The 121,605-nt window shown below is 42.5% G+C and overlaps 1 protein-coding gene across 6 annotated transcripts; it reads left to right on the top strand.

The window, feature by feature from the left end:
- Window positions 1-19,066: 19,066 nt before the first annotated feature.
- TNC (tenascin C) lies at window positions 19,067-80,996 on the top strand. Of its 6 annotated transcripts, XM_040963113.1 has the most exons (27): window positions 19,069-19,649; window positions 21,625-23,034; window positions 24,288-24,551; window positions 25,424-25,539; window positions 26,303-26,459; window positions 29,741-30,010; window positions 31,740-31,925; window positions 32,211-32,300; window positions 34,695-34,958; window positions 40,393-40,665; window positions 41,189-41,461; window positions 42,105-42,377; window positions 44,515-44,787; window positions 47,039-47,311; window positions 56,048-56,320; window positions 57,997-58,269; window positions 62,188-62,310; window positions 63,639-63,782; window positions 65,830-65,949; window positions 68,215-68,358; window positions 69,039-69,169; window positions 72,293-72,425; window positions 74,062-74,213; window positions 74,963-75,059; window positions 76,221-76,382; window positions 78,641-78,804; window positions 80,285-80,996. In XM_040963113.1, the coding sequence occupies exons 1-27, from the start codon at window positions 19,193-19,195 to the stop codon at window positions 80,393-80,395; spliced, it is 6,606 nt and encodes a 2,201-aa protein (XP_040819047.1). In that variant the 5' UTR covers window positions 19,069-19,192; the 3' UTR covers window positions 80,396-80,996. The 6 variants fall into 6 exon arrangements, with proteins under 6 accessions (XP_040819051.1, XP_040819047.1, XP_040819049.1 ...); XM_040963115.1 differs by lacking the exon at window positions 42,105-42,377 and having other exon boundaries at window positions 19,193-19,649; XM_040963116.1 differs by lacking the exons at window positions 42,105-42,377; window positions 56,048-56,320 and having other exon boundaries at window positions 19,193-19,649.
- The last annotated feature ends 40,609 nt before the right edge of the window (window positions 80,997-121,605 follow it).

Consider the following 121,605-nt stretch of genomic DNA (forward strand, 5'->3'; position numbering starts at 1 on the left):
TGCCTCTGTTTCATGTTTTCCTAAGCCCACTTTCCCTTTTCGTACGGTACTTTCCCATATGTGCTTTAGAAACAAAAACTCTACCCACCACAGCCAGTTTTCCTTCTTGTCCCGGGATGTGTATGACAAGCCCCATTTAGGACTAGGGGAAGGTTTACCCAATCCTCAATCAGTGGGGAGTTTGCTGGCATCCCAAGCATCTGAGCTGTCTGCAGAAGATGTGAGGCAGGATACTGACTGTGTACTTCAGCACAGGACCTGAGGTGTCTGGGGGAAGAAATGGGGTCCACAGTGAGGAATACGTTCTGCTTCGTTCAAACTGTGTGAGTTCAACAAGGACTGGAAAGGAGACTGTCAGGCTCTGTGCTCATTAAATGTATTCCTCTTTGGCTTTGGTTTTAGAAACCCAGTTTCCCTCACTCATCCACCACTAATTCCCCACCCCTGCCCAAGTAAAGGACTAGTTCCGTAGTCCTTGACTCTATAGCCCATGCAAAGAGGATGGTTTTTTGTGGTGTTTAAATAAGATACTACTTTTTGACACCACACATGGCAAGTCATAAGAGTTCAATAAATGAAGCCTTTTCTTGGTTTTTCTGCTTATGAATTTACAAGGATCTGCTCAAGATTAATGTTCTAAAATAACAATTTTCAAGCTTAATTTTAAAAATGGAAATATTCCTTCAATAAATATAGTGCAAACCCCCTCCCCCAGTCTATGACACGTAGATATGGGCTACTTTCATTAGAATGGAATCATAGATTCCAAAACTCATTGCATTGTGCTCAACCCCCACGATGACACAACACAGTTGCAAACTCTGAAGCCATGTGATGCGCTTCAGCAGAGCTTCCCTTTGTTAACATCTGTAAGGGCAGTGAGATCCATTTCCCAAATTGTACAACAGATAGCAATGAGAGTAACAAATTTAAAAGGGCTTAACAAAGCTTGATTATTTTAATAAACTGTAAAAGTAACCACAGCCAAAATGAACTCTGAGCCTAGGCTCGAATGAGTAGGTCCCCCATGGGCACCCTCTCACTAAACGTCCTTAGCCTATGTCTGTGCCCGTTGGAAAAGCAGAAGGCTTGGAGAGCAGAGATGCTGCAGGTGTTCTCAAGCCCCCAAGCCCACAGTGATGGAGCCGGCTTGCAAACCCAGGTTCCCAGGTGACAAACTCAGACGCATTCTACTGTGTTCCTTTTGAATGCTTCTGTCTCTTGCACTGCCTTTGAAAGGAAAATGCTTCCCTTCTGACTAACTATGACCCTCCAGGCAGACTGTGGCCACCCATAAATACAGCACTAGCCTGATCAAATAACCAGAATGGAATTTGGAAAGAGAATTCAAGCTGACAGAATGAAAAACATATCCCCTGCCTTTATCCTGCTCTTTCTAATGGTTACAATTGACTGCACACACCTTTTTTCCTTCTCCCCTTGGATTTCTTTAGACACAGAGCCATACTTTCTTACGAAACAAACAAACAACAACAAAAAAAAAAACACCCAAAAGGTTAAAACACAAGCCCCACAAGACTGAAGCCACTTCAATTTGAAAAGAAGAAAGTAGGTTACAAATATTTGATTATTGTGAAATCCACAAACATTTTGTGATGAAAACACAGACACACACAGAGTTACATAAAATAGTGAAAATTACAGGCTATGTATAACACATAGGATAGAATGATTTATCTATGCTTTCTCATCCAACTCTCTCTAAACCTGGAAGTGATGAATTACTGGCTTTATCTCATGGATGGAGAAGTTGAGATTGAAGGAAGTTAAGTGACTCATTGAGGTCTTTCCATATGTAGGGAAGCATTGGCTTTGAACCCAAGCTTTCTAACTGTGGCTCTTTCGCCTCTGTTGGGTTGCCTCTTCAAGCTAGGCTGGCCTGGCTGAGTGTAGAGCCTCAAATGATGTTTTCCACTGGATGGCCAGCACAGAAGAGCCGCCCCAACTGGCGCTGATGTCCACTGGCTTCACAGAACAGTCCTGCATATATCATTTTTCAGAAAAGGTCAGCCCATGATGGTGTAGCTCTCTGCCTGGAAACTGAAAAAGTTCAAATTTCAGCCCCGGGAGAGAGAAGAATGAAACCCGAGGTAGCACTTAGGTCATTACTGCTGATTTTCAATCCAGAAAATGAGGCATACACTCTGTGTGCTCTATGGGGGTGGGGAAGATTGAATCCAGAATGCCAGATCTGCTTGAATCCTTTCTGAGAACCAGGTGAGCCAAACATCTGATTTTAAAATGGTTGAATGAGAGATAAAGTGAAATTTGCATGCCCCAACCCTGGAATGGAACATCCCAGGACAACTGAGAAAAAGGCTTTGAATTCAGACAGTTTCAGAAAGAAAGATTACAATCCATGTGCCTCTCACTCCTGGAAGATCGCAAGGAATCTCCTTAAATATACAAATTCTGAACCCATTGAACACCTGCAACAGGTGGGAAACATTTGATGAAGGGTCCTTTCCAAGACGGAAAACCCCTTCAAGGTGTGATGAAGCATAACCTCGTGCAAATTCCAGGTAACACTTCCGTCCAACACAGATGACAAGCAGTGGCCAGACCTACCAGAAGGGACCATGCACACTCTAGGACTTCTGCAAAGGAGGAAAGTCTGCATACTCGTCTGTTTAACCCTGGGGACCATGCTGTTTGCAGCTGTGTCCTTAAATCTAGAAATCCTTTTATGTTTCTTTCCCCTTCGTCTCATCTTTCAGTGAAGCCTGAATGTGTGTAGACTCACCTGCACAGTTAACACCACAGTGAGAATAAAAACCCAGAACTCCACTGTTCGTTAGAGCAGACCTCCACTGTACTCTTAGCGACATGACATCCATTATAGGAACCAAGACACAAAATAATAATTTTTTTTGAAAAAAAAGAATGCGTCCAGATAAGGAAGCTATAGCCATCAATCTAGGAAGTAAGGCAGTTTGGCAGTGCCGAACACCTGCTGCACATTACTATTAAGAGATAGTCTATCTACTGGGAAACTTAGGAAGGCAAAACTAGGCCAACAATGGCAGATGCACTGCCAACACAGTCCCCAAAGGGAGCGGGCTGATACCCGAGATGCCCTGGGTCATGTGACTGTCACACAGCGGTCCGTGCAGAGGTATTACAGAAAAGGGCTCCAACTTCTAAAAACGTTACTCAACAACATAAAATGAAGCTCACTGGATGCTATAGACAGTTGAAACAACACATCTCTCATTTGTGAGCTGACATCCTGGTTTTGAAAAGGCCCCTGGGAAGTAAATTGAGAGCTGCCATGAAGAGCGTGGGAGGCCAAACAGGGGGCTTCAGTCAAGCTGATTTCAACAAAAGCCACTTTATTTCTATCTGTTTTGTCCACTGAGCATCCTCATGAAATTTCATTAGATGAAAGTTCTGTGGCAAAAAAAAAAATGTTTTTCTAAATTTTTGGTCTATTTTATCATCCCTCATTTTTAAAGATGGTGAAACTGAGACATGGAAAATGGAAAGGTCTTCCTAAGATCTCACGCCAGTTGGCAACAGAGCCAAGACCAAATCCCAGGTCTTCCAGCTCTTGTTCTTAGAAACTAGAGACAACATAAAAAGTGGCAGACTTAGCACATTTTGGAAAAAGAAAACGAACATTCATAATTTCTGAGTTCCCAGAGACAAGGCTAACTAATTCTGAGGTTATTAGTTATAGTTGTATATTCAATTACCATCAAAGAGTAATGGTTTATAAATAAAACATTGATTGATTCATTCCTTCTGTGATTCAAGGATAATTCAACTGGATTTTCTGATTCATTGGGCCTAAAAAGGCTACCAGCTCAGTGTTGGCCTGGGTTGGAATTTCATCAGCAGTTTCAACTGGAGAAAGATTATCTTGCAAGATCACTAATGGGGTTATTGGTTGGATTCAGTTCTCAAAGGCTATTGAGTGTGTCAGAAGTGGCCCTCTGGATAGAAGCAGACAATGCTTGAGATATGGAGAAACTAGTACCAAGGACAGAGGAGGCCTGTCAAGGGCTGTGAGATTAAGTCACAAGAGCTAGCTGAAAATCCGGGAGCTGTTTAACAAAGATAATCCAAGAATCAGTGGGAGAACTAAATGGGTTAAAGGACAGAATGGAGTTCTGTATCTCAGAAAACAAGGAAATGCATCTTAGGTGTAGGAATGAATAATGGTTACATGGATTTGTGTTAGAAAACTCTGCATGTAAGAAATATTTGCTGGCCAGCTGATCTTGCTTTAATTAGTTACCTTTCTCTAAGTTTGGTTTTCCTCGTCCATACTATAGGCGAAGTGTTAGCACCTTTGTTAGGAGATAACTGAACACACACTGCTTAGCACAGAAACTTGCACTCCACGTAAGTGTCTTATTGCCACTATTCTCACTGTTGTTTTCTCCAACTGAAACGGTGCCTGGTGATAAGACCCTGCAAGACAAACAGCGGCCAAAAGTGTGTTCTGTTGGGAAGAATTATCAGGAAGTGTGTCCAAAATAATCCTATGGTCAAATGAGTTTGAGGAACATTTGAAACTGTGTCCCATTCTTGGAAATGCAGTTTGTATGTCCATTTGACACCTAAGCATAAAACCTGGTGATACAACAGGCAATATAGGCCAAGTACTTTTTAGGGACTTCACAGCAGAGTGAAGTCCTTTAGTTTATGTAAGCTACTTTAACAAAATATCAAATATAAAGTGCCTTCTAAACAACAGAATTTTATTTCTTCTGGGTTGAGTTGCTAAGATGTGTAACATCAAGAGAGTAGCAGATTTGTTGTCAGAGAACAATAAAGCCCTTTTCCTGATTATAGATTCCTTCTTCCAGCTGTATCTTTCCAGGGTCTCCTTCTTACAGAAACTTACTCCATTCATAAGAGCTCTGTTCTCTTGGCTAGATGATTTCCTCCAAAGCCTCCCCAGTCAATGTTACCACAGCAGTGATTAATTTTCAACACACAAATCTGGAGGGGTTATAAGCATTCACACTGTGGCATGTGGGAAGCTAAACAATAAAACAGAATCAAATAAACATATCACTAAGTTTCACATGGTGTATTTACAGAGAAGAAATATTAAAGCAGGTAAAGAAATAAGCAATGCCTAACGATTCAAGGTCAATAAAACGTCTCAATGAACTAGGGGTCAAGTGAAGCACTCAGCAGCTAGGAGTTTTGTGTTTTACGTTGAAGGATATCAGAAGCCAATGGAAGATTTGGGGAAGTTGAGTGTGTGATCTGAGAAATCCCACAGCAATTAATCTGTTCAACTTTGGTGTTCTCAAAATCATTTGACCATAAATACCCTTTTCTACAGCATAGTTGCATAAAAACATTTTGGAAAATAATCTGAGATATTTTGTACTGGAGTAAAAGGTTTTGAGGGTCTTAAAGGGATTGTAAATTTGCTCTCACTCTTCCCAATGTGTAGTAAAATGCCAAGGAAACCACTTGAGCCAAAGCAGGCATGCCCAGGGCAAGAAATCTGTCTCTGGAGGTAGAGGCATGCAGGTTACCACTCTAATTAGCAAGAGTTTTTGGCTCAGCTAATCAATGAACCCAGCCAGATCTCAGCAGACACTGGAACCATATCTCCGGCCAAAGAAAATTTGCCAACATCTACCCACAGGCTAATAAGCATTTGCAAACAGCACACCTTGCCTTAAGTGTTCTCCAAAGAGGAAGTGTATACGAATTGGGCTCCAGCCAGAGGTTTTTGCGAGAGACATAGGTTACATATTTCACTGCTGACATGTGGCCATCCACCAGTAGTGCTGGACAGCCAGGAAACAGAAGGTGAAGATACAGGATGGATTCTCTTAAGGAAGCAGGGTGAATTTAAGTTTCTACCTGATGTGAACTGAAGCAAGTTGCTTAAGGAATCAGCCCAGTGTACCTCAGTGTAGTTGAATGTGAACTTACAAGAGGAAGGATCCAGGGCTGGCTCTGTCTCTGAATCTAATTGTTGCATTTCCTTGAGCATTTCCAAACCAGCATGATAACACCTCTCTCCTGGCAAACAAGAAGCTAAATAACAACATGTGTAAGAAGCAGTTAACTTAGTTTTGGTTCAAAGCAAGTGCATAGGGGGCACTAAATGAAATATTGATTTTCCTCCTATGCAGTTTAATGTGCATTTAGTTTTATAACAGAAACTGCCATTTATGGAGTAACTACTACTGAGATTTAAAAAAACTATTTGTAAATAGAATTTTATGGCAGCAAAGCAATGTTTATGTATTCTCTAGAACTGTATTTTCTGCAATAGTAAAACTAAGTATTTGTGACAGACGTTCTTGTCATTTAAGAAAGTGTTAACTGGTAATGTTGGGATCAGTGTTTAAGACACCCACGTGCATCCCACAGCAGAGTTCCTGGCTTTCAGACACTTCTGTACTTCCAATCTGGCTCTCTGTTGATGTACATTCTGAGAAAGGTGATGACTCAACTATCTGGGTCCCTGCCACCCACTGAGAGATCCAGAAGGCGTTCTGAGCTCCTAGCCTGGTCTAGTCCCAGGTATTCAAGTAGTAAACCACCAGATGGCCATTTTCTTTCCCTCTTTTCCTCTTTCTTCCTCTCTCCTTTTAAAAGAAAATATGTGAATTTAAGAATAAAAGTAATGGCATGACTGACACCTGCACATTGGCATATTAAATGTTTATGCATGATTTCTAGTCACCTTAACTTGAAGAGAGATTATTTTACTTATATTTGGGTAAGTATACATTTGCATAAGTATATACATATATCAGTAAAAGACTTTAGGGAAGATGAAATTAAGCTTCATTTAGTAACTTCCCCTCTAGGAACACAATGCCAAATTCTTCTGAAGGAAGCTTAGAAGAACGATGAAAAGGTTACTCCTTTGTATGATTCATCTTACGTTTCTTGACTGTCTTGCCATTACTGAATTAAATGATCCTGTCTAGAAGGCATGTTTCCCTTTTCCTGATTTGTTGCTTGCTTGCTCATACATGCTCACAGTTTCAGAAACAAAAGTTGTATTTTCCAGAGCTAGATGTTACTAAACTGTTCTCATGCCTTGACTGATTTCTTGGAAGCCATACTTTTTTCTTCAGAGTACAGAATGTAAGGCCAAAGTTTCCAGAACCAAAAGACTTTAAATCGCCCCTGTCTGCTACTTCTCACTTTATCTTCCTCTCACTTACTACCCTTCTCCCCGGGGCAGTTGAAGGAGAGCAGACTGTTTACTGAGGACTTTACAGGTTTGCCTAACACAAAAAGACAAAGAAGGCCTGCTCTCAGTCAAATGTGGAATCTACAAAGTTTATCACAGAGAAGTTGAGAGTAGAATAGTGATGACTGGAGGTTGAGGAGGAGAAAAAGCAAAATGGATTGGGGAAAAGCTGGCCAAGGGATGTTAAGTTAAAGTTCTGCTCTGCTATTGCACAGCAGGCTGACTATAGATAATGATAACACGTAGAATGTTTATTTAATAAGAACTAGATGAAAGGATATTGAATGTTTTAACTACAAAGAAATAATAAATATTTAAGAAAACGAATATACTGATCTTGATTTGAATATTGCACAGTACATATACATACAAAAGTTACATGATATCCCAAATATATTTCAAAAAAAATCATAACAAAATACTTGCCTGAGACCTGGGTGTGACAGAGCAGATGGTCTTGCACCTTCCTCTCAAGTTCAAAACTAAGTAATCACATGCACACCAGTTCTCCAACAGCACACTCACACACCCCATTTCAGGAACGTAGCCATTCGATTTCCATTGATGATGATGGGTTTCCCTCTCACTTTGTTACATAAATATTAATCCCTTAGATTGAAAAATGAACCTTGCTACAAAAGACAATTCAGAGTGGCAAAAAGGGAACTCCTGTAGTTGAGAATTACAAGACAGGGTTTTTTATTCTGATTCAAATACTTACGGACAGGATACCTTGCATCTTACAGACTCTTGTGTCCTTGCCAGTTAAAGACAAACGGTGTCCTTCATTCTATGGCATCGGGAGTAAATGGCATTTAGAAGGTACCAAGCACAGGATATGTGTGACTTCATTTGCCTCTCTCACACCAGAGCCTCCATCCCAGGGCTTCACATGCAATCACAGCCCAGTTACAGGGGGATGGGGCATGACTTCCACCTCCCACGAGAAAATGAGAGTAGCAGAGGAATAGGATTTCCTCTGCCCCAGCATTTTCCCCATGTTGTGCCATCAAATCTACTCCAGGGACACGCTTCAAACACCAAACAATCAAGCAAGTTTGGGGAACACTCTGTAAACAGTCGGGTTCCTAGAGCTTTCCATTAAACACGAACACATAACAGACCCTGGAAAACCTTGAGGTAAAGAAAGCTGTGCAATTTGTTTGATTTAAAAGTAACATTTGGTTTAAAATAGCATTTTTCAAACGTGTACATAGGAAATATTTTTGCTGCATCAAGAACTATCAGCATATTGTAGATTATACTTCAGAAACTTTTGCTTAAAGTTACACAGTCAAATTCAACCCGAGTCAGACTGAGAGACATTTCCATCTTGCGTGCTCTTCTGTGACCCCTTTCTCTAACTGTAAATCATAGACTTTTCATCACCAAAAGTTATTCTGGATGCTGACCGCTGAATCCTTTTGAAGTCAATTCTTTTAACTTAGTCATGTAAACCAGCATTAGACATCATTAAACCACAGCAGCAAAGGAGTCTCTGACCCATGAGTCAGGCCAGCTATATTAAACCACTGCTCCCCTCTTTCGGGTGAGTGAGCTTAAATGCTGTGAGCCTCCCCTTCCTTATCTGTAAACCAAAGAAAACAAATAGAATGACCTCAGAGGTCTTAGAGTACTCAATGAGAAAATGCACATCAAATACACAGAGAAATATCTGCCACATGGTGTTCAATCAACATTAGGTATTATCTAAATGGCCGCATGATCAGAAAGGCGATATAGATGAAGCATGTTTCCCTTGCTGGCTCTAACACAAATTAATTACTGGCATATTTCCAGTTTTGTCCAGCAGTTCAGTCTTATTCTTCTAATCTTCTAACAAAACGTATCAAACCGTATTGAACTTGGTTCATAAAGATTGTTTCAATTGTCATTGGCTCCACTTGGCCCCCTCTGACGCAAATCCCAGTCAAGTCAAGCAGAATTCTATGACTTTGAATATCAGCATATTGGACTGAAAAAGACTTGAGAACCTGTGTGGTTCTCTGAATCCATCAAAACACCTTTTCCCTTGAGTCTGAGCAGGGCCACAGAATACTCCTCTAAAGTTCCACAAAGTTATATCAACAAACAGAAATTGACACATAATCATCATTCCAAAGCAATTCAAACTCTTAACAAGTACTCAAACTACCTCTACAATATGGTTCTTTATGGTTCTTTCATTTTTTTTATTGAGAGACAGAGTAAAAAGTAGAGAAGGAGGGAGGAAAGGAGGGAACAAAAAAAATTTTTTTTTTAAAAAAAGAGGTTGGAGAGAGAGAGAGGAAATAATGTCGCCAATAACTTATTCAGCACTCCCAAATATCTGCTATGGTTAGAGCTGGACCAGGTTCCAAACTGGGACTGGGCCCGGGACTCAGTCCAGGTCTCCATTGTGGGTGGCAGGAGCTTGAGCTGGTATCACTGCTTCAGAGAGACTGCGTCAGCAGGAAGGTAGAGTTTAAGCTGCAGTCAAGAATTGAACCGAGGTGTGCCAGTGGTGGAATATGAGCATCTTTAATAGGTGTTTTTGTCACTAGAGTAAACATTTGCCCATGCTGTCTTTTTTAAAATATGTTGACTCCATTTTGTTTACTAATAAGGGTAGAAAAGAAGGAAAAAGGAAAAAATATACTAACATCTGGGTCATGTGTATTATTAATATGTCCAGCATTTCTAGACCCATGCCTCCATTGCCTCTGTCCAAAAACCTTGAAAAGCTTCCCATGAGTCACAGTTGAGATAATTACAAGATTTTTAGCCGTGATTCCCTCGTAGGTAAGTTATATCTTATGTCTTCTCTGTAAACATTACATTCTTTTTCTCTGATAGCACTGACTTCTTATCAATTTTCAAAGCGCTATGAGACTTAATCTGTGAAATTGCATGACTGTTAGTAGTTTCATAAAGGGTGCTAGGCCACAGAGTTCTTTTCAGAAATTCTCCTATTTGCGGCTCAGGTGTGAGTCAGCCTGCAATCTTTCCCTTGTTGACAAATCTAACTTCTTACCCTTAACTCAAGGATTCAAAATCTCTCCCCAATATGCATGAAAGAGCCAACTGTATTTCTCAAAATTCTGGATGAAGGCGGAAACACAAGAGGTCATTGTCCTATTTGGAAATGAATTGAAATCTATGTTTAAATTATTTTCCAGAATTTTATAGGAATCTATATTATTGCTACCTGGTCAGGCCCACTTTTTATTTTATTTTCTGTCTAGGCTAGAAATAGAAAAGAAAAAGCAAGTATTCTGCAGAAATTTTATTTCAAAAATTAAAACCAGACCTTACTAGGTCAGTTTGTGGTCTGAATGTATCAATGCATCCAGTCATAATTCGTCGAAACTTCTCTTAGGTATACTCAACCACAAATATGAATCTCATTATTGTGTCTAGTCGGAAATACTTTATGGATTTGATATTTGTGGATTTGATTTGGCTGGTAGTGAAGCGTCTCTTCAAGGGGTGGCAGAAAGGAGGCAGCTATGGAGCACCATCACGACTTTAAGCCAAATTACTGAGAAAAGCAGCAGCATTTAGGAGCTTTGTTTGATACTGACCATTTGACTTTAATCTAACGTGGAATCAAAATTAAGCCCAACAGAAAAGTTGCCAAATTAGCCATGAACCAGAGGTTACTAGAACCAAAGAATTCCTGGAGTTGGAGTCTACACACAATTGTTTATTTTACAGGGAAAACTCATATCTAAAAAGTGAATGTGACTCGCCCAAGGTCACAGGGAGCAATTGGCCTTAATTTCTCTTGCAACTGCTCTATCTCTTGTCCTTTGTATTAGAGAGCCTCATGTCTCCAGGAGCATAAAGTTCGTAATGAAAAGTTAAAATTTCAGAAGGAGGGAGGTGATCTGATCTTAACAGTTAATCCCAGGATACAGAGTTCCCCACTCAAAAACACGGAGGCTTCCTTCACATTCAAACCCGGGTTTCACAGCAGCCCTGCTCAAGCCAACCTCTTGCTAGTACAGATGATCTTACTCGTATAGAAAGTTTGTCTCAGAGCAGATAGCGCTGGGATCGCTGATAATCTCATGGAAAGGAGGGAGGACTGTCTGGGTTACTTCTGTAACCCCTACGCTTAGCATAATGTGTGCTACATAATCAGCAATCACTTCATAACTGAGTGAAAGATAATAAACTCAGTAGAATTATGCTTCAACGCTATGGATTGCTAAATAATAAAATGAGGATGAACACGAGACAGCTGAATAGTACCCTATAACCATTTTAAGGTGTATAGTAGCTGGTTGTATAAACGCTAAAATCAAAATGTCAATGAAGTAGCCACAGGATATGGTTAAAACCTTGCATCTTGTAACATATTAGTTACTCAATACCATGACAATTAATTCCATAATGTTGTAAATTGTCGCTGATGTCAAGTTGGGGCTTTTAATTAATCAGGATGATGTTCTGCCAGCTCCAGCTTCAGACCAGAGATGATCTCCCCAAGAAACCGTTGAATGTATCTGGACAATTAGATGTTGGACTCTTTGCTTGCAATGAAAGAATCTCAACTGAATTTGATCTGTAATATTGCAACAGGGTGGAGGAATCCACCAAGGGGGGAGGTATGGAGAAGGGTTGGGGGAATCCCAGAGCCTATGAAACTGTGTCACAGAGTGCAATGTAATTAATTAAAAAAAGATAATAAAATAACTATAGACTTCAGAATGTGATGAATTCCTTGATACATTTTGCCCTAGAAGAGATCACAGGAGAACTGGTAGTATTAGAGCCACCAGGAAGATAAAACCATTTTATTCCTGCACTGATTCCACAAATGTGAGAGTTTTAGATGTAAGTTCAATCAGAAAATGTATTTAGCTTTATTGTATTCATTTTTGGCAACCATAGTGTGCATTTGCTATGTTTTATACACACAGTGTTTTGTGTTCTGGATTCAGGAAGCAATGTCTCAGATGTATGAGAGGACTCCAAAAATTTCAGGAAATTATTTCATTTTCCTTTCATTGCATTTTAGTGAAGCTTTTGAAACCCCCTCAAGTTCCCTGCACACCTGGATCTTATAGAATGCATACAACTTAATTGCATGCATACTAATTGCTTATAGTATGGCATAAATACACAGCAACTTGGGTAATTCCTGAAAGAGTTAAGGATACATAAGCAATTCAACCCCAAATCTTCCTTTCTAATAATATATAATGGGAATAATATCAGATCACTTACTCAGTTCAGAAGAGAGAGTGTTGAAGTCATCCGACAAAGTTTTTCAGTGTTTTTTTTTTTTTGTGGATGTGTCTTGAATGACAGATTTGCTCTTTCAAGGCTGTCTAGAAGCTTCCACTGCATGTTGTTATGTCATCTCTGCAACAGTATCGTGTCTGGTACCCTATGGGTCTAATTCTAAGAGACTGGTAGTCTTCCCCCTTTGAGTTAGGTGTTTGGAAAATATATAGACAAAGCTTGGATATGAATTTGAAACACAACACCTTTCCCTGACTTTTCAGAGCAAAAGTCTGTGTAAGGTGGTTCAGAACTCTTTTTCTATTCAGAAATGCTTGAAGTAAAATCCACACCCCACAACACAGTAAGTATCTTATTTGATTGCACCTCATATAATTTTTAAGAAACCCAAACTATAGATTTAAAAAAATAATTATCCTTGGCTTTGGAAGAACATTAACTGGTAGTTAATAATATGTTTATTGTTTTGATTTTGCTATTATTAGTAACCTATTTCTGATTTTCCAAGACCTGTTTATCCAGTATTTGGATATCCCACATTTTTATTTCTTTAAGGATGCCCACCACAAACCTCCTAGGTAATCATATGGGGCGTCAGAAATGTGTGGTTATTGAGTAGCAGCGCCTACCACATGCCAACAGAATGTGTGTGAGTGCTAGATGTCCTTTACTCAATGTCCTTCCACAGTTGCCTCTAAGCTCTGCTCAAGCACAATGTTAACTCTACAATCTGGTATCTGTTTGTGTCAATGGAAAGTGCTGAGAAGGTGGGCCAAATGTTTCCCATTATGAGCACAGCCTTGAAAGACTAAACCACAGGCAATGTGTTCTGGAGAAATCCCTGGCTCAAGAGTACAGACAACCATTCCAGTAGCAGCACTGTGTCTGAGAAACCTTGGCCAGGCTACTGACCTCCCAGAAAAAAGCTGCACCCTGGCTCATTCACTTGCTTTTCCTGCTATTGAGTCTAAGTAGATAAGCTAGGGGAGAGACCAGAGCTATGGATACAGCTTGTCTATTCCCTGAAGGATTGCAGGATATTCCTGTTGCTTGGCAAACTGGAGCCCCAGGAATTATACATTTCCATGGAAAAAAGCATCAGTGAACGTGAGGGGATTTCCCAGAATTCTTTTATGAATTTCTCTTCCTTCCAACATGAGCCTTCAGCTGTCTTTCCACTGAAACGTTACAAGTAATCATACATACCAGTTTCAAATGGCTCCCTCCCCTCAAGTACTAGCTCCTGAGTGTCTTACATGTATTATCTATTTTAAACAGGTTTTTTTTTAGTTTAAAAAAAACTGTGTTTTGCAGTTCATACTAGTGTTACAACTTTACGTATGAGAAAATTGAGTCCCACAGGGATGATGTTATACATGCAAGGTCACAGCTGCTTGAAACCATATGGAGTTACCACTACGCAACCATTTTTTTTTTCCTTTAAAAAACGGAGATACCATATGGTTTAAATTAATACCAAGTGGCATAGCCAGGATCTTACAGTGTTTGACTGAGTCTGGAGTATAGAGTCTCAAACACTTCATGTACTCTTCTGGGGTATTCGTTAATGTTATCACTTGTCATTCTTCCCAACAAGAATATTTATTTGTCTGCTTCCCTTACTGGATTGAAGATTCATTGAGGACAAGACCTATCCATCCGGGCTCTCTGAAACATCCCCCACCACCCCTGGGTTATCTTTTAGGCAGTTCTAACATTTATTCAGCACATCTCCATTTAGTGTAAGAATAAATCATCTTCAAATGAATTAATTAATCCCCAAGCCTCTGAGATGATTGTTAGCCCCACTAGCATCCTAACTGGGAAATGAATCAACCATTGTATCACCCAAATGTACAACTGCTACACATTGCTAGAATTTGAACAGCTAAGGTTTGGAGTAAGTCTTTTGTTTGGTGGTTAGGGTTTTCTCAGTTCTTTTCCGACACAGGTTGTGCTGGATCACTCATCAGATATCCGCGGAAAAAAACCCACACTGAAGGCTGTTTCCTGGCTCCTCTTTCTTCCTGACACATTCCAAGAAGCGATTTATGGGTGTTGGGAAGGACAAGGGGTGAGGAATTTCTAGAACATCTGAGAATGCCCATGTAAGCAGCTCCATGGTTGACTAACTATGCACAATAAAATTCTCTTCCCTGTAAGTGAGAAGAAGAATTTGGTGTAAGCTGCCTCATGTGTTTCCAACACAGTGTGGTAACAAATTCATCTGGATTTCTAAATGGTAGGAATCCTCTTTGTCCTCCTAAACAAAGATACTTCTCATCCTACCCAAGTCAACAAGATTAAAACATTCCATGAGATGCTAAAAATGAAGTCATGAGTAACTAATTCGGAAAGATGACTCTAGCCAGTTGGATAATTTTATTTATCTAGAAACAAAATTATTTTCTCTCCAGCTGTGACCAGGGCAAAATTCAAGGAGTGTGGATTCCTTCATGTAGCTATCATCTTTGTCCTGTAGCCATGTGCCTAAAAATAGCTGATAATTTATTCCATGCTGTTTTCCAAGGGCTACCTACCAAACAGCTCTCCTGGGGGAAGACTTGAAAGATTTGACAATTAGCCAAAGAACTCCAATTGGCGTGCAGGTGTCTTAACCAGCATCATAAACAATAAGCTAAGTTCCTGTCCCAATTGAATTAGAGTTTTAATAACCATGTATAGCTAGTACTTACAAAATGAACTCAAATTTGCTAACCTTTTCTCAATCCGATCTCATAGAAAGATGTTTATGGTGATACTTTAGTCAGGTTTGCATCAGAATCTGAGGCAGCCAACTTATTAAAGAGAAGCAATTGATTTGGCTGACAGTTTTGGAAATTCAGGTCTGATGTGGGACAGCCCAGTACTTTTGTCGTCTGGTAAAGGCAGAGGATGAGAGCAGTATGTCCAGGCAAGCAGTTCGATCTCAAGCAAAGAGAAAGAAAGCAAAGTTCCCTTCAATGACCTGAAGACTTCTCACCAGACCATATCCCCTAAAGGTTACACTCCAGTACTGGGACCCCAAACATTTAAAACACTTTGTGCCACATTTAACATCCAAACCATAGAATGCAGATTTTGTCCTCCATGAGACATAAACAGGGATAAAGACACATAGAAATCTCACTAAAAAGAATGTTACAATTCATGGTTATTCATTTGGCTTTAAAAGTTGATCCACACATGGATGATTCTGCATTAGGCATCTTTTCTGAGGCGGGCAGTAGAGCTTAGATATAATCCTTTGCCTGAGATATGAGACCAACATCTGTGTAAAGGCTATGCCTCTTCATGACACCCTTTGTCACATTCTCTCTCTCTCTCTCTCTCTCTCTCTCTCTCTCTTTCTCTCTCTCTCTCTCTCTCACACACACACACACACACACACACACACACACATACACACACAACTGCTGCTTAGTCTGTGATCTGGGGCCACAAAAAGTAGAATCAGCTTGCCCAGCATTTTTGCCTCGTAACGTTTCCTCAACCTTATTTATTCTCAACTACAGGAAGAGCATGCACAGATTCATCTGTATCCCTTCCTCCGACAATGTATTTTCCAGACCTTTCATTCCTGAACACATCCTGTAAACACAATAACCTGCCTGAACTATTTTAAGAGTCTTAGTGGAATAAATTACTTACCCTGAAATTCTAAACGCCATATTATCAGAACTTGATTCCTTATGTCTAACCTGATATCTCAAACTACAAATTCAACTAATATTCCTTAGCTCTATACTCATAGGAGACAAACCTACAAGTTGTCTGCTTGATAACACTTTATATTCTTAAAAATCATTACTCCACCTAGATCTTGTCCCTCTTTGGTGGAAATATTTACAGTTACAGCACATTCATCTTCATATAGCTTACCTACTCAGCCCTCAGTGATTCTGCACCTCTTTGATCTGGAACCAAGTTGTTGCCAAATTTAACATGGCATTCAAGAAGAAGGCCATGCTCAGGTGTCAGTATGCTATCTCACTAGGTTTTGTTCCTGAGGACACAACAAAATAGAAGCTACTATTTAATGAGTACTTACTGGAGCCTGACGCCACGGCCTGGGCTTTCTGTGCAAATCTGTATTCCTTAATTCTCTCTGAAATAAATTTTATTCCTAGTTTATAAATGAGATCATGGCCTAGAGAAGATAAGCACCTTGCCAAAGCTACAGGGCTAATGAACGGCATTCGAATCCAGGTGTGTCTAATTCCAAAGTCTAAGCACTTCCCACAATTCTGATGATACTATGGGTTTTCCCAAAATACGAAAGTACTCATTGACCTTCAGACCACTGTGAGTCAATGAAAATACACAACATCCAAGAATAATATATCCCCCAAAAACAGTGCAACATTGGCTGTATCAGTACCCATCTCTTAAATACACAGTGGAAATTCCTCAGCCCACCCCACATTCAGGTCATTATGCTCTAAACTCATTGCCTTGAAGCCTCAATCAACAGCTCAAATACCTTTTTAGATGGTAATTTTAGCCATTTAATAGCTCACAAAAATGTGTTGGGTTGCAGTCCAAAATCATTTCATGGAGTTTGGCCCATAGCCCTTCCTCAAAAAAGAAAAAAAGTAAATACATTAAAGCTCAGAACCAGTGAGAAGAAAAACTCTGTGAAGGCAAAGGGTGTTAAAGCAGTTATCCCAAAAGAGTATGCTTTCAATAAGTATTTGCCCAAGGAAACAGATGGGTCAAATTGATTCTAGAGAATGGTACATCTCAAGCTTTTCTCTTCATACTAATCTTCATTCTGTGGCTTTACCTACATTACAGACCCACAAACTCTTATTTAGAACACTAATTTGAATAAGAATAAGTGCTGAGAAAAGAACATTTCACTCTCCTAAACAAAGACAAAATGCCCTAAGTAGACACTACATGGAGAGCTGGTCAAATGCCAGTATGTAAACAACTGGAATGTGTAAACAATTGGGATGTGGGAAGGACATTCTTGATCAAATGTACAGTTGTTGTCTTCATCTGCAGACCCCTGCTCAGTTTGTGCAGACAAAGTGCTCAGTGCAACTTTCCCTGCCACTCTCCCTGTTCTGCCAAGCCTTTCTATCATTTTGAGCAACATGTAGATGTATTCCATCCCTGGGATATGATCTTGCTGGGGAAAAATGTTAGAAATCTTCTTGTAGGAGAAAAGATCTGAACACCGCAGCTAATAAGCATTAACACAGGTAACAAACAGAATATATGATAGAATAACAAAGGTATAGGGAAATGTTCCCTGCAGAAATGATGACTAAAGACCAAGTAATTTCTCAGTTACTTTAAAAATGATATTAAATTCTATTTCCTAACTAAAGAGGAGCACAAGTGACTTCACAAACATTGGGACTGTTCTCACATCAATCTATCTTTACTCAATAATTCATACCAATCACCTTCAACACCCTTGATTCTTCTGCTACCTGCCTGCACCCACAATTGACTAACCAAGAGACAGCTGAGTAAGATGGCTTTAGCAGAATGAGAAGTGCTTCACAGTATTATGCTCCACCACATACTCTGTGTCCATCTGAACTTTCTTGTCATCTAAGGCCCAACTTAAATTCCACCCTTTTGGATAAGCCAAGACCTATCACTTTTTTTGACAATGAATTTCTTTCTCACATTTTATTCTGTACCACAGCATTCATCACTTATACTCGTCCTTGTCTTATTCTCTAAGCATGGAATCAATGAGCTCATATTCTTTTATTGTTATGTTCTCTGAGAGCAGACATTTGGACTTTATTTCTGCTACCCACAGAGCTTTGGTGACTGCTGTGGTCATCACAACACACAATCTGGCAGATCTTGTTGGTTGGAGAAAACTTGGGAGGCTCAAATAGAGCTTTTCTAAGTTATCTCTTGCCACAGATTTCACTGTGGACAACTCTTCCAGGAACACTCTTTAGCTCTTCTGAAAACTGGACTTTTGAAGCTTTGGGAACTAAATCAAAGAAGGGTTCTAGGGTGGAGAAAGATAGACTATTATGCTGACAGCCACATAACTAGTAAGAGTTCAGTTCAGTTTGGCTTCTGGAGTCCTTCATTTTAACCTCTGCCTCCTATGACAGAAGAGAATTGGCAGATGGTGTTAAAATCACTTTGAAGGATCAATGAGGGGCTGGAGTTATTATAGCCTTCATGTCATCTGAATGACTCATTCAGGAGCCTTATCTAGTAAATATTGATGAAATCAATGACCGCAAGAATGATTTGTTCTCACTTTCTCACTAATGTCACTCTGTAGCTCTGCCACTAGTTATTAGGATTTTCACCACATAGAAAAAGAAGTACTGCAAACTTGCCCAAGGGCCTAAGGTTAGAGCCAAGACACATTCCTAATTCTGTCCTGTGTCAGCGCCGAACCATTTCCTCCATATCTGCCATCTCTTTGGCTTTCCAGAAGTTTAATAGCGGTCAAAATCGCTTCTTTAAGAATGCAGGTTGTTTTGAGCCCATTTTATATTAGCACTAAGGTATATAAAGAATTAATATCAGGCAAACTTCAAGCACAGGAGATATAAAAGCAATATTCACTGTAATTGTGTTGATTCCAACAGTGACAGGTACTAATAAGTTTGTTCTTTCTTTTCATTTACTTTCAGAAGATAAATTTTTGAAAGATCAAGGACGACTGATTTGGATTCTGTCCTGTGCTTCAGATTCTAGAATTCTACTCAAGTGAGACGCCCTAAAAATCTTAAAACTCTAGCAACCCCCACCTCTGCCATGGGGGCCGTGACTTGGCTGCTTCCAGGCATTTTCCTGGCTTTGTTTGTCCTATCTACTGAAGGTGGTGTGCTCAAAAGAATCATCCGGCACAAACGACAGAGCGGAGTGAATGTTACCCTGCCAGAAGAGAATCAGCCAGTGGTGTTTAACCATGTCTACAATATCAAGCTGCCCGTGGGCTCCCAATGTTCAGTGGATCTAGAATCACCCAGTGGTGAGAAAGACCTCTCTCCACCACCTGAGCCCAGTGAAAGCTTCCAGGAACATACAGTAAATGGGGAAAACCAAATTGTCTTCACACATCGTATCAACATCCCCCGCAGGGCCTGTGGCTGTGCGGCTGCTCCTGATGTCAAGGAGCTCCTCAACAGGCTGGAGGAACTGGAAAGCCTGGTGTCGTCCCTGCGAGAGCAGTGCACCATGGGAGCCAGCTGCTGTCCCCAGGCTGCTGAAGGTACAAGCTGGTGGTTAATCTGATCTGTCACTGTGTGATGGGGAGACATGATGAGCATGGCCGGATACACCAGTTGCTTCCAAATCGTGTTTCCTGGGAAATTAACCTTATCAGGCGTTCATTACAAAGAGGTTTTATGATTAAATAAGTATGAATGATAGAATCACCTCTCTCCTGTTCAGGTAGAAGTTATGGTAGAAAATGTTTCTCGGGGGATGCTTAGGTCTTTGAAAACTACTGCCTTCAAAAAAACTTGTTTTATTCTAACTCTCAGAAATTTATTTAACCATGAATTCTAACCCAATGTCTACCCCAAACCCTACAAATGTACAATGAAACTCATGTCCTAAATGGCATTCTTGAAAAGCTACTGTTAAAATCTCATTATCATTTCATTGTACAAATAGGAAAGCTGACAAGGGGTCCCTCAAAGGTCCTGCAGTGCATAGCTGGACTTAAGTCACAATATTCCACATCTCAGCATTCTTCCAAATGTTCAGCATTATATGAGATGATACAGACTGTGTGGGCATTAAAAAAAACCTGTCCCAGTTTAATGGCTTGATGCTTATGATGATAATAGTGAATTAAGCATCATACACTGCAATTTTTATCTCATTTACTCTTCCCAGCAACCATTTGAAGAAGACTGAACAACCCTTTCTGTAGATCTAACAATTGAGACCCAAAGAAACTGAATTATGCCACAAGAAGGTACAGCACATAGTAAGGGATAGAGGCTTTGACTGTGTCCCTATGTTTTCAGAGTCTACACTATGCCACTAGTACTTTAAGTACTACTTTAATAAGAACTTTCTCTGCTTTCCAGTTGCATCTTTAAATCCATTCCATAAGGTTAATAGAACTACAGGCATTTTGACAGCTTTAAATCACAGATAAAAAAATCTCTATTTTGCTACTCAAAAAAGTTTATCAGGAGACACTTTGATAATTATTTCAATAACCAACTTAATCACTAAACATGGAATATGCATGATAGGACAACTTGCAGGTTTCTAAGAATTACGTGTGGCCAGCAGCCACCATAGTAGACCTGGATTCTAACTACCCACGTCTGTCATAATGCAGATAAATGTATTAACACGAGTGTATCCAGGTGCCGAGAATGTGGAAGCGAGCTGTATTTCATCTCTGTGGCCTCCCTGAAGATTATGCCACTTATTCTTACAAGTTGGGCCAAGACACTGCTTAGTCAGATCAGCTCTGACTCTGAATTCTTCAGATCAGCCCAGCATGTCTGCCTTCAAGAAACTTACAGGAAAACACTGAGGCACATGAGCGTTCTGCAGAAAAACAAAAAAAAAAAAGCTGAAACATGTCCTGAGCAAGTTAGAAAGTTTTAGTCATTAACTCACACTTGAGTCAACCTACCAAAAAAAAAAAAAACAAAAGATTTGGAAAAGGAAACAGAAAATTCCAAGGAATAAACGAGTTAGTTCTTAATGTCTTTATTTGTAAATCCCAGAGAACTTGACTCTTGATCCCCTTGACCAACAAGGAAACTGAGCTCCAAAGAGATTAGATAGTGTTATAAGCCATTGAGTCAGAGTAAGCATAAGTCAGTTCCACAGTTATTGCATGAGCATCTCTTAAATGCCCGTCCTTGACAGGATACCAGAGGAGCAGAAACCTAGCTGATCACTTTGCATGCCATAACACAGGGACTCGTAGTCCTTTGGGTCATGGGACTCCTTGAAGATGCAATTCATACTATGCAGCCTCTGCTCATGGCCACACACACACACGCATACCTTTGCACTCAAGCATACGATTTCAGAAAATACAGGTTAAGAACTCCTACCTGTTGTTGGACGTGAATCCATCAGATTACATACACTAAGGTGTTGATTTTCAATACAGGATGTGCCTCAATTTGGGTCTGAGTTTTGTGAATAGACACCAAAACAATTTGCCACTTGAATTTGGCTAAGAGCCTTTATTCTCTTCATTGCAGGCCGCCTGGACACCAGGCCCTTCTGCAGTGGCCGGGGCAACTTCAGCACTGAAGGATGTGGTTGTATTTGTGAACCTGGCTGGAAAGGACCCAATTGCTCTGAGCCTGAATGCCCAAACAACTGTCATCTTCAAGGCCAATGCCTCGACGGACAATGTGTCTGTGATGAGGGCTTCACTGGCGAGGACTGCAGTCAGCTGGCTTGTCCCAGTGACTGCAATGACCAAGGTCGGTGTGTGAACGGGGTCTGCATCTGCTTTGAAGGCTACACTGGCACTGACTGCAGCCAGGAGATCTGCCCAGTGCCCTGCAGCAAGGAGCACGGCACATGCGTGGATGGCCGGTGTGTATGCCAGGATGGCTTTGCTGGTGAAGACTGCAATGAGCCCCTGTGCCTCAACAACTGCTACAACCGAGGGCGGTGTGTGGAGAATGAGTGCGTGTGTGATGAGGGCTTTACAGGTGAAGACTGTAGTGAGCTCATCTGCCCCAATGACTGCTTTGACCGGGGCCGCTGTGTCAACGGCACCTGCTACTGTGAAGAAGGCTTCACTGGCGAAGACTGTGGCAAACTCACCTGTCCAAATGACTGCCATAACCAGGGCCGCTGTGAGGAAGGGCAGTGTGTATGCGATGATGGTTTTGCAGGTGCAGACTGCAGTGAGAAGAGATGCCCTGCTGATTGTCACAACCATGGCCGCTGCCTCAATGGGCGATGTGAGTGTGATGATGGGTTCACAGGTGCAGACTGTGGTGAACTCAAATGTCCTAATGGCTGCAGTGGCCGTGGCCGCTGCGTCAACGGGCAGTGTGTGTGTGATGAAGGCTACACCGGGGAGGACTGCAGCCAGCAACGGTGCCCCAGTGATTGTCACAACCGGGGCCGCTGTGTGCAAGGCAAATGCATATGTGAGCTGGGCTTCAGAGGCTATGATTGCAGTGACATGAGCTGCCCCAATGACTGTCACCAGCATGGGCGCTGTGTAAATGGCATGTGCGTCTGTGACGATGACTACACTGGAGAAGACTGCCGTGATCGCCGCTGCCCCAGGGACTGCAGCCACCGAGGTCGCTGTGTGGAGGGGCAGTGTGTGTGTGAAGATGGCTTCACTGGCCCCGACTGTGCAGAACTCTCCTGCCTGAATGACTGCCATGGCCAGGGACGCTGTGTGAATGGGCAATGCGTGTGCTACGAAGGTTTCATGGGCAAAGACTGCAAGGAACGAAGGTGTCCCAATGACTGTCATGGTCAGGGCCAATGTGAGGATGGCCAGTGCATCTGCCATGAGGGCTTCACAGGTGTGGATTGTGGGCAGCGTTCCTGCCCCAGTGACTGCAGCAACTTGGGCCAGTGTGTCTCTGGCAGGTGCATCTGCAATGAGGGCTACACCGGAGAAGATTGCTCGGAGGGTGAGTTTCCCTGTGCAAATTAGCATGATGATTGCTGCAGTGACGTATCTACATGGTGTGAGCTGGAGAGCTCTCTTTATCTATAATACAGCCTCTTTCAATATCTTAATATATTAGGGTAAATACACAAATATTAACTCTTGGAGGGAGAACTATTAATTCACTTGTGACAGAGTTTCCTGGTGAAGAGGCTCAGAAGGGTTGTGTCTTTGTCTCAGTGACACATAACTAATGCATCATAGAGCTGGTGTTTGTACATGCCTACATCTTCTACCTTGAAGTTAACATCAAAGTGCCCCGAAGTAGTAGATGAAGTAAAATTTTGTTTTTGCCCAACACTCACCTCCTTTCCTATTTGTTACTGACACTGAATTAATAGCAAATGAAATTCTTCTGTTGGGATGGAAGCAAACACTCAACTACATTGAATCAACAGTGACATTTCATAAAGTAAACTGATTTAAACGTGCACTCAGCTAAAGACTAAATTGTGATCACCTACAGGGTAAACCTGGCTCTAAAACTGTCTTCACATTACCATCTTAGTTCAAGCAATGAGAGCAGTATACCACGGGGCATGGTACAGAATAAGTGTTCAAGAATCATTACTTGAAAGGAAAGCACAACACAGAACAGTGACAGATGGATTTGCTGAGTGCCACCTTCTTTCTTCATGCTATTTGACACTATCTGAAGAATGTCTAACATTGACAGGCAGGAATAAAAAGATGCCTCTGTGTTGAAGATGGCACAGGAAAAAACAAACATGAGGCTGGCAGGGAGGAGCAGCAAGCTCCCAGACTTGATGAGGCATGCAAACTTGGGCAAGTACCTTTGCTTTTCTTGTATCCAGAAAACAAATGTTAAACCAGATGAACCTAAAATGCCCTGCCCGGACTACTGATGTATTACTCACAGTCCAGTGTGGGGAGCCAGGCCCTGACAGCACTTCACACATCAGTACAAAGTGAGACCTAACAAGAGGATAAGCTAGAGGAGCCACGGCAAAGATCACTGGGATCACTCCCTTGAACTGGAATTTCAGCATGAAGGTCATGAACAAATGGATGACCAACAGAGTAGCTAGATATGGGTCACAGAGTGCATCCTAGGGGGTTTCTGTAATTTGGAGATAATGAAAATTGTGAGCCCAAGGGGGGAACTTCAGATTTCTGTTGCTGACAGTAGAAAAGATACATCGAGAGGGGAAAAGATATGTTATTGACCCCAGTGCTCTTTCTTATTCTTGCCAGTATCCCCTCCTAAAGACCTGATCGTCACAGAAGTGACGGAAGAAACTGTCAACCTGGCCTGGGACAATGAGATGCGAGTCACAGAGTACCTCATCATGTACACACCCACACAAGCAGATGGCTTGGAAATGCAGTTCCGTGTGCCCGGGGACCAGACGTCCACCACCATCCAGGAGTTGGAGCCCGGGGTGGAGTACTTCATCCGCGTCTTTGCCATTCTGGAGAACAAGAGGAGCGTTCCCGTCAGTGCCAGGGTGGCCACCTGTGAGTCAGTGGTTCTCCTTGGAGACGCTTCACCTGTCCCACTGCGTTACCGTCCCTTTAAGTCACCACTTCACCTTCACCCCACAGTTCTCTAATTGTCCTGGGAGGATTGTGTCTGTTCAGATGCTTCTTGTAGAAATGCCTCATTCCCACCAGTTCTTTCCTTGCTTCCCTTTTATCCTTCCTATACTACAGGTAACACTTAATTATAAGTTTTTCTTCAACCCATTTTATTGATGAGGAAGATGAGATTTTGAATAGATAAGTGCCTCAACCCAATTCATAAAGTTCATACGTATAAAGATAAGATTTGGATCTTGGCAGTCCTGGCTGAGGCATGCTGTTTCTTTCTATGGAACTTGTACTAATTTTTTAAAGTAGAAATGTTAAGTTTCAAGTTGTTCTCTTAAAGAATAATGTAATCTTAATTATCTACAGATTTGAAAAGTAAGCTTTGGCTAGACACTGGCTCTGTCGTTGATTGAATGTATGTTGTGTATCAGGGACAGGGCTCTGCAGCCTACGTGCAGTGTGTCACTCAGAATTCAAGGCATTCCCAGAGGACAGGAAAATTTACCTCTTCCAAGGAGAAGAAACCAAGACTGAGGTCATTCTATGCAACTTTCCCAAGAGCACAATGCTTTCCATCATGTAACTCAGATTCCAGCCTGTCAAAGACTGTGTTTTAATCAGGCTTATTCCTAATGGTAGTTTTACTGCCTCACAGTAGAAAAAAAAATCCATAAGATGTTTTAAAACAGATTCCAGCCCTAGGCTTCAGCACCCGACTGACATCCAATCTGGCATCAGGGCTGTGTGGCCCCCACCAGGCATCCATCCCATCCTTATATTGTTTGTCCTGTCCCTTATAGACTTGCCTGCTCCTGAAGGCCTAAGATTCAAGTCTGTCAAGGAAACATCTGTGGAAGTGGAATGGGACCCTCTAGACATTGCTTTTGAAACATGGGAAATTATCTTCCGGAACATGGTAAGTAACACTAGGAAGTTAGTATAGCTAACTTCTGGAAAATAATACAGAATGCTGTAGACTTGGATACTTGATTTTCTTTACATCTTGTTTGCATCTATATTTTGAATCGTGTTGATTTTTCCTTAACTTCATGTCAGTAAGTGCAGTGATAAACATAACTAGGGTTCAATTACTCCTTCTAGCCTTGCAAATCTACTGAGAGGCAAAGAAGGGAAGAAATGGTACTTCTCTTGCCCAAAATGTCTCCAGGCATATCTTGCCCCACATCATATAATAAATGAAGAAGGGATTTGAACCCTGAGATTTTGGCAGAATTCTGCTCTTAAAGCCTGCACTGTGAGTAGAATTTGAGCACCCCTTCTCTGCAGGTGTAGAAGCACAAGTGAGACATAGAAAATAGTTTCTGAATTTAAGCCTGGGCTCTGTTACTAACACTCCACATGACCGTGAAACAATCTCAATCTCCCTGCTCTTCGGTTATTACCAAAAGAGGGCTGACCTGGGCTTTGGAATTCCTTGGACTCTCAAATTCTGTTGCTTGATTTGCACTTCAAAAAGAGGTTTATGAGAAGCAAAGCAAACTTGAGGAGCATCCTTACTAGGTCTGTATCCTCGGCAACTGACATTTTGATCTGCATATTATGTGCTTAATGAAAAACAAAATGAAAGAGTCAGAGAGGAACAGATAAGTGTAGACTGTCATGTGAGCGAAGGGGCTGGCACCTCCTCTAAGTCTTACTATCATGCCTGTATCTTGCAGAATAAAGAAGATGAGGAAGAAATCACCAAAAGCCTTAGGAGACCAGAGACCTCTTACCGGCAAACAGGTTTAGCTCCTGGGCAAGACTACGAGATTTCTCTGCACATCGTGAAAAACAATACCCGGGGCCCTGGCCTGAAGAGGGTAACCACCACCCGTGAGTATCAACATAAAGTCTCCACACTCCACAGCACCCTTGGTTGACAAAGTGTTCTGTGGCATATCATCTGTATCAATTAGCTTTAGTTGATTCTGAAGTTTGGGATGTGGAGCTGGGCTCCATGCAGCAATGTGTCTGTTCTTGACTGTGTTAACTCCTGAATCTGAGTGGGACTGGGGCCAGTTGGCTTAGTATAGCACAGGCTAGATTGGTTCTTCCTGTTTTACATGGTCAACCGTTCCCCAGGATGCTAGCCTGGGCCTGTTAGCAAGGCTACCAAGCAGGATGAAAACTGGCACTCCATCACTTCCATCAAAGCACGTCCCAAAGCCTTCACAGACATGAGGAGTGGGGAAACAGCCATCTTTTGATGAGAGGAGTTTCAAAATCACAAGGGACACGAAGACAAATAATTGAGGTCACTGCCAACTATCTCACATCATCTAATTTAATCCTCGATTAGAGCCATGCCAGATACAGGACAAAAAATGATGCTATTATATTTTGAGAGTAGAAACTAAGATTTAGAGAAGTTAAATCACCTTAACATCATTTAACTAATACTTTCAGAGCCACAAGTTTAAGCCAGGATTGGTTTATAACTGTTACCCCCTTATCACTAGCATTTAGTCTCTGGTTTACACAGAATATTGATTCCATATCTTCAACAAAACCTAAATAAAAATTCATAAAAGGGGCAAGATATGGGTAAAGATGTGGCTTATGATGCCCTACATCTCATATTTGAATTCCTGGTTCTGCTGATCCCAGAATCCTACTAATGCCCCCTGGGAGGCATCAGGCTGTTATTTAAGTAGCTGAGTCCATGCCATCTATGCAGGAGACCTGGGTTGCATTCCAGGTCCCCAGCTTTGGCCCGCTCCAGACCTGGCTATCGTGAGCATTTGAGAATTGAGCCAGCAAATGAGAAGGTCTCGATCTTTGTTTTAGTCTCTGTCTCTCTTTCCTTTTTCTTTACCTTCCTCCTATTACTCATTCCATCACTCCCTTTTACCTGCCTCCATCCTCCCATTACATATACATTGAATATGTTTACAATTGTATTCAGTACTAATCATATCAAATATTCTTGGAGCAGGATTCAGCATTATTAAGACCATTTGGTGGACAAAAATTCTGAATTTGGAACTCTTCTACCAGAAAGCAAACTTAAAAAAAATAAAAAACCTTTTGCATTAACATTCAGGAAAACTTCTGTTTATTTCAAGGTAGCATATGGGATAACTCTTTAAGAAATTAATTCTTCTTGGCAGGGCACTGTCGGAAAAGTTAAATCTGTTGACTCATGACACCAAAAAAAAAAAAAAAGCTTTAGATTTAAACATTTGCACACTTTGTCTAACTCAGAGCCAATTCATAGAGTCATCTCCTTCATAAGCAAGTGTTTTCCACCATCCTGACAACATCTCTCTGTGGTAGGTAACGGACAGGTAGCAACAGGAAAAATCATTAGATCACCAATAAGGCACAGGAATGATCAAGCCCATTGAAGTCAGCACAATGAAAATACAAAGGATGTTTCTTTCATCCCCCGTTTCTTTCTAATCTAAATTTAAGGATTGGCTGTTTTCTTTTCTTCTTATTGCAGGACAAACACCCCAACATTTGAAGTCTTATTATAAATACCAACAAGAGAGGGCAGATATTTACCTTTCCCTTGTGCTGGCATACCTGAGCTTTTTCCAGGTTTAGAGGGCCACAGGCTTCTGGTGCCAAGCATATGTGACCCTCCCTCTCTCTGATATCTGCGTCAAGGCTGAGCTATAACTATGATTGACACATGGATTCTTTTTTTAGATAAACTGACATATGAGGGCGAAAGTGTGATAAGTTTGGATTCAAGGAGTCCTGAATTGGAGTCCCATCCTCACCGCTTACTGTCACCTTGGAAAAGTCTGTTTCTTTATGTTTCAGGTCTAACATCTGAAAGATAGGCTTACAGCTTTACCTTTTTAAAGCTGTCTCAAGAATTAAGACATAAATAACCAAACAGGATATAAGTACAGGACTATGTTAGTCTTCATTACTGAGGAGCTCAAAATTGGCGTCTTTGATTGAATCTTCTTAATGAAAGGGGGACTAAGGAAGGGAGTAGGAATACTTTGGGTGCCTCCTGACAGCTGTAAAGGATGGGCATGTTCATTGTCAACTTGAAGCAGCATTATCACTGTGCATTGTGAGTTTATTATCATTGATGTACTAACACATAGATTTCAAAAATAAACTCTGTAGCTGCCTCATAGTCAACAATGAATTATTTCTCATTCTCTACATAAAACCAAATGTCTTTCATGTGATATTGTCTATTCAAAGAATGGCAGAAACATGAACTTAAGTATTTTTAGATGTAGAAGAAAGAAGGGAGTGTTTATACTTAGAATTAGTGCTTGGTATGTATACATAGTATGTTCCTGCTTTGACACTGTAGATTAAACAAGTTCCAAGATCCACTGTTGGAATGAATGAATCACGCCATCTAAACTGATTCACACTGTATATAGATCCATCAGAGAGCAAGGAGAAAAGAAAGACAATGAGATGTTCTTTAAGGATTGACTATTGCAGCCATAGGAAGCCAGTGTGTGCTTGCCTATTACTGAAGGCTAAAAAAGGTGGTCGGGAGGTGACATGCATGAGGGATTTTGAAGGGTGCATGCAGGATTTTAAGTGGGAGAAGGGTTGGGGTCAGGGAGAAGAAACAAAAGAGCTTGTACAAAAACCAGGAGGTGACACACCTACAGGGTATTCCCAGGCTCTGAGGAGCAGGCTGTCAGGGAAGGAAGGAGGTAGCTAGAGGATGGCAAGAGAAGCATATAAGGATAGGCAAGGCTTGGGGTGGCGACGAATTCTCATCAACAGTAGCCTGCCATGCACTATCCAGGCAATCTATTGCCTCGCATATGTGCTCCACGCTTCTGATAGAAAATTCATCCATCAAGCCAGTTGTTGATCAAGTAAGAAGCCCTCTGTGTCCCCACCATGTGAGAACAGAAACAAGAATAACATTCACAAGGGAAGGATGTCCCAGGCTCTGTGCTAGCTACAGCACAAGCCTTGTCTGCACTAGTATTTGAAACAAGGTAGAAATCGTAAAGGCAGCCGTCATTGTCACCACGTATAACGTCTCAAAGAAGAAACTGGGATTCAGAAAGGTCAAATGAGGTCAAGCTGTCAGCATCTTATCTACCTAAAGCAAGGTCCCTCCTCTGCACAGTTCTTGACATTGCCCCTGTCTCTATGTCTTCTGCCCGACACAGGCTTGGATGCACCCAGTCAGATTGAGGTGAAAGATGTCACAGACACCACAGCTCTGGTTACATGGTTCAAGCCTCTGGCTGAGATCGACAACATTGAACTCTCCTATGGCGTCAAAGACGTGCCAGGCGACCAGACCGTTATCGAGCTCACACACGATGAGAACCAGTACTCCATCGGGAATCTGAAGCCTGACACCGAATACGAAGTGTCTCTCATCTCTCGCAGGGGCGACATGTCTAGCAACCCGGCCAAAGAGACCTTCACAACAGGTAGCAGACTTTCCCCTGCTAACAGGTGCAGAAAACAAAGGATTGCAACCTTTCCATTTCCCTCCATGCGGGGTGTCACCCAGGCTCAGTTGACAAAGAAAAGTGGAGGGAAGAATTTCCACTCTTTAAATTTCAATTTGAAATACTGTAACAATCATTTACTTTTCAAAGAAACATAAATGTCCCCAAATAATATTTCAAAGTACTTTTTTTTTTTACATACACATGCAATGAGAGTCCCTCAGAAGGCTCATGGAAAAAAAAACTTAAAGATTTGGCCTAGCATTCAAGAGAACCCACGTCTTATATACAGGTGTCTGGGTTCAATTCCCAGCTGCACTGCCAATTTTAGCTTCCTTCAGGCATACCATAGGAGGCAGCAGGTGGTGGCTCAAATAGTTGGACTCTTTCTACAGCTATGGGAGGTTTGCATTGGGTTCCTGGCTCCTGATCAGTCTTTGCAGGGATCTGTGGAGCTCTCCCTGTCCGCCTTTTTCTCTCTCCTTCTTTCTATATTTTCCCCTCTCTTCCTTAAAATAAACCAAGTACACAAATAATATTTAAGATTGATTTATTTTTAAAAAGTGACAGATGGAGAGACATAAAGAGATCTCCTGTTCATTGGTTTGGATCCTGCACTCTCAAATGGCCAAAATGGCCAGGGTTGTGTGAGGCTGAAGCCAGGATCCAGGAACACCATTTGGGTTTTCCACATGGGTGGCAGGGACCCAAGTATGTAGACCCTCCTCTGCTGCTTTGCTAGGTGCTTCGGCAGGGACTGGGATCTGAAACAGAGTAATCAGTGCTCCAACATCGGATGTAGGTGTCACTAGAAGTGACCTAACTCACTAAGTCACAATGTCAGTCCCAAAATAAAGCATTGTATTTGGTACAAAAAATTTTGGGAAATATATAAATAGTCTTTCTGATAATATGCATTTTTGTGAACTTTCTGAATACCTTCATAGATATTAGTCTGATGTTATCAAACAAAAATTCTGATTAAAATAAATTTCAGAGAAACAAAATAAAATGTTAAATATATAAAAATGAATATTAAAGCAATTCTCTCAGCTCTTAGCTCCTGGTATTGTTTCAAAAGTATCAAGGTATTAATCCTTTATTGAACAAATAATTTTTTAAGTGCTCAGGAAGCATTGTGTGAGTTATTAGAAGCTGAAGCAAGGAGGCACAAAAAGACCAATTCTCACATTAGGAGCTTATTTTTAAATTTGATGTTGCTCTTCAAGCACAAAGACTGAGAAAACTACAAATGACTCAAGAATCTCCCAACTAATGAGAATTTTAAAAAAATCTGTGCAATCAGGGGTCAGCATTGTGCTGCAGGGTATTTAGCAATCACATCCCAACAGCAGTGTTGGCTTGCGTTTCAGCTGTTCTGCTTCGCATTCACTTCTTACTAACGTGCCTGTGAATGGAGTGGATGACGGTCCAAATGCTTGACCCCTGCTACCTCTGTTGGAGACCTAGATGAAATTCGCAGCTCCTGGCTTCAGCCCACCATCACTCAGGCCATTGCAGCCATTTGGAGAGTCCATATGTGAAGGACCTCTACCTCTCTAACCCTCTGCCTTTTGTGCATTGGCTATGGAGACTGAAAAAGTAGGAGCAGGAGTGATTTTGTCATTTCTGTCCAGTGGCAGGCTCCTTTCATAGCTTCCTCCTCTCCAGGTTTTCAGTGAAAAATATTGTTTCTTCTCTCCAACAGGCCTGGATGCTCCCAGGAATCTCCGACGTGTCTCCCAGACTGACAACAGTATCACCCTGGAATGGAGGAATGTCAAGGCAGCCATCGACAGCTACAGAATTAAGTATGCACCCATCTCGGGAGGTGACCATGCTGAGGCTGATGTCTCAAAGAGTCAAGGAGCCACAACCAAAACCACCCTCACAGGTGAGCTCCATTTTCTCCATGCAGCCAGCCCACGGGGCCTCAAAGGATGAACCTCTGCTCTCACATGCCCCTGTTTGGGACATGGTTGGTTCCCCCAACCATTTGGAGGGAGAAATGTCTTTCCATAGCATTTCCTCCTTAATCTGCAGCAAGTTCGCTTATAAAACACTCCAGACACTGAGAAGTTATAGCCTCCAGGGACAAGTTCGTTCAAGGCAGATTTTATGAGCCTCTTCAAGCTTTTTCAGCTTCAGGCTGCATCTCAACATGTACATTCTCTCTTAGGTCTGAGGCCAGGCACAGAATATGGGATTGGAGTCTCAGCCGTGAAGGAAGACAAGGAGAGCGATCCAGCGACCATCAATGCAGCCACAGGTAAGGCACATCTTGGATTTCCACATCATGGGGCTGTTGTTTGGCAGACCAACAGGGCTGATGAGGCAGACAATGAGCTAGAAGGAAAAGGCTGAAGCTCCAGGAAGAAAAGGACCTATAAATCTATCCCAGGTGTTTAAATTCAAAAGTCACATCAGCTCAGCCTTTCTACTGCTCTGTAACCAAAACACATCAGGCTTAGGGGGATTCTCTTTGAAAACACTGAGCTTGCATCAAGTAGCTTTAATGGAGCAGAAGCACAGCTCAATCTTGGCTTTTATCCATAGCATCCTGAAACTGCTGCCTCTGGATGGGGACAGAGAAGTACTACATAACTTGAAGCCATTGATTATTTGTTCAAGTATTATTTCTTTTGTGGAACATTGGTACTGAAAACAAAACAAAACTCCTTCCATCAGCCTCCACCTGAGCTCTCCAGGTCTCTATGAGCAAGGGAGGTTGATGTGCGAAAGAGGACACGGGTGCTGGTGCGTCAAGGTTCCACATTACACAGGCCTGTTGCTGGGACTCCCTCGCCTGTGATTGGCTTTATTCAGCTTTGGATTCTAAATTAGATTCGAAATTCCCTTGCAGCTATGACACATCATGCACATTCCTATGCCCTTTTCTGAGTTTTTCCCAAGGGATAGCATCTTTCATAAATGTGTAACAGTATCTCAGCTGGGAAGTACACTTTGTTCAGATTTTACCAATGCTACTTGCACCAATTAGTGTATGTGTGTGTGTGTGTGTGTGTGTGTGTGTGTGTGTGTGTAGTTCCATGCAATTTTATCAAACAATTAGCCGTGTGAATTCACTGCTATAGTTAAGATGCAGAATGTTCTGCCCCTGGCAGAAAAATCCCCTGCGCTACCCTTCAAAGCTACAGTTGCCTCGTTTCTCCTCTGCCTGGCATTCGCTAATCTGTTCATCTCTGTAACTTTGCCATTTCAAGAATGCTACACTGATGAAATCCTACGTGGAGTTGCCCATTCTGGCTACCATAACAAAAACACTCCAGACTTGCAGCTTTCCAACAGAAAAAATCAATTTTTCACAGTTCTAAAAACTGTAAAGCACAAGTCAAGACTCCAGCAAATGTTGTGCCTCGTCAGGGCTCCTTCCTGGTTCACAGGCAGCTGTGACTGCCCTAAGCCCTCCCTGGAAACTCTTCTTGGGGCACCAATCCCATTTGTGGGGTCTTCTAAGATCTGCACAACCAAATACCATCACATTGGGATTAGGTTACAGCACATACATTTTGGGATAAAAAAAAAAATACCCAGGCTATGACAACACAATGTGTGAACTGTTAAAATTGGCTTTTGTTTTCCTTCAATATAATTCTATTGACAACTCCAAGCTGTTTTTTGTGTCAATAATATATTTACATGAAATGCACTTAGCTAAGTAGTATTTTGTAATATAGATATAATTTCATTATTTTAATCTTCCAAAAGTCAGTAAGTTATAGTCATACATCACCTAAAGACAGAGATTTGTTCTAAGAAATGTATGGTGGGGTGATTTCACTATTATGGGACTATTATAGAATATCCTTAAAACAGTCCCTCAATATGGCCTCCCGGGGCAAGGCTTATATGTGTAAGGCTGCTGCCAACACAGCATAGCACAGTATTCGGTAAGTAGAGTACCCTCTACAATAATGATTAAAAGCATGAGATAGCAAACACTTAAGTAGCTTGGTAGCTTATGACCAATGACAAGAATTGTACCTTGAACATAATGCTATGTGCTGTGCCTTCCTGCACCTGGCAGTATGGTTTGTTTACAGCAAGGTCATTACCACAGACACAGGAAAAGTGTGCTATTCTCTGATCTGTCGACAGCTACAGGGTCACTGATCAATAACAATAATTCAGTTCCATTACATTCTTATGGGTGCACCATCCTATATGAATTCCATCGTTGATCAAATGTCATTACCCTATGCAAGACTGGAATGAACTATAAACAGATCATTTTTAAAAGGTGGAGACTGGGCCTGGCACGGTGGCCTAGTGGCTAGAGTCCTTGCCTTGCACATACCGGGATCCCACATGGGCAACCATTCATGTCCCTGTGGCCCTGCTTCCCATCCAGCTGCCTGCTTGTGGCCTGGGAAAGCTGTCAAGAACTGCCCAAACCCTTGGGAAAATATACTTGTGTGGGAGGCCTGAAAGAATCTCCATTCTCCTGGCTTTGGATCGGCTCAGCTCTGGCCATTGTGGCCACTGGTGTAAATCAGCAGATGGAAGATCTTCCTCACTGTATTGCCCTGCAGCCATACAGTCCCTATGGAGCAGACGTAGGAGCCTAGCCAGATGAGCTGTCAGTCCCAGAGGCAGCCCTGCCTTGTAGCCTAATGAATGTTCATTTCTGTTTTATTCAAAGACTTGGATGCCCCTAAGGATCTTCGCGTTACTGATACCGCAGACAACAGCCTGACCCTGTTCTGGAGGACACCAATGGCCAAGTTCGACCGTTATCGCCTCAACTACAGCTCCCCTACAGGTCAATCAGCAGAAGTGCAGCTCCCAAGGGACACCACTTCCTACCCCTTGACAGGGCTGCAACCAGGACAGGAATACACCATCCTCCTGACAGCTGAAAAAGGCAGACACAGGAGCAAGCCTGCACGGGTGAAGGCATCTACCGGTGAGTGAGTGCACCTGCGTCCCCTCCAAAGCCCCTGGGGTCCCCAAGTTTTGTGGCTCCTGTCAGCCATGTTATCCAAAAGGAAAACTGTGCTACCTCCTTCACCCACAAAGCCTTTAAATGCTACTTGGAAAGAGTTGGTTGTCTTCCATGAACATTAATTTTCCTCTTGCCAACTAATTCAGCAAATTTCCCCTTCTGGCAAATAATGATCTTCTTCCTAGGACAATTTGAGCACCAAGGTTTGTGTTTTCTGTTTTAACGTTTTTGTGTTTCTTAGAAAGTTCTAAATAGTTATTTCTCTTCATATTCAGTCTAACAATTTGGTTTACTTTTCATCTGGTTTCTTTTAGAGATGACAAGGAAATTGGTAACAATTCTCTCTTTTTTAAAAAAAGAATTTGCTTGTTTTCCATGAAATATGTCCATTCCAGTCCTATTGCTTTCCTCTAGGTTGTCTCTGAAAACTTCCATATGATCTTTGAGCCTCTGTGGTGCCCTTCTCATGTTTTTTCTTTTCTCTTAGTCCTTAAAAGGTTAACCCATTTGTTTTTCATGGTGACAGCTCAATCCTGACCTACAGTAACCCTTCCAGTTCATTTGTTCTGCTCACTGAACTTGCCATCATGTCTCCTCAGTTGTACATGGACAAGGCAAAGGGAAAAATAATGTCTCTCCTAAAAGGATAAAAATGCATTTAATACTTGTCACCAAATATTCAAGATATGTGTTGGAAAGGTTGACTATTCTGGGTTTGGCAAGTAATACTATTTTCTTTCACTAGAAAATATGTCTTAAAAACCTGTATACACTGAGCAGCAAGGACACGTGAGCAGTAATGGGTCCCCCAGACAGCACTGTCATTTTGTCTCCTGGACACCTGCCCATCGTCCTAGGGGAAGAGTAGATGTTAAGACTAGATCAGGCAGAACTCAACTGAGCAAAAGGAATGATTGGAGGCAGTAATGAGCAAGAAATAAAGGTATCACAGCGGAAATGTTGGCCCAGCTAAACTTAGTAAGCAGAAACATGTTGAAACAGTGGGCCTATTTGGAAATTCCCTAAAACAGTTGATGTCTGCAAACACCTTCACTTACACTGAACAGCACTCTCAAGTTAGTCAGTAAGCATGACAGAAGCTGGCTTCCTCTTTCACAAAGGAGATATAGAGCTGCTGGTTCAGGGATGGCACACCCGGTGATCAAAGACCCAGGCTCCTTTGCCTTTTCTGCTTCCATCTCAAAATCCTCTCAATGTCACAATATGGTTGCTGTAATACCGTCATGTTCCCAGCAACATGAGAGAGAAAGAAACAAAGGAAAAGGACTTGGAAGGATAAGTGCATCTCCCAGAGGAAACTTTCTAGAAACTTCGCCAATGGCCTCTCATATTTTACTGTTTGTTCTTAGCTGAAAGGAGGCTGGGAGTGACAGTGGTCTAGCTGAATGTGTTGCTGTCCATATAAAAGCATGAATGTCTATTAGCAAGAGAGAAATCTGACAAAGAGAAGCCTGCCAAGAGAACCTCAAGTCCAAACAGGTGGTCAGTTCTTGACTGCTTCCCACTCAGCTGTAAGATGATGCTTAAGGATACTCTGAAGGGGTAGTTTAACCTATTGTGGAGGGAACGGGGCAAAATAGAACCAATCTACAATAGAGATTTGACAGTCCCACCTTTATAAACATGAGCTTGTTATATGGTGCCGGGGAAAAACAAATGATTCAACAATACAAGAACAAGTCCTCCTCCCCTCCTTACCGCACCCACCCCCCCGCCCCAAACAAAGACAAAGTCCTGTTTTCAATCACCTTACTTTCTAGTTAGAGTCAAATTAGGACCTTTCTCCAGGAGGGAAGCCCCAGATTTCAGCAGCTGAAGGAAAGGAGCTCTTCCCAGCATACCACAGGCTACAATCCCTTTGCTTCAGACTGAAAACATAGTACTGACATCCCCAAACATAGTCATTTCATTACCCTGCCCCATATCTCCTTAATGCTGCTTCAAAGAAATCGTTTTCTATATTAAATGGCTTCCTTTATTACCAAATGCACCAAATCCTTTTATGGGCTAATCTGCTCATCACCTATAGAGTAGTTACCCCTGAGGTTTTATCTGCCAAAAATATATATATATATATATATATATATATATGTGAGAAAAAGTGAGGAAGACATTTCTTTACCTCTCTTGAGTTCTTTATCTCAAGGTTTTCCATATTCACTAAGTAAATACAGCGCTGTAACCATGCTGTAAGCTAACTTCTGGATTTAGTAGAGAAATGAAGACAGATCTGCGCTTTCAAGAAGTTCTTGTCTGGTTCACACAGAGACACATCAGTATGGCACTCCACTTGCTACGCATAAGTGACCACTGGGTGAAACCAGAGCGTGGGAGATGCTGGATCTGACTCCGGAGCATCAGAAAAGACTTCAAATTGGAAGAGGCTATTAGATAGGGAGGCAAGTAGGACTGTGTTGTAAATATGTAAAGTAGAAGCCCAGACACAGCAGCCATTTGGCTAAATGTCCTGAAATGCCGGTAGCAGATTGAACCCTGAGAAGAATGGAACTCTGAGCATTTTATCATCAGCATCTTAATAGCAGAGCCTACAAGGCTCCAGCCATCCTTTGTATATTTAATGAAAAAGATGTGGCATTTTGGGACCTATCTTTTATTTTTTCCCTTAAGAGTTTCCAGTATATAGCCATGGTATCAGATCAGCATGACAACTGTTTCCTTGCTGCAGCATTAGATTAATAGTATGCATGACCTGGCCACCACCACTCAATCACCATTGGACTCAGGCTCAAAGATTACGGAGTGGTGGGTGGGCTACACAGTGTAGGGGAAAAATAAGTACCCACCTCTCTAACTACTCTTGGCTTTTCTCTTTCCTCTCTTTCTCCCTCCCTCTGCCCAGTATTTGTATTCTGATTCATCCAATGAAACACTGCTTAAAGTAAAAGTAGTGAATGTCCTGTGACCAACAGGGTTTATAAAGCACGGGAGACAGGAGAAACACAAGCACAGCAGAGCATCTTTCATAGTAACACCCACACAGTTGACATGAATTTTGGAAGTGGAAAGGTAAACTTTGGCTTGTAGCTAGAGGTAATAGAGAATGTTCACCATCTTGATATTCTCATGGAGTAATCAGAAATTTCCTCTAGTACTTATCCACCCAACAAATATTTATTTTGTATCTACCATGGGTCAGGCAATGATGCCACATAGAACAGATACAATCTTTCCTGTCAAGAAATGATGTGAGATGTGAAAGGAAAGGATGTGAAACAAAGCCAATGTTATAAAAGCATTACTTGTCTTCTAAAGAGGCTGAAGTGGGTTCCAGGAGCATGGAGGAAAAAGAGTTCCAGGAGCAGGGTACAGGAGATTTTAGGAACATGGAGGCAGAGGTTCTGAGGACACAGAGGCAGGTCTCCAGCCCATGCCTGAACCAAAGGGATGAAGAGGAACCGAGAGGATGTTTTAGAAGAGGGAATACTTGCCTGAGTTCTGGAAAGGAAAAACGTTGCGCAAATAGAGGAAAAACATTTTCAGCAAGACAACCAATATCTGAAAACCTCAAAGGCATAAGGTAGTTTGTATTGGTATATTGAACCTGTACAGACCTGCCATCAGATAAAGCTAGTCTTGATCGGGGACAGCCTTGAACGACTATGAGCCATGCTAAAGAGCTTGGGTGTCATACTTGACATGAAGAGCCACTGCAGTGTTTTAAGATCAAGATGATTCGGCCCTGTTCTCTTATGTCTGTAAGATGAGATGGAAGTTGTTTTACTTACTCTTTGGCATCTCTTTGGCTATGCCTGCCCCCTGCCCCCTGTTGCTGTGGCAGAGTCTCTATTTCCCCCTTAAGTGAACAAGAATCTCGTCAGCACATCTACAGGATGATGAGAGTCTGAAGCTGTGAAGTTGATACTGCCAGAAATTCCACCAGGCCAGCTGCTCAACCCACCATGAGGACAGAAATGGGGTTTCAAACTTCTGATTTCCCAGGCTTGCTGACATTTTTCAGAGGGTAGATTCCTGTGCACAGCTGTAAGAAGGAGACAACAGCCTTTTCATAAAGAAATGCCAAGAAATTCAGTGTGGAGCTATACAATGGAAATACTTGGTTTCCAGGGACTGAGCCCACAGCTGTCATTTGCTATGGAAATGTACAGTCAGCATCTTAACTATTGTCTAGCATATTTCTACTCATAGTATTCCCCCTCCTTTTATAATTCATAACACTTCCCCTTCCACTTATCTTTTTTTTTTCATAAATAGTATACGTTTTACTTACTTCTTGGCATTTAAAGTACCCACTACAGAAAGGCTGCAGTGTTGTCTCCCTGCATAACACGTTAAAATCAAGTTACCTATGTTCTAATGAAACTTTGTTTATAACACCAAAATTGAAACTTCATATGATCTTTATGCGTCGTGAAATAACATTCTTCTTTGAATTATTTTATCTATCATTTACTGATGTAAAACTGTTGTTACATTGGTGACTACCAGATTGGGAGGTAGGCCAGATACGGACCTGCAATTGCTGCTTATGAACTTTTGTTCTAAATCAAACAGAGAGTGAAAGAATGTGGGCTTTTTCAGTGTGAAATAGCCAGGAAAATGTTTTTCAGAATTTGGAAAATTTTGAATTAGAAAGACTTCACAAGAGAATTGCTTCTTCCTCTGAAAAACAAAAATCCTCAAATGACAAACTAAAAATTTTAAGTTAGAAGCCAGTGTTACTGGACACAAAGGGCTCATTTGAAGTTAGCAGCAGTCGGAGGCATAAATAGGAAAACGATTAGCTCTTTCAAATGTGCTAGAGGAAGATGCTACGCTTGTTTACAGCATTCATTTCCAGAACAATACTTATTTTTAACTAGGTCATGCAAAGTCCACTTAAGCTCCACCCTAGGAAAATATCACCCATAGGCAAATTTCAACAAGTGAATTTTTACTTTATTGAATGTTGTATGTCCAGAATGTGAAAGACGATGGTGCATTCAGTTTTCGTTGATCTATCTTTGTTTCTCCCAGGGCCTTAGATGCTCTTTGTGTCCAACAAGGATTGGGTTTTCAGACTCATTGCCTCCCTCAGTTTTGTCTTACCAACACTGCAATTCTTACTGGAATGAATGTAAAGAGTTTTCTAAATTACAGGATACTTGTCAATAGGTAAATATAGTTTCCAAAAGACAAGGCCAAGCAGGCATGAAAACAAAGGAAGTATTGTTGCTTTGTCGGTGTTGTGATTGGGAGCAGCGCCGGCAGGAGATGCAGTGGGGGCAGTACAACACTGGTGGCTGGCTGATGGCCTTTCCGCATTGACCATGGTTGTCCATTTTGGGGTTCTCAGAAGAAAATAAAATGCATTTTGAAGAGTAGTGTCATTGATCCCATCTCTATCCCTATTCAGAACAAGCCCCTGAACTGGAAAGTCTCACCGTGACCGAGGTTGGCTGGGACGGCCTCTCACTCAACTGGACCACAGCTGATCAGGCCTATCAGCACTTTGTCATTCAGGTGCAGGAGGCCAACAAGGTGGAGGCAACCCAGAACCTCACCGTGCCGGGCAGCCTCCGGGCTGTGAACATCCCGGGCCTCAAGGCTGCCACCCCTTACAGAGTGTCCATCTATGGGGTGATCCAGGGCTATAGAACACCCGTGCTTTCGGCTGAGGCCTCCACAGGTACCACTTAACTTTTTTACCTCTAGCTTTTGCTTCTCCCCACAGGAAACAGCTCAAGGGTAATCAGAGTTAACTTACTGTGTTTCACATTTCAGAGTGATAGGTTCTGATAATGGCCAGCCAGGCCGCCAGATGACACAACTCCAGTGTGGATGGTACCTTTGTACATTAACCAGAGTCCAACTTGGACACATAGCTTCCACAAGGCCTTTGTAGTGGAGACACTGAACTCTAAAAACAGCCTGCCTACCATTAAGGGACACAAAGGCACTATGTTTAAAAAGAAAATAAAGCCTCAAAATTAGTCCTTTTCTCTATTGAAAGTTAGGATAATTCTTTAACAAGAAAGCTTGTATTTACCCTCATTCTCCCTCAATTTCTAAAATTTAGAAAGCTGCATGATGCATGCTTACCTAAAAAGAGTTGCATTTCTAAGTGCTCTAAATCTTATTGTTGTATTTGAAGATGTCTACAAACTTGGTGTGTGATTTGATCATTAAACTAGTTCTTTATCCTTCCCCAGGAGAAACTCCCGACTTGGGAGATGTCACGGTGGCCGAGGTGGGCTGGGATGCCCTCAAACTCAATTGGACCGCTCCAGAAGGAGCCTATGAGCAATTTTTCATTCAGGTGCATCAGGTTGGCACAATAGAGGCAGTCCAGAACTTCACGGTGCCAGGAGGATTGAGGTCCATGGCCCTGCCAGGGCTCACAGCAGCCACTCTTTATAAGATCACTATTCGTGGGGTCACTCAGGACTTCAGCACCACCCCTCTCTCTATTGAAGTCTTGACAGGTATTCCAGCTCAATCTGCAGTTTGCTTCAACCCTGATACCTCTTTGCTCAGGAGAAATCAAAGAATTTGCCTGCTCTAAATTGGGTTCAGCCCCTACCGTGTCAGGGAAATCCTGGTGAATCATCACTGTGTCTTCCCAAATGGCATATCCCTTATTTGGCCACATCCCAGTCCCGGCCCAGTAACCAGTTGCATGGAAAATTCCACCCTCCTCTTCATTTGCAAAAGTGAGAATTGAACTTTTCTTGCACAGCAAGATTCGGTCATAATATTTTCTTAGATCTTCTTCTTCATAATGACTTCTTAGAAGAAGTTGGAAAGTACAACTTATAAATTAAAAAAAAAGATCTGAGCTAATTTTAAGAACACCCAAGGACTCCACAGGGCAGTGCTTGCATGTAAAGTATGTATGTGAAGAAGTTATGAGCAATTCCTAAACCACCTTTGGTTCTCAAAGGCTGAGTAGAAAGCATCTGGCTTTAGTGCCAACAAAGAAAGTGCGTCAATGTGATTATAAATCATGTGTCTGTAATCGACACTTACCAGACAACTCATCCCAATTTTAGCCAAAATGCCATCTCACCTGAACCCACTGTGCAATTGCCTTTTTTAGTAACTCAGTAACTCTGTGTCCTTACACAGAACAGAGTCCAGAGCTGGGAAATCTCACAGTGACCGAGGTTAGCTGGAATGCTCTCAGATTGGACTGGACCACACCAGATGGGACCTATGACCAGTTTGTCATTCAGGTCCAGGAGGTTGACCAGGTGGAGGAGGCTCGCAATCTCACAGTTCCTGGCAGCCTGTACTTTGTGGAAATCCCAGGCCTGAGAGCCAGCACGCCTTACAAAATCACCCTGTATGGAGAGGTCAGAGGTCGCAGCACTCGACCCCTCGCTGTGGAGGTCATCACAGGTACCTGCCCCTCTTTCCAGACCAGAGACGTGAGTGAGTTGTAATAGAGCAAATTTCCCAAGATCAGGGCCCTCTCTCTCTGCAGTTGACAGCCAGCAGGAATGTTTACCTGAAGAAGGTCTGTGGCTAGAATTCCACTTCACTGATTGAACATTCTAGAATACCCCACTATCCATCTTGAAACTTACTTTTGTCACACTCAGATCACAGATAACATCTCTACTTCAGTACACCTTAATGAACACAGTACTCATCACGTAGTATCGAACATTAAGAGCTAACTATAACAACAGAAGCATATTAAAAAAACAAAACAAAAACAGTAAAGCTGTGGCACAAGAACAGGCTCAGAACTTTCTAGAGAACTATTGCTATCACCACCCTAAATCACTATTATTCAACTCTTAGATCTCTTCAGAATAACCTTTGGAAATAATCTATTCATCTTCTGCAGAAACTATCCAAGCCTCTTTCCTATACAGATACTCAAGGCAAGGACATTTCCAAGTTCAGCCCATCCTAGTTCAATGATTTTCATTCAACTTGAAGAAAAAACACGATAGAAAACAAATCCCTGTGCATGAAGTTTCTAAAAAAGCTTCAAATGGAGCCATGAGCAAGGGGCCCATATTTTCAGTAGTGGAATTTTTACGGTGGATCCTAAGGTTGTTATACCTATATTCTGATAATGGTCATCTAACTCACCTAATTCAAATAGGTTGTTCTTCTTGCTTACATTTACCAAATAAATACATTTGTTACTAGAAATGACATACACTTTCAAAAAAAAATTATGAAAAGGGATGGTGTGCTAACGGCAAGGTGGCCAAGCTGCCATCACCCTCAGTTTCCTGGAATGGCTTCAAACGAGAAGAGGGCAAAAAGGGCCTTATGAGACATGCAATCCAGGTGTAGAATATCGGCCATCTATAGCTACAGTCTGCAGAAGCTTATTCTTAGAAAAAAACCTCTTTTTTTGCAAAGTGAGTCTTTTAAGGAACTCTGCAACACCTGAGGACAAACAGCTAACACCCAGCTTTTGTTTTTTTTTTTTTTTTTGCTTGTTTGTTTGGTTGGTTGGTTGGTTTTTTTTTTTTTTAATGGAATAGATCTTACATATATTTAACTCTTTAACTTCTAATCCATGGCCATTACAGCCTTATAAAGAAAGGCTGAAAGATCGCAGTTGGCCTCAGGAGTATCCCACAAAGCACAGAGTCTTCCATGTCCTGAATCTAAATTCGTACTAATTATTACAGTCAGTTTCCTTCCTGGAATTAGGCCCGTCCCTGCTTTATGAACTGAACAAATGTAGTAACTCTTAAAAGTAGGCACACTCTGCACACACACAGCCTTGCTCTCCGAGGAAGCCATTCTTCTTGACTCAGAAACCAAGTACTTGCAGAAGGCTGGAGATGAATAACCAAGCGAAGAACATATAACCCTTCCAATCCCTGATAGCTGAGAAAAGTCCAGAGCAAAAGCATCACACTTTTTCCAGCCATAAGACAGTCTATACTTTATGAATACAGACAGATGGCACATAGATGTTCTCATTCATTTCAAGTAATGAAATGAAGCATGTTATTATCTCCCCCAAGACTGAGTAGTTCCAAGGACAAATATCTAGACCAAATGTTGCTATTATTTAAGCTTCCACTTATTAGATGTGCACTCCATATCAAGCATTCAGGGGTTGATGAATGCTGTCATTTCAACATCATACAATCCTCCACCTACAGGTGAAGAGGATGAGAAAAGAATGCTGGAGTTCCAGCCAAGGTCCATCTGCCGCCATGTGTGCACATTCAAGCTTATCCCCACCTCTTACACCCTGACCCAATGCCCACCTTTTCCCTGTGTCCCTGTGTCCTGTATTGTCCAGACAAGCTCTGAATGCTCAGGGTCATGTGTTGGTGCCAACATCTTTGTCATATCCAGGATGAACAATGGACACATGTTTAACTTCAGAAAAATATCTGTGGCCACAGTATCACATTCAAATTGCAAATATCAGGAGTTCAGGGATAACCAAAATTCTGTGTCCCATTTTCTTTCCTAAAGCTAGGCTGTGGGACATTCGGTTTCTTCATTTGGGCATTATAGAACTAATACTTCCCTCTCTGTCCTTCTTCAGAGGAGCTCCCCAAGCTGGGAGACTTAACCTTGACTGAGAATGGCTGGGACGGCCTCTCACTCAACTGGACCACAGCTGATCAGGCCTATCAGCACTTTGTCATTCAGGTGCAGGAGGCCAACAAGGTGGAGGCAACCCAGAACCTCACCGTGCCGGGCAGCCTCCGGGCTGTGAACATCCCGGGCCTCAAGGCTGCCACCCCTTACAGAGTGTCCATCTATGGGGTGATCCAGGGCTATAGAACACCCGTGCTTTCGGCTGAGGCCTCCACAGGTACCTCCTCCATCAATGCTTTCTTTCCTTAGGCTCCCTGCTTTTTTCCCATTAGATCGTGCAAGAAGTCAGCTCCTCTCCATACCAAGTCCCTTCTGTGTGCCCCTCAGCCGCTGCCCTTGCATGCTCAGAGACCGCCTGTGCTGTGGGTTGTGCCTTTGCCGAGACAGCCTGGCCGTCTCAATGATGAATGATGCAGATACTGCCTCCCCTGACCCTCTGCCCCATAGCTTCTCTCTCCCACACTTCATCTGGCCAATCCTCACAATGATGAATGATGGCTTTTTGTTTTAGGAATCAGCCTGATGGTTTTAATTCACTTCTCTAGTGTTGGGACACAAACAGAAGCCTCCCTTTCCCATGTGTGCCCTGGAACACAGATTATTTACTTTCTGGGGTCTTTTGCTAGTTGAAAATGGTGTTTTAGCATCTTCAAATCCCTCAAGGCTATGGGCACACTGAAGAAATATTTCACAAAAATGGACTGGGTATAATAAGAGAACTGAATTACCCTCCTCCAGGCAATTCCCTCAGATACTGAGTCATTGTTAGAACATCAAATTAGCAAATAGCTAGACCAAAAAGAAAAAAAAAAAAAAAGCCATGCTATTATGACTGGAGACTGTACCAAACAGAAATCTAGTAGTTCATAGAACTACACACAGCAGCATTTGGAACAGGGAATGTCTTGGGCTATGAATGTCAAGGCCTGATAGTGGTTTTGTTCTTTTCATCAAGAGCTGTCCCCTGGAGTATTGGCCTTTGGATGGCAGACTCCCAACCCCCGTTCCAGAAGGGTGTGTCACGGTTAACTCATCACTTTATAGTCCAGTTCCAGTGTGGTCAGTGCTTCCTCCTGGAGCCAATTAAAGTAAGACATTTTTCCTAGCATTGTTTTCTACTCCTCATCTTCAGGATGAGCCTCAGCTGGTCTGCAGCTCAATTTCAGAAGCTGTGCTATTTCATTTCTTATAGTACTGTCTTTTATGTAATTACTGCAACCAAACTTCCATGGTAAATCTGCACCTGCCAATTGATTCTAGCAAAAGCATGGCTCTGTGTGTTCTAGCCTGAATCATCTCACAGAGTTTCACATAAAATGTTACCAACCCCTTCCTAGATGGCAACCATGAAATGCCTAGGAATTCCAGATGAGGCTTCTCTAAATGTTCCCAGGAATCATCTGACATCCGCAAACCACCCCATTCCAGACGGCAGGGAAATCACCTACCACTTCTGATCTTTTTTTCAGATCTTGTGGTTTAGATGCCATTAGTATTTGTGCAAGTGTGCGTGTGTGGATAAGTATATTTCTTTTGGTTGCCTCTGACAAGTTGTCCTGTGAGGATGAGTTTTTTCTGAATAAACCAATTAGGATGGTCTCAGAGATCAGGAGACTTCTTCCTTGCTAAAGTGACAAAGTGTTCCTGCCTGCCCTCTGCTGTCATTCCTGTTTGAGAAAGCACTGGCAGGGCCATCACAAAGAGAAAAAGTTACATCTTGGCTGAAAAAGGGCCTCCCTAAACAGGCATGTGTTGGCTTAGCCCTCTTTGTGGGCAGTATAACCTCAGCCTTCTTGGCCTACGTAGAAGGCGTAAAGTGGGCACATCTATTTTAATAGAAAATGAGAAAAAGCTGACTAGCCCTTGTCTAAAGTATGCAAACATAAAAAAATTACACTGAGAAATGCACAATTCCTTTTAAATCACAAAATTAGAAGCCTCTAGCTTTTGCTTCGGTAGGCTATAATTGTTAGAATGATTCAAGCTCTCTATCTGAACAGAGGGGAGAACTCACATGCCAAAGGTTTCTGCAGGAGCAATGCAAACAGCCCTTGTCCCTTGCATGTAGTTCAAGAGACTGGATGCTGCCAGGGTTCACACCTGCTCACCCATGACCAGCAGCTCTGAAGTGATGGGCCCAGAGACAAGTGCAGCAAGGGCACAGAAGTTTCTAGTGAGATCATATACCAGGTCTTCATCAGGGGATCATGGCCAGAATGTATTCATGTGTGGTAATTGTAGAGTAGTAAAATCTAATTGTCATGCCTTCCTTTTCAAAATATTATTCTTTTAACAAACTCCCTCTTCTCTCACACTGGCATTGGTTGATAACCTTGCTTTATTTATACCATCACCCCAAACTATCAGACCTTTCTCCCTGGCAATGGCTCTATTAACAACCTGAATCTGGAAATACAACCAAATAATGACTCAAGTTTGTTTCTTTTCTCTTACCCCTCCTTTTTCAGCCGAAGAACCTGAAATTAGAAACTTAACTGTTTCTGACATAACTCCTGAGAGCTTCAATCTCTCCTGGACAGCCACTGATGGAATCTTCGAGATCTTTACTATTGAAATTATTAATTCCAATAGGTTGCTGGAGACGATGGAATACAATATTTCTGGTGCTGAGCGAACTGCCCACATCTCAGGGCTAACCCCTAGTTCTGATTTTATTATCTACCTCTCTGGACTTGCTCCCAGCATCCGAACCAAAACCATCAGTGCCACAGCCACCACAGGTACATGTGCATTGTGTCATTGCCAAGAGCCTCTCTCCACAGTCTTCTTTGCAGGGTGAAGCAACTCCTCCCCTTCCAGGGAAGTGCAAGCCACAGGACATCAAATCTTTTAGAATCTGGGCTGCAGCCATATTTAACGTGACTCTCTTTCGACAGTAACCACAGTGGTGGATTTCCATAAAGTTGTGAGCTGATTCATCACTGGCAAGGACATGTGTATCCTAAAATGTAGTTTGGTTCTGATTGCATTTCAGAATTTGAAGAAAAGAATGCTCACCTGCAATAACTTGAAGGCCATGAGAGTGGCCCTGGTCTTCAAAAGATGCCTAGAGGAAGTCTCCAAAGTCACATTTGTGTTACCCTCGTGTCTCTGTCTTCCTAGTGCTTCGATTTTATTTTTACAAGACATCTCAATGGCTTAATGAGATTATGTTGATTTTTTTTTCCAAGTGGGGAATTGAAAAGAAAGAAAAGATTACTCACTCAATGAATAGAACAGGTACCCGTGTGGATTCTAACACCATCTCCAGGAGAAAATATTAGACCACATAGCTTACACCTAGAACAATGGATGAAACACAGCAAAGTAAAGTTAGAATGGTCAAGTTCAAACAAGGTTTTTAAAAGAGTGAAATGCTCGCACTTTGAATCTCTGGAATCTTTGGTATTTATCCCAAGCCAGAAGCTCTAGATCATGTAGCACAAAAGAACCTAATGTGAATTTATAAAGAAGAGTTTTGTCCAACCAAAATAGCATTCTTAGCACATTTCAGATAATGCCTTCTCTTGACAGGTAAGCTAAGACATCACAAAGAGGGTAGAGAGAGGATTTTGTGGAGCAAACAGAGTTCACCAAAAGGATGTCCCTGTACTCTGGAGAACGCAGGACAGAGGTGGACATTGTGACGTCAAAATGATCTCTCATTTAGGTCACCCATTGTTGAGAAACTGTCCTCAAACTAAATGAGATAACAATTGCTATTTCAGTGACCCAAGCGAAAGGCAGAGCCAGCGTGAAGTAATCCCTGTCTCAAACACATTGAAGTGGGAGAAAACCTAGAGCGAGAATTAGCCAACCATATATATGTGGCTTTCATTGGTTTTCAACAAAGAACAAGTCATTTTCCCAGATGTAAAGTCTAAAGCCTTTTGGATTTAGTCTTTTGTGTTTTGCTTTTGAACCTACACTGATTTAAATTGACATGATTTCCTATTGTTTCTTCCTGCTCTAGTAGCTGAATCTCTCATCAGCCACCTCACTGTCTCAAATGTGACCTGGGGCAGTATGTTCATCTCATGGAAAGCGCAGGAGCCTGTTTTTGATAGTTTCCTCATACAAGTTAGGAATTCTGACAACCCCCAGGAGACGGTGGAGTACTCCGTGCCTGGGGCATCTCGCAATTCTGTCATCACCAACCTCAAAGCTTCTTCTAATTACACTGCCTACCTTCATGGGCTGATTGGCGGGCAACGTGCTCATACTCTGATGGTCCAAACAACCACAGGTATTTCCCATTACGGGTTCATTGCTCTCTCCTGAACTTTGGCAGAGTACCATTCCAAAAATCACCTACCAAGCACTCTTCATCTTCCTCAAGTTTGACAGAGCCAGCCAAATCAAAGCTTGAAAGCTCTTAGATAGCTCTCACCCCAAATTAAAGGCCTTTAGTGTCAATCTCTTTTTCCTAAATATCTACTCACATCTGGAGTTGCTCTGTTTATTTGTGTAAAGTGACTTGCTTCGGTTGAATTTCTAAACCATCCTTTCATCTGATCTTGAATAATCTTTTCCATTACCACTCATTATCATCAGCCTGTGGTCTTTCTAATCAAAGTTGCCTGCATCATGTTCCAAGAGGTGTGTGCATGCCATTTTGATTCAGCCAGTCTTTCTCCCTACCAGGATTTTAAATAATGATGCACCTAGCAGGTGATGAAGGAATTTGAATCACTCCCCCGCCCCCCAAGAAGTGCATGCGAAATTTGATGGTGTCATCTTCATGAGACTTTCTTTTGTCTAGACTTCTTATGAAACTGCTCTGTGTTGACACTGAGTCTGTCAAGCATGGTTTCTCACCCACTGATACCCGCCATCAAGCATCTAAACCCCTTTTCCATTCATCATATTGTCCAAATCTTGGTGCATGGGGTGGGCAACCAGATTTAGTTTTAGAAAATCTCTACATTCCTAGAAGCAGACAGCATGTCAAGGAATTATCTGAACTTGTTATAAGTAGTGGGAGAAGAATGTTGCTTCTTTGCATGGAATATTGTCCACATTTTAACTACCATTCTCTTTCTCAGTGTTTTCTTGCATCTTACTTCCCGGCTTGATTACACCCCCTGAGAGGCAGCTGGAGGTCAAGTTGACCTCAAGAACTTAACCCTTACTCTGCATGATGAATTGCCAACCTTTGGTACCAACCTGCATCCTTAACTGGAGATAAGCAACAAAATATAGGGGAAGCACAGAGTTCCATTTGGAGGATTTTATCTTTTTGTGTGGTTGATGAAATTTGCCAATACTGTAGCTGAAAACAATAGTGTCATTGGCTTCTCAAACCAATTGATGAGTAGGAAATCCCATGTCATTGCCTGTGACCTCATTCTGCTTCTGAAGCAGATTCTTTTTGTCCTTGAAGACTGTGTTGCATTGAATCATGCTGTGAAGTTGTACAGTTAAAGTTTATCCGTATGAACTTCTTGTTCCTTCAAATTCAGAAGCCAAAAGAAAACAAGAGCCTAGTCTTTGGAAGAAATACTCTGTCTCCTCCCAACGCCCAATCCTGATCTGGTGATCCACCAGGAAACTTGCCTGTCTCTAAGTCAAAGTCCACAGTGGATCCATTTTAACATTAATATTACTTGATAAAATGAACATTTGTGGGCCAGTCCCAAATACACACACACGATTTCAAGCTAGCCATATAAGGGCTTAGCATTAAATAAGTTGATTTCATCATCAATGATTTAGACTTAAGGCGCAATAAAGAATTTAACCTCAATTTAACCAACTTATCCAATAAGTTTCTTAATCAGAAAATGCAATGCTTAACTTTAAAGTTTTCCTTGAATGTTTGAATCTGCCATTTGGTCTTTAAATGCTTCACAGAATTTCTCTTATATGGATATTAATCTTTAACTTGCACAATCAATAAACACCAAAGGAAGACTAAGTAAGAAAAGCTAGAAAAGTAGCCAGCACTAAAGCATGATTGGGGGAGCACAAACTCTTAGAGATGTCTGAGGGTTATTCCTCAAAGAACATATCTATTGATGGATAAGTTTGTGAAGCAGCTAAAAAAGATATAAAGACATTTATAGAATATGTCGGTCAGATTCTTTGAACAGCTAATACACTTTGTGATATGATGAGATATAATTTTCAGTGTTTACCATGCACTTTACACTGTGAAGTTGTTTTTTCTTTTTTTTAAAAGATTTATTTATTTTTATTTGGAAAGTCAGATACACAGAGAGGAGGAGAGACAGAGAGAAAGATCTTCCATTCAATGGTTCACTCCCCTAGCAGTCTCAATGGCTGCTGCTCAGCCAATCCGAAGCCAGGAGCCAGGAACTTCTTCCGGGTCTCCCACGCAGGTGCAGGGTCCCAAAGCTTTGGGCTGTCCTCGATTGCTTTCCCGGGCCACAAGCAGGGAGCTGGATGGGAAGCAGGGCTGCCGGGATTCGAACCTGCAGCCATATGGGATCCTGGCACCTTCAAGACAAGGACTTTAACCGCTACGCTATTGTGCCAGGCCCAAAGTTGTTTTTTCTTTAGAAGTTTTACAGAGGTAGTGCTCCAATGAAAAGTTTGAGAAACAAAGATTAATATCAATTACATTAACTCTGTCTTCTACCCAATGACTTGCTTACTTTTCTTCATACACAATCAGCAAATACTTGTGTTTATATATATCAAAAGGATACTCACAAGCAAATACATACATGCCTATATGTACACACACACACATACACACTGATGAGTAAATGTATGTATGTATATATGTATCATATATATATATATATATCATAATTAGTGCAAGGATAGACACAAATTCTATTTCTGCAAATATTTGGAGATATTGATGCTTCAAATTCTGTTGCTACATTCTGGATAAATCCACTGCTTTCTCTAATAATGTCTCTCTTTTTCTCTCTGCCCATGTTCCTTCCCTTCAGAACCAGAACCACAGTTGGGCACGCTAATCTTTAGCAATATTACTCCTGACAGCTTCAACGTTTCGTGGACCACTCAAGCTGGGCTTTTTGCAAAGATTGTTGTCAATGTGAGCGATGTTCACTTGCTGCATGAGGCCCAGCATGTCACAGTCTCAGGAGATGCACAGCAAGCTCACATCACGGGCTTAGTGGAAAACACTGCCTATCACGTTAGTGTGGCAGGGACCAGCTGGGCTGGCGACTCCACCAGACCCCTCACTGCCTTGGTCACTACAGGTACTCCATCAGAGGTTCTCATAGATCTGTTTAGAATTCTGACACAGGGAGAAAAAGAGGAGACAGCCACTTTAAGGGAAGATTCAACTCAAAGTGTAGCTTTCACTCCAAATGTACTGTTTTTAATATTGTTAAGTAGCAAATAACAATTGCATATATTGATGGAATAGAGTAGGCTGCTTTGAAATCTGTATATATTCTGGGATGGCTGGCTCAAGCCAATTAACTTCCAACCCCTCACTTTCATTCTTTTTGTATCATAAGAGTATTTAAATTTTTCTCTTTCATATTTTGCAATATATATTATTGTAATCTTTGAACATCTTATTGTACAAAAGATCACTAAAACTTATTCCTCCTGTCTAACTGAAGTTTATAACCTTTGGCCAACTTTTCCCTTTCCCTATCCCCTAAGCTCTGCCCTAGTAGCCATCATTCTACTCTACTTCTGTGAGTTCAAAATCTTTCAATTCTACACAGAAGTGAGATCAGCCATTCCCTGTGCCTGTGTCTGGCTTTTTTCACTCTACAAAGCATCCTCCAGGGGCATCTATGTTGGCACTAACATAATTCCCTTCTTTCATAAAGTTGATAGCGTTTCTTTTTGTGAATGTGCCATATTGCCTTTATCCACTCATCCACCGATGGCACTCAGGTTGCAATGCAGCCTTGTTCAGAACTGCCAAGATATTGAATGTAAACTCGTAGGTAAACAGGACAGATGTCATAGCAAATCAGAGGTCATTTATAGCAACTTGTAGAAAATAGAGGGCGTGTTCTCAACAGCTGTATAAAGTTTTTGGGGATTTTTGTGCCTAATGTTTTAGGTTCTCTTCAACAGACTTTGGAGATTCTGACTAAAAAATGAATTCTTAGTAAAGACCTAAGACAGGAATTTTGTCCAAAATTCATGCTGGGTAAAGCAGTAAACAAACTATCTATTCCAGAATTGTAATAATCCTTTCCTGGGTATTTGGCCTAGTGGCAGATGTGACACCTACATCACACTTTGGAGTGTCTGGGTTCAGTATCCAGCTCCAGCTCCTGACTCCAGCTTCCTGCTAATGCAAACTTAGAAGGTAACAAGTTGGCTCTCTTGTCATCGCATGGAAGAACTGGATTGGATTGGATTCCCAGCTTCCAGCTTTGGCCCAGCCCAATTCAGTCCCACTCTGCAGGCATTTGTATAATGAACTAGCAGATGGAAGTCCATGGGCGCTCACTCTCTCTCTCTCTCTCTCTCCTCCCTCTCTCTAAAGCACTTCCTTTAAAAAAGTATTCTTAAAACTAACAACAACAGACAGAAGCGCCAAATTAGTAATCTGATGGATAAATTCTTAGCTTAATGCAATCTCATCCATTCATTGACCTTGGCCTTTAATTTTCTTTGGATTCTATAAACAGTGGTTATCTTTTTCTTTCCTGATATTATCCTAAATCAATAACAAATGGTGTCGATTTGCCTAATCTATAGCATGAAAACCTCAGAAAATATTTGCAAATCTCTTGCCTTTCACTAATTTTTAAAAGACTTTGCCATTTGACTTTCACTTTGAACCAAGTCTCCCCCAAAGTTTAAATTGCTATTAATATGTTAATTTGGTTAATTGGATATTTAATTGGAGGCACTATAGTATACAGAAAGAATGAGTATCTTTAAATTAAGCCTACCTGGTTTCTAAATTTCTCCCACATCTTTCTAGTTACATAACCTTAACAAGTACTTAACCTAGTTCCTTGTGTATTGAAAAAAAGATGTCCGCCAGCACCTCCAGCAACCCTCTCTGGAACATGCAGGTGTGGATAAGTGACATCCAGTATAAATTATCTTACAGATTCTGGATCCTTTCTATTGCCCCTCAACAGTACGAGCAAAACAATATTCTTAAAAATACCCCAAAAGCCTAAGTGCTTGTAGAAATAAAATCATGCAGTCACAACTTCCTTACGAATTTATTGATGAGCTCCTCATTATGTTTTAATATGAGAGAGTATGAAGGAGGCAGAGAAAGAGACTGCTCCCAGACAACTGTTTCACTCCTCAAATGCTTCCAACAGTCAGAACTGCACTAGGTTGAAGCCCTGGACTTGGAATTCAATCCAGGTCTCTCCCGTGAATGACAGGAATCCAACTACTTGGAGCATCACTGATATTTCTCAAGATCTGCATTAGCTAAAGTCAGGCATCAGAGTCAGGAGTCACGCTCAAGCACCAAGGGGCACATGTGTGTCCTAAGCAGTATCTTAACTGTCAGATGGAACACCCACATCCAGATGTTTTAATGTTAGGTTGAAAAGCAATTAATTTGGTTCTGCCTAGTTCTGATGTGAATTAAATGATTCACGGTCATCTTCAAAGGCAGAATCTGTGATTCCTTAACAAGAAAGAGAGGAATAGGTTATGGGATGTGATCCACACTGCCCAGGAGGGAAGGAATGGCCACAGAGCCCATCAGGCCCTTACTTGTAGTAGCCTCTTGCAGGACCTCCCACAGATCAGAGGGAAGGAAGGAAGGCTGCTTGAACTGGGCTTGGGCATCTATGCTGTCTTTACAGCTTTGTCTCAGTTAATCGTGCTGTGAAACGATTCTGCATTTTAAAAGAGGCATATAAAAAGAAAGTCTAAATAAGAAAGGTCTCTAAGAAAAGAGTCCTTGTGGACTAATTAGCCTAAATACCCTCATTTTCCTTGGAAGCCATGGCAGCTTTGGTGGCAGGGAGGTGGCTAAAGAAGGCAGCCATCAAAGAGAGGTTCACTTAGCTGAACAAAACCCTGTAATGCAATTTGAAGCCCTTGTCTGTCCACCCAAGGAAGACTGTTTACCCTGTATATGTGATTTCATGTTTGCCTTTGATAGAGTTTAAAGTATCTTTACAAGGAAAAAATAAATAAATAAACACCAAGTGCTTGAAAACAAGAGCAGGAAGTCTCATACCACAGCAAAATTAAGTCCCTGCTAAGTAGATGAGGGCATTCGATCTGCCATTCTCTCACCAAACCCTTCTTTCTTAAGCATTCTTTTTTTTTTTAATATCCTATAAAATGAGAACCTGGGCATTAGTTAAGATAATTTATCTTTTTTGAAAATTTTCATTCACTTACAGTGGAAAAGAATGTCCCCATCTCCATCAGATTTGGCCATGGAATTCCCATCCCTAGCCCTCTGTGATTTAAGAAAAAAAAAAAAGAAATACATTTACCATTATCATGTGCCGTTTTACTGTAGAGAAGGTACTTTGCCTTTTCCACTAATCCTGTTTATGACTCAGGGCTTAAGAGCACTGATGGGCTTCACTAATTAGATGTTGGCTTAGGATGTGAAAGCAACATGGGACTTGGAGACAGGAGATCCGGCTCTATCCCAGCTTAGCTGCTAGTGGGTGTGTGACCATGGCTAAGTCATGATCTCTATTTCCTTAGCCATCACTGTAAGGATTAAAGAGGATAATGGATGTGAAGCCCTATCACCTAAGTCATTATTAACAAGAACTTGGCGATACAAGCTCCCTGTATATTGGAAATTGCAACATACAAAATAATCCTTTGGCAGGTGAGAAAAAAAGAGTGCCTAGGATACAGATGTTTGGTGAATGAATGAGCAAATAGTGATGGCAGACCTTACTGAAGATGCAGACATATCCTTGTTTTCCAATTTTATCCAGGAAAACAGACAAGTAAAGAATTAGCAACTCTTAACATCCTTTCGTGGGACATAATCATGGAACATTCATTTCAACCTATAAAATGATTTACCTTCATGTCAACTTGTGAGGATATTTCACTAATTGGCCTAACCAACCTGATCCAAAATGTAAATTAGAAGTAGGATAGAAGTGTACCAGCAAGCATAAAAGAAAGCTGCCTTATGTCATGATTCAATCCAGTAGGAAATAGAGAAAGAGGTCTTAATCCAACCTTAGATATCCTATTTGTATCAAACCACTGCCTTCAGATTCAGATGCAGTTAAGAACTGTGCTCTGTTTCACAATAGTTTGACTTTAGCCAATTTATTCTACCTACTTGGAAATCAGTGTTTTTGTCTGCAAGATTGGACAAGTCCCTAGTAGATAGGCATTTTTACAAAAAATTTAAATATATACATATATATACATGTTAATGCTATCTTGGCACCAAGTTCTTACTAAATACTCACTTTTTAAGCATATAATACACCGAATGAATGATTAGATATCTATTTGCATTCTTGGAAATGGGTATTATCTTGGCAAAGTCAGTGCTGCTAACCTACATTATTTTTACCCTTCCCTTCTTTCAGAGGCCTTGCCCCTTCTGGAAAACCTAACCATTTCCGACATTAACCCCTACGGGTTCACAGTTTCCTGGATGGCATCGGAGAATGCCTTTGACAGCTTTCTAGTTACCGTGGTGGATTCTGGGAAGCTGCTGGACCCCCAGGAATTCACCCTTTCAGGAACCCAGAGGAAGCTGGAGCTCAGAGGCCTCATAACTGGCATCGGCTATGAGGTTGTGCTCTCTGGCTTTACTCAAGGGCATCAAACCAGGCCCTTGTTGGCTGAGGTGGTCACAGGTATTTCAATTCAAGTCAGCCATTCTCTCCTCTTCCCAGTCCCCCTTCCATGTAATCTGTCTATAGATCATCACGATTTTAACATCTTCGTCAGTGTTCCCTACTTAATCCATAGATATGACCTGTTTTTTTTCGCATCATCTCCATATTCCCCAGTCTTATGTCTCCGTTGAGTAATCCCTACTGCCACCCTAGCAATGAAAAGGTTGAAATGTTTCCGCTTGGTGTCTTAAATCCTGTAGACCCTGTCTTGTCCATAGCTCTTGTGTAGTTACTCTGTGTCTCTTTCCCTTGTGTTCATCCTGGCTGGTTTCCATCAACATTTCAGCCTTCTCAGAGAAAATGTACTGATGAGTATATTTTGAAAATGTATGTGATACCTTTGCTGTCTAAAGAAGCCTGAACAGTGATCTTTACAAGTTTACCCAGAGGAGTCATCACTGTAAAACCATGTGTAAGCTTATATTGGCTAATTCTAACGTCAGAGAGAATCAACACAGACTAAATCCATGATTTTCACAAGACTAATGAGAATTCTTAGAGAAACATGGCATTAACAACTTTAATAGGAATCTGTGTTTCCCAAAGTCTCTCCAGAAATGAAAAGTCCTACTTGATAAAAATTCCAAGTCCATATTTCTAGCATCCTGTTTGGGAACATGGAGATAAACAGAATCTTTGACCATAAAGCTATGCAGAATATCTTAATATGCATTGTGTTGTCTCTAGGAGGGACTTTTCCAGGCAATATTTCTCAAGCTTATTTGATAATGGTTGACTTTTAAAGAAAAAGACCAAGTAAGAATAGTTTTCTTTGATCACACTTTGGGAAACTCAGTTCTGAATTTACCATGAAATAGAGTTTTGTCTAGTTCAGGCAATCCAAGATGAAACCTCAGGGCCAAAGGTCAAGGCGTCTTCAGGAAGTTTATGAAAAATATGTGCTATGGCAACAGTGCATGGATCTCTGTTTTTGCACCACAACACGCTTATCTTTAATTCTACTTTCACACAGACTTTATGAAGTACACTCACATGTGTCACACAAGGCTTAAAGCCTCCATTCTACCATTGAACATACATGTAATGAGTAAAATGACAAGGAAAGAAAGTCGATGAAGAAAGAATGGCAGGAATTAAGAGCTTTCTTTTTGTCTATCAGCTCCAAGAACAAAGAGAAAAGACTGTAGCTTTTTAAAAGCAATTTTGGTCAAGTTCAAGGGAATTATAATCAGAAGTGTCATCATGGGCAACTCCACAGATCATTAATGCTGCTTTATTTGTCTTTTTAAAAAGGTCTCACAGAGAATGGGCACTCAGCCATTGGAAGACAGAGAGCAAATATAAACAAGTTACTGCCTTTGAACTTCTTTAATAATGCAAGGAAGGGCCTAACGCTGAGTCCAAATGTGGATTTATAGAATTGCTTTTAGACAAAACTCACGTATGCAAACACACGTGCAGCCAGTATTGGCTGTATTAACCCTATCTCCCCATCTCCTAGACCTACTAGGCTTGTTCGTGTTGCGTGACTTTGTTTTTGGTATCTCAGGACACTTCTGTCTCTGAAAGCTGGGGCATCACTGCATTCTGATACCCCACTGGAAAGAGCATTGCACGGGCTGCTAAATGTTGTTCTTCCTTCCTCCCTTCCCCACTATTTTCTTTCTCTCTAGAAGCCGAACCGGAAGTGGATAACCTTCTGGTTTCCGATGCCACTCCAGATGGTTTCCGTCTGTCCTGGACAGCTGATGAAGGGATGTTTGACAGTTTTGTTCTCAAAATCAGAGACACCAAAAAGCAGTCTGAGCCATTGGAAATAATCTTGCCTGCCCTAGAACGTACCAGGGACATTACTGGTCTCAGAGAGGCCACTGAATACGAAATCGAACTCTATGGAATAAGCAATGGAAGGCGATCCCAACCAGTCAGTGCCATAGCAACAACAGGTACCGTAAAAATTCAGGACAAAACCAAGAATCGAGGGTTTTCTTCCCAGAGGGGTCAGTAATCATATGGGCATTGGACACAGCCAAGTTTGCCCTCAGACTCCAGCTTGTTCAGTTATTGATAGGGTTGCTTTGGGAAATTTGACAGTCTTTATGGAAGAATATGATACATATTACCTAATACAATTGTATGAATGAGATAAAATAATTAACATAGCTGGGAAGTGACAGCTATTCACATTATTACCAATATACCATCATTATTATGATCATTACATTTTTTTAGATTCCAAAGACTTGTTTTCTATCTAGGGAGTAGTTAATGAAAAATGGATCTTGAATATTTTTGGTGTAAAATTTTTTTAATCTATATATACCAGGGGTCTTCAAAACATTTATTAAAAATGTGCATTATTAAAACCTATGCATAGATTTTCAATCTGTTTTGTACACCAAAATGTATCTTTTTTTTTAATTTTCCATCAACCTATTCCTTCATATTTAATCCAGAAATTTTTTTACTATGCTTTGTCCAAAAAATGAAGCTTCACCAAGTGGAGTTAATGGAGAAATATTATTGTACCTGAGGAGATTAAATTACCTGAGATGTCATGCTAATACCATGACATGGGAGAAGCAGGGAGCTAGCTCATTGACACTACCCATATTCATAACAATTTTAAAAGGCACTGAGAGGAGAAAATGAAAAACCTTTTTCCCAAGGAGACTAAAGTGATGAATAACATGGCGGTTTTCTAACAGTAACAGTAAAACTGGCATGCCTTCCTAGAGAGAAGGAGAAAGGTAGCAATTGGGATGAGTTCCTTCTGGACATGGCTTCTTCAATGAGGAATCAGAAGAAATGATCACAAGGACACAAGGAGAGACCGAAGAACCTGAGAAATGATGGGACTTAACATCTTGTTTGTGCATGAAAAATGCAGTGCCCAGAAAGGTTCAGTGATTGGCCTAAAGCCACATAGCAAAGCATCCCATTTTAATACTATTTTATGCAAGGTAGACTGGATGAAAGGTAACCAGTGACATACATACTTGCCACCTTTGACAGGCAGAATGGGACAGTGGCCCTAACCTCCTCCTCTTCATACAATGATAGATATTTGACTATGATAAATTCCAATCTATTAATTCTCCCTGACAGACATCATCATTAGGATTTGCGGAAGGAGAGAAAATGCTGAGAACCAGGCAGTAACTCAGTGAGAAGAAAACTTCCCTTTCCTGTTGTCAGGGACAGATGATCCGAGAACAGGTCTGAGGCGCCCCCTTCCTTTGGCTGCCCATCAAAAGCCTCGAGATCAGAGACTCAGCCAGATTTTGACCTGGTTTTATAAATACCACTCTCCAAAGTTTACATCTGATCATTGGTTTTGTTTTGCTGAATTTTTTTTTCTACAAGTCCTGTAGTTCTAAAGCAGAATGAATAATCATGAGTTACCATTTTTTTCTTTAAGAACAAAAGAAAAGAAAACACAGACTCTGCTCTTTGGCCCTCTCTTTGATCTCCACATAGATTATAGCCAAAGGAAGAGACAGAGAAACATTCACGTGTGTTTACATACTTTTGCTCCAGGACTGGGAGAGGGGATTTGGCACAGCAGATTTCTAATTCCTATATTCACCTTGTCAGCTCTGTAAAGCTTCCATTTTTCAATCCTTTCTCCTCCCCTCTCCTCTCCTGTATACTGTCTATTTCTTCAAACCCATCTCCATGCTGTCCTGTCCCACTTCCTTCTGATGAGAAACTGCTGTGGCTCCTCCACGAGCTCACAATCTCCTCTCACCCTGTCTTGGAGCAGGAGCCCAAGCTGCCCACTCTTGAGTACCTGGGGCAGCAGGTGGGAGGCAGTGCAGCCTGATGGCTAAGCCACTGTGCTCTGGACAGACTCCTGGCAGTCTTATCATGGCCTTAGCTGTAACCATCTGTGTGACCTTGGGCACATCTCTATTCCTCTGAGTCTCAATTACCTCATCTGAAAAAAAAAAAATGGCTTTTAGCTCCAAGATATGCCTTCTATGAGGTTTAAATAAAATTATGAATGTCGAGTGTTTAGTAGAATTTTCCTTGGGAAGATATTGTAGCACCTGAATAAGGCAGTGTTGTCCTCTTCTGGGCGCTCCTATAGCCTGTGTCCTGTGTGCACTCAGGAATACAGAGTGAACACTCAGAAATGTATCTTAAACCTGTATAAACTCCTGGATGTTCCATTCTCCCAGGTTTTGCGTAGCTGTCTTCCCAGTCACTTTTACCAGTCACTTCCCTCAGGAGTATAATAGATGAGGTCATAGACTCCCATCATGTATAAGATGGGGGCAGAAAGTATTGCCATTTTGAGAAAACTGGATCTAAGGGCAAAACCTTTAGCTATTAGCTGTGACAGGGTCTAGAGCCAAGACATTTTCAGTCAAAGCAAAACCCAGAGTGAGCCAAGTTGGCATAGGGAAACCTTCAGGCTGGAGTTGATAAACCTCAATAAGGTTTGTTCCTCACCTGGACTCATCTATATGTTTTCTTTGGATATAGAAACAAGGGTAACCCATGGAGGAAAGCAAATAGAAGGTAATCATCTTTATGGAATTTTCCCAGTGAGCCAGATGCCATGCCAGGGGGGTTATATTCGTTATGCCTGCTAATCCCCAAAACATTCCTGTGGATGGGTTCCACTTTCCCCTCTGGACAGAAGGAGCAACTAGAGCTCGCAGAAATGAAGGGATGTGCCCCAGGTCACCCAACCTCTCAGTGGTATTTGGACAATCAGGATCATGCAGGCTCCAGAGATCCTGTGGTTTCCAAAACTTTCCATGGAGAGGGCAAAAACCCAGGCAGCCATAGAGTCTGGGGTGGTACCCAGGTCACAGAGGAACGCTGCAGAGGGAGCTGTGTTAGAAAATAAGACATGGGGGTGAGACTAAAGCTCTCTAAATATCTGTGGGTTTCAAAGCTTAATGAGCAGCGTGGGTTAGAGAGAGGAAAATATGAGGAAGGAGATCCCTTGAGCCTGAAAATTGTTTCCTGAATTCTCTGGTTAAGCTTGGTCAACTGAACTAAGCCAAAAAACACAGCAGATGAGCCAATAAAACTGGCTTTGGCGGAAGGTATTTGGAGAGCTGAAACTTCCTTCCCTTGGGCATGGCTTTCCCAACAGGTAGCCCCAGTATCTGTTGATGTCGGCTTTGGGGAGGATCTGAGGCTGCTCTTCTGGGTTGCCTCCCCTGCCCCTAGTCCTAAGAACAAGTATGCCAAGGTCATTTTCCACATGAACATTAGTTTCAGGATTCTGGGCTGTGTTTGAATCTATTGACCAGACCTGGAACCTAGAAAGGCCACTTTCTCTCTCTCTCTCTCTCTCTCTCTCTCTCTCTCTCTCTCTCTCTCTCTCTCTCTCTCTCTCACACACACACACACACACACACACACACACACAATGTGGCTCTCTGGAAAATGGCTACATCTACACCTTCGTCTCAGGGATCTCTGTGAGGATTAAATCTTACAACTTCTAAAAAGCTGGTAGGTTTGTAAGTCTTGATACTGTTTGAAAAGACTCAAATGCAAAAAAAAAAAAATTCTTTTTTGAAAAAGTGCTAAAACCAAACTAAAAGACAAGGCAGCATATTCCAATCTGGAAAGCCACTATTCCTCAGTTGCTTGGAAGTTGCTGATAGTGTTTATAATCTTCCTGAACAGATGAATCATTGCTCTGCAGCTCTGGGCCCTGCACCTGGAATGAAGGAAGAGCTGCTTCTATCAAGTGTCACCTTGAACAGATCGCCACTTCTTCATCCCATAGGCTTGACTCAAACATGAAGTTGTCCTGCACAAAGAATCTAGGGGAGAAAACATTGAGAATGGTAGCTAATTGCTTCTTCGTTTCTCTTGTGTTCTCTCCTTGGCAGCCATGGGCTCTCCAAAAGAAATCATTTTTTCAGACATCACTGAAAATGCAGCCACTGTCAGCTGGCTGCCACCCACTGCCCAGGTAGAGAGCTTCCGGATCACCTACGTCCCCATTACAGGAGGTAAGTGTCTCAGGGGTTGGGGTGGGAGTGGAGGAGGAGCATGGAAGGTTCATGTTGAGTAGTGACAGGGACCCAGGTAATCTCCACTTAACATCATTGCCAAAGAAAACCATATCCTTGTTTTTGAGACCATTTAGAAAGATCCCATTTATAAATATCCTTGGAACAATCTACCTAACTGCCTTGTGAAATGTCGTCTTGGAAGACCATTCAAGGCCTTGAAATCCTAAATTCCTTGAGAAATAAGGTTTAGTGAAAAAATGAGCAATAATGTTTTCACGCAATGACAAAAGGTTAACTACACACGTGTTCCCCCTTTTGAAAATACTCACCTGAAAACCTAGTTTTTCATGTCAAAATCCATTTCAGCATAGGATACAGACTTATGCCTCAACAGAACCACAGGTTCTAGCTTGGAGTGTGGGCTGTAAATATGAGATGGCTTCCAAACGTTCATGAAAAGGCAATTAAAAGAGAAGCTTAATTGAATGCCCAAAATATGAAAATCCATGTAGATAATGAATCTTCTCAAAGTTCATTGAAAATGTGTGTTATGTAAAAACTAGCCTGAAGTTCAATTTTTTTGCCCCAAAGAAGTTTAGTTTCACTTGCCATGGTTTTTAAAAAATGTTCTGACAGAGACAGCAGCACAGTCAAATTTACCTGAATGCACTCTGACAGGTAATGAGTTCCCTGTTCCCATAGATGTGTAAAGAGAAGATGCTTGATAGTCTCTTGGGTGGAGTGCTGTAGCTTTCCTTTGAGGAATCTGACCAGCTCATATCCAAGTTCTACATTAATGTTGCAACTCTTTTAAAAGAGAAATCGTTCACTTGTTAATACACAGAAGAGTACAAACTTGGTTATGATCATCTTTCCCTCTCAACCAAAATGTTTGCTAGTAACAGAGACTGCATACTCTTAAACCAAAACAGTGGGTCAGATAGATCAGTTATGAATCACACAGGAAGCATTCCATATGTTTTGTGGTTAACAGACCAAAAAAAAAAAAAAGAAAGGAATTAAAACTTGCACAACATGCCTACTCTCTGCCGAATGGAAATTTGCCATTTTTAGTATGTTGTGACTTCATGTATTTTCCTCTACTAGGCTTTGTTTTTGGCTTCCTCACCAATGGAAAAGCCATTATACAAAAAGTAAAACCGCTTTCTTTATGCCTGAGGGTAGGACTAATGAAAAGAAGTTTTTAAAAAAAGACAGGATTGGATAAATATGCTTTTTCATTTCCAAATCAGATACACCCAGCCTTGGGTAACACACACTTCAGTAAAGTTCGCCACTCACTATCTGTTTGTACTATGTTTCAGGTCCACCGTCCACAGTAACTGTGGATGGAAGCAAGACTCAGGCCAGGCTGCAGAAACTCATCCCTGGCATGGAATACATTGTCAACATCATTGCCACCAAGGGCTTTGAGGAAAGTGAGCCTCTCTCAGGGTCACTCATCACAGGTGTGTTGAGTTTTGCATTTTGCCTTTCAGAGCTCATGTTCACATACGGTATTGTTTCTTACCTTAAGACACATGGCTTGTGTCCTGGAAGATAAAGGGGGCTTTTCTTTATGAAACCTTAGTGGGAAGTGAATTGGATTTAGAGAGCCAAAGCCTCCTTTCTCTGGCCCATCCCCAGCCTCTGGGGAGCAGGGAACCTTACATGATCTTCATCCTTGCTGGACCTCTGTTTCCTGAATGATTGCGGAAGAAAGAACTCGAGTTTGGCGGTCAGATTGAATTGCCTTTAAATCTTACAGCTGCCAGTTATTTTCTCTGGGGTCCACTTTCCTTCGCCCTGAGTTGGAACCACTCCAGCGTTATACTCAGGGCCCTGGAGGCTCTGTAAATGTCACCGGCAGTACACTTTCGTCCACCATCTCTTTCCTTTCTTTACCCGAAGCCTGGAATCATGAGAATCCATTAAAACATGTGCTTCACACAGTTAGGTAATAGTGACAAGTATAAAGCATCCCTATTTGGCATCTATTCCATTTAACACACTGTTTGTGAACCCTTCACATTCAGTCCCCACTACTATCTTCATCACCATTTTACAGAAGACACAACTGAGACCTGGAGAAATGAAATACCTTAACTAAGGCCACACAAGTAGTGAATACTGGAACCAAATTTGAGCATTAAGGGTTATTTTTCCACTATAACCTGATTTGTCACTAAAGAATGGGATCTAATGAACAACACTGAGGGAGAATGAAGTGGACCATTTCTCTTCAAGCAGCCATGTCTCCAGACAATTTACCCTTTGAAACATGAACAATACCCAGTATGATGCTTTAAGGGATCCAAATAATAGTTCTTACAGGAAATGATTTAAACATCCTAGTGACCTAAAATGATTGATAAAGTGCAATTTAAATGTCCCAGCTGAATCCAGAGTCCTGTATACCCTTCTGACATGGGCTCTCATGTATCCAAAGAAATCTCTCACTTACTGATTCTCCTTGGCAAGAGATCAGAAAATCGGGGAGCACTTCCCCTCAAGGCCTCACTGTCATCACCAGTGAAAAGAGATCCTTTACATGCATGGGATGAAACTGGAAGCAACTCAAGAGTAGATGTAGTGGGCCTTCCAAATTATTCCACCATATCCTGACTCTCAGGCTAGTTATTTCATCTTGACACTCGAATACCTGCTCCTTGAAATGAACTGATGGGAGCTGAACTCCATCCTCCTCCTGCTGCCATGGGAGTAATTATGTCTTCAATACAAAAGCAAGGAGGAAATAGTTATATCCAGATTGCCTCCCAAGAGAGGGCTGTTGGAGAGTGGAAGTGGACAGTTCAAAGAGGCCAAGGGGAAATAGACCTAAAATGCCCATGCTTTCTCAGGACAAGCCATTTGGAAATCACAAGCAAGACTACAGATAATTTTAATAACAATTACAATCACTGAGAATTTCCTTGAGCACATTGCACACACATTATGATCTTCACAGCTGCCACCCTTTGACAACTGAAGATGGCGATTTCGGTAGAAGGGAAATGAATTTCCCAAGACACTAGGCAGAGGAGCCACAAAAGAACCCAGTCTGCAGAACATGGCTTTACAATATCTGTGCATCACTGAACCAGAGATGCTGCCCAAGGCCAATGCCCCCAAAAGCCTTGAGCTCTTTTAATTCTGTCAGGTCTCCTCTGTTTTTATAAAGTCTTCCCCTGGGGAAAGGTGCCATGAACTGTAATGATAATCCTTGTCTCGGGATCAACCCTTTTCAATTTATGCAGAATTTCCATGCAAAATATCCTGTGAAAATCAAACAACAGCAAAAGGGGAAATGGAGCAGAATTAATATTCCCACTTTATAGGTGAGACTGTGGACACCCAAGTTAACAGCCAGCAAGGGAAAAAACCAGATTCCTGGCTTACGACTCCAAACCATCTCAGTAGATACTATGTCCTAATTAAGAAGTATAGACAACAGAGCAGCTATGGTCCAATGCCCTACCCTCTGACTACACCCTCTGCCACCATTTTTCTTTGCAGCTCTAGATGGTCCATCTGGCCTGGTGACAGCCAACGTCACTGATTCGGAAGCCTTGGCCATATGGCAGCCAGCCATTGCCACTGTAGACAGTTACGTCATCTCCTACAGGGGAGAGAGAGGTAAGGTCGTACCCAAGACTCCACCCAGAGATTCTTGTTGCAAACTTCCTCCATTCCATGTCGTGTTTTGTACAGAACTAACAAGGGGCCTGGTTAGGGTGGAAAGGCCGATCATGTCCTTGGGACCTTCAACTGCAACCTCAAAGGAGACCAGTGGCCCACTGAACAACAGCAATAAGAAAACATTGTCTATCTGCAGCCTAAATGTGTTTTCCTAGCCCGATCTTCTTCCTCGCTAGTCGCTTTGCCTAGCAAAGGGTGTGAGACAATTTCTCTGGCAAGCAGCTCTCATCCTTTACAAAGAATAAGCATAGCGTTTCAAAGCTCAGACTACTTCAGACACCATTGGCATGCCTGTGTTAGTGGCCCCTGGAAGGGACCTGTTGTAGCAAAGCTGATTGAAAAATCCGAAATTCTCTTTCTTTGCTTTTGCAATGAACTGTGCCAATTCACCCAGTTGGCAAATTAAACAATTGGTTAGACAACCAGTAGAACATGACTATCGCAGAATAAAAGTCAAATAAAAATGAGAGGAGACGAGAGTCCTGTACAATGAATCCATCCATAATTTTATAATGAGCTATTCTAGAAAGTACTCCGTGCTTTCAATTTCCTAGTGTTCATCGGTTTTATGGCTCAATAATGTTGTATTTGCAGTGAAAATCAGAAGGCACCATAACCTGTGCCTGGGTCCTCTGTGCGCTTTCCCTCAGCCTGGTGAGTGTTCTCTATGAAGTCAGAGCAAAGGCGGGCACCTTTGAGTTATTTGTTTACTCTAACTTATTTCTCTGAGCGATTTTTCAGATGTCAAGTGTTTTAGGTAGGTCTCATCTAAAATAAGTTGATGGGAATCATGGAAATGGTGTGTTTAGGACTCGAGGGGCTCACAGAGGACATGTTTGCTTGGAATTTTCCTGGTATTCACACTAAAAGTTCTCCCAGGAAACCCATCAGGGCCTGATACGCCAGGTGATTGATGACCTATGATTAGCAAATAACAGACACACCTGGGAACTGTGGTTTCATTTCTACCACCAGACATGATCCAGTGAGCTGGACTGTGGTCCCTTGATTTAGCCACATTTGGTGAATTGTGAAAGGATGCGTGAAAGCTTCAGAAGAGATGGGAGTGCTAACACATGATTTGATCATTTGTCATGTACATGTAATGCATTATCACCCTGTGCACCATAAATGTGTACAATTAAAACCATTTTTAAAGGTTTGTTTATCTTACTTCAAAGAGGTAATAGAAAACCAGAGAGACAGAGATGGAGAATCTTCCATCCACTGATTCAAACCCCAAATGGCCCCAAGGGTCAAAACTGGACCAGCTGGACCCGGCACGATAGTGTAGTAGCGAAGGTCCTTGCCTTGAATGCACTGGGATCCCATATGGTTGCAGGTTCTAATCCCAGCAGCCCTGCTTCCCATCCAGCTCCCTGCCTGTGGCCTGGGAAAGCAGTCAAGGATGGCCCAAAGCACCCAAGTGGGAGACCTGAAGAAGCTCCTGGCTACTGGCTCCTGGCTTCAGATTGGCTCAGCAGCAGCCGTTGAGGCCGCTAGGGGAGTGAACCATCGGATGGAAGATCCTCTTCTCTGTCTCTCCTCCTCTCTGTATATCTGACTTTCCAATAAAAATTATATTTATAAACTGGACCAGTCCAAAGTCAGTAGCCAGGAGCCTCCTCCGGGTCTCTCACGCGGGTGCAGAGGCAATGGGCCATCCTCCTTCACCTTCCCACGCCACCAGTAGGAAGCCAGATAGGAAGTACAGCTGCCAAAACACTGACTTGCATCCAGGATGTCAGCACCGCAGACAGAGGATGGAGCTACTAAGCCTCAATGCTGGCCCCTATTAAAAACACTTTTAAGAGGACTTGTGAATAAATGAGATAGCAGATAGAGTAAGCAAATGAACAAATTAAATTTCAAGGGCACAAGGCTGGGGGTTGTTACCTGGCAACGCTCACCGTTCTTGTGTCACAGCCTCAGATTAGTCACCACAGGGAAAATAAATTTCTGACCCCAGGTCCCCTTCCTTCTGATATGATGCCTGGGAAAATCCAGGCTCCATATGATCCACCTGTTGTATATGAGGTGAGAGCCCGAGAGAGAGAGAGAGGGTCGTGAGTCATTCGGAGATCAAACCTGCTTTGCCGTGGGTCACTGGAGGTGTTTCCGTGAGGAGGTGTCTATGCTTTGCCAATATCACTGATGGCTCAGACAGGGAGAGGTAACGACCTCACTTTGCTCCATGTCCAGGGCCGGAAATTATACACACGGTATCCGGGAACACGGTGGAGTATGCGCTGACGGGCCTCAAACCTGCCACAGAGTACACACTGAGGGTCTTCGCCGAGAAAGGCCCCCGGAAGAGCTCCCCCATCACCACCAAGTTCACCACAGGTATGGAGACCCTGAAGCTCAAGGCCACCCTCTCCTAGATGCCCACTCATTCCTATCCCTTAAGCAGTAACCCCTGGCCAGCACTTCACTCTGAAGTCAGGGCCTTGCAATGTGATGACCTCAGCATTGATTAAACTCACCAGTGCCCACTCAATGAAGGCCTGAAGAAACACACATTTCCTTTTGAACTGAAATGACCTCCGTCTCCCCACGGATGGGAAAAAGCTAGCAGGAGGGAGACTCAGTAAGTAGAAAAACAGACCCCAACGGCCCTAAATCTGGCGAAAAATTTTTGAACAGACAGGCAAGTTTTCTTAGATGTCCGTTGAGTATTTATCCATTGAGACCTTTTCTGTAAACCCCAGTTGGCAGGAAAACGGTCTCATCCCTGGTGAGTCCTCTTACCCAGAAACAAGGGGTGGAACTGATGCTTGTAGCTGTGTTGTCTCCCAAAACCCACCCTGTAGCTTTCAACAGCATGCTATGCAACCTAGCCCTTAGGGTGTGGTGGCCTATAGAAAATCTGTTTGGCGGTCACATGGTTCAGCTTCCTCAACTGCAAAGAATGGACCTTGCCCAAGATCACACCATCAGTGGTAATCATTGCTCTAGAAACCCAGCTGAAATGCCTGTCCGTCACCTGCTGAACTGTGTGGTGTTCGTTGTCCCTTCTTTTCCAGACCTTGATTCTCCAAGAGACTTGGCTGCCACTGAGATTCAGTCAGAAACTGCCCTCCTCACCTGGCGACCTCCTCGGGCATCAGTCACTGGGTATCTCTTGGTCTATGAGTCTGTGGACGGAAAGGTGAAGGTAATCAAAACATATTCATGATCCTTAACATGGGAAACAATTTCCCGATGCTGTTTCTATAGCCCAGCAAACAGCAAATGAACAAACAAATTGTGGGGACCAGACACAGTGCCAGGCCTTCAGAAGAATGCCATGCAGCCTCTGTCATTCTAATCAGACCCTAGCTCTGCCACTAGCCAGTCAACTGAATACCACTCCTTTCACTGCCGGAGGATCTTACAGAAGTTGGAGCAAAACCTGCTTCTGCATTTCTGCCAAATGTAGAATCTCATCACATTATATATTGCAGTATAGTCCACACGTTCTCATAACATCAAGTATTAATACTACGTATATTATTAATATATTCTTTCTTCATAATTTATATGTATGTGTGGGTCTGTATGCTGTTACACTTCCCAAATGCCTATAACAGCCAGGGCTAGGTCCAGCTGAATCTAGGACTTGAAACCCAATGCTGATCTCTCATGTGGATGCCAAAGACTTGACTGCTTGAAGCATCATGAGCTGCCTTCCAGGGCTGCATCTCAAGCAGTGGCGTTCAACCTTTCCACCAAATGCACAGACCTCCTTTAAATTTAAATAACCGTGGCTCTGCATTCAAGTGGGAAAATTTTTCAAATTTAGCTTCTGAATTGTATTGAATTTTTGATTTCAGTTAGCTTGCTTTTTTATTTCCAAGGTAGTTTTCTGATCCTCTGCACATTCATTTTTGTCTAGCATCTTGCTTGGGTTTTGTGTGTTTTATGGCACAGCTAACAGGTGCTCCTCACCACTTTCGTTTTTCTCCATTTTACTGTTTTAGTCTGGTTTGGATTTAGGTCTCCCTCTTTCTAGTCATTCACCCAGCATCTACGGGTCCTAGTTTACCCTTCTGTGCTTGAACCAAGAGTGAAGGAACAAATTGGGAGTTCTAGCTGTACAGTCAGGGTTTGCCAATTGTGTGGCGAGTATCTGGTAGTTTTATCAGGGTATTCCAAACAACAGTATCATTAAGCCTGCATTCTGACTGTGCACAGCCCTTCAGGGTTCATGCTTCCAGGGTTCCGACTCAGCCTCCCCCACATCTGAGTCCAGTAGGTTTGAATCCAGAGGTGCTTCTGTTGCTCAGCCTCCCCCCACACTAAACCGCAGAATCCCATCTGGACTGAGAGGATAGGATCTGCAAATGTGTTCCTTACACAAACCTTTGAAAGAAATCAAGCTTTTGTCCAACTACACCCTACGCTAGCCATCAAAGGCATCTTTGCTTTTGTACATCTTGTATTCCTGAACATGCAGAAGCCCATAGCATCCTTCAACTAATGTCCAGTTGGCTCTGCTCAATATTGTTTTATTGTCCCCAGCTATCTCCAGTCTGTCCCTTCTGGAGTCTCTGGACCCCCTACTTTCCATCCACCAAGACTCTGTCGATATTGTTGTGCCTGTGGCCATATTTCTTTCTTATACCTTGCTCTTGGTGGATTTGTATCTTACATCCCTTTATATTCATCTTAGTGGGCATCCAGAAGCAAGTTAAATGAGTACACAGAACCCACACATCTCTAAGGTCTTCTTCCGGTCATGCCTCTAAAATTCTCCGTGCACCTGAATCATGAGCTTCCATTCGATCTGCCCTAACAGCCTAAGAAACAGCTGCACAGCAGCCTGCAGAGCTAAGTGGTAATTATATCCCTAAGTAATTCAATGAGCCCAACTTTGTATCTGACAGGTGATCCTTTCCCCTCTGGCCAGAGCTGGGGTGCTGCACCAAGGCTGCTGGGTCACTGAAATAAAATAGGCACTCACCCTCGTTGCTTTCCCACATGGTTAGCCCCACCTTTACGTGTCTCACTCAAAAATATCAAACCAGTGTAGGAGGAAAAGTCCTGACAAGCACCCTTTGTATTATCATCTTCTATTTATCTCTAAGAATGTTCATAAGTGGTATATAGTTGGCTACCTGCCTAGTTTTTTTCTTCCAATTTTTTTTAAATCTGTTTCATTGTTTTGGTTTGATTTGACTTGGGAAACCAGGAAGTAAGATTATCCTTTGCCACCAAAAAGTCATGGAGTAGGAACAATTCTTTTAGCCTCTCTGAAGCTCATTTCTCCCTTGGGCAGAATCAAAATAATGCATGTTCCCAGTTCTCAGGCAGCAGGAAATAACAGCAGTACTCATTCATTGCAGCCCAAGCCCAGCTGGCACTGCCTGCAAGATGCAGAAAACAAGGCTTAGTTCACTGAGAATGTATATCTAATTCCAATCCCAGACACCAGGATCATTAGCTTAAAGGACTTGGAAACTAGAGAGAGGATGTTTAAGACTCGGGTTCTCCAGCAGAGAGCTAATACTTACTATGCACAGTACTTTACGGTACTTACTGTGCACAGTGACTTAAGCCAGATACTTCCTCTGAAGAGTAATACAGACACCAGTCACAAACAAAAAGCATTTTTAGAATGGCCACATAACAAGGGACTCCTGGGAGAGTTCCAGGCTGTGCCAGCTCACCGATCGAGCATGCCACGTCTCCCGAGTTCTTCTAGTCATCTCAGACTAGCAAGTCTCTCACCTGACTGCCCAGCAGAATTGTCTGGAAAGTTTCTTACACATGATTCCACTTCTTTGTCTGAAGACTCAGTTTTGGAGGGGGCTCAGGTATCATATTTTCTTAACACTTCCCAGAAAGCTTCGCTAATGACTCATGTCTGTGCAACTCAATAGTTCTGGTCTCATTCACCCTCACTCCTTGTACAATTCTTCATACCACCAGATCAAGCCACTGAATTCATGTGCTTTGCTTACTCCAAGGCCTTTCAGATATCCCCATTCTTTGTGATGATAAACTTCATGGTCCATAGCTTAGCACCCTGTGTAATCTGCTTCCTGTCTTTCTTGTTTCTCTACCTAAAACCAAGGATGGTCGATGTACACCTCCTGGTGTTTTATTGACTTATTGGCCCCAGGATCTTTGCTCATGCTGCACTTACGTCATTCCTGACACCTCAACGGGGCACAGGGAGCATGGTGTATTTGTGTTGAATGAATATGTCAACATGCAAGTGGAGGAATGACTCCATCATCTATACCCTGAGAATGTCTATGGCCAAAAGCTACTCAGATCTTCCTTTTGTCTTTAGGAAGTCATTTTGGGTCCAGATACCACCTCCTACAGCCTGGCTGACCTGAGCCCATCCACTCACTACACAGCCAAGGTTCAGGCATTGAATGGGCCTCTGAGGAGCAACTTGATCCAGACCATCTTCACCACAAGTAAGAGGCCCAGGGGGCACCCACCTTGACATGGAACTCGTGAGACTGAGCCACACCTCCACTTCTTCTTTGACTTCTGCTTTAGTATTTTTTCAATTTGATTTTTATCAGTTTCTTCATATGATCTGAGAGTCTAAGGAATGTGAGTGTGCAAAGTTAAGGGCATCCAGTGGTAGGAAAGAAGGGTTGGCAATAAAGCCACCTGGATTCAGTCCCCATCTCTGCTGCTTGTTTTGTGTGCCTTAGTATGTCATTTCCATTCCACAAGCCTCAGTTTCAAAATTCATACCATGGGATTAACCACTGCCCCTTCCTTAGAGGGACCTTACTTGGGTTAATAAGGTTTCATAATTAGTTGTACCCTTGGTGCAATGTGTGACCCACATGACTGAGTGACCCTTTCACAGGTAGGACTCGGTATACCTTTTCTTATTCAATCAGTTGGCATTTACAAAGTCATCCAATTTCAGACTAGTTCAGTGTACCATGATTATCATGCCCAACCTCCTGGAGCAGGGAGCAAGACTCTGAAGACGAATTGACCTGCTCAAGGCTATCCTGAAAGGTGGTGTCAGAATTAGGCTAGACCAATCCAATGACAAGAGGCCTCCCCTGCACCTGCCCTTGCCCGACAGCTAGTCATCAGGCAAGTTGTTCTGCTCATAAGAGATAACATGCATTCACAAGGGAGGAGCTGTCACTTGGAGAGCCCTGAATTAGGAGCATCCGAATGCATCCCAGCACTGTCCTCTGCCCTCCAGACTTCACTTGACAGTCATTCTGCAAAAGCCTTCCAAAGATGATGCATCCTCTGTGCCAAATCTTAGGCCAGGTGCTTAAAGCACAATCTATAAGTATGCTCTAAAGGTACTTTAAAACTAGGGCCTTAAATAAGTAGGAAAACAGCTTCTAATTCAACCTCAACTGAAGGAAATGTCCCATTAGGCTTTGATGTTGGAGCAGAATGAAGGAATTGCTATGACCATTACTTCTCTGGCCACCCACAAAGCACATGGCCCCTTTCTATCAAATTTGTTTATTTCTGTATCACGTTATTGCATTGCTGAAGTACCCAGGCACTCCTGGGTTATTCCCCCATGACTCCAAGCCTTAGATCAATGAAGTGACCTCTTGAGTGTCATCCAGCAAGAAAGCAGCAACTCTTCTCTCAAAATGCTCTGAAGAGTAAAAAAATTCATGTTGTGGATATAAATGTATTTACCAGAAGAGATCAAAGAGCTAAAGCTTTTTATCAAGCTTTCAAAACAACCTGCACCCTAGTAGAGTGCCCTGATGTGTTATTGAGCCACTCACTTGGCTGATACCTGTATGTGCAACAGGTGTTACCTGGGTGTCCCAGGGAAGTCCAGGTCAGCCTGACACATGCCCCTCATAGTAGCTCTGCCCTTATGCCAACAGATGACTTTCATCACTATAGGGGCATGTGATGAATCTCTCATGTCCATAACTTGTAATCTTCCTAGCACTCCCACAAAGTAGATTGCATCTGTATCTTACACAGAAAAGGAACAGACTCAGAGAGGCCAAGTTGCTTCCCCATAGGAATCTAACCAGAAAACAGTTGAGCTGCCATCAATCCGCTTCTCTGAGCTTCACTTCCCTCCTTATCTTGCAGTTGGACTCCTGTATCCATTCCCCAAGGACTGCTCCCAGGCCATGCTGAATGGAGACACAACATCTGGCCTCTATACCATTTACCTGAATGGTGACAAGGCCCAGGCACTGGAAGTCTTCTGTGACATGACCTCGGATGGGGGTGGATGGATCGTGAGTATCACCTTGGACTCAAGCATTCTCACGGATGGGCATGAACATAGAGGGCCCAGCAGCAGAGGCAGGGGTGATAACCCTCTCCCAGTGAACCCTGGTAGCTAAGTACCTGAGCTTTTGCAAGATAGCACCTGTCACAGAGCAGTATGCAGAAATAGGAAAGAAACTGCGGATTTCCTTGTAATTCATCTCACCTGATCCTGCATCAAGCAACTCTGTGATGTATCAATGACGGAGACCATCAAAACTGTATTTATGCATGTTGGCAAAGGGCCGAGCACCTACCGCCTGTTGGACACTGTGCTAATAGTTTTCCACAAGGGATTTTCACCCCACTGCCACACAAATGGGACAGGATTTTTTTTAAATCAGTAAACTTTACTTTGGGGGGACAGTTTTTGGTTCCTTGTGGAGCTGATGAGAAAGCACAGAGTTCTCTTCTACCTCCTGTCCCCCAACTCATACAGAGTCTCCGCCAGTAACAGCCTTCTGCTCAAGAGTGGGGTGTTTGCCACAACAGATGAATCTAGAGTGACACATCTCTAAAGCTGAGTAGTGCTTTCACTTCATAGTTTTCAGGTAGATTATCATGGCTGAGAGAAAGAAGGTGACTTAGCAAAAGTCCCAGGGCGAATTAGTGACACAGCTGGGAACAGGTGCTCTCGCTGTCTGCCATTTCTTCCTCTCAGGAAGCTTCCTGCTGTTTCTTTCTTGTATGTACCCAGAGTCATTGATTATGTTCCTAGGTGTTCCTGAGACGTAAAAATGGCCGTGAGGACTTCTACCGGAACTGGAAGGCCTATGCTGCTGGGTTTGGAGACCGCAGAGAAGAATTCTGGCTTGGTAAGGTAGTCTTGAACTATCTGGAACACCCATTTCCACTCTCCTTGTCATTATTCCTAACCCACAGTGACCGCGAGGGAGAAATGAAATAGAAGGACAAAAGTTCCAGTGGTAGAGAGACTATCAGACTCTGAATGGAAAACATTATCTAAATGCTCTGAGTTATTAAAACAGAGCTCAGGGCAAATCCAACAGGCAGACCTTGAGGGTGGGTGTTTGGCATGGTGGTTAAGAGGCCCACGTTCCATATCAGAGTACCTCAGTTCAAGTCCCAGTTCTGCTTCTAATCCCAGCTTCCTCTGATGTGTGCCCTGGGAGACATCAGGTGATGGCTCAAGTAGCTGTGGCCCTGGCCCCCACATCAGAGGTCTGAATTGATTTCCTGTCTCCTTGGCCCAGCCCAACCATTGTGAGCACTTGAAGAATAAACGAACAGATGGAAGAGTCCTCTTGCTCACTCACTCTCACACTCTCTCTGGCCCTTTTGCCTCTCAAGTAGTTTTTTTAAAAAGGAATTAACATGGCTTCAAGCCAACCAGCGACCCATTTTGAGGACTTTCCTTCTTCACTATTCTCAATGACTGTTTTCTTGTGTGTCCATGGGGAATGAGATGATTCTCTTAAAGCTACAGCTGCAAAAAGCTCATCTTTCACATGAGGAAATGGAGCTTCAGAGAAGTTGAGTGGCTCACCTGTAGGAATTCAGCCACCAAGCACTTGAGCCGCCATTTCAAATCTCCCAGTGTAACCCTGCAGTGTCATCATTCGTCCACTTATGCATCCATACCACTCACATGTGTCAACAACCACCTACATAGAGCATCGTTGGATGCATCACTGTCTTGTATTGATGCCATTTCCTTTAGTATCCATTGCCGTATGTCTGTAAAGTACTTTGGAGTTTAAAAGGTGCTTTGGTCACCACGGCTCCATTGATCTCCTGATACCCTAGGGTATTGGAAGAACAAAAATATCAACCTACTTTTACCAGAGGCTCAAAATTATCACTAGATTTACTTGCTGTTGTACTAGTTTCAAGTCTAAAGCTGTGTGATAGGAACCTCTTTCATGTACACCCAGCTATTGCTCTTGAAAGGGTAGAATAAAACCAATAGCCTGAGACATTTAGGCTTCTCACCAAATCGTGCTTGACATCCACAGGGCTGGACAACCTCAGCAAAATCACAGCCCAAGGACATTATGAGCTCCGGGTGGACCTGCAAGACCATGGGGAGACAGCCTTTGCCGTCTATGACACATTCAGTGTGGGAGATGCTAAGACTCGCTACCGGCTGAAGGTGGAGGGTTACAGCGGGACAGCAGGTATGGTGTAGCTGTGCTCAGAACATCCCAAACCACAGAAACCTGACTGGCAGTGTCTACTGGGTCCTCTATTGCTTCCTTTGCTCATTTGATTGTTTATGTCATCAACAAAGACTTGAGTATCTACTAGCTGCTAATGCAGAAGAGCTTTAATTGAAAGGATTGGCACAGGTATATAAGAAAGAAACAGGGTCCTTAGGAGTTAACCATTCAGGATAAATTTTTAACTGCCTTCATTCAAAAACTAGGCCTTTTGTATCCACTTATGAGCATCAGCTCTTTACAGATGCAGGACCAGTCTTTTGAAGTCTTTAACATTCAGCTAATCTGGGACTTCTTGATTTATGTTAGGTATATGACCAATACGGAGTGGGCCTGGGATGTTACATTACTTGCAGGTCACCTGGTGCTTCTGGTGTTACACCTCTGTGAACTGTACTTTGAGTAGCAAGTAATCCACTTCATCATTCAACTACTTGAATCTCCTCTGAAACTTCCCTGCCATGTGGTCATCCAGCTCAGCCTGCAGACCCCATGGTCTGATGCACATTACCTCCTGAGTGACCCTTGTTCCTTGACTGGTTCACAATCCTAGATGAGGGTTTGAAGATTCCTTTGGCCTGAAACAGCATTTTTATGGTTTTCTGGTTCTATATTTGAAGAGAAAGAAATACAGAGATAATACTATTGGTTACAGGCCTACTGGGAAGCATCGTCTTTTGCAGGTAATTCATTTGCATCATCTTAGCATGTTCCTCATAAAAACCATTTCAGTAGCACGCTAGTGTTATGCAAACCAGGAAGCAGACTCAGAAAAGCTCCTTGACTTGCCCAAGGTGAACCGGCTCACAGGGGGCAGTGCAGGTGCCTGCAGAGATCTGTTGACAGCCGTGTTCTTGGCAACAAGGAGAAAACAATATTGAAAGTGGGGACCACCCCATGCAACCGATGCCAACTTTGGGTGGCTTTCTTTTATGTTTATAAAAGCAGAAGGGACAGATGCTGTGGCATGTTTCCAACCTCCCTGAGCCTTGAAAAAAAATAATAAAAGGAAAAATACCTGGATGAAGGCCATTGCCAAAAGCTAGGCTTCCATCTAAGCAGGCACAAAGTTCTATTGATATGGAAGTTCGGTTGTCATGAAGGAAATACCCAAGGGCAAATTGTGTCTTCTTTCTTGCATTATTCAAAAACTCTGATGTTTTATTACCTGATCATAAACACGTCTGTACCTGAGGTGACTTTAGGTGAGAAGGATATTGTTACACGGCAAGAAAATCTACCCAGCAGCAGGAATGTGGCCTCTGTCCACCTCTCTTTGTATTTCCAATAACGGAATGAGCTTTAATGTTTCCCATCAGTAAGATAACTCCTGTCTTTTCCTGTGTGTGCTGGTTACAGCCAGCCCTTCCACAAGACAACCTCCTGTATCCTCTCTGTCTACCAGACATTGCCTTGCTCATCAGTGAAGAAGGAGCCTGAATTCCTTTGGTAACTGTCTGTAGAATTCCTCAGCATCTTGAGTGTTTGGTGTACTTTGACTCCTGTAGGGAGTGAGGGGAGCTCAAAAGAAATGGGCATATTTAACTTAGTATATTAATGCAAACCAGATTCCCAAATGGTGTGCTATATAAGTGAGTTTGTTGTCTTTAAGAATAAGAACATGGGTCTGGTACATACTTCAAAGACATAACTGTTTGACAACATCTAATATTTGAAACGGTTCATTGTAAGTAGAGCTGGAAATACTTATACGTAGGAGGAAAGTGTTATTAAATGCAGAGCTCTCACCTTATTCTCTGAGAGCTTTCTATATAAGAGGAATGAAAGAAAATCACAAAATAACTAACATTAAATAACTATTTGCATTCCACTCTCCCCTGCTTAGAGTTCACTTTTATGTCCAGTGTCATGACAGCACTGCCATACTGAGGTAGATGGAATCTGTATGCCTGTTCCTTTTTATAGGTATGAGAACTTTGAGCCAACTATAGGCTTGACTTGTTCAAGGTCACAACCAGCAAGTAACAGCTGGGACTGGAAGCTGAGCCCACCTGCAACCACCTGTACACTTTTTTTTTCTATCACCCGTCCTGAAGGTGATACTCATTCCTTGTCCCATTCTGTATTCAATCCCAATTCTGGGTCCAGTGTGTAAAGACCTCACTGTTGTCACCTGTGACTCTGCCCTTCCTTCACAACCTTGAAGGAGACTTCCATTTGGGATTCCTCAGAACCATGCCTCCTCTCTCTCCTAGGTGACTCCATGGCATACCACAATGGCAGGTCCTTCTCCACTTACGACAAGGACACAGACTCGGCCATCACCAACTGTGCCCTGTCCTACAAAGGGGCTTTCTGGTATAAGAACTGTCACCGTGTCAACCTGATGGGCACATATGGAGACAATAACCACAGTCAGGTAAGAGGACTGTGAGGGTCCAGGGCTGGCAATGGTTGGGGAGCAGTTGGAGAAATGAGAGGGCAACCCAGCCCCTCCCTCCTGGCTGGCATAGGAGGCAGCATCTAGCACAAGGTGCTTAGCACACTGAAGAATGGGCAAAGGAGAATAGTGCCTGCTAAGCTTTGCATATCCCTGGAAGAATCTTTGGTCAGATACACCGCAAAATCAGAAAGCTTTTTTCCAGCAAAATCTCTGTCTAAACCCCAAAGCAGGCCACTTAGCTAAAGCAGTGATGTTGCATAACCTGGGGGTGTCCTGGCCCAGATCTGCCATCAGAACCCCAAGATTTCCTTAAAATGAAGTCCACATACCTTTTGAAGGCACTGAGACCTGTGGAACAATAACATTGCTGAAGTCCCAGAGTGAAACTGGAAGTCAAACAAGGTCTTACCTTCTGCCCAATCCTATTGTAAGCTACACACATTCCTTTCTGACTACCTTACCTACCTCACAGAGGCAGATTTTTAATTCCCTTTAGAAAGATAGGAGAGAAAAAGCAAATCCTATAACCCATTGTCTGCTGAGCTCTGCCTGCCCTAGCAAGGACCAGAAAAAGAAGCAGAGTCAAGTGGGAACAGCTACTTTGTCATGACTAAGACCCTGTTCTTGTCCTATCTCGGAGGCTCATCCCACCCCAGAGAGAAGGCTAGAGGCCCTCATGTGCCATACTGATCCCTGATCCTCAAGGATTCTTCCCCTGCACTCCTCAGGATCCCAAGGGGCTTTGTAAAAATGCAAAGAGGCAATTCGACCCGACATCCCCAGAGTTTCCCACCCTGCACTCAGCTGGGTGCAGCAGCTCTCTTCTTGATTGTATTTTCTGTTTCATTGTGGTTTGTGTGAGGTTTTTCCGCCAGGCTCCAGGGATGACTCCTTACTTGCAGCGGATGTTAGAAAGTGCTGCTCCCTGTTTCCTGTCATTCTGAGAGTTGTGTTGCCATGAGTCGACTGCTAGCAAGTGACACCTGTGACCTGCAATGCAGGCCTGGCTGATTCTTTTCAACACATGCTCATCTGCTCTGTCTTATATGTCTTTTCACCACATGAGAGAATCATCACAAGGCTTTCCATGCTCAGGTGACAGAGAAGACAAGAGGCATCTCTTAAAACCAGCCCAATGGTCTTTGCATCATCTTTAGTTGCCTCAGTAATATTTTCTCTGGAAGGTTAGTCTGTTTATTTTGCCCTGTCCCCCCTGACACCAATAGAACCTAAAGGCCTTCAAAAGCAAGTGCAAGAGCTACATGTCAGCAAGGAACTTTTCTCCCATCCTTTCATATAATTTCAGAGGGAAAGAATGATGCAGAAGGTCACGCAGGAGTCACAGGAGCTTGGTACCAGCCTGGGCTCTGCTCAGGATGCTGTGTGTCTTCTGTAGAGCATCTTTCCCTCTCTGCCTTCAATCTCCATCCCACTATAAGGCTGCTTTTTCTTACAGGGTGTTAACTGGTTCCATTGGAAAGGCCACGAATACTCCATCCAGTTTGCTGAGATGAAGCTAAGACCCAGCAACTTCAGAAATCTGGAAGGAAGGCGCAAACGGGCATGAATTCCAGGGACGACTGTGTGAGGAGTAGAGCCCAGAGAATGGAAAGAAGTTTACCAAAGCATCAGTACCACCAGTCCAACCAGCAAGTCACAGCTGGGCCTTTGGCAAGGGTCTGAGCTGCCAATAGAATGCCGATGCACTGGTCTGAGCCACTCCGCGATCCCTTCCTCGGCACCAAAGACCGCAGTCTCCAGTAGCTTTCTGTTTTGTTGTTGGATTCAGCAATCCCTCCAGTGGACAACACGATGGTTTTTCCTTCTCTCGGGTGGCTCTGGGAATGGGAAAGGGGTGGGTTGTACAGTGGTAGTTTGTTTTAGAACCAGTTGTATTTTCCACAAAGCTGTATAGTTAATTATCATTATTTTTATTAGCAAACATTACATGTGTGTCATTGGAAGCTGTCGTCCCTCCTGATGCCCTTCTTTTTTTACATTTCATACAACAGAAACCAGAAAAGCAATACTGTTTTGATTCCAAGGATATAATTGATATTGTTCATATAATAATGATACAGAATAAGGGTTTTTAAATCTTCCTCTCCAAACCACATCCGGACAGTACCTGATTGTATTTTTTTTAAAATAAAAGCACAAGTACTTTTGAATGTGGCTGTTATTTTGTTTTTCTCAATTCCACTGAAGTCAATGCATCTGAATAAAAGCAGTCATGCTAGAGAGGTGTGGCGAGGAGTGGGGAAGAAGCACAGGGGAGACCGTAGGCTGGAAGAGAATATAGCATTTGCCATGTAAAGGTTGGGGAACACCCATGATTTAACACGACCTCTTGCTCGGCATTCATGAGAATAATGATATGTTTTAAAAGGTGTTTTCAGGGGACGAGGTTTGACACAGCTGTTAAAATGCCCCCTGCGATACCCACATCCCACACGGGAGCCACATGCTTCTTATTCCAGCTTCCTGATAATGAACAGTCTTGGGGGGCAGTGTGTGATGGCTCAATGAGTTGAGTTCCTGAGGTGGGAGACCCAGATTGAATTCCTGGCTCCCGGCTTAAGCTTGGATCAACCCTCGCTGTGACAAGCATTTGGAAAGTGAGTTAATGAAAGAAAGATTCAGTCTCCTCTCTTTCTCCTTTCAAATGAACAAAAATAAATAAATAATGTTTGCAACAAAATAAAAGATGCTTTCAGATGTGTTTTCTGATGCAACCTCTTTGAAACACTAAGTACTACCATGCAACAGTTAAAATCCCAGAGGCAGACTGACTGGGTTAAAATCTTTTTTTCTTTTTAATTTTTTTAAGATTGATTTTTATTTTTATTGGAAAGGTAGATTTTACAGAGAGGACAAACAGATCTTCCATCTGCTGGTTCACTCCCCAAATGGTTACAAGAGCCAGGGCTGAGCCGATCCAAACCCAGGAGCACAGAGCCCCTTCCAGGTTTCCCACATGTGGGCAGGGTCCTAAGGCTTTGGGTCATCCTCTACTTCTTTCCCAGGCCACAAGAAGGGAGATAGCTGGATGGGTCATGGAGCAGCTGGAACACAAACTGGCGGCCATATGACAGCACTTGTGAGGGGAGGATTAGCCAGTTAAGCCATTGTGCCAGACCCTGGGTTCAAACCTTGAAGCCACCCTTTCCAACTCTGCAATCTCTCATGCCTTGATTTCCTTTTCGGATAGTCACACTTACTCTTTTCACTAAAGAATAAAATGTGCCATTCATACAAGGCCTTTAGCATGCCACTACACATAAATTAAGCCTAAACTAAGACTTGGCTCTTACTAACATCCTATCATACAGTATGGACTGGGATTCATAGAAATACATCAAGTTGGCTATGGCTGCTTGCCTGAATAATAGGAAAACAGAGATTTATTCCCAGGCTTCCTGGCTGCAATGTTCCTGCTGCTCCAGGCCCCTGATGAAGATCACTACTTCTCTTAGAAATGTTGGCATGGCCAGAGTGCAGTTTGCATCTTGAAGTCTGTAAAGGCGAGTTCACCAGGATCTCTTGTGTAGCTCTCTATAATCCTCAATTCTTAGAAATAATGTCTGTTAGAAATACGTGTTACCCTTTACACCAAATTTCCCCAACGGGGAGAGAGAGAGCCCAGGGTTCTGCAGACTCCACACACAAATGACAGGTGACTCATTGCCTCCCAGCAGATCAGCTGGTCCCCAGCAAATAGGGTGAGGCAGGACCCCCCAGGGCATGACATCTTGGAGAACAAACCCCCAATTTATTCTCTTAGCCTTTCCATAAATTGACTAATTTAACAGAAACATTTGTGCTGACAAACCTCACTCAAATGGAATGTTTGGGCTCCGAAGTGGAAATCGGAGGAATCTACAGCTCCAGCCAGATCCGTCACTGTGGAGTTTATCTTGCTTTAATAAATGTTGTCTTGTTATGTACACAATTCCCTGTTCCAGATCATGAGACCTGTTGCTTGCAGTTCAGCCATAGCAACACTGTCCTGGCTGCTTAAACCCAAACAAATGTCCCCCAACCCCCCGGAGGAACCAAGGCTACAGTGGGAGAATTAACTCTGTAGGGATTGTAGACTTGGGGGTCCTCAGCCTGATTCTCACTGACCCCCAGAAAAGTAGACATCCAGGCTGCCAACAAACACCCCAAGATTCTGGCTGGTGACAAAACCTTATTGAGCAGAGGGTGGCAGATGACTTCAAATGAATACTCAGGAGTCTGACTCCATGGCATTCAAAGCTCTCCCATTACACTGAAATTAAGAGCTCACCAGTTCTCAAACTCAGCTTCCATCCTAGATTCCCTGGCTTGTCAGGACTAACTCCTTCACCCAGAAATCCCTCTTTAAATTCCATGCCACTCTACAGACCCAGGTCGGACCCCATGAGGCAGGCAAGCTGTCTCCACTGAAACATCATTGCAGGGACCAGGGATGAGCGGTTTCCCCTCTGCCTCTATCCCTATCTGCTGCCCGCACCTGCAAGCCCTGTACCCTTCAAGGCCATACCCTTTGACTTATCTCAATGCCCCCTCAGAGCTCCAGTTAGTTCAGAAAGTGGGGACATTGAACTGGAGAAATGGGCTTTGGATGGGAGTTGGGCATGTACTTTGCCACCATTTCCACAGCATCACTGTGAGTAGAAGGCATCCCCCAGAAGAGGGCGCACTGTGATGGCCAATTGTATGTCTCTCCATGTCATCCTCTCTTCTAGTTTCAGATAATGGCTTCTCCCACCTTGTCTCCCTTCAGACTCAGCCATGGCCTCTGCACCCCAGCTGTTGCTAGTTATGAAAAGCTCTGCCAGCCCTCGTGTCTCCGCCACATTGCCCACACCTCAGAGAAGAGTCCCTTTACTTATATTCTTCTTACAGACTCTTACAAACTCGTGCTTTCTTGCTCTGCTTGGGCACTGGGTGCCACAATTGTAACTGCCGGCTTGCCTTGTCCATTCTCTCTATTCCAGGCCTCTCTCCTGGTGGTGGTCTTTGGCATCGAGTGACTTTCCAGAGTGTAAAGTTGTTTCTACTTTGGGAGAATTTCCCATTGGTTGAGTTTCTTGCTTCCCAATCTGGAAGCCATGGGGAAGATCCTTTTGCCTCCTTCCTTGGCAACCAGGATGCTAACTTGGGCTTCACCAGTTGAGTACCCACAGAGGAACTTGTAACTTTGAGCAAGGAATGCAAAGCAAAGCATCCGCAAGCCTGGCTTGCCCATGGCCTTGAGCCACGAGCTATGCATCATGGGTTCTGATACCAGCATTTGGGGCAAGGAATACCAGTATCATTCTCTTGGCGGCAACCATTTTCACCAGGGACAAAGGTACTCCAGCTGATGAGCCCTGTTACCTAATACCCTTAGATGCCTGAAAAATTTCTAAGCCTTATCTCTGACTTCCTCCAAATTTCATGGCTCCCCAATATCTTTCCAGAAAACCCCCTTTCTGCTCAGGTAGTTCCAGGGGATTTCTGATGCTTGCAGCCAAATGCTTTGACTGGCATTCTCTTTGCCCGGACCACACGCCCTTCACACGTATTGATTCTCCCGCATGCCTGGCACTGGGCGTGGCACTTGCAAAACATGAGGTCATCTCAGCAACACTGTAACCTATCAGACCAGTTCAGTTATCATCTATTTCACACAGGGAGCTGCGCCTCAGAAAGCTCAGGTGACTTGTCCATTACCACACATCTGTGTTCAGATCCAGATCAAAGCCAAGTTGCCTGATTCTAGAATTCAAGTTTGTTTCATTTTCATTTTATTTCTTTATTTCAGTGGCAGAAATACTGAGAAACAGAGAACCCCCATCCACTTATCCACTTCCCGAATTCCTGCAACAGCCAGGGTAGGGCCAAGCTGAAGCCAGTGGACAGGAACTTAATTCGGATCTCCTCCATGGGTGGCAAGAACCCAAGAACTATTGCTATGCCGGTTCCATGCTAGCAGGAACCTGGGAGTGGAAATGGAGGCAAGATGAAATCCAGACACTCTCCTAAAGAACGTGGCTCTTAATTGCTAGGTTATATGCCCGTCTCCAAACCCAAGTTCTTTACCATGGGGCCATCTTCCTCACTTCAGCACACCATCCTCAATAGAGGACAGCACTTCACTCACATAGCAAGTGCTTGCTCAACACCTTTCACATGGAACAGATTCAACCGAAACAAAGAAAAAACAACCTCCACCATGGCGAAACTTTTGTTCTAACAAGGAGCAACAAGCAATGGACAAAAAGTGGATTAAACTACCTGCTGAAAGTTGCAAGGTGCTGTTGACAAAGGGAAAGAGTAGTTCAGGAGAAGGGACTGGCGGGCCAGAGCAGGTGGTGGAGGAGGACGTGATGAAGACATCTATATTAGCTGCATTGAATAAGTGATCGATGTTTTCATATAGATGGAGAAACATCAGTCTGGGCAAGAACTGGGGTTCCCCAGAAACCACAACACTTCAGCAGTAGATTATGACAAGATGTTAGGTCACCTTGCTCCTCCTCTAATGAATCCTGACTGGCTGTGCTCCAAAGGAAGTGAAACATGACAGGCTTTCCCTTCCTAAGCCTCTGAGCCTCCTGAGTTCCAGCCCAGTGTTCTGGGACTTCCACCCTACCTCCTTGCCCTTCTTTTCAGCTAGACCCACCCAGCTCTTCTCCACCCCATCATACATGGCCTAACTCCAAAGGATCTGGAGAATTCCCGGTATGCTATGTTGAATGGGCTTCCCCCAAGGTTCTCATTTCTCCGTTCCTTTAAACATCAATATTGAGCAGCCCATCTATCCTGCCACACACACCTTCCACCCAGGACACCGGGAGCAAAACAACTGCAGCTCTGCCTTAGAACGGCATCTAGTTGAGGAAGAAATGGAGGACAGCCATGGGATTACCCAGCAGGTGGGTAAGGTGAAAGCAAAGGCAAGGTGCGGTGAGGAATTTAGGAGGAGACCCAATGTGTGAAGGTGTGCCTGCAGAAGGGGCATTTGCACTGAGACCTGGAGGACAGGCACGAAGGTGCCAGGTGTAGGAAATCGGGGAGGTGGAAAGCAGAGGGCAGAGCATCTCTGCTGAAATGACCAGTCTGTGCTGAGCAAAAGAGACACATGGGGTGGCAGCTCACCCTGGAAGATGAGGCTGCTGTGGCAGCAGAACTTTTCTGCGCAGGTCTTTCAGGATCACAAAGAGGTTTGTGATGACTTCCTCAAATGCAACGGAAAGCTTTCTAAGTTTCAAGCAGGGGACTATTACTACATTCATGGCTGTTGCTTGAAAAACCATCTTGTGTTGCAGTTCAGCTTTGGGTTGAGGTGCAAGATAGAAGTTTCAGGAGGAGACTGAAACTCAGTGGGGAGCACAGAAGAAAAAAGTCACAGGGCCCTGCCTCAAAGACTGGATGTTCTCCCAGAGCAGTCTGGCTCGAGGTATTTAGACAGACACTGGCAATGATCAGCATGGCTCTTTCAAAAGTACACTTCCCCACTAGGCATTTGTTCCATCTGTCTGACTTCTCTGGCTCCAGAGGGCATGCTTTTCCCAGGAGCAAAGCATTCCCACACGGTCAGGGTATTTCAGAGACCAGCAGAGGGCTCACTTTCTGGCCCTCCATCCTTCCCAAGGAACCCTACAAAGGAATCTAGCAGTAAGGCAGGAAGAGGCTGGCTTGAGAACCCCTCCAGCCCCACCAGGATCACAAAGCAGAGTCTAAGGCCAAGAAAATAAGCTGCCAGGCATGTTTGCAACTTTAGGTAAAGAAACAAAGTCCCCACTGAGTGCCCACTGAGTGTGAAGGATGGGACTTCTAACCACAGCCACACTGCCCCCACTGTCTGTGCAATTACTCCCTTTTCTGAGCTCCACCAAGGGCACCTGGAAGCCTATTTTTTGATTCCCTCATTATGCCTTAGAATTTGCAAAGCCAATGTGGTCATTATAGCTTTTTATAAGTGATCATCTTAGGGCAGGCATTGTGACGGAGTGGGTTAAGCCACTGTTTGCAATTCATTGGTCATGCTCCTGATTTGGCCTGGATGAGCCCAAGCTGCTGTGGGTATTTGGGGAGTGAATCAGCAGATGGGATCTCTCTCTCTCTCTCTTTTTCTCTCTTTTTCAAGTTAAAAATAAAGAATCTTCAAATAACAATCTGTAACAAGAGCTGAGCTTAAATCCCAGTTTCCTAATTACAACATTGATCTAATCACTTAGTTTTTCAATGGATCCCTTAGAATAGAAATGAAAAACACCTACCATGATAAGACTCTGTGACCATTTAAGAGAGAATGGCCGTACCTGAAGAAAGTGCAAGACAGACTTCTTTCTAGTCAAAACAGCTGGGTAAATTCCTCACATTCGCCAGCAGGTGGCAGTCTCCACCTGACTTTAGAAGGGTTGAAGCTGGTGCTCCTAGAGACTTTCAGCCATGGGTGGGGCTGATGCCTGTGGGATTCCAGGTCATAAATACACCTTGAGAAAACAGCCCATCACCCTGGTCTAGTCTTTCTCATCAGAAGTGGTTCAAACCCAGTCTGGAGGTCAGCAAGAGCGCTGCGAGCTGCCCCACCGGCAGCACAAACCTTCCATCAACAGCCCCAAATCGTCCCAGCTATTATCACTTGCACATGCGTACTTCGTGGTAAGCAGGAACGTGAAACACGGAGAGGGGATGGTTCTGGCCCCCTCCCTCATGTCCAATCTCCATTCAGATTCTTCAGGAAGGACCCAGCATGGTTAACAGCTCCATTGTAATCCATATCCCAGGCTTAATTTATTTATATTCCTGAAGCCCTCCGTGTTGGTTGAGCTATCCAGGCTCACACATTCTCTATTGCCTGTGGCAGTTCCTTTGGGGCTGGTCCCTGACCCCTGAGCTGCAAGTCTGCTCTTCTCTGGGCTTCGTAAACCACACAGGGCCAGACAATTCCAAGCACAGCAGCTTGCTTCTGCTGCTGTTTCTTCTATGATGCATTTTCTATTCCTCTGTAAAGCCTGGTCTAGGGGTTGAGACACTAGGTTTTAAGATGTGCATGTCCCAGATCTCAGTCCCTAGACCTGAGGACCGACTCTGGTTCCAACGCCAGCTTCCAGTCAGTGGACACTCTGGAAGCCAGCGGGCTGATGGGAGTGTTTGCGTTTGATGACCCATGTGGGAGGTCTAGACTTCAGCTTCAGCCGAGCACTGGCCAGTTTGAGGATATGAGGGAAATGAGCCAGCAGATAAAATAGCATTCTCTCTCTCTCCCTCTCTCTATCTCTACCACCCCCTTCTCTTCCCTCTCTCTCTTTTTCTCTCTGACTCTGTGATGTCTAGTCAATAGGTTTTTTTTCCCCAGAAAAACCCTTCCACCTGGTGCAGCTTTCAGTTTGTAGAAAGCAGGTTGCAGAGGGCATGGTCTGCTCTACTGTATCTGGCAGAGCCTCCCCCAGCCCCGATACTTCATCCCCAAGGCTGCAGCACTTGGACATGGCATCACACGATAAAGATGCGTTTGTTAAGATATGAGTTTAGAACAACTGGCTGGAAGATGCTGAGAAAGAACCAGAGGTCACCATCAGGCCAAGAAATGGGGCTGGCACTCAGCTAATAGCTGCCTGATTAATATGTTTGCCATCCTTGAAATGGAGCGAATGCAGATCGCCAGGGCAGTTGGAAGATGGAAAGAGGAAACCGAATCAGGAGCTAGGATTTGTCTCAAAGTCATTGAAAGTCTGATGCGTACAGGAGATAGCAGGATGCTGCTGCCAAGGTCAGAAAGGAAGTAGAAGAGAGCCCATAGGAGAGAAACCTGCAGAACACAGAACTTCAAGTGAGGAAAGCCATCGGATGAATGGGCTGTCATAGAAGCAGGGATGCCTGATGCGAAAACGTTCCTACATCTTGGTGTGGTTCAGATATTGAATAAAATGGCATTGCAATGCATCCTTCCTACACACACACACACACACACACACACACACACACACACACACACACACACACACACACACTGCCCACAAAGTGCACTGGTCCTGCTCCTGTGCTTCACCCAGCGTTGAAAATCTTATTGCTCCAGGTTTTCCATCTCCATCCTGGGTGTCAAATGCAACCCAAAGAAGGCACCCCCAAAAGCTGAGACACCCCAAAACTGAAATACTATCCTCAAGAAGGTGGGGGAGACAGAGGACAGGAGCAAAACAGAGATGTCCACTGTTCCTCTGCTCAGGCTGAGCCCTTCCCCCGAGAAGCGCGCTGCACAGAATCCACACGGGCAAGTTGAAGAAGCCCTTAAGCCTTCTACAAAGTCTCAGTTAAGTGAGTCTCTCTAAAGTGGATGCACAGTGGAAGGGACGCTGCAAGGCTGGCGTGCACTGCTGTCACAGCCTCTTGCTGCCTCTCTTGTTAGCATAGATTCTGTGGTAGGTCAACCAGATCCAAACTTTACTTTCAGGTGAGTTTGAGTATGATTTTCACTTAGGAAGTCAGAAAGAGTCTTGCTCAAAGACCAGGTTTCTCATAAATAGACCTTCAGTTAAAAAAAAAAAGTGTGATGTATAATTTAGCTAGCTCATTATCACTTTAGTCCCAACCAAATTGGACCATAAATAGCTTACAGCTAGTGTATCTAATGTAATTCGCCTTTCTGTGCTATGCCTTCAGATTGGATATGACAGGGTACCTGGACACAGAGTCAGAAAATTGTCTCCTCAGCCACACTGCAGCTTCATTGGAGACAGAAAACATTTCTTGGCATTCTTTGCATCAGCAGTACCAGGCAAGGGAGAGAACAATAGGCCAAGCCAATGAATGGTTAGATCAACTGATGAGAAGTCCTGAGTCTGCGCTAGTCCTGTGCCTGTGGCCTTGGTTGAGCTCCATACCTTCACTGAGCCTCAGACTGCTTCATCTGTAAGTCATACAGAAGAGCTACCTTGCATGACTGTGACAAGCACAGCAATGTATGCTCAGAGTCCAAGACAGCATCCGGCATAGAGCTGGTACCCAGGGAACGTCATCTCCCTGGTGTTTCCCCTGCAGTGCTCCTTCACACACACACACACACACACACACACACACACACACACACACACACACACGATCAACAACCATCCAACTGGCAGATTCACAGACGAAACTAATTTGGATGCTGTCAGTTCTTTTAGGAAGAGGTTGACAGGTTATGTCAAGTGCTGCTGGCTCTATGTCTGCTTATGGAGGAAACAGGATGGAGGGGAAAATGTGATAATTGAGTAGCTCCATTCTCAGTGGGAGAGCATGCAACACTTGCACGCATCTCTCACAGACACTGTGACTTCTGTTTGGATATGTGAGCTCCATAAACCCTTGCATCTTCCAGAGGATCAAGTAGGGATCACAACTTTAACAGCCAGCTGAATACAGGGAACTGATAAACTGTATCCAAAGGCACCTGTATCTGACTTTCCCACAGATAACTGTTGCACTAGGTTTCCACTCCCGCCTCAAAAGAGTTTTATTTCTGCAAATGGATGAATGTTTGGTACTGCAACCAGGAAATGAAATAGGTGGCACCCAACACATTCCCCAGCTACCTCAGCTGCCAGAAAAGTGAGGACAGATTCATTGGCCACTCATTTCCAGTTGTCGTGGTTCAGTCAGTGGCGTAACTTTCCTGCTCCAGTTACTTCCACTTGTCTCCATTCTTTTTCATCCCAATGACCCTGGTTTTCTTTCTGCTTCATTCAAAAATGATTTCAAGTTCTTCTGCAAAAACGTAAGGTAACAGAATATCAAGCACGCGATTCCCACTTGGCACATGGATTCACACTTTGGGAAACACATCAATTGCTCTCTCCCTGACTCTTTTTCACTAGATTCAAGTAAGTGACGATAGCTAAATAAATAAAATAACAGAGAAATCCATTTTAAAAACCTCTGTAAACACGTCCGGCAATTTTTGATACATGCCAGGCCATTGAGGCACAGAAAAATTTGGAAAAGTCAAAAGATACAATTTAATGTGGTCCAATGCACTGGGGACTAAAATGGAATGCTTTCACTCATCTATAACGATAACTATGAACTTAGTACAATCCAAATGCAGACAAGGACTGCTTTCGCACATTTTAGACTCAAGACAATGCTAATGAGGAATAAAGTTTGTAGTAACCTCCACAACCAGTACCTGCAAAACCCAAGCACAGCAACAACCAAAATCAAGAGGTTATTAATTGTAACTCTAGTTTAAGGACACACACTCTAGAGCCTGACACAGTAGCCTAGTGGCTACATTGCTCACCTTACGTGCACCAGGATCCTATATGGGTACAGCTTCATGTTCTGGCTGCTCCATTTTCCATCCAGCTCCCTGCTTGTGGCCTGGGAAAACAATGGAGGGTGGTCCAAAACCTTGGGACACTGAACCCACATCAGGGACAAAGAACCTCCTGGCTCTTGGCTTCGGATCATCTCAGCTCCAACTATTGTGGCCACTTAAGGAGTAAACCAGCAGATGCAAGACCTTTTTTCTCTGTCTCTCCTTCTCTGTAAAATTGCCTTTCTGATAAAAATAAATAAATCTTTTTTAAAAAGGACACACACTCTACTGTTTTTCTCTGCTTACAAAACAGGCACAGCATTCTGCAGCCTCCTCTTGCAGGCCCAAGATGGCTGTGCTGCTGTGAGGAGAGAATTGAGACAAGTATCACGCAGTAGGTAGAGGGGCTGCATGTCTGGCCCCTAACCACAGTTTGAAGGGTGACTCATGGGTGTTCATATCATCTGGGCAGCCAAGTGGGCTGGATCGAGCACTGGCCTGTCCACATAAGGATCAGAAACTATGGTCAATGGAAGGTTCCACCCTGCCACGCTGTAGTACAATCTCCAAAACTCCAGGTTCCACCAAGAAGAGGTTAGCAGATGTCATTTTATTTTAAGGCCGAGACTCCAAAAGCAAAACTAGACTTCGATCCAGGTTCTAGATTTCCATCCTCTTCAGAGTTCTGAACAAACTACAACAAGATGTACACATGACTTCATCAAGGGGTAGACTAAAGGTCACTCCTCCCAACGTCCAGGCCACACTAAAATGGCAGGGCAGAGAAGGGGTTTTGAATTGGCTTAAATCAGGACCAGAAGGCACATGTCCATTCCCAAGGGAGCCTCTTGCCAGCTCTGTGCCATGTGCAGAAAATAACACTGGGCTTGGCTCATTTCCTGGACCCCTCTTTCCTGCCACCTAGGTTTCCTCTGACAGTTGGTCCCTGGCTCCCTGGATCCCTATGCCTGACTCTTTTGAGTTCCTTCTCCTCACCTCCTGAAGCCTCTACTCCAACACCTGATGATCAACCAATGCTTTAATTCTCCCTTTGCAGTTGTTTCCCAGGTAGGCATTGGTGTCTTGCCCTATTTCTTCTGTGAAAACACCAGTCCGGTACAGGTCCTGCTTGACCCTTGCTCTCAAGACCCAGACTGGCCAGCCTGCAATAGAAGTTTCATTGGAAGACAAAAGTAGGCAATACAATAACCACAGGTTATATAGGATGTCGAGAAAGCTTTCTTTGAAGCAACAACAGACACATGAATCTGGCCCTTCAGTGTGATTCAGTGCAGAGTACTCGCAGAGACTGCATGGGAAACAGCCTGTAAAGGGAACCTAGCAAATAACTGTAATGGTTTCTGTATTCGCATTGTCTCGACATCCAATCGCATCTCTACAGGCAGGCTTCGCTTCAACCAGGCGCTTCCAAGCCTGGCTAATTCTGTCTTGAGGTTTGTTCAGGAGCCCCAAAAGCTTACTTGGATCTCTAGGTGCAGTGACACGTGCCTGAGGTTCCTGTTCTGCAGTGGAATGCATCTTCTCAGAGGGATTTGGTGGGACCGAGCCATTATATCCCAAAGAAAGGATGACTAGATACTGTTTTTTCCTTCCCCAACATTCAGCCTTTCCCACTCCCTCACTCCTGTTCACAAGAACACACCTGTCAAGCCCTTATCTCGGACTCTGCCTCAGGCCTGGTAAGTCAAGGCAGGGGCTCACTGTGGTTGGAACACATGAAAATCAGGGGTGCTAGCTGAGATCAAATCAGTGAGGTCATTCCTGACCCAACAGTAAAGAACCCCTGGGAAACTGTAGATTTCAGATTCCAGTGTCAGAGTAGTCAAGAGGGTGGCCCAGCCTGGGGCCAAGCAGACAGGACTGTAGGCAGCAGCGATGGCTGAGGTCAGGGAATAGGATCTTGATTCACAAGGGTGGTGGATTGTCTATGGGCCTCAGCTAAAGCGGCTGAGGTTTTAGGCAAGGAATTGGGGTTGGAAGAGCCAGACAGTTGCTCAGAGAAATAGGGCCAACAGAGAAGCCACAAGATAGAGGTCTGACTCAACCGTTAGGCAAGTGCCCAGACCTCATTTCTAGCACTTTGGATCTGGCGTGAAAACAACCACAATTTTTCTGAGTGCTGCTTATTTACTTGAAATCTGTCTACTAAGCAGTTTTCATAATGAGCTCATGGAGACCTCAAAATCTCATGAGTTATTCTGCCATTTTATAAATGAAGAAAATGAGGCCACCTAATCTCTGAAACTGTGATTCGAATGCTCCGGTCAAAGTAACTACTCTGCCAGGATCTGTTGGTGTTACAACCAAGTTCAAGGACAATGACTGACCTTGAAGATGGAAGGTTAATGGCTACATTTGGGACAGGTAGGGAGAGAGCCTCAGTATCAAAAATCCATACAGAGCAATGGTTTTGCCAATATCAGCTGCAAGGTGATGAGCTTTGCGGCACAAACTCACAGCAGGTGGCTGTGTCTTGCTGGGTCACTTTGCAATTATCTTTGCATTCACAAGGAATGTGTCTCAGACTTCACATCCACTTTCAAGACAGGACGGGGAAGGATTCCAGTCTGGGTTGGTCAGGAGGCTTGGTTTCTTGTCCTACATCAAGGAAAACACAGCTATTCCTATGGGGTGCCTACTTAAAAAGCGTATTCCCAGAGGTGGGCAGAGCAGACCTTAGGATTACCATTTCAGAGAGGAGTTAGCTGAAGATCAGAGATGCTGAGAGGGAAGGTGGTGTAAGAGAAATACCAGTTAACAGCTGGGAGTGTTGCTCTAGCTGGAGCACTGCCTCACCTCTCCTTGCTTTCACTGGCCTGCCTATTCCCCATTGGCACTGACCTGAGGGCTGTGTGTTGGAGAAGGAAAGCGCCTGAGTCGGTCCACTTGTACAGAGCAGACACCAGCTCAATAACCCTGCCCCATGATGTTTTCAGACAACACACTGTAACAGTATTGTCTCATTAAAGTATCGGGCTGTTGGTTGTAGCAGTTAGCTTATTGTGACCAATCCGTGTCTCTCCGTTAAGTCTGCTTTCCCCTGGACCCCAGCTCACCATATTCAACATCCTTTGGAGTTTCCATCCAGCTCTTCTAAGATGGAATCCTCTTATAACACAATCCTGGGTTTCCGTGCTGTCCATTCCCAGTCTGTAACCCTTGCCTAGTGATTTTCTTTATTATTTCTAGAATCAGTAAGCAGGCACAGCCACACACATTCCGCTCTCCTTCTTGTTGGGAGCCAGCCCCACAAGCTAACTCAGAACCCTGACCGACCCAGTCACAGGTGACCTGAGAGTGAGTTCACTGTGGCTTCTCCTGCCCTGTGTCACCCTAAACATGCTTCCTCAGCTCCATCACTAAAATTGAGGGTAGGACTTCCTGAACCCAAAGCACCCTGTGAGTCGTTTAGAATTCTAACTTTTAGATCCGAAGCACAAGAGAGACAGATATAGGCCAATTATTCCAAGCTGCAGGGTAATTAAGATGATTTCCTCAGACAGGAAGGGGGAAAATCCATTAAAGGAGACAGAATTACTGAAGCTAATGTCATGTTTACGGAGACCGCATGGAGAAATGCTCGCTATTTCACTGATAGCAGAGAAGAGTGGAGAGGCCAGAGGCCTTGGACTTGGGCAGACTTCAGTTTAAATCTTTACTCCAACTGGACTGTTAGATGGGAGGAGTTTGCCTCATGTTTATGAGCCTCAGTTTTATTACTTTTAACATGTTGAATCTCAGAAAGCTGCAATACTAAATAAGATGAGCTGTGATAGAATTTTCTTTATTCTCATCATGCTAGGAGTAGAAATGGAGCTATTTAGGAAAGTTAGAGGGAAGGAAAAGCATCTCATTTGTGTATTAATTCATGTTGCAGACACTGGCAATACAGAGATGAATAAAACACACCCTTTGACTGCCAGAAACTCATCATCTGGGTGGGGAGACAGGCCCATACACAGGTTATTGATCCCAAAGTGTGATAATTGGCTCAAACAAATATAAGAAAAGCAGCACATTTCCCTTCTAGAAGCAGAAAGCAGAGAGATATACACAGGTGTCTATGGAAACATCAACACAAGTGTACGCTGTGCAACTCTGCATATAAATTCTAAAAGTAGAGAAAAACATCCATTGGGGCAAGGGTTTACTTAGTGATTGGGCTGCCAGTAATGACATCTGCGTCTTGTATTGAAGTACGGTACTTGTTTCAGCTCAACTTCAATTTCCTGTTAATTGCAGGTGACAGTGATGATGGTTTAAATGGTCAGATGTCTGCCACCCATGTGGGAGACAAGGATCAAATTTCCAGCTCCAGTTTTGACCCCAACCCAATTCTAGCCACTGAAAGCATTTGGGAAGAGAGCCAGTGGATGAGAGTTCACTTTCTCATTAGATTTTTAAAATATAAATAGAGCATCTGTCAGTAAGAAAAAAAATTTATTAGCAATTAAATTTAGCAGTTTACCTCCAAGGTTAAATAATAGTTAAAATGTAGTGACAATACATGTGTGTACGTATATGTGTATGTGTAAATACATATACATAAAGAGATCTTGAAAATGTATATGAAACGTGTGCTATGAAAAAGCATGCATAGATTTCTAAAATGTTTGCACAAAATAAGCTTATTTTTATATTCTATTTTCTATGAGGTTTCTAAAACACTCTCATAGAATTAGTTGCCACTAAGTTCTGAGACACATAAAATATTTCATGGTTTAAGAACGCAAGCAATTATTTCTGAAATAGATGGATCCACATCAAACCTTTGAACATGATTACTTGGAAGACATGCAAAGAAAATGGACACAAGATCAAGGCTCAAAGGAGACAAACGTCTCATTTGCAACGTGTCCTTGATGGTTGAAAAGCAAAGATAAATATATGATGGCTATCTCAATGTGGGCTAATTTTCACAGGGACAATGTGTATGATGTTCTTTGATATCTTTGTGTATTGTATAAACGAACATATAGCATTGGGTGTAGCGTTGAAATAGCGTCAGTCTAAGTCCCATAGAACAAATCTTAGAAGGCTATGGCCAGAAAGTAGAATTAAGTCCGAGAGGAGCTAGCCGGGGGTGATGGAAGCTCGGGAAAACCATCGGAGGATCATGCTGATCTTGTCCAGGACACAGCACAAAAGTTGAATGTGAAGCAATATACACCCAGTTTGCAAAATCAAGAACCACTTACCAACATGACAGGATTGCAAATAAAATATTGTAATATGTATTGCCTCATTGAATCGGACTCCAATTACCAGGGAAATGTGAACTTAACTTTTATCAATTTACACTTAATTTAGCCAGTACTTTAAAGCAAATTCCCTAGATTTGTTTAATCTAAAAAAAAAAAAAAACCAACAACCAAAAAAGTCCAATATCAAGAACAGTGTTTCTTGTCTGCTTTTCCCAACTCCTCCCTTAAGAGGTGGGGGGAGGGAGTGGAAACACAGAATCTCCAAACCACAGTGCCTGTTGGGTGCTAGTGTGAGAAGCACTAGCTTGGTCTGCAAAACAACTCCCTTGGCCTACCAAAATGCACATGGCCCTGCTGATGTTGGTAGCAAGTGAAACTTCAAGTCAGCTCATCTGTTTCTCTCTCTCTCTCTCTCTCTCTCTCTCTCTCTCTCTCTCTCTCTCACCATCTCTTCTCTACCCCTCTGAGCAAAGTCCAGCTGTTCGCTAACTCATTATACTACTTCTACACCTTTCTGAAATCTAGCTGTGAATCCATTTGGCATCTGTCCTGATGGCTTTCTATATCTTCAAACTTCTACACAAAATTCCATTGGCCCTGCTATGATAAGAGCTTCTGATAAATACAGTCACACCTAGGTCTTACACACAGCACATGGGAATCTGGGACAAGTTGCAGCAGCTAAACTTTTATGCACATCTTGGCCTAATAGGCACCTCACTACCACATTTATTTGGTGTGTTCTGATTCAGTACAGCATCATGTGAGGTGACCCTACCTGGCAGTAATCCAGCCAGAGTCAGAAGCAAGAACCACTTCTGTTGTGGGTGTTGCTTCCATTTATTTGAAGCGCCACCTTTTTCTGGGTGAAATGACCAGGAAATAACAAGCTTAGAGCCATGATTGTTGGATTCTCTACTTTTTCTCTCCCTTTTGTCCTCTCCATAAATTCCCCGTTTGCTATCACAGTTCATTTTCTGTGTTAACTTGGTGACACCACAGAGACCGAATGATCTGCCCAAGCATCTTTAACGGTGTAGAGCAGTTCTTTCTTCTTATTACTTATTTTTATTGGAAAGACAAATATGAGAGAGGAAGAGAGACAGAGAGAAAGATATTCTGTCCACCGATTCACTCCCCAAGAGGCTGCCACAGTTGGAGCTGAACCTATCCAAAGCCAGGAGCCTGGAGCCTCTTCAGGGTCTCCCACGTGGGTGCAGGGTACCAAGGATTTTGGGCCATCCTCGACTACTTTTCCAGGCCACAAGCAGGGAGCTGGATGGGAAGTGGGGCTGCCGGGATTAGTACCAATGCCCATATGGGATCCTGGAGCATTCAAGGCGAGGACCTTAAACACTAGTCTACTGCACTGAACCTGTGTAGCTATTCTTAAAATGAGATTATCATTTAAATTAGGGGGCTCTGAGAAAAACAGACCACTCTACATATTGTGTGTGTTGGGGGCAGGAGGAAGCTCATCTATGTAGTTGAAGACCTTAAGAAAAAAATAGATTTTCCCCAAGCAAGAGCGTGGTGTGCCAGCATTTGCCTTCATCCACCCCCTCTTCCCTTGGTATCCACCTGCCTGCTCACACTGAAGACCTGAGACGTGTCAGTCTCTACAGTCTCTGTCCACCTTCCTCTCTGTCTCTGTCTCTCCAGATCTCTCTGTCTCTCTCCATCTCCTCCTCTTTCCCACCTACTTCCCTCCTTATTACCCTGTCGGTTCTGCTTCTCTGGAGAATTGTGACTTAAGCAAATCTCATTCTGAACTTTCTATAATTAGCCTTTAGTATGAGAAATACAAGATAAAAATGCAGCAAATCATTTTCTTCTCTATAGGAGCCAGTGAAACTGTTAAATATACCTTGGCAACAGGTATGCTATGGTAGACTACTAAGAAGCAGAATGTTGGACGAGTGACTGTTGTCGAAGGACTATACTATTGTAATAATATGGGGAAAACAGCGGGGGCCATGGGAGGGGATGAAGAATGGGATCCCTGTGCCTATGGAACCATATCATAAAAAAAATTTTTTTTAAAGGAATTTTTAAAAGGAGCCAGATGGGGCCCGGCGAGATAATGTAGCGGTTAAGGTCCTCACCTTGAACACACCAGGATCCCACATGGGCACTGATTCTAATCCCAGCAGCCCCACTTCCCATCCAGCTCCCTGCTTGTGGCCTGGGAAAGCAGTCGAGGACGGCCTAAAGCTTTGGGACCCTGCACCCGCATGGGAGACCTGGAAGAAGTTCCTGGCTCCTGGCTTCAGATTGGTTCAGCTCCAGCCATTGCGGAGTGTACCATCAGACGGAAGATCTTCCTCTAGGTCTCTCCTCCTCTCTGTATATCGGCTTTCCAATAAAAACAAATAAATCTTAAAAAAGAAGAAGAAGCCAGATGGAAGGTAAAGTTGTTGCTAGCATTTGGTCAGTGACAACTGGATAGGGTGTTTGGGGCCGTTGGGATCATAGCTGATATAGTCATGATTCCCACTCTCTCCTCCTTCTCCTACCCAAGATTATGTGATCTTACTATATTTGCTTTGATCCAGCAAAAGAACAGTACTGCAGCCGGCTTTCACATCTGCCCTACTGGGTAAAGAATAAGCATTCAGGCATCTTCAGCCATGGAGTCTGAGAAGGCAGGGAAATTCCCCTGGAAGCCCAAAGTGAATTTAAGCCAAGTTCTGGGCTTTTTCTGAGCAAACCATCTTGAGAGAAACTGAAGTGATGACGATGTAGAAGAGCCACTGGGGCTGTCCCCTTGCATAGAGGCCAGACTAGTGAAAACACAGGGATTAGCACAGATGAATCATTGCCAGCTTGCTCCCCAAGAGCGTCTGCTCGGGGTGATTCAATAACTATCAGAGCCTGAAAGTATTCGGGGCAATTCAACAAACACCAGAGCCCTGAAAGTGCTGACATTCACTGAGCCAGCATGGAGGTTAGAGAAAGCACTTCTGAAATTGGTGGGAGGAAGACATGGAGGCGTAGCCTCTTCCAGAATTCATCTTCCTCCCTTCGGTAAGATTATTTCCTACTCTTTGAGAGGTGCGGGTGACTCTAGACTCTAGATGAATATGCCTGCAAGTCCAACCTTTTCTCCATTGTTGTGGAGGGGGGGTAGGACTTTCTGTCCCTCTATGCTTTCTTCCAGTGACAATAATTATGAAGAGGAAGGAAGATTGATGGGTGTGCTGCTTTGCACAGGATGCAAGGTGAACAGGGCCTTGTAGCAGTAGTCTATACCTACTGCCAGTGTTCTATCCAGAGGATACATCAACTTACAGGTGGAACAACATGCATAGAACTGACATGGGGAGAGACGGATGAGTTCAAGAAAATCCCAATATCTTCATCTCAATGTTCTACTATACTACAACTGACAGACGTGATGGTTGCCAGTTTGTTGCAAAACATAGAATTTCATTATTTTTTATATCTGAGTTGTATTCCATAGTGTATATATATCACAACTGGAAACCATTAAGTTTGGTGACACAAGTTAATCCCCAAAAGACAAATGCCATGTTTTCCCCAGTCTATGGTAACCAATGCATCAAGCATAAAAACAATGCAGTCTGTATGTTAAGATTTGGTTGTTGTTTTCATCCCGTGTCTTGAGGAACTGCAGGGGATTCTCTACTTGGTATTTTTTGAAATCTTTACCCAATGGGACATTAAGCTTGTGATTGTGAAGTGAAATGAAAGTATGTCAGTGTAAAAAAATTATTAAAGAGTAAGAAATAAGAAAAGAGGAGAGCTGGTGAGTAATAGGATGAACATCACTACGCTGCTAACTCTATATTGTGAAATATGTAAAATTGAATCACTTTACTTTTAAAAATGTTCAGAAAAATGAATACATAAAGTTCTCAAATATCTAAAAAAGAAATAGTACCATGGGGGGCATAAAAATGGCATGTGAATTCACTCTTCATTTCTTTTTAAGACTGATTTGTTCATATATAATGCACATGTCATACAATTAATCCACTTAAACTGAATATTATAGTGTATTCACAGGGTTGTACATTCATTGTCACAGTCAATTTCCAAATTTTCACAGTCTGTCCCCCCAAAAAGAAAAAAAAATCCATACCTGTTGAACAGCACATGTCAATCTTCCATCTCCAACACCTAGGCAACTATTAATACACTTTGTTGCTCTGCAGATTTGCCTCATTTGACATTTAATGTAAATAAAATTATAAAGATATGCTCCTTTATGACTGACTTTTTGGTTAACATTCACAGTAGCAAACATTAATATTTCATTTTCTCTTATTGCTCAGTAACAGTCCATTGCATGGGTACAGCAAGTTTTATTCTCTAATCATCATTTGATGGGCACTTGGATATGTCTGCCTTTTGCCTATTGCAGATAATGCTACTGAGAATACTCATCTACAAGCTTTTGTGTGAATATATTTTCAATCCTCTTGAGTCTATACACAGTATAGTAGAAATGTTGAATTATACGATAACCATTCATACTTTTGACAAATTACCAAGCTGTCTTCCAAAACATCTGCACGATTCTACATCACCAGCAACAGGGTGAGATAGTCCAATTTTACCATACAATCATCAACACTGGTTACTGTTCTCTTTGTTATAATTATCCTAATGGATGTGAATTGATATATCATTGTGATTTTTATTCCCATTTTCCTAGTAGCTAATGAGGCTGAATAACTTTTTCATGTGCTTTTAGGCCGTTTGTATATTTTCTTTGGAAAAATGTCTCTTCTAACCGTTTGTTCCCTTTTTAATGAAGTTGTTCATGCTTTTATTATTGGTTTGTATTGTTTTTTCTAATTGTATACACATCTACAATTATCTTAATAAAACGTTCAGTATTCTTTTAAAAAAGATATTGGGGAAATGGAAGGGAATTAAATTTATAAAAATGATTTTAATATAGTGTTTTGCTCAAGAGAAAATACAGATGGCATTTGAGCACATGAAAAGATGCTCACTACCATTAGCCAGTAGGAAAATGCATATTAAAACTATAATGAAATATAAGTATACACTTCTCAAAATGCCTACAATAAAAACAAAAAACTATCAGGATGCAGAGAAATAAGTCATTCATACTTTACTAGCAGGGAGTAAATAGTGTAATCACTCCAGCAGCTTCTCCGGCAGCTTCTTAAGTGTCTAGGCATGCAAACACCATATAACCCAGCAGCTGCACTCATGGACATTTACCCCTAAGAAATAAGACTCATGTTCATGCAAACGCTTATATATGAGAGTTCATGACAGTTTAACCATAATTGCCAAAATTGCCAAAATTGAAAGCAACTGGGTGTCTTTCAACAGGCAAATGGTTAACAACTGCCATACATGAATATCATGGGACATTGCTCGTAGTAAAAAAAAAGAACAGAGCCCTGCGTGGTAGCCTAAGGGCTTAAGTCCTGCCTTGCATGCAACAAGATTCCCTACTGGCACGATTTCGTGTCCTGGTAGTCCCACTTCCCATCCAGCTTTCTGCTTGTGGCCTGGGAAAGTGGTTGAGGATGGCCCAAAACTTTGAGACCCTGCACCTGCATGGAAGACCTGGAAGAAGTTCCTGGCTTCTGGCTTCGGATCAGCTCAGCTCCCTCAGATCAATTGAGGTCACTTGAGGAGTGAATCAGTGTATGGAAGATCTTCCCCTCTATCTCTCCACCTCTCTGTATATCTGCCTTTCCAATAGAAAAATACATCTTATTTTTTTTTAAAAAAGGAACTAAGTTGCATGAGTAGCATATAGGGAATTTAGCTGGGTGAGAACAAGTCAGTCTTAAATGATGATATGCTGTGATTACGGTTGAGTTATATTTTTAAATGACAAAATTATACAATAAAAATTTGGTTGGTGCTTGCCAAGAGTTAGCACTAGAGGGGTGTGGGAAAGAATAATGGGTGCAGCTATAAAAGGGAACCACCAGGAAATACATCCACAGAGCATTCTGAATTGTGTTGGCATCTATACCGGTATCCTATTCCTGCTATTCTATAATTCTGCAAAAAATGACCAATGAGAAAATGTAAGTTCAAGCTTATACCCAGTTTCTCAGATATCTTTGTATTGTTTCCTATAAAAGCACGTGAACATATAATTATCTCAAAATAAAATCTTCAACTTTAAAAAGAGAGTTGTTTACCCTCATGACTCTAATTATAGCTCTACGAGTTATTTCCTTTGGAACAAGTAATATTGTCTGTTTTTACGTATAAAATGGGAATGAAACATAGTCTTATAATTACGACAAGGATCAAAAGAAACAAAAAGTGAAAGAGCTTGTAACTAACGAGAAAATTACTACTGCTGTTACAACTATTACCGGAATACCCTTTGTCCCCAATTCCTGTGGATGCCGCGGTGTCAGAAATCTCCATTCATCATCATTGATGTCTCCATTTGATAATGTAGGTGCTGTGACAAACGAATCAGAATGCATCAATCCCTACTCAAGTGGGCTGATAGAGAGTTGCACACATGAACACAATTAGAAGCACTGAGGGGTTCTGGGTGGAAGGGCATTAGCCATGCATTTGGAATCTGTGAGGGTCTCCTGGAGAGGAAGGGAAGCAGACAGACCAAGCTGGAACCCAGTCATGAGTTCTGCAGACTTTTGATACCTCTCAGTGGAGCCCCGGACCCTTTGAGTTTAAGTTTCCTTAACTTGTATGCTTGGGAAGGCCACTTTCTATCCAGTGTTTTCCCTGCCTCCTGAACAGGCAGGTTGATAGAAGGAGCACCTACATCAGTAATGTAACTTTGCACACATCATTCACACCTGTGGCATTGTCCTCATTTCTGCCAAATCCATGTAGCGCCCAATTTGTCACTTGTTCACGTTTTACTTTAAGTCAGTTCTCTTCTTCACTGAAATAACTGTATCTGTTAAAGGAAACAGAAACAGCAGTGTGTTTTTCACATTTCAACAGTTTTGAGAGCAATATATTTCTTACAATGAATGACTCATGATGATTTAGTAAGTAGAATTTTTCCTTCTAAATGGAATACATAATAAGGATATATGATCAGTAGTAGTTTAGATTCTATTAACTGTAAAAGGTCACTTCTTTAAATGAAAAACCAGCTTTCCTTATTAAAAAATAGAATCACTTAAGTAAATGTATTTTGTTGAATCATATTTTAATTAAGTTTCCAGCATAATTAAATTTCAGCTAGAGTATGTTGTCTGCAAATACTCTGGCTCCTGGTGTATTTAATAAGAGGAGGTTTAGCAAACAAAGCAAATAATGTTTTAGTAGCAACAAACTGATAGCTCCCAAGATGCAGTCAATATATACACACCTGTTACTAATGGGCATATTAGGAAACCCCAAAACTATCTCCATTAGTTGTGGAGATATTTCCTAATATATTCATGCTAGTAGCTTTCTCTCACCACCCTCTACTCCCCCAGATGTGTTAGTTTGTTCTTTTATCCTCAGAGTAAGTGTATTATCGAATGGGGTAACAAGTGGTTGCTTTTAAGCCAGGTGTAAAGTCCATGGGGAGACACACAAAAAAGTATGCACACTTGTAGGGGCTGGAAGTTGAGGCAACACGCAACACATGCTAAAGAGGAGAGGGGATTGCAATGTAGTGGCTACACATCGCAAGACGTTATGGAGTAGGTAGGAAAGTCAGGTAGAGGTGTACCTGCTGCTGTGGACATACCCTGAAGTAAATTGGAAAGGAATGAGAAATTTGATGAGCTTTACGAGGAATAATCAAAACACATAATACACATGGAAAGTATGTATTATAAAACATTTTAGAATTTTAAAAATATTTGCACCCAATAAAAACTTGTAGCTTGTAACTGTGATTTAGGACTATACTGCTTTGATAACTTGGGCAAAATGGTGAGATGGAAACTGGGAAGGAAGAAGGGAGGAAGGAAGGAGGAATCCCTATGAAACCGTATCATGGAAAATGATAATCAATACATATTTAAAAAGAAACATTTTACTGATAAAATAAAAATAAAACAGAGAGGCTATTTGGACCAATTATAATAGCATTCCCTGGCATGCTGAACATGGATAACGTGTCTACTCATGTAAATATAAAAACACAAATACAAAGCCCTTGACAACAGCATATGGGTATAAATAGGTACTCTGTGAATGGCAGCTGCTTGCTTCTGGGACAATATGCAATGGTTGCCCTTGATGTTTGCAAGAATTCAAAATGGTACTGAATCCCCAGTTACCCTCCTTAGGTAAGACATCACATACCCTAAGCTTGCTCCTAATATCCTCTCTGCATAAGTACACATCATCACTCTACAGTGCAGGATGAGTCATCACCAACAATCTCTCCCAACAACCACAGGGTGTCATAAGCTGAGCTAATTCTCCTAAAACAGACTTACAGACCATCATGCATGGATCCAGGTGCAAGCTGCTCAGCTACCAAACTATTCCAACTCCTGGTACAGATGGGAAACAAGGCCAGAGAAGAGCTGAGACTCAATGGAATTGCATAGTAAGAGGCAGATCCATACCAGAATCAGGCTACTATCCTTCCACAGGGGTATTCATCCTTCTCCTCTCAATGCACAACTTAACCTTTTTGGATTTACCAATAATAAACCAGAAGCAAAGCCACTGAGACAGAATCTCCATGCTTGGTGGGGGTAGATATTCACATTTAGCATGTTGCCCACCAGCCACAAACTGTGTTATCCAGCGTTCAATCAATTGCACTGGACTAATGATTGACCCAGCAGACAAGTTAGAAGCAATAACAGCCAATGATGTCATTCTTAATGCCACTAAGGATAATTGGTTTCCTAGAAGAGAAGATATACAAAGCCAGATTGCAGGCTGTCTGCATCATGCTTAGAGAGAGGGTGAGTGACAGAGTCATAAAAATGGAGACAACTGCAGTTCAGGTTAGGATCTCAAATTGAGGTGGGCATAGTCAGAATGGTTCCCCATCCTCCCCATAGTTCCACATCAGGCTCTGTGGCTGAAGCAAGGAACAAGAGAGGAGTCAAAAACATAGATTTGGAGTCAACATGACTTGAGTTGGAGCCCTAACCGTGCCATAAATTAGCCCTAACCCTGGGCTACAGATTTATCCCCTTGGAAAATGATTACAACAGGCCAAACACATAACATATACTTGTGGATAACAGCGGCAGTGATAATGATGATTATGGTTGTGATAAAAATGGAAGAGGAGTAAAAGAAAAGGAAAAAACAGAGGTAGAGCAGGAGGAAGCAAAAGAGATGAGGTGGCACAGAGAGGGTCACTTGTTATGTAGTGGGGAGGGCTACTCCATGATTCAGTACTTACTGACGAGTGAGGAGTCAGTACATCCATTCAGCAGGTGGTATTCCAAGACAAGATCTACAGACAGTTATGAATCTCTCCATGGCTAAGACTCTTGTCTTCTGATTTGTCTGCAAGAGTGTCCAGTGCCTTCTTGGGTCTGTAAAAACCAACATAATAAGCCCCGGTGCTAATCACCATACCAGGTGTTAGAGACCTTGAGATGAATTAGACCCAGTCAGTCTCCACTCTCAAGGAGTTTACAGACTTGGGGTTGAGTCTGGGAAGAGAGGAAGGAAAGAATTACATGCAACTACCTAAGATATAAGCCAAGTAACCTAAGAACTAAGTTAAAGTTCAAGAGCAGAGCTAGGTGCTCACGGGGAGAACAGCGTCTCTAACAGTGTCGCCTGGGAAGAGCAGCAGAGGTTTGGCTCATCACTTAGGAAAAAGCTACAAAACTACAGTTTCAAGGTCAGCATTTTGGTACAGCAAGCTAATTCTCCACCCTGTGTGGCTGACATCCCATACAGGCACTGGTTTGTGTCCTAGGGGCTCCACTTCTTATTTAGATTTCTTCTTACTGTTTAGGAACTGGTAGAAGATGGCCCAAGTCTTTGGGTCCCTGCACCAATGTGGGAGACCCAGAAGGAGCATCTGACTCCCAGTTTTGCATCAGCTCAGCTCTGGCCATTGTAGTCATTTGGGGAGTGAGCCAGTGGATGGAACACCTTCTCTCTCTGTAAACTCTACCTTTCAAATAAAAACAAAGAATTTTTTTTAAAACTGCAATTTCAAGATTCTAGATAGAAAATAACAACTGCTCATGACTATGCCTTAAGATGAAAGGACTCCAACTATTTTTGCCCACTGTGTCTCTTCTTAGCAGCAATCAAAACCCTGAAGGTTCGGTGCTAGGCCTCAAGCAGGCAGGGCATCAGCAATGGCCATCTAGGCAAAGGCTTGTTTTTCATGAAAGAATTCAGACAATGCTGTCAAAATTGGGAAAAGATATGTAGGTTACCAGAAGGAAAGAATATCAATTAGACCCTGAGTAGACAGAGATAGTTTACCACCCACTCATCTCTGATTCGGTTCAAAGAGCCTAAAACACACAGTTTAAAATCCCCCTGCTTCCCAACCACCAGCTTCTTTACATGTAGGAGTTGTTTATCTATTTCATCCATTGAATGAAGTTCCCAGTAACTTTGTCACTTCTGAAAATCATTGTGATGCCTGGAGGAACAGTATCCATACATAATATGACCTGAAATTGAAAGGAGAAGGCTGATTGGCAGAACTAGTTAGTCAGCAGAGACTTTGATGCTCAGGCTGTCTGATTTGAGAGTCCATGTAACAACGATCATGACAGGTGTTGAGCGCAAAAGGTTCAAGAATGTGGTCTTCCATCAGAAGGCAGACAGCGTGGCTCTGTGCAAGAAGCCTTGATTGACCCCTAGAACAAGCCAGGATATCTTCATTTTCTAAGTGTGTGACATGCAATTGTTTAGAGTAGTTATCACAATTATTTTTGCCACTTTTTGCATAATGTCTTATCTTCCAGCAAACTCCAAGTTTTGCAAGGGCCATGACTATATCCACAACCGTATGCAAACCCATACCTAGACAATTATCTATACATGTATCTAAATTTGAATCCCCATCTCCGTAATTGTCTCTATCAACCCATTTACCTATATAAAACTTTTTATGTAATCCCCCAAACAATGCCTTACAGAAGTGTTAGCAAAGCAAATGATTGATTGATTGAATGAACACCTTGAATTAAAGCAGTGAACTGAAATGATTCTGGATCTTCCAATACCTTTATTTTTACCAAGGAAAGCAATACATGGATTAGCCATTACTTTTAAGAATACGAATACCTTTTAAAGATTTAGTTTAATGGTTATTCAATGTGTTGTGTCTCTAGGACCTTCCTCTGGGCATTTTGTACACAAGGATCACAAGGGCATGTCTGATTCTCACTTCAGGAGAGCAAAGAGCTTTGGTGGTGAAGGAGGCTGTTTCCACCTTCAGACTGGGAATCACCGGGAGTGTGATGACTGAAGTTCCTGCTCTGTGCATGGCCTTCATGGACCGTCTGGCTGTCACCCTACCACTACTGTGCAGACTCAAGGAGCAGGGGCAGAAGGCAGCACACCATTCCACAGCTCTGATTCAGGCCTGCTTGTGTGTAAAGCACTGTCAAAGCCACATCAAAGGCTAACTTTGGGTTGCAAGGCCTGTGCTGAGTGGCCTCAGGAGACATACTTCAGGAGTCAGGGGCTCCGGAGGCAGCTGTCATCTCCCTGGGGGACCAGGTACTTTCCTGAAGAGAACACATCATTTAGCTCTTCCTGTGCTTTTACTGTAAATTCTTGGTTTGTTATGCACTTAAGAGGAAGGACGGAACAACAGAAAGAACATGACAGAGACAGAGATGCAGATATTTGATTTGGAAGGAGCACAATAGAAACACATTCTAATATGCTGTTCAATTCCAAATTTCAGAAGAAGAGACTTGTCCTTGATCCAAGTAGCCAAGCAGATAGAGATGAAACCCCAGGCATATTGAAGAATGTTTCTCTGTTACTCACTGTGATATCTTTTCCTTACATCTCTTTAGAACCTAGGAAAAGGGAAAGAAGCTGTACACATGAAGTCCCAAGCACGTGCATGGGGCAAAGCTGTACTCAGTATCATCCATTTGAATGTGTTAGTCCCTGCATCCTTGAAAATGCAGAAAGGAAAAACTGTGGAGGTCCCTGAACCCACAGAATATTCAGCCTTGTGGAAGAGACAGATTCATACTCAGTTTCATCTAACTCTTAGTACACAGGAGAAAGTTTACAGTTCTTTGGGAAGGTTCTATCAGTCAAGATGAAAACAGTGCTGTGGGAATAAGCAAGGATTCCCTGGCTTTAAGAGGTAGTCATGCAGTCAGCAGAAGGAGCAAAGTCACCAAAGACTGGTGATAACAGACAAGAAAGACCTCAAGATGCAAAAGTCCATAGTATAATATTGGGCTATAACCCTTGTGACCAAGGCTCAGCTTGTTTTTAGGGGACAGCTTCAGAGACTTGACTGGGAAGCTAATTGCAAACACAAGTGAAATCCTAACATTAGGACCCAGGACTTGTTAATGCTAGGTCTAGAAAAATTGTGTGCTTAATGAATGGCAGTGAGCCTAACAGTTCAGGCTGAAACCTTTGAGTCCTATTTAAATATAAAAATATACCAGCAAAAACTTTCTTTTTTTAAAAAAAAATTCATTATTATTTTCCATGATATGGTTTTATAGGATTCCACCTTTCACCTTGTCTTCCTCCCTCCCCACACCATTTTCCCCTGTGTTGTTACAATAGTATAGTACTTCAGCAGCAGTCACAAGTTCAATATTCTTCTACTTAAGTGTATCATGGCATTGTAGGTAAAAGGCAATGGTGGACAACCTACTATCTAATTATCAAGGAAATACTTTTATTTGGGAGTAAAAATGAATTCCACAATGCATCTTCTCTTCTTAGTATGAAAGTCTCCATTATACAGTTCACCTTATTTATCTATTTATCTTGTGTTTTGCATGAAGGTTGCCTTGTTGTAGAGAGAACATGTAACATTTAAACTTTGGGATTAGCTTATTTTACTCAGCAAAATGGTCTACAGTGGGGACTATTTTGTCACAAATGGTAGACTTGCGCTCTTTTTAATGGCCGAGTAGCATTCCATGGGACAGATGTGCCACAGGTTCTCTATCCATTTTTCCTTCAAAGACCATCAGAGTTGTTTCCATGTTTTCACTACTGCAGATTATGCTGCTATAAATATAGAGATACAGGTTGTTTTCTCATATGCAAATTTCACTTCTCTTGGTTAATTCCCTTAAATAAGATAGCTAGGTCATATGGAAGATCGATTTTCTCTTTCTCTGGTGTGTTTATCTGGCTTTAGCATTTGGGAGATGTTGGTTTCATAGAAAAACTTTGGCAGGATTGCCTCCTTTTCTGTTGTTTTCAATAGCTTGTGGAGGAATGGGGGTAAGTTCTTGAAATATTTGGTAGAGCACCTGGCACAATAGCATAGTGGCTAAAGTCCTCGTCTTGAACTCACTGGGATCCCATATGGGCACTGGTTCTAATCCCAGTGGCTCTGCTTCCCATCCAACTCCCTGCCTATGGCCTGGGAAAGCAGTCGAGGATGGCTCAAAGCCTTGGGACCCTACACCCACATTTGAAACCCAAAAGAAGCTCCTGGCTCCTGGTTCCTGGTTTCAGATTGGCTCAGCTCCAGCCATTGCAGCCGCTTGGGGAGTGAATCATCGAACAGATCTTTCTTTCTGCCTTTCGTCCTCTGTGTATACCTGACTTTACAATAAAAGTAAATAAATCTTCAAAAAAATAAATGTTTGGTAGGAATGATTAGTGTGTTGGGAAGGATTTAATTCTGAGTCAATCTCCAACCTGGTTTTAGGTTTATTTTGATTTTTAACTACCTAATGATTTAATTTTGGTTGATGTTATGTGTCCAGAAATCTATCCATTTATTCTAGGCCTTATGATTTTTCAGCTTAGAGTTGCTAGTAATAGTTCATGATTATTCTAAGTAGGTATGAGGCATTCATTGCCTATTTCCATTGTGACCTCTGATTGATTTGTATCTTTCCCCTCCTTTTTTGATAGCTTAATGGGGAATCTACTTTGTTGATTTTCTCAGAGAATCAGCTCTGATTCATTGATGCTATGCATTATTCTCTTGGTCTCTGTTAGGTCTATTCCCTGCTTTATTTTGTTAATTTCGTTTTTTACTGTTAATGTTGGGATTATTTTGGTTTTTTTTTTCTAGCTCCTTCAGATGTATAGTTAGTCCATTTACTCAATGCCTTTCTGATTTCTTGACATAGGCATTAATTGAATTGAACTGTCCTGTTAGCATTGCCTTTGCTGAAAGCATTGATTGGATGAAAAATGCCTTCATTCATTTCAAGCACTATTATTTTTTCTGTGATTTCTTCTATGACCCATCATTCATTGTCCAAGATTAGCATATCTTCTGGAGTAGTTTGACTTATTGCTCGCCAGTTTCACTCCATGATGGTCTGAGAGGATGCATGGTATGATTTTGATTTTTTAAATGTGCTGAAGCTTCTTTTGTGATTTATAGTATTATTGATTCTGGAAAAGTTTCATATACTGATGGGAAAAAAATGTATACTTTGTAGGATGAAAGGTTCTGTAGATTCAAGAAAGCCATTGTCCTATTCTTTGGGTGAGTTCTGTTGTTGTCTTGCTGATTTTCTGTCTCATTGATCTGTCCATTGAGGTTAGTTAGATGTTAAGGTCTCCCCACCATTATTGTATTTGAGCTCATTTCTCCCTTTAGATCCATTAATATTTGTTTCTTACTAGTAGGATGCCATGACATTTGATGTGTATATGTTTATTATCATGACTTCTTCTTGCTGAATGGATGTATTGATCATTATGTAGTGTCCTTCTTCATGTTTTTAATGTTTTTGTATGTCAAAGTCTATAATTATCCATCAAATTTTATTTACCCATTTTCATGCTTTTTTCCCTAAAATACAAAAGGAATGAATGATAAATACAAAAAATTTGAATTTAAGGAAGGGAGAATTCTGTAAGTTTGCTTCACAACTCTGGTGGAAATAGGAGGTTAGTTACATGAGGTAGCAAGAAAAGGTAGAGTCGTATTGCTTTGAGATAACAATGATTCAAACAAGTGGCAACTGAAAGTCAGACATTAAACATCAAGTTGTTCTCTCTTGAATCGTCAGACTTCTTTCATGATATCATGTAAGAAGTTCAGCCACAAGTTACCTGTCAAGCTGTCAAGTAGATGTCTCTTCAGGGAAAAGATTTAACACTTCATGCTAGTCACTCTTCTATTTAAATATGGAAGAAAAAATGACTTGGCTAAAATATTTTAATGGGCTCCTGGAGTTACAGAAATGTATGTGATGGAGGGAAACCAAAAATAGAATCATATCATTGTGTTTGAGTTGCTGTTTTCTGAGACCAGTGTTGCAAAGAAGTTAACTAAGAGATGAGGCAATTAATGTAGAGGGTGGAGTATGCTTATTTGTTTTTATGACATTCCAAGTATGTCTCACTCAGTTAACATTGGAAATCAAAATATGGGTAGTAGCTGAGAAAACAGACAGAGGGCATTTATTCCTAGAAATGGTTCACTTCTGTGATTTAATCATTTTGCATAATCACACATAAATTCACTTTGCTAGCAGAGAGCAGATAATATCACTAAACATTAAAATTTCTAACTTTTGCCTTCTTTGCCCATAGCCCTCTTGCCACCTGTAGTTGATATGATGATTAAATTGTAAAAGGAAAGAAATCTATTGTCAGGGGCAGGTGCAATAGCTCATTGGCCAATCCACCACTTCCAAGCACTGACATCCCATATGACACCCCGTATGTTCTAGTACTGGTTGCTCCACTTCCCATCCTGATCCTTGCTTGTGGCCTGGGAAAGCAGGAGAGGGTGGACCAAAATATTGAGAGCCTGCTGTCACGGACGAAATTCCTGGCTCCTAGGTTTGCAATGGCTCACCTCCAGCCATTGGAGTAAAAGACCAGTAGATGGAAGAGCTTTTTGTCTGTTTCTCATTTTCTCTGTAAATCTGCCTTACCAGTGAAAGTGAGCCAATTAAAAACTAAAAGAAGACATAAAAAAAAATCCAGTTCCAATGTGGTCCTACCCCATGTGGCTAATCAACAAGGCTCAAATTCAAATAGTAATGATTCATTCACACACATGATTAGATGAAAGTGGAAAAAAAAATAGATGAAAAGTAGAAAAAATTAAATTTAAACATAGCAGAGGAAAATTAGATGAAAGTACAGAAAAAAAAAAAACTGATGCTGTTGGGTGCTCTGGACCAGGAACCTGAGTGACACGACTTACACTCATGGACCCTATAAATGGAAATCCATAGACTTTATACTAGCAGTTCATTTTGATTACGAGGTAACATTTACAAGAAAATTGAGTGTACTTAACAGTGGATAGAACTGCTCCTCCTCATTCCTCTCATTCTTCTGACCCCACCCACAACATCTAAAGTCAAATCTATATGCTAGGCATGAATGTTAATGAAGGATAGTAAGCATATGGGGCAAGCAATCCTAAATATGCCTAAGTAGCAGGCATACCAGCACCCACACAGCCCTGGGGGAACCAGGTCCCAAGTTTGGGGCCCCCAGCCAAGGCCCTGATGCTTTTCCAGGCCAAGATGCTTCAAGATAAAGTGGAGATCCCCAAATGCCTATACCACTACCTCAGATAATATCTTAGAGCTAAGTAGATCCAGTAATTAAACTCCATATAGGCTGATAATCTTAGTCCATGTTAATCACAGAGGCATTTGAAAAATTGACAGTGTCCTATAATAGCACACAAGGTTTGTTAGACAGGTACAGGATGTCACTCAAAAAAAAAAAAAGATTTATTTATTTTTGTTAGAAAGTCAAATATACACAGAGGAGGAGAGACAGAGAGGAAGATCTTCTGTGTGATGATTCACTCCCCAAGTGAGCACAACGACTGGAGCTGAGCCAATCCGAAGCCAGGAGCCTCTTCTGGGTCTCCCATGTGGGTGCAGGGTCCCAAGGCTTTGGGCCATCCTCAACTGCTTTCCCAGGCCACAAGCAGGGAGCTGGATGGGAAGCAGAGCCACTGGGATTAGAACCAGTGCCCATATAGAATCCCAGCACATGCAAATGAAGACTTTAGCCACTAGGCTACCACGCAAGGCCCCAAGATCTCACTTTTTTAGTGAAAATAAACTTCAGGCAGGAGTTTAAGCTTTTTGATTGCAGTCACCAAGTTAGTTTTAGGTGGAATTGAACCCAAATTCAGAGTTTGACACTATAATGACTTTCACGTTAACACTCAGCGTGGACCTCAATCCATGTTCCTGGGTCTACAACAATGCAGTTTAGTTTAGTACCTGGTTCTTCTTTCCTGTCACATACGCCATAGCTTACCTGTCCCGCTCATGGCTCAGAGCATATGTTAGTAAGTGAAAGATTATTAGTGACATTAGGAGTTGCAGAAAGCATAGATAATTACAATGGTTCATTCATTCATGTCTTGGGGGAGGGGGGAATCTTTGTGAGTAGTGCATTGACAAGCAAGAGGATTTCCCAGCTGAGTAATCTATTGCCTTAAGGAAGACGGTGTTAAACAGGCATTTGTTCCGGGCAGAATAAATGGGTTCCCACACTACCGGAGGAAACAATGAAGGTGTTTACTGACTATAGCGTCATCTTCCTGGGCAAGAGTTTTCCGCAACATGCAATAAAGTCACGTTGGATATCAGTTCCTAGTCCTGATAACTGAAAATCGAGTGCCGTTATCTCCATTCATACTGAGCACCAGAGGATAAGCCACTAGAGAAAAGGCCTAGGTACACGAAGAGTCCTGTTCCTATTATGGTCAGAATTCCAAGGGAGGAAATGCCTTGTGTGTACCTAGACTGAGCTGGCCTACCAATTAATGTCTGTGGCAAGATGAATGAATTAAAACATATCTTAAGGGTCGGGGGAAAAAGACAGATGAAGAAAGCCAGGTATATTTCTAATTTTCCTCACTTCAGTGACAAAAAAAAAAAAAAAAATCACCAAGTTTGGAGAATCACCAAGCTGGAATGGGGAGTGGTTTAGCCTTCCAACACTAAGTAATTTCTGGAGACATCTTTGGTTATCTTATCTAGGAGGTGGTGGCAACTGACATGTAGTAAGTAGAGACTAGGGATGCTGGCCAACATCTTACAAAGAACAGGGAAACCCCCTCTCACCTCTGCAACAAGAGATTACCCAACCCAAAATATCAACACCACTGAGGTTGAGAATCTCCAGCCTACAAAGAACTATTGTACAATTACCATGAGGATATCTAAAGAAAGAAAAGGAGAAGCAGAGACCACAGGATAACAAGGTGATCAGGACCCATGAGGGCATTTTCTTTGAAGGAACCAACTTTTTATTAGAAGATTGGGATTGACCGCAGAACACATGCTATACTGTAGGAGTGAAGAACTTGCCTACATAATTAAATATTTTGGACAACTCCTATTAGATTAATTACATCCTCATATGTGGTTGAACCAAAACTTTTTACTTGTGCCTTAGTTTTCAAAGCTAGAGTACTCCTCATTTTCTGGAGGGAGGTATCAGCAATATAGCAATGAATACATGTATACATAGGGCTTTGTTAATGTAATATTGTTTTCTTTTTTTTTAAAGGATGCATTTACTTATTTATTTGAAAGACAAAGTTAAAGAGATAGAGGGATAGGCCAAGATAGATAAATATTTCATCCACTGATCTCCATCCCTAACTGGCCAGGGATTGTCCTGCTTGAAGCCAGGATCACAGAACTCCAGCCAGGTCTCCCACACAGGTGGCAGAGGCCTAGCCATTGGATCATCTGCTGCCTTCCCATGCTCACTGACAGGGACCTGAATAGATAACAGAGCAGCTGGAACTTAAGATGGCACTCCGATGGGCATGCCCAGTGGCACATGAGGTAGGTTAACCTGCTGTTGCACAGTACAGGCTCAGATCATTTTCTTAGATTCTTTGTAGTCAGGTCCCTGACACCCACACTGGCAACCTCGATTGAGTTCCCAGGTCCTGGCCCGCCTCTGGGTGTCATCATGGGCATTCTGAGAGTGAGTCAACCTATGGGAGATCTCTGTTTATGTATCTGTATTTCAAATAAACAAATCAAAATTATTACATGATGGTATGGGCACATTTTGTGTCTTGATACATGTCATCCAACTGGTTTCCAGAAAGATTCCTCAACATATGAGCATGCTTTCATCAGCAACAGCAATCTCCTGTGGTGTTTTGAATTTTTTTTCAAAGTTCAAACTAAGGAGTCTCTCACCTCCATACAGGTGTTTCTATCTGATCCTTCCTACCCCTTCGCGCCTCTGCAAAGGCTGTGCCTACTTAGAAACATTGCATTTCTGGGGCAGTCTCTCATTTCTGTTTTTCAATTGTCTTTTTAATGAGATTTTTTTTGAGTAGTTGGAAGTTGAGGAAGCAATCGTCTCCCAAGTCGTATCCCAGAAATGTGAATATTGTAGTGTTATTCTAATTTCAGGTGATTCCATTTGAAAAGAAATAAGAGAGGTGGTAAGCATCTTACACAACTAAGCCACTTGTCAAAATGGGAAAATAAGATGGGATTTTTAGTCACAGAGAATGAGAAGGAAGCAGAAACTTCATGTTCTTTGCTCTTCACCTGATGCCATTTCTGCTGAGTCCAGTTCCGCCCCCACCCAAAAAAAACATATATATAGCTAAAGAGATACCTCAATGCGTGACATCCTTACATGAGGAAATTGCTTCTCAAAAGGAGTGAAACAGTTTACTCATAACAACAGAGCAAGGAGGTGGCAGAAGTAGATTGCAGTCAGCTCTAGCTGACCTGACTAACGAATGCCGGCATTTGATTAGATCTCTGAAGATACAGAAAGTGAATAATCTATGGTTAATTATTCATAGGAAAGCCTCGGGTGAAAAGATGACAGCGTTCATATTATACATTATTGTATACTGTAATCCTGCATTAATTGTGAATTACTTAGTTATCAGAGTCAAGCCCTAACAAAACACCTGATGGCACTATTATTTTGGTATACACAGTACTTATAGAGCACTAGACATGAAGCTATTGCAAGTTGAGATATGTTCAAAACATAAACTAGAAACTGAATTTTGGAAAGTTGGTATATAAAATGGAATGTAAAAATCTTTGCCTTTTTTTTTTGGCTTTGGAAGAAATAAAATTTTAAATTACTATGTGGTTCTATTTTCAGTCCTGATGTAAACTACGGGATAATTCTGTGATAAAGGGATCCTATCACCTAGAAGACAGAAGAACCCTGTGAATAATGGGTGATTTGACAACAGGTCATCCAGAATATGAACCACACCTGAATCATATGTCTTTAACAGGAAACTGCAGAAATCCATTAGCTTTCTGCAATGTCGTTTCTCCTCTACTCTTAAAATGGTAGAATCCCAGTTTTTAGCTGGTAAGTAACAGCAAAGAATGAATACTCTATTACAGTAACTCTGACTCTTCTTTGGTGCTTAACTGAGACTATGCGACACAGTTCTGCCTGGTGGGAATGGAAGTTGAAAAATGGCATTTGGGGCCCTACGCGATAGTGCGATGGTTAAAGTCCTCGCCTCGAACGCACTGGGATCCCATATGGGTGCCAGTTCTAATCCCGGCAGTTCCACTTCCCATCCAGCTCCCTGCTTGTGGCCTGGGAAAAGCAGGACAGCCCAAAGCCTTGGGACCCTGCACCTGCTTGGGAGACCTGGAAAGAAGTTCCTGGCTCCTGGCTTCGGATCGGCGCAGCACCGGCCGTTGCAGCCACTTGGGGAGTGAGTCATCGGACAGAAGATCTTCCTCTCTGTCTCTCCTCCTCTCTGTACATCTACTTTTCCAATAAAATAAATAAATCTTTAAAAAAAAAAAAAGAAGAATGGCATTTGGCTTTCAAGTTACATGTTAATCAATTAAATGATGTGCTTTTTTCGTTCTCTACACTTACTTCTTTCTCAAAACATAAAAGGATCCCTTAAAGTTTCTTGAAATAGAAACACCAATAGCCTATCTTGGAGTCCTCTCTATGAGAAAAATGGCATTTCTCTTCTAGCTAAGTGATTGTTTCATATAACCAATGTAGTCTTAATTAATATAGACACAAGAGGTCATTTTGTTTAATACACATATTACAGCATAACATTTCCCAGACTGTGCCAGAAATGCACCTCACAACTTGGTATGAGATCTGGCCCTTGGATTTAACTGGCTCCTAACTTTGTTTTTCTATATCACACATTTCACACAACTAGCACATTAAATATACAATGCTTATAAAAATACATAGACAACCTATTCATCTATGGGCCCTCGAGATAACCGTATCAGTTTGGTCATGTAATTGGTGTTTCAAACTTCTTTCTTAAAACAATGATGTGTGTGAATAATCCCTAATACAACCACTTTCTTAAACTAGAGACAGATGGCCGTAACATAAACTTCACAATGACACTTTACTGAAGGCATCAAAATAATAGATGTATTCCTGATGTCACATGCTTCCTCTTGTCCTTTCAAATCCAGACAAGGACAGCTCAAGCCAGCAGCTCTACGCTCCGTGGAGAAGCAAAGCCTGTGGATTGCAGGAGGCAGTAGAGTGTCTTGTGTGCTGCTCCATCTAAATCCAAGTTGCTGACTCTACAAATGCTATTTATTCTAGCCCTTTTTAAAACTTCTATACATGTGCATACATACCTCATGTAGAGCTTATCAATAAAATGTCCTCTCTTGAAGATTTATGTAAGAGCTAGAAAATTTACTATTTATCACAACTTCAAATTCAACATTAGGTGTCTCCCTGGTAAAGCTGATCTAAATAATAAAGCATAATCACTTACTCTTTCTTTGGTTCCAGAGAGCAGGAATAGTTCAAGGCACCAAAATGGTGGTGTCTACTGCATGTAGCTTTGCTCATTTTGTGCCCTCACATGGCAGAGGGGACACGATCCCATGTGTCTTCTTATCTTTTAAGATTTATTTTTATTGGAAAGGTAGATTTCTACAAAGAGAGGAGAGATAGAAAGAGCTCCCATCCATTAGTTCACTGTCCAAATAGCTATGTTGGCCAGAGCAGAGTCAGGAGCTGCTACAATATCTTCCATATCAGCACAGGGTCCCAAGGCTTTGGGCCATCTTCCAGCGCTTTCACAAGCAGGTAGTTGGATGGGAAGTGGAGCTGTTGAGACATAAACTGGCTAGTGCTTCCAGGTAGAGTATTAGCCAATTGAGTTGTGGTGTCAGCCCCCCATCCTTTGTTATAAGGGCACTAATCCCATCATCAGACTCTAATTCATGATTTTATATAATTATCCCCAAGAGGTTCCACCAACAAATAGAATCACATTTAGAAACAGTATTTCAGCAAAAAAGATTTTGTAGGGGATACAAGCACTCAGCTTAGTTAGAATAGCCACCTACCCACAAGCCATGGGACAATTTTCCCAGGGTCCCCATCAAGCCTTATGGGCATCCTCTCCAAATTCTGGAAGATCCAGGGATTACAGTTCAAGGAAGAGAACATTAACCCCTTTCAGCACCCACTCCTGTAAGCCTGCCAGTTGGAGCAATGGCAACCTGCACGGTCATACATGTGGTGGCTCTAGCTCTATCCTGTGAAGTCCACAGTCATAAGCAATCACTCTAGACCTTCTTCCCGTCATCTCTTTTTAGGACCTGGTCTCTCCTATCCCTCATCAGCATATAGATAGAGACATCTATAAATTCTCCTTTATTTTCAGACTGAACATTTTAGCCACTGTTTTTCTTTTGCTTGAGCTCCTATAAATCCACCTGGCTGCATACATGATCTCTCTCTTTTTTTAAAAGATAGTTTTATTTATTTGAAAGGCAAAGTTACACAGAGAGAAAGAGAGAGGAAGAAATATTCTATCCACTGCTACACTCTCCCAGATGGCCACACCAACCAGGACCAACATAAGCCAAAGCCAGGAGTTTCATCTGGGTCTCCCACATTGTTAGAAGTGGCACAAATGATTGAGCCATCTTCCACTGCTTTTCCCAGAGAGCTGTGCTGGAAGGGAAGCAGCCAGGTCTCAAACCAATGCCAATCTTGAATTCCAGTATTGCAGGAGAGAGTTTTACCTGTTATGCCAGAAAGTTGGGCCTTCACATGTGTCAATGCAAATAACAAGTATCCTCACTATTGTAGGCTGAATGTTTCTGCCCTACTCCCAAAATACATGTGTTGAATTTAAATCCCCATTGCATTTGAAGGTGAAGCTTTGGAGAGCCGATTCAATAACTAGGGTAGAGCCCATGGAAGGGAAACGGGATGTCTACCAAAGGTCTCTAGAGCCTCCCTTTCCCCATTCTCCAAGAGAAAACACAGCAAGAAGATAGAAGTCTATGAATCAGAAAGGGGCCCTAACAGACAACAACATCTTTGAGTACCTGGATGTTGTTCTTGGGAAGTGTGAGACACTGATGCTTCCTTTGCATGAATCATCTATTCCATGATATTCTGTGATAGCAGTAGCCCAAACAGGCTTATGATAATTCACAGATTAATTATGGTATCAGTTGTTATGAAAAATCTCACTAACTTAGAAGTGAAACTATTCAGTACTTTCCATTTTGTTTTTCAGAGGGAAATACGCAAACACTTGTATACTTCCCTGGAAACTTGAGGCTGAGCCACTCCTTCAGAAAGTAGAAGAATATAAGCTGCTCTCCAATGCCCTATCAGATAGCTATCTCTTATTAATCCATCGTCAACACACAGGAGGATGGAGAGTTGGACCATTCCAAGGAAGATCTGTTCTTGTTACCACTGGGCTTTGTTCTATCATAGGATGAGAGAAGCTCTGATATATCCTGTGGCTTCTGTAGATTATGTTAAAATTTGATATGGAATTCATGACTCTTTACAGTTTAGAGCCACTTCAATACACAACTTCTCCCTTCCTCACTCCCACGTTACCCAGGTTTCAAGCCCCTGACTTATGCATATGTTGTTCTTTATGCTTAGGACTCCTTTGTCACTTTTTTTAAACCTAGGAAAGTTCTTTTCAGCCTTAAAATTCCTACAACTTTCCAAGTAGAAGAGTACAGTTACACTTTTGTTGTTCTGCAACTCCCACAAACCTTTATTGTGGCACAGAGCAGACCATATTGAAGACTTCATTAAGTTCTCTGTCTCCCTCCTACCTATGTCCAACTTAATCATCTTTCCACAGCACTTGGCAACTTAGCACAATCCAAAGTGAATTGTGAATGTAGTGAATAATATTTCTTGGTTTGAATTATTACACAATTGTAGTCTCTTTTCCTCACAATACCCTTCAAACACATGAGAACAGCAGCCTTGCCTATCTTGAGTCATCCCTTTCTAGGACCTTGCACTGGTCCTTTCACAGCAAGGTCCCTGGCCTTTTGTCTATCTTTGCCTCGTTTATCCAGATATGTTGCTATCACTCAAGTCAGTGTAACAACTCTCTAAGATTATGCCGATGGACAGCTCTTCAGGGTCCCAAGAACTCTACCTGGTTATATTTATGTAGCTCTCACAATACAGACTGTATTTTCTTAACAGAACAGATAATAACTCAGATAAGAAAAGGACAGACTCCCAGGCCTTCCCCAACAGAAGAAGAGGCCATTGGGTGTGTGTGACACACAAATGACATGCTGCACAATCCTCAGAGCTCTCATCTCTGTCCTGAACATCCCACTTCCACAACTGCAAAGGATGGTCAATGGTGTCACAGATATTCTTAAGTGGCTAATAAATGTGATTACAGAAATACAAAGGAAATCTATCATGGGACCTGGAAAATAAAGAGAGCAAAGGCAAGAATAAATACTGCCTAAAAACCTCAGTATTGGCAAAGACACTATGCACATTTGGAGAGGTAGCTTTACGGATCCTTTTTCTTTTTCTTTTTTTTTTTTTAAGATTCATTTTTATTATTTTTTTATTGGAAAGGCGGACATACAGAGAGGAGAGACAGAGAGGAAGATCTTCCGTCCGATGATTCACTCCCTAAGTGAGCGTAACAGCCAATGCTATGCCAATCCAAAACCAGGAGCCTCTTCCGGGTCTCCCACGCGGGTGCAGGGTCCCAAAGCTTTGGGCCGTCCTTGACTGCTTTCCCGGGCCACAGGCAGGGAGCTGGATGGGAAGCGGGGCTGCTGGGATAGAACCGGCACCCATATGGGATCCAGGGCGTGCAAGGAGAGGACCTTAACCACTTGCGCCACCGCGCCGGGCCCCCAGATCCTTTTTCTATACAGACAAAAAGATCTTCACATTTCTTTCATAAAGTTCTAACCCCCATTCTTGTCA

The sequence above is a fragment of the Ochotona curzoniae genome, unplaced genomic scaffold (assembly GCF_017591425.1).
Source record: "Ochotona curzoniae isolate NIBS_2020 unplaced genomic scaffold, NIBS_Ocur_1.0 scaffold_3208, whole genome shotgun sequence".
NCBI classification, from domain to species: domain Eukaryota; kingdom Metazoa; phylum Chordata; class Mammalia; order Lagomorpha; family Ochotonidae; genus Ochotona; species Ochotona curzoniae.

Bases quoted from the DNA above. Each gene is read 5' to 3' on its own strand.
- TNC (XM_040963113.1), top strand. From the start codon at position 19,193: ATGGGGGCCGTGACTTGGCTGCTTCCAGGCATTTTCCTGGCTTTGTTT. The intron at 34,959-40,392 runs GTGAGTGAGTGC...ATCCCTATTCAG, and splicing joins ACGGGTGAAGGCATCTACCG to AACAAGCCCCTGAACTGGAA. The intron at 72,426-74,061 runs GTAAGAGGCCCA...CTTATCTTGCAG, and splicing joins CCAGACCATCTTCACCACAA to TTGGACTCCTGTATCCATTC.